Genomic DNA, 109,065 nt, shown 5'->3' with positions numbered 1-109,065 from the left:
TTTGAAACAATGTTGGGATTATACAAGTCTGATGCTTGCATTATTTTTTACATAGTGTTTGTGTGCAATGCATTCAGATGTTAACTTATGCAAATGATTCCATCTGTATTTAGGATTTGTCAGCAGCTCTCTAAAGTGGCAATCTTTGTCCGTGACACCATAATGACCTGAAATGCTGTTGATGAAGAATTGGAGACATATGCATAAAAAAGTGACGTCAAAAGGGTAAGGTGGCTACGGCCATATAGAGGAAATTTTGGCTTCAGTTTTTTTGGCAGGAAGTGTGGAGAAGCATTGTCCATCTTTAGATATCATTGAGAAACGTATCCACCACGCCCAGAAAAATTTCCATTGGAACTATAAATGTTGCGTCCATGGAATGTTCACTTCTTGCAAAACCACCTTTTCCATGTTAGCTAGTGGAGGAGGAAAGAGTTTTTGTGTCGACTGCCATCTGCTAACAAATCAACAGAGGCTGTTCGGACTGTTCTCTTACACGCCATTAAGAAAGTGAAACAGGGTTGGCTGAAAAGATACCACAGGTTGTCATGACTACAGGTACCTTCACGCTGTCCTTTTTGCAGACTAAACTTTCAAACATTGGATGTGTTGTTGAGTCTGACAGGACGAGCGGCCGCTTCAATTGATCTAAATCCTGATCTATCTTAATAAACAAAAGTCTGGGTGCACAGATTTTATAAATGTAATGATGGCTTCTGCAGCCACATCACAACAAGCCTTTGAAGTCAGCTCTCTGTTTCTCAGTCTGGTTCGCACATATTCAGACGATATTTGTGGCAAGTAAATTCCTCAACCACCGTCATGAAGCGAGCGAGGCTGCAGGCAGATTTGTGCAGCGCCTCCACAAAGCATATCATTATCTGTATACAGATGTATACATACTGCTCTGATGAGAGGTGGTACGGTTATTGCGTTATGATTATAAATGTTACTAAACGACCCAGGAGGCAACTGAATCACTTATAGTGGATGACATGTTTACTGCAGCTTGGTTTTCTCTCTTTCTCTGTAATCTCTATTTCTTTCTTTCCTCCAGCTGAAGAAAACTGAGGCCCACAGGAATGTGCTGATGGCTGAGTGTTTCATCTGGTCTCACATTACCGCCCAGACTGAAGCTCACTGACCCAACACACACACACACACACACACACACACACACACACACACACACACACACACACACACACACACACACACACACACACACACACACACACACACACACACGTCATTGTGCCTGTATTTTGATGCCCCTGGTCTCCATGGTAAGTGCTGTGGGTGCAAACAGTCGGCTGCAGAGATGGAAAGCTGTCTTGTAAGCACAGTTCTGGTTCCTTTGCATGTTAAAGCTGAGTTTCTATAACCAGAAACACTTTTTCTCATCCTCTGTGCATGGCGAGAAAGAAAAGAAAACTTTATCTGTGTACATCCAACTGACTCTGAAGATGTTTATTGACTCAATAAAAATGACAGTTAATGTGCCGATACATGTGGACAACGAATGAATGAAATTGGGTTTTGTACCTGCAGCAATTGCACTGAACAACATCGGTATGAGGGATGCACCTCGTCCGTTGCACTTAAGGCTCCTGTAGGAGGAGTGGTTGGATATGGGTGATAATGCACTTTGTCGTGGCTGTATTAGGAATTAGGAGATCTGTTTAAAGACTTTTCTTCTGAAGAGCAGGAGAAATTCTCAAACCTGAAGAGGCACATAGAAAAGACCGACTGTGACTTTGTCAATTCCGAGCAAATTGTTGCTGCTCCCCACACTGAATTGGTCAAAGCAGAAGGACTAGCAGGAGAAAATCAATCATCTTACAGAAAAGCTGGAGCACCTGCAGGCTGAGAATGCTGAGGCCACAGCTGCCCAGGAGAAAGCTAAGGAGCAGCAGCAGCTGCATCATACAGTGTGGCAAGAGGAGAGGGGAATTCTTAATGAAACAATCCAACTCCTCCAAGGAATCCTGAACCAGAAAAATCAGCAGGAATGGACTGAAATTTATTCTGTCCTGGGCTCCAGGATGCATGATCTGGAGTCCAGATTGAAGGACATGTTGGATCAAATGCCCAAGGAGAAGAAGAAAAGAAGCTGGTTCTCAAGGCTCTTCAAGTATTTCAGATAAAAAGCAGCTGCAGCAGAGGAGGACCCAGATAAAATGTTACACCACACGATTATGTGGCCCTATATGGCGAAAAAAATATAAGATAACTGACCACCGCTGACATGAATCAACAACACAAAGCCTTTAAACATTATTTCTGGTACATAATTTAATTGGGGAGTTTGGTTTGGTACGATGTGAGGTCCCCTCGCATTTTAACAGACTTGTTGCACAATATCTGAGTGGAAGAGCAGTTTGAACTTAAGCAGAGCAAATCTATGAATTGGGAATTAATGAGTCCTGCTCTCAAACTGAGAGATCACGCTCTTGGATAAAGATAGTGGAGAAAAAACAAAAACATTACAGAAGCTAAAATAAGTCCCTAACCCAAAATCGTCAAGGTAACGTGTCACGAACTGCTGTCTCATTCCTTCATATATGATTTGTACAAAAAGTCTCAATCACTCATTGACATCAATGAAGTCTGCGGTTGTTGGGGTTGGGCCAGTGTAATCATGTTGAAATTTAGGAAATTTAGAAACGAGGACTAGGTCGCACCATCTTACGTTAAAAAAGATTTTTTCTGCAGAAAGGCTGACTTCTCTCCACCTGGCTGTCAACTCCAAACCTTAATAGTCACTGCTCCTCAGTAATTTTCCGACACTGAAGATGTTGCGGACTTCACTGGAAAACCCCCAACTTGCACAGAAGTAAAGTGGATTTCTCACTGAAAACAGCTGACTCATGTTGCTGTGAACTGTGTCTCAACAGCTGGTCTATGCAGGAGTTATTTTACAGTCCCCATCAGTTTTTCATTTGTTTTATTTTCACCCGTGTGTCCGTTGGTTGGTTGGTTGATTTGTTTTTCAGCAGGATTATTCAAAAACTACTGAATGAATTTCTACAAAACTAGAAAAATTCTGAGTCTGTCATTCAAGTCCTATAAATATTTTAAAATATTCCAATTGCAAAAAAGGCAAAAAATGTCATTTTCACTGCCAGACAGTAGAAATTGTTGAAAGGCAAAAATCCAGATAACAAGTAAAATGTATTTAAATTGATCAAAATGCATTTGTTGCTGTGATTTAGCATTGGTTACATCACTCTGTTCCATCGCCACAGATGATCCTCTGAACAGCACAACACAAGTTAGACAGGGAAAAACAGATGGAAAAATGTACTTGACACCAACAAAAGAGATGTGATAATGACAGATGTGTATTTCAGTGCGTCTGCATGGGTCCAATTAGTCCTCATGTCATGCAACTTCCTCATCTCATGGAACTTAGGATGCACAAACACTGTCATTACCAGGCAGCGATGTAAACAACAGTTGGGCAGTCGGCCTGTTTTGAACGTGCATGTGTGTTTGTTTCAGTTGTTGTCGATAAGAATGTTGTTTGTGTGTCTGTGCATGCTTGGTTCTGTGGTTTCTGCATTTTATTGACGGGCAAATTAGTGATGTGGCAACAGCAAGGTATGTTTCTGTTCACCATAATAATACAGAAACATGTTTCCAGCACGCTTTTAGCACCACAGCTATATTTGTCTACAAATGCCACATATAGTGGGTCAGAGGCTTCATGCCAGTCTTTCCTGGCAGCGTATACGTTTCGACAGATTGACGAGGCCAAGGTGTTCTGGTGTTCAGTTGTGAAAACGTCCTAACAAAAGGACGCTAGTCAAAAGAGTGAAATACAAGCCACACACATACTTTTGTGATCACATCTGATGCTTAGGGAGCAGCAGCCTCCTGGAGAAGGGCTTTACAGAAACAGTGAAGCAGTCACAGTGCCAGCTCTGCTTTCCTGAGCGCTGAAAGGATTACAGTTCTGTGATGCAACGTGGCACCAGGAGTTGGCCTACACCCCCCGCTCCCATCACACACACCCCTCCTCCCTCTTCCTGCCAAGCCAAAACCAGCACTTGGGCCCCAAGGGCAACTTGTGTGGCACAGAATCCCCCCCCAGCTTCTTCGCCTCATCCAGTGAAGTTGATCGTATGCACAGTATTTGGCTGCTTAAATACTGTATCTCTCCTGATGCCTGTCCACCTCATGTCATGACCACTTCATAGAACCATTACACTATTCAAAAGGCTCCGAGTGGTTTCTCCTCAGCACCAAACACGAGTGGTGTTGGTATGCTGCCAAATACTGACTAGACACACTGACACCACACTTTCCAAGGTAAGTGGAGTTTGAATCTCCAGTGAGGACGACTGCAGCTTCAAACTTTTATGACCTTGCTGCTACCCACCCCCTGAACAGGAAGTGGGAAGAACATGAAAGATAGACAGAGATTCAAAACCTTTTCCAGGTCCCCACAACACGAGTAATACCTGGAACGAAAACACACCGACCTTGGTCGTAGAGATCAAGAAAAATAGATAATTTGTTAAAAAATGTTATTGTGGAATCACAATAACTCTGAGGTACATGCACACATAAGGTTTAGCTTGGCTCAACATTCCTAACAAAAAGGAAATTATGATACTATTGTTATTCAGGTTATTCAATTTACCAAATATTTCATAACCTTCCTATTATAAAACAAATATATTTAATACAATACATTATATCAATCCTAATTTGCTGCTTCCCCATCCCTAATATTTTTTCTACAGTCCCTGAGGAGCAGGCTCCAGCAGTCTTGGAAGGAGGTGTAGACGCCGCAGAGCATAAAGACACCGGTGATGTGACCAGAGACTGGGAGGGCCCTGACGTGGGCAAACTCAGGAGTCGGATACTCAGTTACATGGTGGGCACATCAGCCAGTTGTGAAGCCAGGACACCCACAGTCTGCTGTTATACTCTCATCCCACAAATGTGCAAATGCTTTCCCAAGTTTTCTCGGTTCTGTATATTGCAGGCCTTATTTCCATCAATCCCATTGTCGTGCCTCTTTACTTCTCGTACAAGGTTAATGGAGGAAAACTCTTTGCCTCATGAAATGTTATCTGGCATTTAACTGCTGTATTCTAGTGGGGATGGAATAAGAGGCCTTTGGGGTTGCGTGAATGTTTCAACTGTAAAAATGTAATTATTTAGGAGCCGCTCAGTGTACAGCAAAGTTATATGCTTAAACCACTTTTTACTGACATGTGCAGATTAATGCCAATGCACCCATTATTAATTTAATGAGCTGTGTGTTTGTGTTTTTGTATAATTTCAGTTGATATCATATCAAAAATAAACTTTTTAAACCTTCTTGTTGGAATTTTCAGGCCCATTTTAGTGCCCTCTAGGGGCCCTAAGCACTTATGTCTATGGCCACAGTAAACACCATTTGGTCTATGCTAAACTAAGCAAAATGGCTGCTGAATCTAGTTTCATATAGAGACATTACACTGGTCTCATTCTTCTCAGCAAACCAGCGTCTTCTTAAAAATGTGTGATGGTTTGAGGCAGTCTACACACAAGCGAGGATAAACCAATGTAATACACAAAAATGTCAAACCCACAGAAATGTATCAAAATAGTTTTTGACTGAATAGATTGAGGAACTGAGAAAGACGCAGAATCAGACCTCATACCTGTGGATTCTCCCTCACAGCAGCAGCTGCAGTCAGTGGCCACCACCAACCACAGAAAGAAAGAAAAAAAAAACACCAACATAACTTGATAGGACGAAATCTAGTGTCATTTTTCCACTATGCTGCCATGTCATGCAGTCTGGGTAGAGCAGTATGTAGGTCAGCTGTAATTATGCCATAGAAGTCGGTTTTTCAATCAAGAGCGCAACTGTCCTGTCACAAACCAACTGATTAATATGGTGTGTTGTGAAGTCATCGCTGTCTGGTTCACAGACAGTGAAGCTGGCGACACTCCATCCATGTCATTAACACAACATCATTCATGAAGCTTTTTAAAAGAAAAATTACTTAGTGCATCCAACTGATAGAATACAACAATATAAAAGCACAACTATGAAGTACACAGATAAATCAATGTTTTGTGTTGACTTACTTTTGGGATTTTTATGGTCTCTATAGACTGGAGTCCTAGACGATTTACACAGTTTGTGGTGATTTGGGAAAACAGAAGGAACCTTATGAAAGAATGCTCTGGTTTTTTTCTTCTTTTCGTAATTGGGTTTCATAAAATGTTTAAAAAGTTTGAAGTGCAGATTCTACACTAACAATATGGTGAAATCAAACCCACAAATCTCAAACTATGCATTAAAATCTTTGGTATAAACCAAACCCAGGAGACAAAAACTATAATTTCCCTTTTGTTCAATTCTTACCTTAAAAACTTTGCTAACTTCTCTTGTCTCAGTCGCAGCTTCTCCGCAGCACACAAACGCACCACACCGGAATTCTTTCCATGCTGCCATCTGTGCAACTGTTTAATAATTCTGTAACATTTTCAAACAGAAAACCAGACACGATGTTTAGTGTGAAGAATGTTGACGTGAGCATGTTCCTGTTCTCTAAAGTTTCGACCTCACTGAGATAAGTGGCTTCCTGGAAATCAGACATTTAAGAAAACTGAAATATACTGAACCTACTAAGTAGAAGTATTAAGTTCAGTACAGTGATTGGTTTTACTTTTAACTCTTATTTCTTCTAGCTTGAGTACGTTGGCTAATATTAGGTAATGTTATCAAACAGATTTCGTGATGTTGCTGCAGGTCAGGTCACTTCATTACTTCTCCACTCAAACTATGTCTTGGCATGTCACCCTTGACTTTAAATACAGATAGAGGACATGACTGCCGCCCAAAAGTGAAGCCAAGGTGGCCACGGTAAACACCATTTGGTCTATGCCAATGCATTGGCCTAGCCCTTTCCCTGGTTAACACAATAGAAAAGAACCAAACTATTGTCTAGGTCCCATATCCCATACACTTAAACTATGCTTGCTAATTATTTGTTCAAACCACAGTATCAACCTTAACTTGCTGCTTACTTGACACACACTATCCCAGGTTTGTTTGTGTTTCACATCATGTTAGGTTAGGGTCACAAGTTAAATACAATCATAATAAAACAAAACAGACATTATCGTTCACTTCACGTTTATTGGTTCAGTTTTATTTGGTTCAGTTTTATTTCCTTGGTACTCACCTTTCCCACCATGTGTTGCAGGAACAAAAGGAGGGAGTGGCCTAACACTTCCTGTCTTAATACCTTTGGTGACATCAGCAGTGATGTCACTGGGAGCAACCATATAGGAGGGGAGGTGTGGTAAATTTTGTAATCATGATATTTTGGTGTACAGGGCTTATATCAGGCTGCCAAATGTAAGCTTGGGGGCGAGTGCCTGCACAGGCAGTTATTGAAGTCGGTTCTGATAGATAATGTTCACTTGCATGTACTGAGAAGAGGCGTGGCTAGAGAGGATGGTATAGTCTGGGTCGGCTTCTGCTGATAGACAGGGATATATAAGCATTTGCCTTTTAATTTTCAGGGGTTATGGATATAAGAGTGTAGTTTGTGCAGTTACGCCAAGTTAATTGTGATTTTGTGTTTTTTGTCTTGTATATATTTTGTATATGTATATGTGTAACATGGGACCACTTTTTGTAAAATAAACAGAAACACAATAGAAACAAATACTGTTTGTTACAATAAAGTTACTCAAAGGGGTTTTGTAGTTTTTGTAGTTTCTGAAGAAACAATGTGATTGGTTCAAGATTTGAAATCTAGAGTGATTATAAAGGGCACATGTTCTCCTGGTTGCTGCAGTCAGCATTTTAATGTTCATTTAGCGTTGAGTCAGTCTTGGATGAAGACTGACTCACTGTTGAAGTAGGTTTCGATTTTGAAAGATGAATCAACAATGATTTTATGACATTGTTTCAGTGTCTTACTCTTTCAAACTGATTGGTCCTAGTTTGCAATTGGATCAACATATTGATTACAATACATTGTTTTTATGTACATATCCCATGTTTATCCCTCATGTAAAAACAAATATATGTCTGGATGCATCATGACTTTCGTTCCTCATTAAATTTTGGCTTCATTCTTCATTCGTAAGTTGAAAACTAATGTTCACAGCGACACACAATTTTAATTTCTCATGGTAAATGTTTGGAAAAATCTGCCACTCTTATTGGAACTATTTGGAAATTGTTTCTCATTCTGTATCATCAACGTTAACAGGTTGGCTCCCATTAAATCTTTAACGTGTCCACTGCCCACACACACCACCGCCATGCTTAGCTTTGGAGGCCTGCCTCGTCTTGTAACTCTCTGGCTCTGCTCCCACTGGACGCTGTGACGTGGTCGGTCAGGCCATGGGGTGACAAGGTTCACGGTTGGACTTTACGGTAGGAGGTATTAGGTGACTCCCATCGTATTAGGCGAGGTTTAAGTGTCCAGCAGGTGAGAGTTAGGTAAGTGGATGAGAGCCCGGTGAGAGCAGGAGTTCAGGGATAAGCCGCAAAGCCACCATAACTGCCCCCCCTCTCCCAAGCACACAGGCACATGCAAACACACACCCAGCAGCCTCACAAGCTCTGTGCTGAGAGGATTTCACTTCATCTATTCTGGTTATAGAGTCCCCCTGTTATTCTGGACAAAAGTCTGCTTTGCATAACAATCTGCTGTATTTATCCCACAGAGCGCGCACACACACACACACACACTCCTCTTATAAACATCCTGGTGACTCATGAATGAACTCCAGTTCCTGTAAGTTAGCCCAGTAGATTACTGCAGGTTCTGTATCATCAAGAATACATTTCATCGAAAGGGATCAGCACTAGAACTAATTCTGGAGTTAAAAACCGTGGCCAGTGTTTCAGGGGCAGGAGGATAAATGGGGAAACAAATTTGTGTTCCGAAATCTATAAAATGTTCCTACTCTCAGCTGTTTGCTATAACAAAGCATGTTGGTCAATGGACGTTCCACCAAACACAGTCACTCACAGCATAAAATCAAACCTACCTATAAAATGTAGATTTTACTCAATGCGTGTATCTCTTGTCAAATGATTTACTTTAGATAAAACCTGGCAATTATCTCTATCTAAGTCTTTTTTTTTGTGCGATCTTACTTCAAGAGCCTGGTCTTTTTGATTTCACGTTCAGATCTTGCAGTGTTATCACTCAAAACCCTGAGCTCTCTTGTGCTCCAATTTTCTCTGCTTGAGCTAGAACCTTCTGCTCGCACTCAGATATTGTGTTGCTTGGACAGATTTCCTGCGCTTCAGCTCTTCTCCTCGCGCTCACATCGCTTCTAAAAAGAAACCTGCAGAAGAATTGTTGTTGATGGAAAAGAGCAGGACTTTCTCTTATTCAGAAGCGAAGCCAAAATCTCCCAGATAGAACAGCACCATCAGCCGCAGGAGCAGGTTCCCATCGACACACGCTCGACCAATCACTAGTCAGTCTCAGCTGTCAATTATGTGGAGCAGTCAGGTTGTCTATCTTTATACACAATCTATGGTCATTCTTACTCAGAGCTATAATGATAATAATTAGATTTAAATGGTATAATATAGATATTTGTCATATTGTCTCCAGCATGAGTATCTGTACAATAAGTCTGCTGCTTCTCATACTGTTTGTGCAAACTACAAACGCTCCTGCTGACCATTAGCTTTACTGTCAGTGGGAGTGGAACCCACAGAAGTTGTAATTACAGCCTATAAGATGGGAATTTCCAACTATGAAACAACATACTGCTGGTGTGTGGTGGGGCTGTAGATGTCCAGCTTCCTCTGGAAGATTTCTTTCTTCCTCTCATTTTGGAATTGACCACTTCCTGAGGCAGAATTTCCATCACACTAAGAACATTCAGTCAAAAGTGGCTGTAGCTTCATTTTGTGATTCAGTGACAATGCAGGTTTGTTTTTTCAGGTTGAAGCTACAAAACAAGTTTATTCAAAGCAGTAGATGCAAATAAATCGGAAATATTTGCAGTAGATTTTGGAAGCGGATACGTTTTGCCCATTTGTACTTTTGAGCTCTCTCTGTTAAAGTAATCTCATAAAATTCCAGTCATGACTTTGCAGTTCATCAGGATTAGTGTTACATTTTATGACGTCCACTGCAGTGGTTTTTCTGCACAGAGGAAAGAAAATCAGACGCACACGATGTGGGAGCTTCATAAAAACAGATTGACAGAGATCCAAAGTTAAATTAAATGGAGGAGCCCGGTACGTTGTAATGAGCCCTGAGACGAGAGCCTCCGTCTAAACCCTCCGCTGTGGCGTCAGGGTCATCCAGGGACTGTCGGTGCCTTGGTGCAGAACACAGTTTAGAATGAGGATGACTGGGAGAGCGACCACAAACAGTGCGTCCTGTGAAATTCCACCGTCAATAGGGGCTTTTTCCAGACCTGGTGCACCACAACCCTCCAGAGACCCTGACTGTATTTGCAGAGGCTAAAAGAGGGAAAGAGTCACACAGCTTAAAAAGTTCCCTCCTCATGTACCAGGAGGGTGATGGATGCAGCAGCATGGGGGTAATAATGAGCAGTACATTAAAAGTATTAGAAAATGAATATAACATTTGCAATTATGGTTTTAATCATGATCATACTGACCTCCTGCAAGGCCCCAATATGAACTCCTTATACAATCAAAAGAAAGTTCCAATCGCCTCAATTCTTACTGACAGGTGGTTGCTGGGAAATGCAGTGCAAAGACAAAACACAAACTTTGTTTTGATTTAAAATTTCCATATATTTTAATCATCCAGGTTGGGGAGGAAAAACACACACACACTTTCAAGGAACACACTGTAAATCATCTGATCCATGCCTGAATATGTTAGAGACTTAAACAAACAAGGCTCTGTGTGTGTGTGTGTGTGTGTGTGTGTGTGTGTGTGTGTGTGTGTGTGTGTGTGTGTGTGTGTGTGTGTGTGTGTGTGTGTCAGCAGCCTGAGCTCACTGGACTATTGCAGAAGCGAAGAGCTCCACCTTGTGGCGATGATGAATCAGGACTTGCTGCAACATGTCGACACCAAGCTGGGTCTGACTTTTAGAATTCTCAGAAGTCACACTGTCCCTTAGTTCAGATCTCTCAACGCAGATTTCATTCATTCAAATGAAGAAAAAACAGTCATCAGTTTTTTTAACAATAGTTTGAATTTTATTCAACAGTTTAAAAACATGATTTAAAAAGGAAATCAGCATATAAACGAACACGCCGAGTGGTAAATAAACTGTGGGTGTCATTCATCATCAGGAAATGTTCATAAAATGAGTTATTTTCTCTTTAATGACTATATACTGATTTTTTTTTTTTTTTTACACATACTAAGGCATATAGACTTGAAAAACAATTACTGTCCGAGTGGTTGAGACGTGTGTCGAACCAAAAAGATTGAACTGAAGGGTCTTTTGGGAAATTGAGTTCTTAAAGGAGAGGACAGTGATGATGATGATGATTTGCTGTTAAATGTGTAAAATAAATATGTTTCGTCCAATTATGGCTTTTACTGTGTGACCAGTTTAATAAACAGCTCCATATGCAATTGTGAATCATGAACTCACATCCTGTTATGTGTTCCAATGTGCTGGAAATGACATACATTCAAAAAAGTGCAAAACAGTGACGTAATGCATCTTGATTGGAGTTATAATCGAGGTCCATTTGCTTTTCTACCTGCTGCAGTTTCTGGATCTGCAGCACATGGAGGGCATCAGTGAATAAAGAAAAGATGCAGATGTCTCTTTTAAAAGGTAGTGTTTCTCAGCAGAGACGTTTGGGAACAAGTGAGTTTGTTCAGGAGTTTGGAGTTTACTGCAGAGGAAGGCCACAGGATGTGGTTGAAAGCTAACAGGAGGACCTTGAACTAGAATTCATAAAAAAAAAAAAAGTGCAAAAGGTTGAAGTGACCTCCGCACCTACATGTGCTATACGAACCAAAGGTGTCTTCACTAAGATGAGACGTGACTTACAGGCTGAGCTGGAGCAAGAGGCCTCAAGCTTTTATACTTAATAAAACATTTTTAAAAAACAAGGTGGAGGGGTTGAAGTAGACTCGCCAACCCTTTGCTTGATTGGGTTAATATGAGAATATTGGTGTCCATGGAAACATGTCTAGTGTTATCAGTAATACTGGTGCTTTTCCTACAACCACAGGTCAAAATGTCTGCTGAGAAAAACACTTTGGTTTAGTTGTAGCTCGATATGTTGGCAGGTAGAGGACACTTGCACCTCCTTTAAATATTAATTTGAAGATTAAGCTATGCTACATTTTTCATCATGGTCGGCAGAAGACAAAGTAAAATATCCCTGCATCCAACCATCATCCGTCTCACGGCACATTTATCAGGGAACGACTGACCTGCATTTGAGTGACTGCATATGTGACATTGTGTTGAGCTGCTAGGAGGAAAGTGATTGCTTTCTCTACAGTGCAGTATGAACTTTGTAACCGGGGGATATCTCATCTCAGGCTTTTAACATTTAGTAAGATGGAGTCTGAAATGACAGAATGACCACTGCTCCATCTTTCTTCATTTTGTTTCAAAAGAGGTCCAACTCTGAGGGACGCCGCAACAGGAGATGCTTTAGTATAAAGTCGTCAGCAGAGCTTTTGCCCCGAGGCTCAATGACGACTGATGGTGTGCAGGGAGGAATACAAAATGGATAGTGAGGTGTTTATCATTTTGAATATTTATTTATATTGGATATTTTGCCGAGGTGACGGACAAGAATACACCTCACGTTGACCTGCGTGAACATTTGTAATTTTAACAATAACCGTAGCTGGTGCTCTATGAAATCTGTCAGAAACACAAGATATGAGGTCTATGTCTATTGTATTGCACATACAGATAAAAATGCTTATTCAAGTTCTGCTTAAGAAAGTAAGAAAACTCCTAAAGGACTATTAGTAAAGGGAAGATAAAATAGAAAAATAGAAAAATGGGTGATTCGGATGAACTTAAAAAGAGGAAAGCAGTGAATGAAAACAACGCTTATTGAGCTGTAGACTTGTGAGTCAGAGAATTTTTACAATGAGGCTAAATTTATTTTTTTTAATTCTTAAGTCTATTCTGAGCTATAAACTGAAGCACAGTTCTGAAGAACAGAAGCAGAGCAGGTCAGACTGCAGATCTAAAAATTCAAGTCAAGTCAAAACCTCACGCATGAGCTATTCAAGCAGTGATATCTCCGTCCCATCAGGGTTGTTTCCACACTGCGAAATTCTAATTTAGATAAGAGGTGACTCGTCAATCATATGATCTCTGCAGCAGAATGAATACGTCACATTCTGCCTCTGTATGCAGTTCATCTTTTAATTTAAGGCGATATCTAGTGATCTTGTGATATTTAGTGATTCATTTTTAGTCCGTAGTTGGGAGTCAAGCATCAAAAACTCTGGCTCCAACATTAAATGCCATGACATAACTGTGACATCATTGGAGTTAGTTTAAAAAACTGTTTCTAAGGGTAACACTAACACTGTCGCAGAAGCTGATCACATTTAAAATCAGTGTTGTGGCCCTTGAAATACTAGACTGACTGTAACATTAAGAAGTTGTTAGTGTTGCTGGATTCACTGAGAACAGACACTCAAATCTTCAGCTCATTGTTTTGGTTCACTGCTTCATATGGTTAACAAACGCTCATCCACCCCCACCCACACATAAGGCAGCCATTTCCAGCAAACCAGCTCAATCATTTGTACGCTGGTGAATAAAGTCAGACATCTGGTGAACAAATATTACAAAACACTGGACCATATGGAGAATAAACAGGGTCATCAAGTGGTGGAGAAAGAAAAAAAGGAGGGGGCCTAAGAGATAGAGCTGATTATATCAGGGCTGTGTTGGTGCCCCCTAGTGTTCAGGGGGGCGGGTGTTATTAAGTGGTCAATAATGGAGCTTTTTAAGACCATCATTTTTGCAGGGGAACATCCATTTCCCTCGACACTATGATATGATTGACTGCAAAGCTATGACTTGTGCACCTGGAAAACAGTCTAGTCTTAGAGAGCTACATTAATCTGACATGTATCATGTGGGTAAATATGTTTTCCTTTTGCCCACACATACACGCGCACACACATACGCACACACATAAACTTTTTTTTGTCGGCAGAGATTGAAGAAATAATACAAAAAAGGCAACAGTTATAGCTTGGGTCAATCTAAAGGTTCCTGAATCTAAAAAAATACAGATGGCTTAGCCTAGTGGTAAAACTAGCATCTTTCAGGACACCGACCGCTTGTTGTTTCATCATGTAGAAGGCACATAAAACTACCACAAAGTCTAGTAATAATCTTCAAATGTGCAAAAAAGCTCAAAAATTACATCTTTTCCTCAACAAAAGAAAACAAAGAAACGTTCGGGATCACACTCTCTGCCCTCCCCTCCTGTGTCTGTGGAGGAGTCGAGTCCATAGCGTCCATGTAGAGATGTGCTTCGGAACCAACAAACACTTCTGCATTTCTTCCATTGGCACTTAGTTACAATTAGTGCAGACAAAGAGGGCAGAGGCAGATTCTTTGCATGTGCAGCGTGATGTGCACAGTTTGTGTTTAAAAAGGCTGCTCATTAACATACGGTTCAAAGTGACAAGAAGAGGATCTCCAGAGTTAGTGTGGTGACTGGATTCACTTAAACAACAACCCAACACAACCTGAACAAAAAGGAACAATGACACGTGATAGATAAAAGAAAGCAGCACTTAAGAGTTTCTCCCTCATATAGTTTTGTACGCACCTCCACAGTTTTATTTCAATCCAGCATTCAGAGGCACCTCTGCTCTGCTTGTGTCTTAGCTATTCACGTGAGGTGGGTGACGGCTTGGGGGCTTGGAGAGCCTGTGGGTTGACAATGACCTGGATGACAAAGTCCTTCTGGATCTTGGTGTCTTGCAGCCGCGTCTTGTCCGTGAGCAGCTTGCCAGAAAAGAACCAGCGCTGGTGGATGGCGTCAATGTCCTCCTGGGCCTGCAGCTGCTTCTTGAGCTGCCCGATGGTGTCAGACATGCTGGCACTGAGGCGCAGGTCCTTACCTGTGGACAGTCGTACCTGCAGGGGACAAAGAAAAAATTGACAGTAAAACCTGCAGAACTGCCTGGTAGTGTTTGAAGATGAGATTATAATACATTTGTTTATCTTCCCTTTTTGTTTCAGCTCTGCAATCCCAGAATGTTTACTAAATGTGCCTCAATCTGACACCAGCCAGTATCAATTCAATACTGGGTGGACATCACATTTTAGATCCATGGATTAAAATGTCTAAAAGTCTGAAACATTTGAAACGTGTTGGCTGGGACCCATTGGATGAGTGTTAAATTGCTGTCAATCTCAGAGCCCATCAGCTATCGTCTCATGAAGAATTAGTCTCCGAGGGCAACAGCCAATATTTTGGGGCCTCCAGTGTAGACAGTGGATACCTGGGCTAAGACTCCGTCTTCTGTTCGCAGCACACCATCTTGCTTTTATCAAACAAGTAAAACATTTCTCCACACGTCATACTTCTGGAAGATGTTCTAGGTCCAGACGACATTTTGTCACATCCTATAAACAACTAATAAATTAAAAAGTAGAGAGTTTTTTTTTGTTTTAATAGGGGTAAACCCACTTTTACATTGCAAGTAGAAGGCTGAAAAACATCACAGCCCAAAAAAATAAGCATGTCCATCAGCTTATGTATTTACTTATAACCAATCTGAGCTAGAGCCAATAAATACCTGTGACTAATGCAGAGTCATTGGACCTGGGAATACATGCTTAAATGATTGTACCCATTCACACTGAAGACAAAAGACACATATTAGTCTTAGCAGCGTGTTATGGTACCTTGAGCTGGAATTCCTTTTTGGGTGCTACAGTGGGTTCGGGGCTGTCGCTGGGGTCCTCATCGCTGCGTTCTGAGATGAGGTTGATGGGTGGAGCCAGGCAGTAGACGGGCAGCTGGTAGCGGTTCCCGAGTTCATCGTAACACTCTGCGAGAGTACCTAGAAAAGGTGAGCCGTGGGAAAAAAGCACAATCTTTTGTCAAATTTAAACAATAATATGTTCCGTGGGTTTTTCTGTGCATGTGAATCTGAATATATATGTATCGTGTACACAGAGTAGACATGGTATTTCCAGTGAGTGGTTTATCTAACTGACTGTGTCTATCAGGGCCCCTCTCAGACATGTATATGTTTTTGTCTACTGTGCATGTTCCATTCCCACCGTGTGGCAGTGTGATACTGGCTCCATCCACTATAGCCTGGGCCAGCTCGTGGTCGTTGCACTCCAGTGCCACAGCGGCAGCCTTCAGGGCGTCCCAGATCTCTTTACGGCCCTCAAAGGCCGGCGCCGTGTCCCAGAACTCGTCCCGCTTGCTCCGTAGCTGGCCCTCTGTCATCGGGTAGTCGCTCTTCCACTTGGGCCGATCTTTCTTGAGAGGCTCATTACGTCCTGCAATGGAAGATTGGAGAAATAAAAAATGTCTATGACTTCAAAAAGTCGTTATCTTAACCAACATGTGCTGTGTGTATCCCAGAGGTGTCACAAGCACAACAAATTTTATTGGGGACCCACTCCACAATGATACTAATGGCTAAAAAATCTTATTACCTCCAATAGGAGACTGTTTCCACCAGTCTGTTGGTTTGTTGTTAGCAGTATTACATAAAAACTACTGACCAGGTTTACAAATAACATGGTGGACAGGTGGAATTTGGGCCAAGAGAGAACCAATCAAATTTTCAGGTGGATCTAGAATATTTTTCTACTTTCTTCAACATTCTGAGACAGATTTCCCAGGGAATAATTTGCGGATCTTGATGGAAAAAAAGTCTGGCATATTTAGATAACTCTTATCTATGAGTGTGTGCTACTTGGTGAGGCTTGCCTGAATGTTAGGGGATAGAGAGGATGGATCTGAGTGAATCTCTAACCTGTGAATGCAGCAAACAGATTGATTAATGAACATGATGTTCCCATAGAATTTATAAATGCTTACATCTCTTAGCAATAATAAACAGACCTGCTAGCAGAAAAAAATGCTGGTTGACACCAGAGACAGGGAACATCCCACCCCACCCCACCGTGTCATCTGATTCTAAAATTAGGAGGTCGTTCAGAGTTTGCAATATGCATGAGGCAAGTGTAGCTTAAATCCATCCATGTAACCGTACCTGTTTCCCAGCATTCAGTATTAACACAAAGCACATCGAGGAGAGCACTTATTTAAGTAGAGGCCATAACTGAGGGTCACGCACTCACACACATGTATAGACAGACAAACAAACTAGCATCAGGAAAGTAACAGGTCTGAACCCATATTAAAATTTAACCCATTCTGCCAATGATTTACCATACTAGTTCTCTTTAACAGAACAGGCTGTGATGTTGTTCGGTGCCATAAAGGGAGATGTTATTTATTAAGTGCTGACTGTCAGCCACTTCTGTTTATGAGGTCAAAAATCTGAAATCAAGTATTAAAACAGGTCGAAGCTTATTTACAAAGGCCTGAGAGGCTGAGGTGTCTGTCACTGAGGAGTGATGGAAAATGGAGAGGAGTATGAAGGAGACAGGACAGATCCAAGAGGTTGCCTTTCTTTTAAACAAATTATTTATAGGGCTGGCAGCTCAGAAGGAATCATTTGGAGGACGAGGAGTAGTGTAGGATTAGCACTTGGAGCAATGTGAATCCGCACTGAAGCAAAGGGGCTTCTTCACTATTACTCAAGTATAAGAGGATGTGTGTTGTGACGGGTTCTGAAGTGTGATATCGCTCATAATTTGGTCGATATTCCCAGATACTAAGACATATCCTAATGTAGAACCACGTACAACATTAGGCTGGGTGGCAATATTTGTGTGTTCGCACCCATCATGTATAAGGTACATTTGAATACTGGCTACAAGTTTTTGTGATACACTTGTTTATACTTGTAACTACAGGTAATAATAATATCTAGAATGTCTGAGTTCCACTGGAGAATGTGCAAAAGTTTTAATGGAATAAACTATGCATACCTCAAAATACTGTCTGCAACTAATAATTATGGATTTATCTTCAAATATTTTTGTTGATCTAAGACTGATTGTTTGGTTTGTGAAAACTGCTCAGTTTCATTCACAACTTATTACTGATTACTACTTAGTTTCTTTGCTTACACATCCCAAATCATGTTGACATATCTATTAAAATACTGTGTGCTGATCACCACTGTCGTCTCTTTTGTGATTGTTAAAACAATATACTACTGCGTTCACAGGGAGCTGTGGTTCTAGCTATATAGAGATAGTTCCTAAAGGGAGGGCGGACTGGGGTCTGTTTATCTCTTACTGACACCTTCTCTGATATCTACAGAGGATATACTCTAAAGAGCTGACAAGCTAAATGAGAAACCAAAGTACTCGCTTGAACTTTTTTATAGTTGTATATTCTGCACCTTCACTGTATTTTCAATGTTAAAGTTAAAATTAAACTCTCTACAAATCCTCAAGATTTAGAAATACATTTTCTAAAAAGGTAACATCTTATAGAAATGAAATGGACAGTGTTTATGAAAACTGGGCAGTAACAAAAAGGGATTGAGTCAGTGAATGGTCCTGTTGTATCATACCTGACCGCAGGGCAACGAAACAGAGACATTGAGAAAGGCATTACAGACACACGAGCAGGTGCCATGAGACGAGGCTACAGGGAAGCATGTTGTATTCGTGAGTGTTAACGTAACATGTCATAAACAAGGTATCAGGATCATATGCGAGGCTTCTGTGTTCTCTGTCAGGACACAAGCACACAGAACAACCCACCAAACAGCCATCCCCGACTCACGTTAATCAATGTTTTTTATAGAATTACCAGTTTCTAGGAAAAGAAAGATAACACACAATGTTACTTTGAGTCTGTAAAGATGTTTGACAGCCTCATTCCCCTGACATGAGGTAAATGATAATTGTGGGGCGTTTCTTATGTTCCTCTTTAATAGCAGACATCAGCGATCATGCACTGGAGCACAGGAGAGGATGGGAGTCGTACATTTAAAACAAACAGAGTGAATCTGTGTGACACGCAAGAACATAAACACACAAACCCATACGCAGTCTCATCCTTGTAGTGAGTCGACTTATCACAACAATATGTCCACACTCATCTTTCTGCAACTACAGATGAAGTCGGCCTACGTTGTTTGACAAAGTCCTTTATAATAACCATATTTTTTTAGAACATTCCCCTGAAAAAAAGATACCCGTTCTAAAAGAGTATTTATCTCAACTGTTTGGACGTGTTCAACCTTGATCTACCAAAGTTCATTTCAGGCTTTAGAATCAGGCAAATAAAGCTTTTTATCCTTCAGGGGATGTGACACAGCGGTGGAACCTATTTCAATTCAACACAAATCACCGATTTTAAGACTATAACTTAACACACACTGTGAAAATAAACTACATTTGTCTTCTGTTGTATTTGACCTGTTCCTTTCAAAAGGCTGTGTGTATGAGGGTGTGTCAAGCAGTCCTGTTAGAGGAGCCAGACAATGACGCAGCGGGATATGATGCAACTTGATCAGAGCCTGGTCTAGAAGGAAGTGTCTGTTGATAGCTATCAGGCTTGGATATTATCCTGAAACACCAACAAACCCCTGGTAATCTCAGCTGTCATGGCTTTGACTTTATAAATAGTCTGTTTGGCCACTTTGGCAAGTAACAAAGATGGAAAAAAGTATTTTCAAGGACATACACGGCTCTAGAAATTGACATCAGATGCTCCTTCTAGGATATATCCAAGTGGCTAGGGGTCAAAAATGTCTCGTTCTTTTCCTGACGAAATACTTGAATCCATCTTGAAAGCATCCAGACTTTCTGATTTAAACTGGAGACAATTCCTGCTGCAAAAAAGACTAAATGAAAACTTAGCATCAGTAAAAAAATCACAGTCTGAACCTGACACTAAATGAATTATAGACACTAAGCTTCCTCAACGGTCACTATGAAGGAAACTTTATGTCAACAAATATGCTGAAATTTAAATAAGATCTGAAGATAAGGTATGAAGGGCCTGTGCCAAAAAAGTTACCGACTGGGAGGTAAAATAAATAACTTCACAAGAGTAATAACTTGTGTGGACATTCTCATCTTCTGAAATAAGTAACTGTAGTCTTTACTTTTGCATAAAATAACATAGCTGGTTAACTGCTGAATTAATAAACCTACGAACAATGTTCACTACAACTTGGGAGGAGGCTGATGGTCTTTTTCCAATCCCAGGTGACTTCATTATGAACAATATTCATAAACCTGTGAGGCTCAAAGCCTTCAATCATCCGACAAACAGTATGCATTTCCATGTGTCACACCACCTGTTAAGGTCATGTAAAATATCATTGATAACGTTGTCTGGGGTCGAAAACTATGCAGAAATTCAGATTGTCTGCCAACTAGGCTGTGCGGCGCCTGCATCATTCAGTTTAGTCTGGTTGTAAATATAACATTTACTCTCGCTAAGTGCTGAAGCAGCAGTCCAAACTCAATGTGTCACTATCAAAGACAAATGTAAAAGAACAAAATGTGGCAGCTCACCAGTGTTTATCTTTGGAAGAATGTTATCTTCCGGGAAGGTAATGGACGTGAACTCGGATCCCTGGTGTGAATAATTGGCATATCAGCAACCTCTGGAGTCGCTGTGACCTCCTCTACTTGGTGATAACCATTACATCCTGCTTGGTTCGTACCTGCACTGAAGTGTGTTGTTGTTCACAGGCCTTACCATATTACAATCCCAGATAGCAGTTGACACAAGAGGCTTATTGTTGTGGGATAAGTGTGAGGCGGGAAATTGTGGGGTGAGAAAATTGTCAGCCTTGTTGTAGGTGTAGTATCAGATACATGAGGGTGTAGTGTAGGTGAATTTGACTGTAATCAATGTAACGGGTAGGTGTGGGATGCTACACCTCGCTCAGCTTAAATAGCACACGGGAGTTACAATTCAGTTTGTGTATTTAAGCAACAATATGCATTATTTGACCCTAAAAATGGCAGCTTTTCATTACCACTCTTCACCATGAATGCATGTTCTAGTAAATTTGGTGAGTGGGTATGATTTCCTGTGAGAAGTGAGTAATTCCTCTTTTACACTCTTAATCAAACGCATGTAAACCCATTAAAAAAGGCTAGTGATTGAGCGACTAATTTCCAGCAGGAGTTTGTCTTTCTGTTTTTTTCCCTGCTGGTCATGTTTGACATCACAAACATGCCAGACACTGAGAAGCTCCCTCACCTTGCTGTCTTGCCAGAGTTGCACTTTGCAAGATACAAAGAAAACAGGTGCAGTGTCAGCGTCTGAACTGCCAAAATGAAGAATGAGAGGAAATTAGCGTGTTCACCCAGGTGTCATGTTAACCCTAACCCATCAATACCAATCAGAGCCAGAGCCGATAGAAACCGGTGTCTATGGCAGAGTCATTTGACACGGGCTAAAGCTTATTGTATTCATTTCTACTGCAAAGAAAAGCCAGATGTGAGCGAGTTTCTTGACCAGTTGAAAAGGAGATTAACTGATTGATATTCGCAGCCTAAATTGTCAAGTTCAAGAGTAATGCTGAACTCTAGATCAGTTAAAAAGACTTAGAAGTCGTTCAAAACCAGAGTTTATCTACTATATCCAGGGAGCAAACTTTAAAAATGTAATGAATTTGCTACAGTGGCAGCTCTTCTGGTTCCGGAAGCCAGTTGTGTTTTAGTTCAGTGAGTGGGACGAGGCAGTCCGAGCTTCTGTCAACACACCGATAGGCTTTGTTTTTTCTCGACATAAAAACCAGATAAATCGCTCGGACACGGAGCCTAACAGTATTCACTACCATGTGTGGCTTCAGAGGTCACTGTGAAAGATATGTTGCTCTTGGGAATGAGCAATAGACGGTTGCAGTGAGGGAGCAAACACACCGTCTCCACACTGGTCTTCCCTTGTGTTTTGTCAAGAAAACTGTCTCCAGCTATCTGACTACCTATCAAAAAATGCAGAAAGCTGCCTGTCAACATCCTTCCTTCTTATTTACAGTTGTGCATGTTATTACAGCAGGCGCTCTAGTGTTTTGTACCTGTGCAATATGATCACTATCTAATCAACCCACGTAAGCTAAAGCTATGTATACACAGGCTGATATGCACAGGGACAACATATGAAATGAATTGTGAATGCAAAAGTCTCTCTGACCACGCAGAGAGACAGAGAGACGTACCAGACAGGTCCGTTTTCTGTAGCTCCATGGCTTTGCCTTAAACTGTATTTTACTATGTTTACCAGCAGTCACAGCTTCCCCACAGAAAAACAAAGGTGAGGCAGGAAGTTAAACCGAAGCACAAGTGGTCATTTGAGATGCAGTAGTGGAATACATGTGGAAAGAATGAGTCTAGTATTTTTTCTTTTGTTTGTTCTTCTTTTTGTTTGCACATTGTGTATTTTCTGTGCACTTTAATTTAAACTGTGTGTGTCGATATTAAGTATATGTGTAATTGAGCAGTGTCAAGTCGTCAGACCACAAATGCCACTTGTGTCTGGATCACTATACTGGAGTGGAAATAGATCAATTATTTTGCAGTTCCACCTCCTCTGCCTCCGTGATTTCACAGGACGTTGAATTGACTTGCACTGATTTCCTGGAGACTTGCACTGATTTAAACCATAGTAACTAGTCGCCTAACCGTTACCTAACTCTAACATGAATCTTTAAACATTTCTTCATCTTAACATTTGAGTATTTACGTTATAAGGACTTGCTTTTTGTGACTCTGTACACACATTTCGGTCCCCACAACGTGAATAGTACCTGGAACCCCACCTAACCCTGTAGGGTCTATGCTTAAAATGGCACGGAAACACACACACACGGTGTTCTTACCTCCTCGTCCACCGTTCCTGGACGACCCTCGGCTCTGTGTGTCCTCCCAGCCCTCCCAGTATCTCCCCACACATCCTCCCATGGTAAAAGACTTCTGATCGGTTTCCACGCGTCTCACCAGCCGAGCAGGGGGCCCATCACGGACGAAGACTGTGAACTATGGGTCCGATGGGGGAGGACGGGTCGAGAGGTCCAGAGCTGCCAGCCTGATCTGTCATTCGTACCAGGGGGGTAAACGGAAAGGGCTCGGCGAGCTGTACCTGCGGGATCGTGACTCGATGCGTGATCGTGCGTTTTCTTTCTCTGCGAATCAGCGCGTGAGACACGACCCCTCAAGATTCAAAGCTCGTGGCCCGCACTGACGTTACAGGAGTTTGGCAACCACGCAAACAGACAGGCGCTGTTTAACAGAACACGTTTTCAATGTTAGTTCCCAACTGGAGTTCCCAACTCGCTCGTTAAGTTGCAAATACTGAGCCGTGCACGCAGCGCGCACCTCCCTCGCTAACAAGCTAACAGGGCCAGCCAGCTAGCTACCACAACATCAGTAAACACAAACTTCCGCGCACTCGTGACCGTTTTCCCTGCGCGACGAGTTCCCCCCGCAGATGTGGGGGGTTGGTTACAGTTTCCCCCGCAGTCCCCCGTGTCCCCCGTCACTTGTTGGACGTTGTCTCCGGAGCTTCACCGTGTTTAAATCCCCTGGAAGCGCCTCTTCCCTCTGCGCCGATCAAAGGTGACGAGCGGCGGAGCTGGAGCCACCGAACTTTTTTACGCATGCGCGGAGGAACACATGCAGGTGTTGGGTTCCAGTACATCAGGACGAAAGGGTGCAGTGAACGATCGACGCTGCAATTAAACACAACACTGACGATTATTTGAGATAATACAGGTTTAAATAATTTTAAATATACACAACCCTCTTTGCTTCAGTAAGTGGACAAACTGGGGACACCGGCAGACTTTATTTAGGTAGTACTCTGTGAAATGTGTTTGTTTCCGCCAGCACTTGAAAGCAGCACCAAAAACTTGTGGTTTCCGTCTCAACATTTAGCTTCCTTTAAAAAATACCAAATAAATAAACACAATAAATCAAATGTCAGAATAATAAAACTAAATATTAATAATTATAAAAACCTTGAGTCTGCTGTATGTTTCAATAACGAATAAATAGATGCATAACAATATTAAATTGTTAAAAATCATCGTTAAGAAAATATTTTTGGGAAAGATCATGGTTTTTCTGCAAATGTGCACGTTCTTGGTGCAAGACAACATTTCCAGTGCTTTTCAGTCTGGATTTCGTCCACAGCACAGTACTGAGACTGCACTTATTAAACTTTTAAATTACATACTGAACAATGATGCATCCAAAACTTCCGTCATGGCATTATTGGATCTCAGTGCTCACCTCTACTCCATGACACCAAAAAAACAAATCTGGGTGTAATAATTTACTCTGACTTGAATTTCAACAACCACATAAGGATGATTACTACATGAGTGTATTACCACCTCAAAAATATAGGAAGAATCAAGGGATTTCTGAAAGACTGGCTGATGCAGTTATTTTCAGTAGGTTAGATTACTGTAATGGTTTCTTCATAGGTCTTAACAAAAGAGCAATCAGGCAACTGCAGCTCGTTCAGAATGCTGCTGCAGGAGTCCTAACCAACACCAGGAAAATGGACCTTATTACACCGGTTCTTAAATCCCTGCACTGGCCTCCTGTGTGTCAAAGAATCCATTTTAAAATTGCACTACTTGTCAAAGCACTGAATGGTCTCGGGCCTAAATACATGTATGTTACTTGTTGGCTCTGACCCCTCCGGTCCTCAGGTACAGCTTGATTCAGTGTGAAGGGTCAAGCAGCATCTATGCTCCCCCACCTGGAACAAACACCTGAGTTCTGCTGAAACTCTCAGATCATTCAAATCAGGGCTGAAAACGTTGTTCTTTACTGCAGCTTCCTCATAAACTCACACTCAACTATTTATTTTTCTTTTGTTGAAAACTATTATCCTGTCTTTTAAACGTGAATCAGTTTAGACTCAACACTTCAGTGTCGTTTGCCTTGTGTATGAATGGTGCTGAACATTTGAGTTTTCGCCTTCCACATTGGCGCATGCGCAGCCGTAGCCGCGGAGCGTCAGGGGCACGATGGCCGCGGACAGCTCCCTGCTGCTGTCTCTGGTGGAGGAATTTGTCTCAGGACTTCAGGACAGCAAGGCCAAAGACACCGCGACAGGTAAATAAGTGTATACGTACATGCATATAAGTTTGTAATTCACTCTGCACAACAGCTCGCTGTGGAATATCCGCCACAGAAGCCATTGAGTGCTTCCACACGGCGTGATGCTCGAGGAGCTAACAACATCCTGTGTGTCTCTGCGACCTCATGACACTTTCGAACACGCGTCAGGACACGGCTCGGCTCACTTTTCCACTGTGCCAGCGCGATCTGAATGCAGACCTGCTTTATTATTCCACTGTCAGTCCTCGATCGCTGTGGATTTGAACGCTAGCCCCGCTGGTGTTTGACCGCATGCTGCTGCTCGCTAGCTGCCGTGTTTGTGTCCGTGTGGAAACATCCCGTCAGTGAACTCAGTAACTTTGACCTCTGTAGGTAACAAGCACAGATAACTTCACCGACACTCGTGTTTCACAAGTCGGTGGTTTTGTGAGGTGACTGTGTGTTGATGGCGATCCCACTAATCCTGGTTTTATTTTCAGGTGTCAAAGATGGAAAGTTCACAGTCCTGCAGCTGGTGGAGGCGCTGGGGTGAGCTGACAACCTCCTCAGGAGCAGCACAGACATGACAAGAACATAAACTCAAGAGTTCTTGTATCCCTTGCACGTTTCAGGGTCTTCTTCCTGCACTAGTTTGATAATAACCACTAGCAGAAGTCAGGGATCACCAGAGGATGTTAGGGACACAGCTTCCTTTACTAAAGCACCCCCACCTCAGGCAGATCAGACCCGGGTGTTTGTCCCAGTTGGGGTCTTTTCTCCTGATCCAGAACCACCGGCTGCTGCGTTCTGCAGTCTGTGGTGGTTTCTAATACATGACACTTATGACAATTAGCCAGATATCACTTCTGGACAACATCAGCTTGATATTTGAGATGTTCCGATATACAATTTTTCCCTTACCGATATTGATACCTGTACTTTCTATATCAGCTAAAACCAAGTACCAATCACTTACCACTGGGTTTTAAAAAACAAATAATAAAACAGCTTTATACTACTAACCCTGTATGGATTGCAATCGTTGTTGTGTAGCCTGACTCGGGTTAAATGGCTAAGAAGACAAACACACAGATAAGGAACATTATTGAACTACTTTTCTTATCTAGTTTGAGTGTCATAACTGAAATGATCATAAATCAATCAATCTAGGAATACACAGCAAATTACTTCCTTTGTAAGTGGCTGTTAAAGTTTATGAAAATAAAAGTTTAAGTTTTAAACAGTATATAACTGTATAAAACAGTGCAATAGCATAACTAAATGAATCTATGAATAAATAACAAATATTTTAAAGTAATTAATGCCTTCAAAAGAGGGGTGGCAGGAGTGCTATGGGTCTCCCTCAAACCACTGGTGCTAATTGGAAGACATGTCAAAAAATAGAGAAAAATAATCACATGAAGAATTCAAGTCCAAGTAAAATTGCAGTTTTATCTTGGTGAAACTAATACACTTTAAAGATCGGTACATAGATTTGCATACTGACCAATGCCTGGAATTTTCTTCTGTATCAGAGGCATTTTAATTGCTTGTATCAGAACATGTTTACTCTAATGTTCTAAGATTCTAACATAGTTGTTATACTGTTAACAGTAGTTACACTTCACTGTGTTAAAAAGTAACTTTAATATCACAGACTTGTCACTTTCATTTCCTTCTCCTTCTTCATTTCCCTCTGACCGCCATTGCAGACTGAGCTTGACGAGCTCTCAGCCTCACACTCGAGCCAGAGGAGTCCAGCTGCTGTCTGAGGTTTTGCATGAGTGCTATGGAAATCTTACAGAGAGAGAAGGTGCACTTATTTTCTGCCCTTTTGTTTTAATCATTCTGTCTTTCTTACATAGTCTTTGGTTGTTTTTCTGGATTTTAAGATTCATTAATTCCCTTCTCTTCATAAGTGCCTTTTCAAACCATCATAATAATATATCATATAAACATTGGATGCAAAACCAAGAGATATTTTGACAGCATATCTCCCTGTTCCTCTTCTCCATAGTGGAAGTGCTGATTGCTTTCTATGAAAACCGCCTAAAGGACCATTACGTCATCACACCCTCTGTCCTACAGGGGCTCAGAGCTCTGGTGAGTGTCTGTATGCGATAGATTTTTATCGACAACAACATCTGAAACATCTTGCATGAGATGAATCACTTTTTTTACACTGGAAAGTTGGATAATAGTTTTAAAAAGTTCCAGATGTGACAGCGGAGACCAACATGCACATTGTGTGTTTGTGCTTTTTCCAGACAAAATGTGCAGCGTTGCCTCCTGGCTCAGCTGTGTCCATGCTGAGGTCTTTGTTTCAGGATGTTCACGTACAGGTGAGATTCAGTATTATGTTATATTAAAGATTTGTAACAAGCAGTTTTAATTCAAACTATATCTAAAGATGTTTGGTGTGTGTTCTTTGATTCTGAACTGCATCTCTCTGTTTATTTAGACCTGTGCAATATCTCACCACACTTTATCGAGTGTGATGCTTCTTGTTTCCTCTGTGTTCTGCAAAACACTTCCTCTTCATTAGGCTTTGTGGGTAAAGTTAAATAATCTAAAGGTGTTTTCACACCTGACAGTCCGACAGTTATTGTCCTTGTCACATTGTTTACACTTTATCTGGTTAGCTTTGTTAAAAATTTAGGGAGCACACTCTAGAATTCGAAATGACGTATGTGAGTTCTGTTGTCATCACCTACATGGGTTTTCTTGTCATGGATTGGTTTCTAGATGATATTACCATTAAAATCAAGGGACTTAGTGTCTGACGCAAAGACTGCAATCAAATCCTGCAAACTGCATGTGTTTCTTTTTCATCTATTGTTCCTGCAATTGGCCCAAAAGTCTGAACTATCCAAACAAACAGATCCACGGTTCAAAAAAATGTTGGTCTAAGGCACTTTGCACAAAACGCTCTCAATTGTTCTTGAGTCTAAGCATTGTGGGTAAATGATTTATATGTTCTGATTATTTTTCTCTAGTCTCTGATGCTGGCAGAGAGGGCGTGCGTCTACAGCATGCTCATCAACCTCATGGAGACCAGAGAGGCTGGTAAGAGACAGCAGGTTTTTCACCTGGTAGTTCTTTGTTAGACTTACCAAACCTGAACAGAGTTGCAGCTTTATACTCAACATTCTAACAATTTCCCTTAGATTCTGAGGAAGTGGTACTTTGGTGATGTGATTCCTTCACCTCAGCGGCCTTTCCCTCGTCGGAAATTTGTCACCACTCTCCAATAAAGGCTTTCTCCCACCTATTTAACAAAACTAATCATTTTTTTGATTAATCGACAGAGCTGAAGGGTTTAGGGGCGGACTTTGTGTTTGGCTTTGTTCAGTCAATGGATGGTGAGAGGGATCCTCGTAATCTCCTGCTCGCCTTCCAGATTGCAAACAACATCATACATCGAGGATATGATCTAGGTAAGAGCATGTGCAACATCTTTCTCGCTGTTGTTTCCCATGGACTCTGTTGCTATTTGTATCCGTTCTGACCCCCCCTCTGTTAATTTCCTGTTTGCTGCCTCAGGTAAATTCACAGAGGAGCTGTTCGAAGTGACGTCCTGCTATTTCCCCATTGACTTCAACCCCGTAAGTCCCTGTTTACTCAGCTGCTTTGGACTGAGAACCGATGAAAGCAAGAGAGCAGAGCAGACAGAAATGTCATCGCCGACTTCCTGTGACCTCAGGCGAACCCAAAACAATGATGATAGAGTGTCTGCCTCCTCATCTGCTCACGCACGTTTCCCATTCTTTACGTCACCGACGCTCACAGCTCTGTGGTGATTTGTTGACTCTGGAGCAAACCAGCAACACACTTCCATAATGCAGCTGATATGTTGTTTTTGTGTTGCGTGACCACTGCAGTGCTCTATTACCACAACAAAATATTAACGTCCCTTGTTGGTCTTTCACATTAAAGTCTCCATTAAAACCCAGAAACTGTTTTAGCTCCAGAGCTTTTAAAGATAGCACCTCTTTTCTGGGATTTGTCACCCACCTTTAAAATGAACTACCAATTTGCTTAAACGTTTAGGGTTGGTAAATTGTTTCTGAAATACTTTTAGTGATATTTTTGAAATCATTTTTACGTCCCAATAGCCATCAATAAACAAAGTTGTCTGGAAAAAAAGCTGGTGTCTTTGGCCCTCGCAGGACTGTAATAAACTATCATTTTGTTTGACTGAAAAATGATGTTGTGTAGCTGTCCGTCTGCACGTACTGAGCCCTGAATCTTCAAAACCTGGAGAGACATCCACTGAAGCAGAGAGGATAGTCTGAAGTGAGCGAGTCTTCTAGCGGTAGTCGGACAGCGCAAGTTGAGGGTGTAGCTTTGATCAGAGCCCCGGTGTGAGGGGTTGAGAAGTATATCATAGTGCTCTTGCCTTCTAAGGATTACCAACTCTTGCTTTTAATTAATTGCACAATGTATTATTTAAAATCATTGTATATGTCTATGGACTGGTTATATTAGAATAATCTGACTATCCAGTGTGACTTACATTAAATTGCATTCAAACCTTGGTAGACACTTTTGCCTCTTGCTGGTGAGATATAGGAACATGTTTGTCATGTATATTCTGTGTTTTTTAATAGCCTGTTTATCTCTTCTTGCTTTACCTTCATTTCCCCATAAACACCACCCATCCACTCCAGCCTCCTAATGACCCCCACGGCATCACCAAAGAGGACCTAATTGAAGCGCTGCGGGCCGTCCTGTCCGGGACACCAAAGTTTGCAGAGGTAGTTGGAACGTTTATATGTTTGGTTTTTGGTGTATAGGAAATGTTCTGGCATGAGAATAGTTGAGCTGTTAGATTATGCTTATGTTGTGTTTGTTACTGCACAGTTTCTGTTGCCTCTCATCATTGAGAAGCTGGACTCAGATGTTCAGAGTGCGAAGCTGGACTCGCTGCAGACTCTGGTGAGATTTCCCGCTCATTTCTAAAACTCTTCGGTGCTACTTCCTGTGAGGTTGGAGATAGAAATATTTAGCTCAAACGTTTCCATCTCATATACCCACATGTGGGAGGCTCCTGTGAACGATAATTGCTATTTTCTTAAGAATAGACAAATGGTTACTTTTAACACCTTTGAGTAAGGTGCTGAGAGAGATTATATAGAGTGAATTAAAATGTATAATCAGTTAATTTGGTGCAGTGATAAAAGGCAAGATTGATTGTATAAAATTAAAGAAAAGTTGTACCTGGCTGGTTATTATTAATTTGTATTTTGCAGACTTCCTGTATGTCACAATATGAACATAAGGACTTGGCAGAATTCCTTGAGGGACTTTGGACATCACTGCGCAGAGAGGTTTGTTTGAAACAAATTGTATATAGATACATTCATGTAAGTATGTGGTGTCAAAGCTTTGTGTTTTAGCATTCTGTAAGTGTAAAAGCATCTTTATGGGTGCGTTCTCGCAATAAGAATTTTTCTCTGATTAATGTAAATAGAGAAGAGATGGAGCACAGCAGTTCTGCAGGTGTGTGAAAACGAGTGCAGAATGGAACAAATTCAGTTTCTCTTGCTTTTGACATCTGATAATAATTTCAACAGGTTTCCTTTTGTTCTTAAGAGACTTTTCTAACACTAGAGTGAACAAAGGGCCGGTATATTCAAAGTCTCACAGAATCACAAGCTGACGCTCGGCCTCATTGTTTCATCGCAGGTGTTTCAAACATCCAGCGAGAGGATCGAGTCTGCAGGCCTTGCGGCTCTCACCGCACTCACTTCCTCTCTGTCTCGCTCAGTCCTCAACTCTGACTCTGAAGACTCTCTCAGCACCTTCCTGGATCTTGTTCTCACAGGTGAATTGCTGAAATCGAACTCATGCGCATGTACTTGATTAAAAGTAAATATGTGCAGTTGTACCGATAGGACAATCCAAACATAGACGTGCAAAGAAAAGAGACAAATTAACTAATAAATACAGGTGAAGTGAACAGAGATGTCAGTTTTATTCAAACTTATTTGACATTTAGATAAAACTAAAAATGTAAAAGGTTTAAGGACTAAATAATGGTCGGATGCGGTCAGAGTAACAGAAAGGCAGCACTGGTAAAGAAAATGTCACTGTAATGGTGGGAGGGTTCACAGTGCAGCACTGTTTGAGTAGATGTGCAGGAAATGATACCACAATGACTAATGTCTTGACAGTAGTGCGAAGTTGACTGTCTTTAGGTATTACCCTGAAATGATGGGTGTTGTTTGACTGCAGTACAATACAGATATTTGGGTTTAAAGTTCTTTCTGTATCTAAAGGTTCATACTGGCACATTCATTTAGAAGCTCAAACGAACAAATCCATCAGTTGGTTACTGAGAGTTAATCAGAATCCAGAAATCCACTCAGAAAGTTGTTCTTGTCAAGAAAATGATGGAAAATTCCTGGAACTGCACCATAATCAGTGCTTTCTTTGCCCATGTCTCATCCTTCCACCAAGTTCCGTTCAGCGGTTCTTGTGTAATCCTGCTAAGAAACAAACGGACCGGTGAAATCACCTTGGCAGATGTCATAACTGATTGTATAATGTTTTTCCAGACTGCAAACATCATCTGTGTGAGCCGGACCTGAAGCTCGTGTGGCCCAGCGCCAAGCTGTTGCAGGCCGCATGCAGTGCGTCCAGCAGGGCGAGCCACATCATCACAGCCTCTGTCATGCCCGCTCTCATCGAGCAGTACAGCAGCAGAACACAGGTAAACCAATAAAACTGACACCCAGATGTTTATTAAGTTTAATCTGCGCTAATGTTAATGTGAGCTTTTTTCTTTAGCTGTTCTATATTTGAACATGTCGTCCATTTTTTTAATTATTGCAACAACCAGCAACTTATTAATAGACAAGTAAACTTTTTCTCCTCCCTGCAGTGTTCCCATAGACGGACATTACTGGAGGTGGTGCTGCGATTCTCCCAGTCAGTAACAAGCAGCCAATCATCAGAGAATGGTCAGTGCTGCATTCAGTATTTTATTTTATCTATTATTATTATTATTATTTTTAATTTAATGCCACTTTCATTACTTCAGCACATCAAAACCACTCCTGGCTTGTCATTTTTAACCTCCCTAACTGCCACTTGTTCCCCATAAACATCAATACATATTCAAAATGCGATTTTTAGTCTTATTATTATTATTATTACGTGTGTAATCCTAACTGAAATGTTTTCTTCATTAAAATCTTGAAATATTATAAACCATGTATCAAGCAAGCTAAATCCTCATGGTTTTTCTTTGTACATCGTGTACAACGTTTCCCCTCCACATCAGAAGAGAGCATGTTTTTAGCCTTTCGCCAGTCTCTGTGTGACATGGTGTTCTCAGCACTGTCGGAAACTAATTCCAGTCTGCAGATCACTGCCACCTCCATGCTCACCTCACTGGCACAGCAAACAGGTGAGATACCATACATTCCTTCGTGCACAGTTTACAGTCTCGGTCAGATTATCTCTGACAGTCTTTCTCTGTCAGGTCTGCTTGTGGACGCTGATATCGAGCTGGCTGTGGATCACCTGACCAGGCTGCTGCTGACCGAGGAGGTTGACAGAGTCAGGTCAGCTCACGGTTAAAACTTTCACCTGTCTTTCCACATCTCTTTCAATCATTTGACTCCTGTATGGCTTTCTCTCTCTCTTTTAACCTTTCTCGACCTTACTGTGTAAAGTTCCTTGAGAAAACGTATATTATGATTTGGCGCTATACAAATAAAACTGACAATTCACATATGAGGAACAGCAGGAGAGAAACGTCATCAACGTGTTCTCACATGGCCTGGTAGGAAAAATTCCAGATGTCTGAAGCAACAGACTGACGTTTGTGTACTCACATCCAGTTCCTCAGGAAAAAATCCAGAGTTCATTGCATGTATGAAAGCAGCTACAGAGACACACACTGTTTTCTGTTTCTACTTAAGTACTTACACAACTTAGTAGATTCACATCTACACAATAGAGAAAAAACAGAAGCGGTGTCAGCATTTTTTTTTTTTTTTACAATATCAGATGTTGCAGTTGAACTAAACATAAATCTTGTGTCTTTGTTCCATTTGTTGCTCCAGTGTTGCTGTGGTCGACTGTGCCGGAGCCTTGGCAGAGCTACACCCAACAATCTTTATCACTAAATTCATCCCAAGACTAAAGAAGGAGATGTTTTCTGGTTAGTGAAAATCCAATAGTATGACATCCTTTTGTGCAATGTGGACTATGTAGAAACACCACACAGATCTTAATATATTTTTTACCCTTTTCGACATGTCCTGAATTACTCTGTCCATGTAGTATGTAAAACATTTTTGACACAAATCTCTTCAACTCAATTAAATCAGTTACATTTATTAAATACAAAATATTTGATTGCACGAGTATGAGCCCCCTCCCAGTAAGTGATAGGTAATAGAAACTTTGTCATAAAAATGGTGAATTTATGATGAAAATCACAAGCAACATTTTCCTCTCCTCTCCTCTGCTCAGAGCCCATGGATCAAGACAACAGTGAAGTTTCTGAGCAACATTCCCATCATGCAGTGCGTCAGCAGTGTTTGTCTGCTCTGGCTGCGGTGTCCATCCGACCCAGTGTTGTCCAGGAGAGCACGCCTGTCCTCCTGGAGGTCCTCAGCTCGGCACACATAGGTAATCTGTCTGTAGAGATGGTCCCCGGGTGTCTAGTCACGTGGTCGATGGAAATGAACAGTGTTCTGTTGTATGTCAGTGTCAAAGCAAACACATCAGTTGTATGCACACAGTATATTCGTATTTATATTCAGTGTTAGATATGGGAATGAATGAAGCCTTCTGTCTGAATGAAACTGAAAATTCTTGTCGTTTTCAGGTAGCGTCGGTTTCTCGGTGGAGGAGGTGGTGTTGGCGTGCCGCAGCCTCCAGAAGATAGCAGAGCAGGTTCAGGACAATGAGGAGACGGGGCGGTGCTTCCATGAAATCATCATTCCACGCCTGCTCTCACTGGCGCTCCAAGCAGCGCTGCAGGGTAAGCAGCAGTCTCACTAAAAACTCACTAAATAACCTGGTTTGATGGTAATGACGACCTCCTTCATGCTGTCTGCGTTTCTCACCCACTTGTTCGTATTTGGCAGGTGCGGGATCTTCTGATCGTCGTAGTCCTCTGGTAGAGGAAGTGGTCCTGTCTGCTGTGGTCTCTGTCATCAGTACTTCCTGCTCCAGGCTGCAGTCAGAGTCAGTACAATCTTTTTGACATTGTATGTGCACTTTGTTTTTTGTATCTTTTCCTCAAACGTTTGTGATTTCATACTGGTATTGTACTCCAAAACCACAACTCCAGAGTATTTGCAATCTTGTCAATGCACAATACGCAGCATCATGTCTATGGAGGACGATGTTAGTTAGTCGTAAGTGTTAGGAAGTTATTGACTGTTTAGAAAGACAGACGGCACAATGCCACTTCCTCCCACTAACTAGAAATATCAAATAACCTGATTGAAAAATTCAATTGACATTTATTTAGATTTTTTTTTGGTCTGGTCTGTCACGTCCACTAACATGGAGTGGACGTCACACAGAGGGAGCTCAAGACGCTTTGGCTTCAGTTTGTGGGAGCTGTCATGTCGTCCATCTTTATGTACAGTGTCATAGAGATGAGTGTCATAAAGACCTGATCTTGCCACAGTTTCCTTTCTCTTCCAGACTTGTTGTCAACGTGTAAAAATGTACCATAAAAAGCATTTTGTCACGAGGTGTCTGTTGTCTCATGTCGTCAGGTTGGCGGGACAGACGGCGGCGAGGGCTGTCTCTCTCTTCTTGGATGATGATGTCTCCTTTTTGCCCGACAACTCCTTCCCTTCACCCATCCAGCTGCTCAAGGTCTGTGTGTGCAGGGATTTTTGTATTTATGTGTTGTTTTCTTTTCTTCAAATATTGCTCCCTTAATATGGTTTCAACAGCAGCCTCCTCATCATGACCTCACTGAGCACTTAATGATTATTAGATATATGTTTGTTGTTGAAGACTAGAAAGCAGTCCCCTTATTAATGCACATTCAAATTCACTAGATACAGATTATTTAGATCTGCACCAAATTGCATGCACTCATATTAATCAGACCCCTGCACATAACTGATTTTCTGGTGACCTGTCCCTCCTCTCACTCAGTGTCAGCTGGGATTTGCTCTCCACCATCACAGGTCAACCATTTTCTCTACTAAGCTCTACAGATAATAGACGGATGATGAGTCAGCCTGAAAGCCAAACACATGTAGGGCTGATTAACTCTTATTATAAGCAGATTCAATGACGCTCACTGCCTGAGCACCACCCAGGCTACAAACAACCCATAATGCGAAGTCTTATAAGGGTTTGGAAAATGATGCCTATTTATTTTCCAGCCCTAATTTAGCTGTTTATCATCTCAGAATTTGAACTATTTTTTCATGTCATTGTTACCTGAACACATTAAAGCATGTAATGTTTGTACCCTCAAGGTTAAATGCACTTATTGCTTTGTATAAAAGTGTCAGCTAAATGAAATGTTTCCCCAGCAGCCGCAGGGGGAGTCGTGGAGCCAGTCACAGATGGTTTGTCTGCTCATGGGCTGTGTGTGTTCGCTACCTCGCGGTGTAAGTCTCATTTTGAAAACCTAATTCTGCTTTTATTGAAATGTTGGAGTTCCTGAAGCTGTGTTCTGACTCTGTGTGTGTGTGTGTGGTCCAGGTGGCGGTGCCTCAGATAGACCAGCTGCTGTCACAGCTGGAGGAGATGAGCTGCACCTGTAACCACCCTCTCTCATACACCTCTGCTGCCAAGTGCTTCGCTGGGCTGGTCAACAAGCGAGCGCAGGGTCTGTTGATCATTCCAACCTCCCGTCTGTAGTCACACGTTTCTGTGGCAGAACAGAGAGCGCCATGCTGTCCGTTAAAATCTGTTAAAATCTTTTTGATTTGTTGTTTTCTTCAGGTGATTCTCTTGACAGCTTGATTCAGAGGACGATGAAGAGAGTGTGTGGAGAGCTGGACTCTACGTCTTCACCTGCCCGCACTCAGGCATTCACCCACATGATCTGGGTAAGAGTTACAGATTTCAATATAGCTTTAATTTATTTTACCACCACCTGTTGATCTATTAGTTTGGTTCATGGATAGATAAATAAGGTTGTTTCTTTGTCTTCAGGTGGCCAAAGCTTTGCTTCTTCGATACCACCCTCTGTCCACAGCACTGACTGACAAGGTAAATAATGCATCCACCTTCTCACTGATATCCTTTATTTGTGACCCTGTGTTTTATGACAATTGATTTATTTGTTTCATTCTGTTCCACCTGAAATTGGAAAATGGCAACTCAAGCTAGTTTGGTGTCATAAGCTCATTTCTTATTCTTTTTATTCTTGAAGCTCTTCTCTCTGCTGGACGATGCTGATCTGGGTACGATGGCGGCAGAAGGCTTCTCGCTGCTGATGAGCGACTCCGCCGACGTCCTAAACCGCGGCTGCCATGCCGACGTCCGCATCATGTACCGCCAGCGCTTCTTTAGTGAGAACTCGGCAAAGTTGGTGCAGGGCTTCAATGCTGCACCGCAAGGTTCGTGGGAAAAGCACTGCTGAGGAGACTGTAGATACAAAATAGGTTAAATTCAGCATTTACAGATTTACAGAGATTTTTGTTCACTGGCCACACCCTGCTGGTTATTACATTTTTGAAATCATAATCTTCGTTCTGTGGACATTTTGCGATTCCTTGTCCCCAAAGCCTGGGCTGAACTGGGAAAGAAAGCTTGCAGGTTTTCAGTTCCTGATACATAAGATAATTCACAGAATGATTCAAAGCCCAGTAACGTTGAGCAAGTTCTGGTAAAATCTCTCGTGTTGTATATAATGATGAAGTTTTAATATTACATTTGTTCATTTCTTTTATGTTTGAAATTGTGATGTTGTTGTTCTCGTCCAGGTCTCTCATGTAGAAGAGATTTTTAATCTCAATGGTTGAACCTGCTTAAATAAAGGCTAATAGATAAATTAGTAAAAAGATTTACTGTCCCCCCCCCCCCCTCAGAGAAGAAGTCCAACTACCTGAAGGCTCTGTCCAACATCGTCAACAAACTTCCAAAGCAGGTTCAAATCACCGAACTACCAGCGGTGCGTAAACAGGAAACTCATTTGTTCTCTTCAGGTTCTCTCTTTGGGAAACATTCTTTCGTAATGTTTTTATTTCTTTCGTCACCGTCCAGCTCCTGTCACTGCTGCTAGAGGCCTTGTCGTGTCCCGATCAGGGCGTCCAGCTGTCCACCCTGTCCTGTCTGGAGCCCGTCCTCATCGACCCACCGCCGGCTCTCATACAGCAGCTGGAGGCTTTGTTCAGCAGGTTGCTGGTCCTCGTCTCGAGTCCTACCATGGTTAGTGACATAATGCAACTGAGAGTGCTGTTTGTCGTGACTGGTTTTCAGCAGCAGTGAAACGAAGCAAGAAAATGATGTGAAAACACATGAAGCAGCTCATTGCTCATTCAAAATTGGAATACTGTATCTTAATCAGTCGATCAATGATGGTGAACTGTTAATAATCCAGAATGTTTAACAATATGTTGTATTTTCCTTGCAGAGCGTTAAGATCACCTCGCTGCGCTGCATCCACGCCCTCTCTCACCTCCCCTCACATGAGGTAAAATTCAAGATTGTCAATGTTTAAAATGTTGATCATTTTGGATCATCAGTCCTTTCTCCATAACGCTCCATTACTTCACTCCATTTCTATGCAATACACGTGGAGTCTTCAATTCATTTATTGCTCTTGTATTTGTTGTCATTTTTGTGTTCAGATAAGCCTTGAAATAAGATATTTTAGTTGACACATAAGCCTCATGTCCTTTCCTGTGTGTGGGATTAGCTTGAGTAATTTGTGCCACGCAACTTTCCTCAAGAAATAAAAGATTTCTTCCAACGTTTGTTTCAGATTTTGCCATTTCGGGCGCGGGTGCTGCGAGCTCTTGCTCGGCCTCTGGACGACAAGAAGAGGATGGTGAGGAGTGAAGCTGTACTGGCACGAGGGGAATGGTAAGAATCAGCCATCATTGTTACAGAAAGACTCACTGGAGGAGTCCAAATATGAAATTATGTAACATTTGTCACTGCAGAAGTCACCGTTAGTCCTTTGTTCAAGTTTTATATTTGCTCACCTGAGGACAGGAACTCCAGAAAACATCCAGAATATTGCACTTGAGTTTTTTGCATATTTTAAGAACTCAGCATGAGATTGTCTGTCATATGTTTGCACAACAGCAGGAACATTTTCACGGAAAGTAACCTCAAAACTCAATTAATCGTTTAATATTTTGCACATAGAGATTTGGGAAGTGGAAGCAGTGAAGCATCGGTGTTTCCAGTGGCTAAAAAAAACTATTCAAAACTGCAAGCTTCTGCATTAACACACAAGATGAAAACTTAACTCTTCTTAGTTGCTTCTTGCGATGGATCTCCCATATTGAGCAACTTTTAAGTCTCTGATTTCAATTCTTTCCTGTACTGGATTGTGCTGTTTATAGCTCGTTCTAAAAAAACAACTCATCTCTGTCTCTTTCTTGTAGGTTCCTTGTTGGGAGCCCTGGGGGAAGGTGATTTTTACATCTCAACACCACCCCGACCTCCTCTCTCTCCAGGACCACGTTCTCACAATCACACCACACAAAAGCTCCCACTCCGGTTTAACTCCACCCACCATCTTCTCCCCCTTTCTACTGACATACTTTTGTTGTAACCTCATAAACGCACAAGTAAGAGAATGTGGACTCCCTTAAGAGTCCCTTGAGTTACAAGAATGAAGATCTCATTGTTTTATTCCTCGTGTACGTTGTCTTTCTCTCTACACGCAGAAATTGTGTGGATTTGTGCCATGACACTTTGATTGTGTATAATTTGAAATTTTTTACTCTCTTTCACTCAGATCCTCCAGAAATCATTATACAGTGATGAATTTTTCAAATATTTAGTATGTTTGCTTGATAAATAACCACATTTTATCAGATGATTTTCTGACTATTAACTAGAAGAGCACTGAACCCAGCAGACACTGACCATCCTTTATCTTCTCATCTGGATGAACGTGTGTCTGAGCAGTAATGTCTTAAAACAACAGGTGGTGCGTTTGATTTGAGTCACCAGCTGGGTGGAGTTGTAAAGACCAAGGCTGCTCACAGGGTGACAAGAATTGAGCGCTTCTACATGTGTCGTGTCTCCACTGGCGCGTGAATGTTGTTTAATTTTATTTTTTGATGTTAATGCTCATTAATCAGTAAAGTTGTGTCAATATGTCTGAAGCAGTATTGATATCATAGTTAGTGTCGAGTCATTTCTGTAGGGCCAGCCGACTTTGGACCTCATGTCAACTAATGCCAAGGAAATAGACAGTATTTAAATGTCTAACTTAAGATGTCATTAAAGGTTTTCTTTGTAATTGTAAAAAAAAAAGTTCTAACGTCATTTTTAAGTTTGCCTTAAGATAATCCGTTTACTAAACTCACAAATTGACTTGAACATGTCTCAAGTCTGCCTTAAGGGATTTCCTCGAATGTTGACCAGTTGTCACTTGAATTTAGAGATGAACTGATGTTTTCATTGGTCAAATGTCAGTGACCTCATACAAATCTGGAAAAAAAATCTTTTGAAACCGCACTGATCCACACAACCACTGGACAGTAATTATGTGATCACCAATCAATGGAACAAGAGTAAAATCAGGAAATATCAAACACTTGTTTTATTTAAAAAAAGAGGGAAAGATAAATGAAATTGGAGCACAGCCCCCTTTGGTTACACACAGCGATGTGTCATGTTTCTATGGCAACTACAGATTTAACTCCTTTTGAAATGAAGAACACGCTGGGGTAAAAGAAAAAAAATGGAATTCACAGTGCCTTTTTTCTCACTCATTTAAATGGCCTCAGTTTAAAGGCTGAACCCCCAAACAAGGCACACAAAATGTTATTTTTCTTCATGTAAGGAGCAAAAGATTCAAGTCAGATATTTAAGAGAAGTAGATCCAACTCTTCGGCACCAGAACTTCAGTTCATGTCTGTGGTTCTAAAGCTCGTCAGCACACACACTCCATAAAATATCTCTTCTAAACACTGCAGGTGTTAACAGAGGAGTTCATGATAGAAATAGCTTTTGAAAATGACATTTTAAATTATCAGGAAATTAACCGAACAAGATCGTTAAAAATGTCTTTTCATCTCATTAAAACAAACTCATTCTTAAATAAGCAGACAAGGTTTGGGCTCAGATCCATGATTACATGTCCGGGATACTGTACATACAGTGGCAGTTATTCAAGGTGCTATCATTCATTCTCTCGTTTTCTGCTTCCCATCTGTTTTCAACAACTTCTGAGCTGCAATCTACGGGATGAAAATGAAAGTCACTGACACTGATCGCCTCCCACTGTGCAGATGCTTCATAAGTCCTCACCTGCTCACTATTGCAAGGGCAGTCAACATCTCAATCTCTACATGGCGGCTGGCTGCAGTATCGGTCATGTTAGATAGTTCTTATCACACTATCTGAGATACTTTGGCTTTTCGTTGTCAGTCTTTATCTCAAGTGTTTGGCGCCACTCAGGACAAATGTGATTGGTTTAAAAAAAATACGAACAAGCCAGTTTTCTTCTCCTATAGCAGAAAGCTAACAGCACCTGTAAGATGTTGTAACGCTCCTGTACTTCCCTGTCTCCATTCCTCCACATCACAATCTCACACGGGCGAGGCTGTAGTGCTGGTGCAAGAAATGTGCAGAAATTCAGTCTTTGCAAATGGAAACAGAGGTGTGTGCTGGCCAGCAGCACCTTCTGTAAATCAATTCTTCAGTCTTCTCCGACTTCACCAGGCTGCCGACAGACAGTGAGACGGAGAGGGGTTTTTTGAGGAATGACGAGTGGTTATGTCCGTAAACACCTTTACACAGCAAAGTGTCTTTTTCCCAGAGGGAGTGGGAGCTTCTAGTTTGTCTCTAGTCACGTTGCTTGAAATGTAAATTCAGGATAAATGTGTTTGATATGGTAATTTTTTTTTAAATATAATGAAGAGGTGAGAGTCAGATGGCCATGGGGTCTCTTCTGGTGAAGTTGCAGTCCCACATGATGCCGTCCCCGTGGGGAAGATGACTCGAGGGTAACAGGACCCGTGTGAGCCAGTGACTGAGGATGAGAAAAGATGTTTTAGCAGTAACTCAGTCGTCATCTCCAAATCATAAACATATTAGGAGCCCAACAGGAATAATCCCCATTTGTAGCCGTAGAGGGCGCTGTTGCTCAGTAAAGGTTACATAGTGTTGCTTTAAGATACGATTACAATCACAGTTTAGAAAAATGCAAAACTGAACTTACCTTCTTTTCTCCACACCGAGCAGTAACTTCCAATTGTTCATCCCGCCATGATGGTAGGGATTTCTGAACACCTGCATTGCACCAGAACATGAAGAACCATAGTCAGTTGGATTAAACAATTCATCATCTTTAAGTTTACTATTCTTTCCAGTGTTAAAAGCAGCTGTGCAATAACTTGGCACATATATAGTGCTGAAAACAAACATATATGAAGACTGTACAACATGATAGCTCCCCAAAAGTGAAGCCAAAGTGTCTCAATCGCCCCCTGGTGGCTGGCTGCAGATCAGTCATGAATCCCACCTCCTCATCCATCTTTTTTTACAGTCTATGATCATCATATTTACCTTGCCCTTCTCCACAAGTCTTCTGATCTCTTTGTTGTTGATGTGGCGCTCCACGCTGGTCTCCCCTCTGCAGATGAGTATGGTGTGCCACAGGGTGAGTCCCCCCAGAGCTACTGACACCGAGCTGGAGAACGGGTGCATGTGGGGGTTACATTACCACTTTCGTTTGATTTTTAAACAGAGAGACTACAAGCGGTGAAGTGTCACTCACCTGGTCAGTACCCAGAGGTAGATGACACTCTTGTGAGCCGTGGTTTCTCTTAAGGTGTAGTCTGGAGTTGGGGTCTGATAATAACTCTAAAGGGGAGAGAAGAATACGGTCAGACTTATCTCGCTGCTTTCTGAGGTCCGTCCCCCTCAGGATAACACTGCTTACAATATGCATGAGCTAAGTCTTAACACGAACACGTTTTTATTAACCATCTGGCAAACAAACACTCATGAAATAAGACCATCGTATGAGAGGTAAATATGAGAGCAGCAAGCCAAGATCGCTTTCAGGTCTCCTGTTCCACTTGTCTTTTGCCATTTGAGATCGAAATCTGCCTTCTTGTTGCCGCCTGGCAGCCGCTACCTAACTGTTAATTGCAGGCAAATATGGTGACAACTGCGTCACAGCATCCCCTGCAGGCGGAAGTGCACTATGTAACTCTGGTGTACTGTGCTGGAACATTACAACATGCTTTACGGCATTACGTCACACAACAACTAGAGCCGGAGCTAGCAGCTAGAAGTTGAGCTGCGTAAGTGAAATTGTTGACTCGCAGTTTATTTTCTGTCAACATGTCAACAAATGCTTGTATGAACAGACTCAGACCGCAACTCGTAGTCACAACAGCGAATTATGCATCCCACCAGTAGGGGCGCCTGAGTATAGCAGAGAGCAAATCTTGAATTGAGTCGCTTGAAAATCTGAGCTTAGTTCGCAGCCGTGGTGATGGTGCTGTCTCACCTCTATAACGCTGTATGCCTCTAGAAACAGTTCCCTGCTGCTGATGCTGCAGTAGATGCAGCCCAGGGTCATGTAGAGGCAGAAGGAGAAGAAGTAACGATGGTTGAAATGGCCCACACAGTTGTTCAGCCAGGCTGCAAATTATTTTAAGTTCAACGTTATAAAAAATGGGAAATAATAAAAAATAAATAAATAAATGTTCACGCATTTTCTCCCGTTTCTTCATTAAAAAAGGATACGACAGTGGTGGTCCATCTTCAAAACACACCTGCAATAAAACAGAAAGTATTAACAGCAAAGAAAATTTAAATCATCAAATAACTTTCGTGGATGAAGTTGGGAAAATGATCTTACATGTTGCAGATGCTACAGTGGTGCGTCCTGGGCGGTTTTGGACTGATGCATTTCTTACAGATGGACACTGAGGGGACATGAATTTTGTCCTAAAATAAAGAACACAAAGAGGATATACCATATGAATCAAGAAGTCAGGTTTTACCAATGATACAGCCACTTATAGTGTACAACAAATACAACAGCAAAGGGTTTCCCTCTTCTCTAAAAGCAGTTTCTCGCACCCCACATCAGTGCGTCTACGCTGCGTGTATACACTGTGATCGTATGTTAGGGGTTCTGAGACCTTTGGCGGGTGTCCGGGAGCCGTGGTGGTAGCCTTGTAGTAATGGAAGACCACCATGACAAGGAGCCAGTGGCCATAGCAGAGGTGCCAGGCCACCCAGTGCACAGGGTATGTGCTGAAGATCGTGGGCAGGACGAACAGGTAGATGACGACCACGACTGAGGTCGTCAGGAGAATGACCAGGCAGACGAACACCTGAGAGAGAAAAGGGGAACCAGGGAACAGAAAGTGAGGAAAGACGTGAGAGGAGATGATGTGTAGAAGTGTCGAAAGAAAAGAGAAGAGGAGCAAGCTCACCACTCCAAACCAGCGGGTCACGTTGTCCACGATCCAGTAGACAGGTTCAAACACACAGTCCAGCAGTGTGTCTGAGTTGCTGAGGCTGTTGTAATACAGTGACTTGAGCAGCAGTTTGCTGTAGCTCCACAGCTCCGACAACCTCCCGCTGATCCGGGCTTTGTTTCCTCCTCCTCTTTGCGGGCGGCACAGCCGGCACCAGCGCAGTGCGAGTCGCATGGCCCGGGAGAGCTGCCACCTCCAGCTGCTACCCATACGGATGCCACTACCACCACCTCCTCTTCCTCCTCTCCTAAACACTCGGCCTTCCAGACACACACAAACACACAGACACACACACCAACAGTTACAAATGCAGGCTGCGTAAAACAGCAGCTCTTCCTGGCTAAGCCTGATGTTCGCTGAGGTTCCCATAGTCGCCTCCACCTCAGGAGGAGTTTGAGCTCCGACACAAGAGAACAGGCAACACAAGGGACTCCCGCTCATAGAAAGCCCTTTCCTAGAAGCAGCCTCACTGTGACATCTGTCAGTCAAAGAAAACAAGGGCAGGAGCTCTCAGGTAACTGAGCTACAACCATCGGCCCCACCAAAAACTTCTTCATTTAATAATTCACAGCAAATCCAGAGCTCAGGGCCAAGGACCTTCCAGTACATTGGCAGGGGAAATGCAAAGTGGTAACCCTGTAAGAGGCAAATGTGAAGGGATGAATGTTGTAAGAAGGATATAAAGTGGCTACCTGATCCTGGGGCATCATTTCATGAAAGTGAGTATTGGTTACACAGATAAGGCTTGTTCAGGTTCTCCAAAATAAGAAGGCATAAATAATGCTAACCAGGGGCCTTTGGGGGACAGTGAAAGCAAAGCCGGGCTTCAACCAGCTCTCTTTGTTCCTATATCAGCTTCTGTTTGACTTCTGATGGTGGTGACCACAGTGAACTCTGCTCTATTCTGTCATGTATCAATATTTCAGCTCAGATGTACACTCTCAAAAGAGAAGAAGACTTCCTCCACAATGCAGAAATGAAGCCAAAATATCCCAGAGCCAGAGTTTGTGCAGTGAAAATCATGGCAATCTCAGGACATGTTCAAACCTATAGTTTGTTTGATTTGGTCCAAATTAGTTGACTTCTTCTCACACAGAAAAACACATTTAAGTGAACCAGCTTCTTTACTGTGGGTTACAGGAGCGAGAAAATAAAAAAGGGTCATATTTGCTCCAATATCTGGAAGGCAACGTACAGGTTACTTCCTTTGCAAGCTGCCAACAACTTATGATGGCTGCAGCTTAGACCTGCAGAGTATTCCTTGCAGCCTAGTCAGATCAAAGTCACAACATTCAACAAATGATTCAAACCAGTCTGTTTAAACAACCCATGTTTGAAAAGCCTACTTCTATTTTTGTCATTCAATATATATATTTGTTTCTTTTGTGGGCAGAAATAGTCTTCCATACCAATGAGACTTTCTGTCTCTCCTCTATATTCTAATTAATAAAATAAACCATCAGATTTCATCATGAGTGATGGTTGAAATATGAAAAATATATCCATTTGAGGACACCTCCACTGCAGACAGGCAAATACGCATTTTAAATAAATACATTATATGAATCCAAATGCTGTGTACCAGACACAGAAGGAGAACAGGAGGGAGTGGTGCGATCACAGCAGGGCACCGCAGTCTCTATGGCAACCTGTGGGCCTAAATCTGGTCTCAGAGGAGAGGATGATCAGTGTCTGTGTGCCTCATTGTAATAAGCTTTACCTCGTCTTCTACCTTTGAATCGGCTCAACAACGTGTCTGGGAGTTCTTACTTTTTCACAGGATTTTGGTTTAATATGAATGAATCAAAATCAGCTTTGCACATATTACATGTTGTATATTACAAATGAATTTGGAAAAATTGCACACTCACACAACTTTTATCTCTATATTGCACATTAATAGAACAGCCCAATAATGTGTATAGTATTTCTGTCTTTATCTTAGTTATTCTAGATTCTGTACTTAAATATGCACCTAACTGAATCAGGAATTGTGCATTCGTTTCAGTGATGGTGATTGGTTCATGGCCGACAGCATATCCAGGTTTTCCAGCAGCTAGACATCAGATATGAAAATGTTTTATAATTCATAGTCTCTCCTCTCTGTACCCTCTGCTACAGAGTAATAAACTGCAGCTAAGTCTCAGCTTGTATACTGATGACTTAACACTGACTCACCACACCCTCTCTTGCGTTGATTCTTCACAAGTATGAACTAAATACCTCCTCTGCATGTCAGTGCACAGTTCACTGCACTCATGTACCTACTTCATGTAATGAAGGCTCAAATGAGACAAGGATGAAAACAGTAGAGATGAGTCATTACAGTTCAGGGTTGTTGCTGTTGCCATCATATTTCTGCTTACCTTAATATGATGACGTGTGACTATCTCTGCCAATGGCCATGGTTATTATGATACTGTGTAGACCTGGAAAACAAATCATTTGGGTGATTATTACAAGTAATCAGCAACAATTTACAAGAAAAGCAGCTTTTCTCTGCTTCATACTGTTGATCAGACAAAATAAGCCAAATGAAGACATTACATTGAGCAAAAGGAAACTGTAGACACTTCTTTCTATTTACTGATATGTTACAGAATAATTTACCACATGTCACTAACTAGTTTTCTCTCTCCTGTAGCTTGTCTACAACTATTAGCTGGTGCTGCTATCATTAATAACATCATTACATCTATAAGTATCTCAGTTATTATGATATTATTTTTTTCATTAGAACCACCAGTGTGACCAATCCTCTCTCCATTTATTTCTCTCTTCTCACCCCAACTGGTTGAGGCAGATGGCCCCACATTAAATCTGGTGTTGCTAAAGGTCTCTCCCCATTACATGATGAATTGATTGATAGAAAAACAGATCATTTGATTAATTGAATATTTAAAAAATTTAATGTGGCCCTAATATAGTATCATAACTATCTTGCACAAAGTAATTTATTCAAACTCTGCAATATTCATTTTGTCTGTTTAATACAATGGTTCATGTGCAATCCATTCACTGGACATATTCTCCCACTGCACATATAGTTCTTGTTTTCATACTGTGTACATTAGTCTTTATTCCATTCATTTTGTCATATTCCTAACACTTAAGTAGAATTATCCTCACACTAGAATGTTACTTATTACTTACTGGTGCCTATTTTTGACTCTTGATGCTGTAATATTGCAAATGTCCCCATTGTGGGACAAAGAAAGGATGAGATAAGATCTTGTTCTGTCTTTCCCCTGTCCACCCCCATCACACCATAATGCAAATCCAGTGGGTTTGTTTACTGTGTTTAACAACCAACAGTCAAAGCCAGATCATCATCATGCTATCATACACAACAATCAGAGTTTAAACTGCATACGTGTTATTTGTCAGTAACTACAGACAACTACCACTGAAGCCTCTGAGTGTGTCAGTGGTGGATTGGCTCCAACATGTCATGCTGTATCTGAAGCTAGCTAACAGCTTCACAGCCTCGGGTCCCCCTTTAGCCCTGCCCGTGCTAACGGTCCGTTCACACACACGCAGCACATTGACCCGGACTGACCCGGACTAACCCGGACAGGGTCCCGCTGTAGTTTACCTGCGCAGGTGAAAGCGCTGAAGGAACCTGAAGCTTGAGGTCAGATCATGATCAGGCTACATGTTAGCTCATCCTCACCGCAGCCAACACAGCCCGCCGCAAGATCGTCTATTGGACAGATGACTCACTCACTCAACTGTCGCCTTGTCCGCTCCATAAAGCTGACTTGCGAGTGATTTTCATAGTTTTATAATGTATTTAAACAGTGGGAGTAAACTGTAGTTCTAACATTTGTAAGCTATTGTGTTTTGTTTGCAATTTACCAAAAGCTCCTTGTTTCTATTCCCCACTGACAAACAATACCCAAGTGGCACCTCTCCTCCACGCTCCCTCTTTCCTGGCAGCTCGCTCTGCAGGGCGCAGTGTGTTCTGGGAGACGGAGTTTTATTCTCCTGTGACAGTTCATTGAAACGCCTCTCAGCTCAGGCTGTCGTAGCTTCACATGGAGAAGTAGCAGCTTCACGTGTTTTCACAGAAGCAGCTCAAGACATGACACCGATAAACATTCAGTGATCGCTCGTTTAAAAAGACAAAGAACGCTTTCCCGAAATTTCCAACCGAACCAGGAAGTACCAAGAGGTCATATGACTGTAGAAAGATGGCCGCGGTGCAGTGGTAAGCTGCTGGTTTCTCATTTTAAAAACACTGGATTTCCAACAGAAATGACTTGAACGATGTATTTATTAACATTTTGCAGATTCGGATGTAAATATACATGCGGTGCAAGTGCTTGCTTCGTGAGCTTTACTGTGATTTAGCCTGAGAAATCAAATGTCAGTTGTTTCAGCCTCTTTCAACATCTGACTACTTCTTTAATGCAACATTACTCAGAGTTACTGTGTCTGTGGCCTTTAAACAACACCCTGCTCGGTGCACTTTAGTTGTGGTCCAGTACAGACGATGTGGATGTGACAAGGTGATGAGGTAGTTTAGATTCAAATATAAATGTATGAAATACCTAATGTTCCACATCCTGACTGCTCCAATTAAGCAGATGGATAGATAGATAGATAGATAGATAGATAGATGAAAGTTGCAGTTAAAATCTCTTCTTTATGATCAAAGAAGGACAAACAGCAAAACATTTTGTAAATTGAGGTCGATCAGATTAGTTTTATTCTCCTCACAGTATAATAATTATTGATATTGTTTTATTGCGCAGCTTAAAACTGAGATTTAACACTGACTGTAGTAACTGTAAGAAAAGAAACAGTTTGTTTTCTGCAGCTTCTTCATCTCAGTGTTGTGCATCAGACTGTCAGTAGTAGAGACAGCTTAACTATATTGTGTCTCCTGTCAATCTGCTGTGTCACCAGGCGCTCCCGCGGGCGCAGCTATGAGGCGGAGCTGCAGAGGTGTCGTCCTGAGGCGGCTCTGGTTGAGTTTGGAGACTACCATCCCATCAAGCCCATAATGGTATCAGCCTCCTCCTGCTGTTCAGCCTCATCGTTACTATCACGCAGTCAGAAACATCTCCGTCACAACACAGCGCCTGCATCATAAACCTCCTCCTCTCTCTTCATCCTGGTTCTCCATCTCTTTAGTTTCATCCCACTGCATAGCTTTAAAACATTCTTTTTTGTTATTTGACAGAAATGAGCTGAATTACTATGAAACATTGACAGAACTTGGAAGAAGAGTTTGAAGTTTGCAGGTTCATTTTTAGAGCAAAATGAATGAACTGAAACAAGCTTCCTCTGCTGTAATTTGTATGAGATGAGCTAAAACGTATAAAAACATTGGTATAGTTCTTCAGTGTCCCCGTCACAGTTCTGTCCTGACCCTCTCCTCTGGTCGCAGGTGACTGATACAAAGACCCGCCGTGGGGCTCGTAAAGGCAGCACCTCCTCCTCCTCCTCCTCCTCTTCCTCAGTGCCCCCGGACCCCCTAAGCTCCATGCTGGATGGGACGGACCCCTTGTCCATGTTTGCAGCAGCCTCTGCCAGTGAGACTCCAGCCATTTCACACAGTGCCTCCACAGGGGTCAGTTCTGTAATTCAATTACTGTTTAGGAAGCTTTTTACCTTGAGAAAACAGTGCATGATAATGAAACTTTATTACAAAATTATCTCTATCAACCCTCAGAAGCTTACGACAAAAGTAAAGACATACTTGTTTTATACACTGAGGTGTTCTTCTTCCAGGACCTTGGAAGAAAGAGGAGGGAGAAGGATGAAGAGGCCGTGGGACCAGACTTTGAGCCGTGGTCATCGAAGCGTGGAGACATCCTGGCCAGGTTCACCACCACCGAAAAACTCTCGATCGTGAGTCCATTGTAACACCTACTACCAGTGACTGAACTACATCTTCCTTTACTGGATAGAGATCTGATTGAAATTTGTTTGTCTTCATAGAATCTTTTCATGGGCTCTGACAGAGGTAAGACCTGTATTTCCATTTATTATTTTGATTTCCCATATCTGAGGCTATATCAATGTTTTATTAGGGGGCAATCTTTGTACAGGTTAGACTCACAACACTTCAAGTATATCAGCCTACTGTATGCGTCACCAATGGAGGAAAACTATACTAAACATTTCTGATACCAAAACATTGGCCGATGTATATCAATAGTAAAATTTGGCAAGGATTCCGAAGATGTTGTTATCAAACCTGTATGATAAAGGAATATAACTGTGACTTGATATTTTCAGTTTGACATAAGTATTTCGAGAATAAGAAAATAAAACTTTTTATTTAAATTGTAAACATAAATGCTGTTCTGCACACTTTATTTTGTAAAATAAAATGTTTCATATTCATGTTTACATAAATGGTGAAACCAATAACCAGCTCATATCAGCTGATAACTATCCCCGAAAAAACACGTTTTGTTTTACTTCGATTGCTTAAAATCTGACAAATTCCTCCTGTTGTTTCTGTAGGAAAAGATCCCAGTCCAGGATCCTCAGCTGTTTCAGAGAAAGTCCGCACTCGCCTGGAGGAACTGGATGATCTGGAAGAGGTAGGTCTCTGTCAATATTCATGTGGGCAAGTAATACTCCAGCATGTCGCTGTCACATCTGCTCACAGATGTGGGCTTTCTCTCTACTGTAAAGCTGCTTTCAGACATGCACTCCAGTCTGGATATTTTCCAGAAGGACTGTACGTGAAAATGCAAATGTTCAAATCAATTGCTCTGGACATTTCAAAATTCATAGTTATCCAGTGGGCATGTTGATGATCCTTCTAATTCACGCCGGACTCAAAACTGGAATAATCAAATATCTTTGGATGTTCCCTATTATTGCTTGAATAAGTAGTAAAATTCAACAACACAATACATTTCCCTTGAGGTAAATTTTACCTAAGCAGAGTGAATTTTGGACCTTGTTGTTTATGTGTGAATAATTTGTTCAGGGTTCCCAGAGAGAGCTGCTGAACCTCTCCCAGCAGGATTATGCCAACCGCATCGAGGAGCTGAACCAGTCCCTGAAGGAGGCGTGGTCCTCCGACCAGAAGGTCAAAGCCCTGAAGATTGTCATTCAGGTGACTCGGTGGAAAAAACCTCAGACGTTAAGTGAATGTTTCAACACCGTGTCTATATTAACAGTTTTCCTCTTATTTACCATGTGTGCTCTGTGTCCAGTGCTCCAAGCTTTTGTCCGACACCTCAGTGATCCAGTTCTACCCCAGCAAGTTTGTCCTCATCACCGATATCCTTGACACATTTGGTGAGTTAATAAGCCCCGTTTCCCTCAGTTCACATCTTTAAAAAAAAATGTGCATGTTTTTTTGAGTATACCTCTGCTTGTTTTCAGGTCAGCTAGTGTACGATAGAATCTGGAGCATGTGTTCAGACCCACCACTGTTGCCAGGTAAGGATGAAATATCTACATCTTGTTTTATATCTGAGGGACACAAGCAGTTTCAGACATGAAGTCCAGAGTTTGTCTTTCACACGTAAAGAATGCAGCAGGAGATTCTCTGCTCAGATGCATTCAGGTGCAGCAGACAGAGGCAGGTCATAACGTATAGATTCCACTGTGGAGATCATGTGTTTTTGTTTACAGCAGAGTGAAGTCAGCATCTGCCCTCATCAACAAAAGCTCTCAAATCTCGTCTTTCCAACTTGAGATCTTCTTTGGTGTCTTCGATGTGTATGGTTCCTCTTTTTTCTTGAGATATTAGTTTTCTTTCCTTTTTTTTAGTTTTACCTCCGTCGCTTGTTTGAAACGTTATCAACACATCGACCTGCTCGCTGTGAATCCTCCAGACATTTTCCTGCTGTGTTCTCACATGGGCTCACTCTAAAGTCAGCAGCAACTGACTTGGACATTTGCGCTCTCACACACAGCACATAATCTCCAGATATTATCCAGAGTTCAGTGCATATCTAAGGCAGCTGTACAGAGCTTTCTGTGGTGACGCTGTGGTGATTCGTGTTGTGTGTGTGTCTCAATTTCCTCCCTCCTCAGACTCGTTCACAGTGGAAGATGTGAATGACACGGCCAAAGAGACGTGCCTCAACTGGTTCTTCAAGATCGCCTCCATCAGGGAGTTGCTGCCCAGATTGTATCCTTTACCACCATCAGCTTCACTGCTGTTTGCTGCTGTCAGGTCATCTGGACTGATCTCAGGCCTGTTTCAGTTGAACAAATATTAGTTTCAGTCAAATCCTTCTGTAGATCAGTCCAAACCACTGCAAATTAAGAAAGAGGTAAATATATTGTTTTAAAATGGACACACACTCTTTCATTGTCTTGAACCTGATCATCCACACACATTCTTTACCTCATGTTCTTTAGTCTTTAACTTCCATGAACAGATACGTCGAGGCTGCTATTCTCAAGTGCAACCGCTTCCTCAACAAATCGTACGTTTGATTCCTCCTCATATCTTCATACGAACTTAACTTTCACCATTGTAAATGTTTTTATAAAGTTAATTATATTATATTATATAATATGCATTTGTAACAATGGATGTAGCAAATAGTCCATGTAGCTGAAAGACTACTAACAGCAGTTTGGTCATTACGCTGTACGATGCCCCTCCTCTCTCCACAGTGGCATTCAGGAGACGCTCCCTCGGTTGACGGCCATGGTCAGAGGGATCGGAGACCCTTTGGTGGCTGCGTATGCCAGAGCATACCTCTGCAGGGTGAGATGCTTATATGTGCTCCATATATTTTCATTAATTTGGCATTTTCCTTTATTTCAATCTGTCTGTATTTATCTCAGCCTGGTATATAGTGTGGTTCTGTTACTGTACATCCAGGACACAAAGATATAACCGATTCAATAGATAAAGGGGTCTCGCTGCTTTCTTTCTTCAGGTGGGCATGGAGGTGGCCCCGCAATTGAAAGACAGCCTGAACCGCAACTTCTTCGACCTGCTTGGGACCTTTCGCCAGATCAGCGGTGAGAGCGTGCGGAACCAGCTGGTGATGCAGAGGGTGGAGGTGCCTGAGTACCTGACGCTCTATTCGCCCGCCATCAGCTGGATCTTGCAGTGCATCGCCCACCGAGCTCCAGATGTATGCATTCACACAAAAGTTACTTTTTTCACTGTAAAATTTTAAAAGTGAAAGATATTGGAATAGATAGTTGTTGACAGTTTTCCATGCAGTGATGCAGCTTTTGTTTCCATTTCAGCCTCTGCTAACAGAGATGATGGAGAGATGCAAGAAAGTAGGAAACAAGTGAGTGTAAACATCGTAATAATAATGAGCTGACTTTCACTTTTTGTCCTGTTGGTGCCAGATCAGGTGCTATAAGAGCTAAATGAGAGGAAACTTTTATTTTAGTTTTTATTCTTCCACGCCGGTGACAGACAGTGACCCCGTGGAATTTTCCAGTTGTCTATTTGTCCACCCATCAGTCTCATTCTTGTGAACTCAATATCTCAAGAACACCTTGTGGGGATTTCTTCAAATTTGCTATAAATATTTATTTGACTCATGGATGAACTGATTCAATTTGGGTTGTTCGCCTCACAAAACATGTTTTTGGCTTCTTGAACATTATATCTGAAATCTGCCTCTAGTGAATTTCTTCAACTTTTAAACGGTTGACTCAAAGATTAGAATTAGAATTCATCGGTGACAGTCCACAGTGACCTCATGAATCTGGAAAAAAATTTAGATTGAAATTTAACTGGTGTAAGGATTCAGATACTGTAACATGCAGTTAACACAAAGAGGGTTGATTTAGTTTTTCGGTGGGTGGTGGTGGAAAACAAGAGTTTTAACAGGAAAAAATATGATGCCGTCCTTTTTCCCACAGTGCCTTGCTGCTGAATTCAGTTATGAGGGCGTTCAGGCCGGAGTTTGTTGCAGCCAGAGCCACCGACTTCATTGGGATGATAAAAGACTGCGATGAGGCCGGCTTCCCAAAGGTCAGAGGACACGAACACTTTGGGAAATTGCAGTTTCTCCTGCTGTTGATGTATAAATCTGCTTGAAATCTAATCGATGATATTTGATGATCGTCTCTTCTCCAGCATCTGCTGTTCAGATCTCTGGGTCACACCCTGGCTTGTGCCGACCCTCCAGAATCTGAGAGGCTGACGATCCTGAACGAAGCGTGGAAGGTCATCACCAAAGTCCGCAGTCCTCAGGTACTTAACCGAAGCAGCTATACCGATTTTCATTTCAAGCAAAATGTTGTGGATTCTGACGACATATGGTTTCCCAGGATTACGTCAATTGTGCTGAAATCTGGGTGGAGTTCACCTGCCGACACTTTACAGTGAGTAAAACACAGGAGAGAGGATGAGGTGTTTCATTTTTGTTAATCATAAGAAATTAAACAAAAATCTTTCACAGAAACGTGAGGTCAACACCGTCCTCGCTGACATCATCAAACACATGACCCCGGACCGGGCGTTCGAAGACGCCTATCCTCAGGTCAGCAGCTAACTGGCTAACAGGACATTAACCATTCTGTTCTGCCATCTCCTCTTGTGTGACTCTGTTTTGTTTTGTTCGTGTAGTTGCAGTCGGTGATCAAGAAGATCCTCACCTGTTTCCACGACTTCTCCGTTCTCTTCTCCATGGTGAGCTTTCAGCAGTTCAAAGTGCATCAGCGTGAGAGCTGAACATGTCAGACGTCTTTCCTTCATCCCACACAGCTCTGTACATTTTCACTTTTTGTTTTTGCAGGAGCGCTTCCTGCCGTTCCTGGACATGTTCCAGAAGGACAGTGTGAGAGTGGAGGTCTGCAGATCCATCATGGAGGTCTTCATCAAGTATGTTTGTTGAAATCATTTGATTTATTTGCTTCATGATAGAAATGTAGAAGGTAAAAGTTCTGGGCTTTAAAGTGCTCTCCATCTGGATGTTTGTCTCTTGTAGACACCAGGTGGATCTCACCAGAGACCCGGTCATCCTCAACGCCATGCTGCACATCTGCAAGACCATGCACGACTCTGTCAAGTAGGATGTTATCTTTTTGGGGGGGATATATTTTTTGCTATTACATAATTACAATAGTAATAAACCTATTTTATTTTGTCATCTTAGAACAAAGGGCTTATGTTTTCAGTAACGATGTCAATGTTCCATGATTTCTAGTATTTTCTTCATTCCTTCATCTGCCTGCCATGATTCTTCAGCCCTCTGCTCTTTATCTTGCAGCGCTCTCACTCTGGAGGATGAGAGAAGATCTTTGGCTCTGCTGATCATCGGCTTCATCCGCATGGTGAGACTCCACCGACTTGTGCTTTATGAACTAATGATCTTTTTCTTGTTTTGATTACTGTTCTTTTAACGATTCACTGTGCAATAATTAGAGGGATTTATTGCAAGAAGTTGAAAAAAAAGTATGTATTTATTTGTGTTTAATCACCTAAAAGTAAAAATTGTTTTTTTTTCAATGGGCCTCTACGTCTACAGAGAGCCCGGCTCCCTCTCCACAAAGTCCTCCATGTTGAACCTGCATGTTTCTACAGTAGCCCAGAAGGGACAAAACAAACACTGGCTCTTTAGAGGGCGTTTTTGCGTATTTCTTCCCATCTTCTTGTGGCCATTGTATTATTTGGGAAGTAATCATGAGGAATTGGATGCAAAGTGCAACTTTACCACTAGATGTCGCCATATGCCACACACTGGATCTCTAATTTCTAGTTTTCTTTCTATTAAGCTTCTATATAACAACTGTTCGGGCATCATAGATTATAGTATAGTATTGTAATGTATTTTATATTATAATCCCACTTCCATCTGACAAAATGTCTTGGATGTAATAGTCATATCACAGTTGATGAGTAAAAGTGTGTTTTCTCCCTCTTTGATTCTTTGTTCTGTCTCCACCATGTTGTCCAGGTGTCTTTTGGCCGTGATTTTGAGCAGCAGTTGAGTTTCTGTGTGGAAGCCAGAGCCACCTTCTGTAACCTGGAGCCGGTTCTGGTGCAGCTCATTCACGTCAGTAGAAATCAGTGTGTGTGTGTGAGTGTATGATATCACATCAGCTCGATGCTCAGCCGGTCCTGTCTTTCCCAGACGGTGAACCAGCTGGCGATGGAGACCAGGAGGGTGATGAGAGGGAGTCACTCTCGCAAAACGGCAGCGTTTGTCAGGGTGAGTCAACGGTGCCACAGTATGTTCCCGCACGGACAGATATAACCACCATAACCATGTTTCTCTGTCTGTTTTTCTGCCTCCTCCAGGCGTGTGCTGCCTACAGTTTCATCACCATCCCGTCTCTCAGCAGCATCTTCAGTCGTCTCAGCCTCTACCTGCTCTCTGGTCAGGTTGCATTGGCCAATCAGTGCCTCTCCCAGGGTGAGCACACTTCCTGGTTTCACATTTTAAACTGAAAGTAAAAAGCCAATAATCTAATTCAAGACTTTGCGGCCAAAAGTTCTTTCCCTGTTAGAACAAATCCTAATCTTTCCCTCCTAATCTTTACCTCTTTTGTTATCTCTCCTCTCCTGCCTTTCTTCTGTACATCTTTTCTACATTATTCCTTCTTTTCTTTCTTTCATATTGTTTCCTCCTTGCCCACCTCCCTCTCCTCCTACCATCTCTCCTCTCCTGTAGCTGATGCCTTCCTGAAGGCAGCGGTCAGTATTCTCCCGGAGGTCCCTCGCTCCATCAGCGTGGATGGGAAACTTCGCTCCTCCGAAAGCTTCCTGCTTGACTTCATCAACAACTTCTTGGCCACGCTTCTGGTTGTCCCGGTAACACACTCAATCCTCTCCAATCTGCCTCAGATTAAAAGAAAGATAAGGAAATCCTCCTAAGTGGGAACATCAAGTTCTTCCTCGTGCCTTGTTTGTTGTGTTGGTTCAGATGTGATTTTCTAGGCCATGTCCATCATCTCCCCCCAGACTCCCTGCAGAGTGTGTTTGCCAATACGGTCCATTTCTATGTTTACAGGACCATCCCGAGCATGGCGTGCTCTACCTAGTCCGAGGTCTGCTCAACATGGTCCAGGATTACACCTGGGAGGACAACAGCGACGCCAAGGTGCGGGTTTACATCAGCGCTCTGCCCCTGCTGGCCGCCATGAGCCAGGAAAACTACCTTTACTCCGTCCCCAGAGGTACACGCACACACAGCAGAGGAAAAATATCTCATATGCAACAATCCTTCACTTTGGAGGACCATTAGTCTGTTTGCTGTCTTTCTGGATGACAGAATTAGCTTAACTATTCTATGATCCCTTATTTTGGAAGCACACTATCCAAGGTTTTCCAGAAATCCAGACAAGGGAACTTTCTGATCTTCCTGATCCTATTTTATGGATCATCCCCTGGTTCATTCCTATCTAAATTTAGTTTTAAGTGATGTAACACCTCAACTATTTTGCTTCATGACTACAGGCTGTACTGTGGTTTATAGGGGGTTGGGATCTTACACGAATGAGTGCTTCCATTTTTTTTTTTTTCTGCCTACATGTATCTTCTCTCTCCTGGACTCAGTGGATTCCAACGAGACGCTCTACGGAGGAGACCCCAAGTTTCTCTCAGAAATCAACAAACTGTGTGAGACCCTGATCGGACAGATCCTGGATCATCTGAAGACTCTGGGTCGTGATGAGGTGCGGACAGACGCAAAGAAGCAATGTTTTTGTAGCGTTCAGTTTGACGGTCACTTCAGTGTTTGCCCTCTGCTGGCAGATAGCGAGATCTAAGGTTTCCCTCATTTATGTCCCTCCCTTAATGTTCTTTACAGCAGAACACACGGCGCCAAGGCACTGTAGCCCTCTCTCTGTTCGCTGTCCTGCTGGCTCACGGCGACCTGAGGAACAACAAGCTGAGCCAGCTCACCGTCAACCTGTGGAACCTCAGCCACAAACATGGATACTGTGAGACTCGCCTCTCGGTGAGTTCACATCCCCGCCCGCAAACATATCAAACCCCCGGTTTTCAGCCATCTCACTGTTACTGGTTGACGTCAGATTAAACTTTTTTTTTTTAATAATAATGCCTCACTGTCTCCCTGCTTCAGGTTCGGACTCTGGAGTATATCAAACACCAGGCTCAGCAGCCTGACACGGCTCACCTGTCAGATATAGTCCAGAGGCTCACACTGCAGTCCCGCACCTGAAGACCCATTTACTAAATAAAACATAAAAAGCACAAAGAAGAATGAAATGTCTGTAGGATTGTGAACGGAGAAAAATTCCTTTGGATGTCACACTCACAGTATTAAAGAAGCTAATATTGGCACTTAAAGGTTCCGTGTGTAAGATTTAGGTGAAAGACAAACTAAACAGCACAGGTTCTTTTTCATGTTTGGAAGGGGAGGGTGAGGGGTGTTCAGCTGTAACATGCAATTTCAACACTAGATGTCACTAAATTCTACACACTGTACCTTTAAACCGAAGTTACAGAAAAACAGCAACTGTTTCAACTGTGTAAATGACTAAAGTTTGCAAAGGAAGAAAAATCCATTCATCCCTTGAAGCTGTATTCAGATATGAACTCTAGAAAATGTCTGGAAAATTGGCTCCTCTTTTTCCTCCTGAGATATTCGTATCCTCAGTTTCACGTCTGTCCTGTGTTACATCATCAACACGCTCAGTCACACGCTATGAATGTTTCTCCAGACATTTTACTAGGCGGGCTGGCAGGAAAAGTTCTTAAAAAAACTGACTCAGACATTTGCATTCTCTCCCACATACACCCGCAGGAGAATTTCAGGAAAATATCCGGACTTCAGCGGATGTCTAAGAGCAGTTGCTTTGCACTAAAACAAATTTTCACAGATGAGCGATTCGGAAAAGGAAGGAATGGAAAAGAAACAAAAAAGAAAATGAGTTAACAAGTGTCATACAGTATCTGTTCTGCTGCTGTGCTTTTGTCCTCGTTTATATATATATTGCAATGAAAATTCACTTTCAGTTTTACCTGCAGCTATTTCTGAGAAGAAAATCATATACCTGTCATCATGGATACAATATTAACAGTAATGTAATAATATTGCTTTAACTATAGTATTTTGACATGTTGTCTTCATGCGTTTGTAGAAATAAACTTAAATTCTGTTTGTATTTAAATTTTGAGTATGAATCCAAAAAACCAGACAGGATGCCGTTTGTTTCGAGACATTCTGAAACTCTTAAGTTGTAGTTTATTCAGTTAGTGAATCATTGCAAAGGCAAACACTCCCCTTTAGTTCTCAAAGACAAAAAAATCAAATACAAACGCTGCAATGTTGTTCAGTGACACACACACACACACACACACACACACACACACGGCCTTTGGTCACACACTTTTTGTACTTCCAGATGATTAAAGGGAAATCGTGACAGAACTGACTTCAGGCTCAGAAAACAAAATAGAACTAAAAAACAGCAATGACAGTTGACACTGCACAGAAACATGTGATATGGGAACTGAAGCATGTTTTGTGATACTGCTCAGTTGGTTGATCTCTTTGGGAAAACATGAGGAACCTGAGTCAGTTTTGCCCCGAATTTCCCGTTTGGATAGTCGACCTCAGCGTTGCAACAGAGAGGCCTGCAGGAGGCGCTGGTCACCAGAGAGAATTATTCTTGGGGTCATTTCAATAATTGATTTTAAGATTTTAGATTTTTCTTTTTTCGATCTCTGTTGTCTGCAGCCACATCACTCGCCTTTTCGTTATATTTTCAACATCTGATGGAAACAATCACAGAAACTCAACAATATTCTATCAGTCTGTCTGTAGCACTGAGACATTGAGCCAGCCAGTCCTGTGTGGAAGAACTAAATGGGAAATTTAGATCATCTGAAATTCTTCAGTCTAATATTTAAATGAACCATTGAGATAAATTATAAGCAACTTGTCATCACACAATGGTATTTCAGCTATTTTTCTTTGTGTACCTTCTTTTCATTTTGTAAAAACACCAACATTTAGCGTTTTAAATAATAAAGATCTATTGAATCATTTTAGTTTTCAAATTTTGCTCGACTGATTCATGATTCATTTTCATAAAGTTTTTATTGAATATCTGCCAATTCTAGCTCCCACACAGATAATTACACACAAGTAAATAAAAACTTCTTGACATTGGAAGACCTGTTGACATTCCGAGTTTTTAATAAAGATTTTGACTTCACAGGGGGGTTTGACCGCTCTCCATTTTCTGGAGCACAGTTAAGGTTCTTTTTTTTAATTCCTAAAAATAGCGAACTGACCAGACCTGGGCTGATCAAATGTCACTACGAGGAAAAACAAAGCCAACTTTGAATGATGTGGGCAAAGACAGCCATCGAGGGGAACAAGCAGTGTAGTGTGAGCTCTCTGAGGGTCGATGAAATTAACACTGATAAACAGCAGCTATTGTGTCGTGCATGAGCTGAACTGAAGACAGACCGTCGAGACACCTCCAAAAGGAACTGTTCGAAAATATTTTCTTGAAAGGGAGAACTGAAACAAAAGCCAGAAACAGATAGGTACGCAGAAGATTTAAATATCAGCTTCTTATAAACACGCGAAGCAAAATTCACTCTTAACGGATTTTTGGTGTCTCATTTTTCTCCTCTCACCTCAAGATCACCAACTGCTTCACGCACCTCGCTGCCAGGATTTTTTTTTAAACAAGACATCTACTGACTGTAACGAGGCCAAAACTGGATATTCTGACACTGATTCTCTCGGACGCAGTGCGGATGAGCTCTGCAGCAGCTCAGCGAGTGCACATACAAAAAAAGTGAGACCTGGAGCTACTTGTACACAGACAGCTCTGTTTATAGTTGAATAAAATATGACCCATAAAGATACTGAGCAGAAAAGGTTTGTTTGGTTGACATTCAAGGTGCAAGATGACTTTACACAGAGCGCTGTTTTTTTTTTGTTCATAAAGCCGAGAAACTGAGCAGCCTTGACTACAGCAACAATTTATTAAATTTGAGTAAATTAAGTTAACACCATGGCTCTGATCGAACAAACAAAACAGTTGTATATTTGTAGTTAGTTGATTAAACCATCTGGTAATGATCTAATCGCACATTGTGGTGAAAGCTTTCACTCCGGACGCTGTCCTCTCCTCTGGTTTTCACAGGGAGCAAACAACGAGTTATGTGTTGGCTAAAAATCATTAACCCTAAACGCAGAACAAAAGTCCCAGACTAACAAAATAATTATTAAAATAAAATAATACAATCTGAACAACTTGGGAAGAGTTTGCAGTTTTGCGCAGTCGGTCCAGGCAGTGCTGAGGGAGATGTTTTGGTGACCTGATTCTAATTCTTGATTTTGGACTGGATAGGTTGGATGGGGGGAGGGTGGGTTTCCTGGAAACAGCACGCCTCTGAAAACACGGACCCAAGCCCCGCCCCATCCCTGTTGTCGAGGTGACGAAGGGAGTCGATCGATGGGGGGGGGGGGGGGGGTCTTCCTCTTCTTTGTGTTTACTTGTTCTTCTCCCGGGCTGCAGGCTCAGTCCAGTTCTATGGGGCTGCTGTCTTCCTGGGCTTCTTCAGCCCCGTCATCGTCCTCGCCCGACCCCATCAGGCTGTTCAGCAGGTTTCCTGCACGAGGCAACACAGTGACCATCACACTCATGAAAAAAGTTTAAATAACCTTGTATTGAGATTGTCTATCTCAAAAGTAGGTATATGCTCATCAAGGAGTTAGATGAGAAGATTGAAACCACTCTCATATCTACATGGAAAATGTGTTGGTTAGCATAAAGATTGGAAACAGCCAGTTCTGTCCAGCAGCAACAAAATCTGCCCGTCAGTCTAATACCATGTGGTCCTAAGTACTTTGAGGATTACATGTTGGCAAGTTGTCAGGCCACACTAAAGGCCCTTTCAGATAGAAAGCCGTTTACATTGGGCTGGTTGCAGGGTTCAGTGCGCAGCTCTTGGTTTGCGCTATGCTGGCCACTGGAAGCAAAATCTGCAGTTTTCTTTTTTTTGTGAAACATTGCCTTACCTTCAACAAGATACCTGTCTGTTAAAACACCTGTCGTGTCTACTTGACTTGAAATATGTGCAAAAATGTGTTATGGCTTTCCTCCTGAGGACTCAATATACAAGTAAACTCGAGTTATATAAACACAGAAACGCACAAACCTAAATGAAAAAGTTAGATGCACCTATGTAAAGTTTAGTCTGTAGCCCTGCAACATCAGACGCATCATCAGACGCAGCGAGTCTGTTCGAAAGCTCACGTCGGCAGCTACCGAGTCAAACATAACAGATAATCTTGCAGCAGCCCTGACGCCACCTGACGTGCTGCTCTGCTCACTCACCTCTTTGCTGGTTGTCCACTTAACAACAGACTACATGAAGTCCCAGGATGTGGCCAATATTAAGTTTCATATCTACTTTACAGACATGAGAGTGGTGTCAGTCTTCCATCCAACCCTCCACAAGACAGTGCATGAGCTTATTTACCAAAATGAAGCACAAATGTAAAGAGAATAATTAGAAATCTGCTTGAATGAGCAAAACCTCGGTCCACTCACCTAGCAGCCCACCGTATGATGGAGACTGTTTGGGTGGAACCCCAAAGAAAAGCTGTCCTATTCTGTCGAGATACTGAGGAGATAGGAAGACGTCCAGAGGAAGAGGACAGAGAGACATGGAGACTTTGTTTACATGGACTGAAATATTTTAGATTTCTATATTAGGTGGGTTTCCATGAACCATGACATTTTACAGAAGGAGGTTACGTTTTCATTGGTGTTTGTTGGCAGGATTATGGAAAAACGACTCAAATGAAGGAGCACAACCCGAGGAAGAAGCCAACACACTTTGGAGAAGATTGAGAATGAATTTTCTTGAACATGGCAAGAAAGGGCGTTAGCCTCAGTGGATGGAAACCTGCATGAATTCGTATTTTGGCTGGAAACCCACCTACTGTTACAGTTTAGATTTTTTTTTTTTCAACCAGATAAGGTTAGAGACAAGGTATATAAGCAATACACGACTAACACATGTGAGTGTAGCTGCTTTAATACATGATTAAGAGGTGAAATGGTAAAAAACAACTTAATAGCTTTACACTCACCTCATTGTACATGGGGTCCCTCTTCAGGGAAGGTTGATATTGTTCACATAACACTGTGAAAACTGTTAATTTACCCCTGAGAGACAGAAGAAATATTTTATTAATAATAATACTGCGCATTATTATATCCAATCTGGTTATCGAACACAAACTGTTGACTGATTATTAAGCAGTAACTTTAACATTGTTTTCCTCACCCATCCACTGCCAGCAGCAGAAACCAAATAAAGTTTAGTAGAGGCTGGACGAAGGGAGGGCCCCTCTCTATGGACGGGTGTTTCTCTGTGTATGTGCTGAACACCACAGAAGCACTGTTTTTGTTCTTTAAGCAGAGGAACCTGGGGGGTGGGGTTGAGAGCAGGGAAGTATAGAAATAGAGAAGGTACAGACAATACAGTTAAAACGAGTTGATGGGACAGAAAACCTGAAAGAGGGTGACACGTGTTCTGAATTTAAAATCTAAACTTTAAATCTTATAAGTTTGTATGAAATTTACAGGACATTACAAACTACAGCTGTACTGATTGATAATTTGGAGGTGAAGATATTTCAAACACAGATTTTTACAGTGTGATGATATAAAATTTAATTTTTTACGTACTGTAGGACGGCCTGCACTACAAACATGTCGACCTCGCTGCGGAAGCCTCGTGACGACGAATACTCCACCAGCATCTGTGCGCAGCCCTCGCCGTCAGAGGAATGCAGGAAGTGGTAACGAGACTCACTGTAGTTTTGCTCTGAAAACACAAAATATTTAAATGTTTCAACTGTTTACATTTGAAGGAGACACACAAAACAGTCTGCTGCTGAGAAAGAGGATTGGGGTCTATCCTGATGTGTGTTGACAAGAATCATGATGCGCAGAACCCAGAATGGAAGCAGGTCATGACTGATAGGTAAAATGTGGTCTTAAATAAGTTTACAGGTTTACAGTTTCACTCATATTCATGATAACCTGTGAAAACCATTTTAATATTGTACCGTTTTCTGACAAGAACTCTGGAAAACGTCCAGAAAATTGAGCAGCAGGAGCTTGCTTGGTTTAGACACATTCACAACAACTGGAAAATGTCCAGACCCTTCAGGCGAGGATGGAGAGGCAGGACATGATGTATGAATTCTGCTGTGGAAGTCAGTGTTTTTTGTCTACAGTACATCAAAAATGGTGAGGGAAGTGATGTTTTACTGAAGCGCTGACAACAATATGACAAGCTTCTGGATGTAATCGCAAAATCAACCAAAGAGTTGAAATATGCTATTTGTATTCTTTCAGTTTCTCATCCGTTGCATGTTAGAAACATTGTCAACACACTACCTTGCTCAGTGGGAATTTTCCGGAAATGTCCCTGCTGTATTGTCACATGGGCTTTACCAGGGGGGGCTGGCAGGAATAGCTCCAGGAAATATGTGGGGCTTCTGACTCAGACATATGCGTTCTCACATGCAGCCCCTCTGGAAATGTTCAGGAAAATGTCTGAAAACATCTTCTTAATCCTTTACCGTTTATAAACTAAACGTTTAATCAGTTACCTTTCCATAAGGTGACAGCTAGCAACTGGTGTAGTTTTGGGTGACCCAACTTGCCGGAGCCTCCTGTAGACCATTTCAAGGCTCTGGACACAAATGCTACTCTCTCCGGAGAGTTCTGGTCCATCCGGCTGAATAGCTTAGCCAGGCTTTCTGCTTAGAAAACACACAAACAAGCCCAATAACATCAGAGAATATCCTCTTTACTTCAAAAAGTCCTATTGTGCTGTCCTTGAGAAAGGCCTGTGTGTCTGAATGACATGACATTGTAAGGTGGCTATAAACATATTGATCAGGATTCTCTATATTATACATATATTCTTTTTACATTTTAACATTTGCGTGGTTACAATTGTCTTTAAAAACATAATTTACTTCACAAACAGTGTATTTTTTACGAATCTCTATAAACAGATTCTACATGTGAATATGAGGAATCTGTAGAAGAGGCACAAGCCTTCTGGTTTCCATTTCTCGTTCACTGTTTGTGTGTTGTTCGGAGAAACTTTCAACTTACATGATAATAGAAACGAGTCAGATTGTGACCATGTGTATGGCCAACAGAAGACACGGCCCAGATATCCACCATCTCCACAGGGAGCACCAAAATATCATCCGTTACTATCGGAGGCTAATTCACCATAAGATAATAGCCGATGGGCTCCGAGGTTGATGTCTTCCTGGTTTGCACTTTGCTCAATGTTATGAACTCTTTCAGGGCATTTTAAGTACTCTGTATTTGTGATTTGAAATTCTGTACATCTTGCTGTGAAGTACTGCATGTATTTGTAACAATAGTACAGGAACACAGCTCATGTTGGTGAGACTCCTTTTAACAATCAAAAGGACAGCACATAGTAAAGAACATCATGTCCTGTAGCCACCCTCTCTTTCACACCCATAAAAGTATAACAGTAAACGTCAGTGCAGGTAGTTTTGCACATTTATTATTTTCATAGGGTTCAAGGTTACCACTCACCTAATATTTCATCCTCGACTTTTGTCTCAGATTTCTCCAACACTTCCAGCACCAGCATGGACAAATCTGCTGCACTGTTTTGCTGCAGACGAGAACATAACAGGTAGATTTTTCTTAACTGTATCGGAATATTCAGGACCAGAATATGAGGTTGAATCAATCTGTTGATTATGAATTCACCAGCCAACTGACTGATAATGAATTGAACACACAATTAGGTTGTTTGTCCAAATACCTGGCTATTTTAACATGTCCACAAAAACCTGATTGTTTTTTTGCATTAATAACAAAGATTCATTCTAATATGGAGAATTTTGTGTGTGTTGCATGTACCTGGTTATAGCTGAAGAACAGTAGAGCGCCATTGTACATCAACTCCCTGGCCTCAGCATGTTTTACCTGTGACATGTACCTGATGGAAGACAGAAATGTCAGCGTTAAACGATAAGATCTGCTTTGTGGTTCCAGTCACAAGCTTCCCTTGCATCACTCAACACTGCTGATGACAGATAATACACACACACAGCTGTTAAGTTTGAGATAAGAAGGTATCACACTAAAGAACTTTAGTTAAGACCACCTGCAGTATTTAAGATGAGAAACAGGTATTCATAATAACAATTATGACTTTTAATGATGAGAAGGAATAAATCAATGATCATTATGAAGATATGTAGAAGGTTTGACTTCAATTTGATTTAATTACAACATTTCAACTATGCTGGAGGCTGGTAGACAACCAGATCATGTTTTCATTGCTCTGACAGCGTCCACTTCTGTTACTGATCCAACTACATAGGATCAGACCCACATCATGGGTGTGAATGTTGCTTATTAAAAAAGATGGCAGACAGAGCAGTTCCACGGAGACATGTCTCCCACTCAGCCAAATTAACCAGTGGTCATTTCTCCATTGTAAATTGTGAAATAATATAACCATAGAAGACACACCAAAGCCCAGACTGCGACAGTGCAGTGTAGCTGTGTGGCTACATGCTAACGCAGATGGACAGCTTCTAAGAACACGTTTAACAAACTCCAGTGGTTCATTTCACGGTTAGTCTCAAATATTCTGTTACACGTGAAACATCTTCTTCACCCACACAGGCTGTGTGTGTGTGTGTTTCGCCTCAGCAGCCCGAATAGCTCTGTTTAGTCTGCTAACTAAGTTGCTAAACACGTAGCTAGCTAACTAGCCGCAGCATTTTTTGGCTAATCACGTAGCTAGCCAGCTAACTAGCCGTGGCGTGATGGACAGCTCAGCTGCGCAAACAAACAGGCGGAACAACGCGAGTGGGTGGGTCCGTGGCGAGATCCAACCAATCCTAAGCGGGCAGGTATGGCAGCAGGGCGGACACGGGGCTCTGGAACAGACAGGCCCCAAAGCCGAGCACTGACAATTAACAGCTGCAGCTGCGGACACGGAGCGGACTCTTACCTAAAAAATAAAGTCCTGTACATCTGGTGTGCTTCGTAGTAATCCCCCTTCTCTACGCTGGCTCGCAGTTTGCCCTCCACCCTCTGGACGCCTCCACGGTTCCTGGCGCTGGAGCACCTCAGAGACTCCGGCTCCGACATGGTCGTCGCTCCGCGGCAGCGCTCGGCCTCTGCTCGAGTGTTGACACTGAGGCACGGCAACCCGGAAAGATTTCAAGGGAGCACACCCTCCTCGCTTGCCGTAGCCGGCGGTGATGCGCAGCAGGCGGTGGTCGGGGTTGCGGACACGGTGTGAGGATGTTGTGACGAGTTAATGTAATTCTAGCATTGAAACAACACATGTTTGTTTTCGGGAAACGCTTTCCAGTAGTGGTTGACTTGCATTGTTTAAAAGAATCTAGTTCTTAAAGGTCCAGTGTGTAGGATTTAGGTGAAAGGGATCTATTGGTTATAAAATGATCATTGTCCTAGTGATGTTTTCACTAGTGTGTTTCATATAAGTTGTATGAATAGTTGTCTTATTTACCCTAGAATGGCTCCTTTATATTTACATTAGGAGGGGGTCCGCCATGTTGTCTTTACAGTAGCCCAGACTGGACAAACTAAACACCATTTACCACATGGGCCACTTTGGGTTCACATCAGGATTACACTTTGTAGAGAGCACCGTATGTTTGCCAAAAGAGGCCCACGTTCGTTTTGGTATATTTGGGCCACTTTTGGCTCACATCTATTTTGTTCAGGCCACAATAAGGCCAGAAGTGCTGTATCCCTTCCTGAAACGGCCCACGTCTGTATGCGGTCTGGGAAACGTAGGACAAATCCAAAGAGTATGGGGGAAATAATTTAACTGTTTGAATTTCTTACACAAATGTTGACCTCCAGAAACAGCTTTTTATATGGATTTAAATGACATAACTTCAAAAGCACAATCTCTTTATGAGCATCTATGTCCCTTGATTCCAGATTGACCATTTGTGTGTTTATTTTTTGTCCTTTTCTCTTTTGTTTTTAATTATACAGTATATTCTATATTGTTTCTGTTGTTGCCAATCGCTCAGTCTTCTTCAGATTGCGTTAGAAGTCATCATGATATCATGTACTGTATTGTTTGTAATATATTTGAGTTTGAAATGAGAAAAACACCTTGTCCTGGGATGACCACTTGACCCAGTGGAGGTGGTGGGACAGAGCAGGATGATGGTGAAGCTGTCTTCTCTCTGCAGGACACCATCACAGCACTGGGCTGCTCTTTCAGCAGCAGATTCCCCCTTAAGTGTCTGAAGGAGAGGCATCACAGGTTGTTCCTTCCTGCAGATTTAAGCCTGTACAACCAATCTGCTCAAAACTACACGCATCCATTATGGACTACACTTTAATTCTGGTTTAAGTCTCTTAACTGTGCAATATTTATTCTGTCTGTGCAATACAATGGTTCATGTTCATCCATTGACTGTACATATTCTCACATTGCACATATTCTTCTTGTTTTTACACTGTAAATATTCGTTTTTATTCTATTAAAATTGTTCTATATTTGTTATATTCCTTACACTGAATTATTATTATTCTTACACTTAGGTATTGCATGTTACTTATTACTTACTGATGCATAGTTTTGATTGTTCTCTTCTCTGCAAATTCCCTGTTGTGGGCCGAATAAAGGATTATCTTATCAATTCTTACCTCATTTTGTCAGTTTAGATGTTATCAAAACAAATGAAAGTGAAACAAACCATAAATTAAAGATTTAATATCCACTTAAAGGAATAAAACATTTAGAGTGAATGCTCCCATGTGAACTCATGTAATTGTGGCCCATAACGAGCAGGGGGTATGTAGATAAATAAATAATGAGAAAAACAATGAGATGAGGTTTCACACAGTGATGTACAAACCTGTAGCTCTTGAAGTACACGCTTTTCGACACTAGGTGAAGACAAATACTGCGCAGGAGGCAGCATCTCCAGTATTAAGTACTGCAAGTACTACACCTTGGATCCACTCTGCGGTTTCCCACGTTAGAATCCGTGTTGCGCTGGAGACAACATTGTGTTTGACATGTGTTGACGCCTGCGACACCGAGGAGCTGCGAGGGGAAGGTGTTGCGAAGGAAGTGGGGCTTTCGCGTCCCACGCAGAGGAGGCTTTTTCCGGTTAAAGTTTCCTTTGTGACTCGGAAGTGGCGGTGTGGTCCCCAAACAATCCGTGTACCTCTACAGACACGACACACAAGAGGCGACCATGATGAGTAAGCGAAGGAACACACGCATCAATTGATCGCTTCTGAGCATTAGCTGGTTCTTTCAGTGACAGACAGCGGCGGCGTGCCAGACAGACGGGACAGACGCTAACGGCTAGCTAGCGGGTAATGCCTGGCTGATGTAGCATGCTAACGGGAGCTAACTTGGGGTGAGCAGGTTTTCACACGTAGCCTGTGGTGGAAATAAGTACGATCGTGTGTAGCAGTTAACCTCTCGCGTTCACTGTGTCGTTTGCCTGCGGGTTTCACACCGTGGCGTCACTTTAATAGCGCCCAGACTGCTCAGGCTGAACTCCCACCCAGACAGGCTAACGATAGCTTAGCACGCCTGTCTGTTTTGGACTGACAGCTGCAGACTGCTGCTGCCCCAGCTGACATCTGTGGAGAGGCCTCCTCCTGCAGCACACAACAGATTATCAGCTCTCATCATCCTTCTTCAGCCTCTTCTGTTCATTTTCATTTTTCAGGGCCTTTTTTCCCTGCACATGTCCTGGTTACAGATGTGCACACTCTGCCTCTGCTCTCCATCATGATCCACTGCAGAGTAATGGGCGTAGAGACATGGGGGTCGACAGGGAAGAGGATGAAATAAGTGTTGAAGTTTTGCTTTGTTTGTTTTGTTTAACAGAGCCGTTCAAAGCCACGTCCTTCTGAAATGGAAAAACGCCCCGTCAGGATTTTATAATACAGGTAAGCACCAAGCCTTAGATGCCATCAGGCCTAGTTGAAACCAGGGGGCAGGTGAGGATCACATGCCTTTCCTGCCTGCTGGGACCTGAGACACTGTTGTGGTTTTGCTGAGTGATGCTGAAGAAAGCATGGCTGTCATGTCAGCAGGTGTGTATTTCTGTGTGTAGCAGTGCAATTGTGCTATGTGTCTGAAAGGCCAGTGTGGGTGTCTGTCTTCTGAACAGTACAGACTTTGCATGTTTGAACAGCAGTCCTCTGCTGGGAAAGTACCAATTGTGGCGCAATGGATATTTCTGAAATGCAAAAAGGAATCTATTGAATGTTTGGTTCAATCAACCGTGTGACACTTGTCTTGCCCTCTTTTTATCAGATTATTTAAGCTTCGGTGTATGCACCGCAAAACTGTAAAGTCAAACATACTTTCTCATCTGATTTCTTCCTCATGACGAGGAGATAAGCATCTCACAGTGAGGTTTTTGCATGACTCATTGATCACATGCTGCACATACTTCATGTCAGTGTCGAATCACAGTAGCTTACATTTTTGTTAAGAATACACTGTGTCCTAGATACTGGTAATGTATTATCCAGTGTTTTTCAAAGTACTGAGAAATTTGCCGATACAAATGTTCTGTTCTAGATGTTAACATTTAACATGTGATTTCAAGGTTGTAATAGTGATCAGACAAAAATCATCTATGCTTTTGCTGCGGAGATTTGAAAGTGAAGTCTTTGACATTGGGAGGTATCAAGAAGCCTCACATGTAAACGGGACAAGAAATTATTAGAAATTCTGAATTTATATATATATTTTTAAATATGTCTTTATTACACATACAGATTAGGCTTTAAATACACCATATGTGAGTAATTTATGCTTGTTTCTCAGCTCACTTTGCATCCGTTGACTGAACTTATATCTGATTAAAATATGTAGTTTAAAACAACAAGAATCTAAAATGTGCATTGTATTGGAGATACTCAACAAAATATATAAAACAGGTCCTATCGTTTTTAGACATTTTAATGTTACATAGATGTTCCAAACATCCTGAGGCCAGTAACATCAAGTGAGCATTTAGTGGGTCAGGTGGTTAGTGTGCCTCTATACAGACATATGCCAGCATTTTATTGTGACAGAACGGAGTGACATCTCAGACAACACTGCCTCATTGTTTTTAGCCCCACTGTGCAGTAACGACAGAATCCCCATCAGAACCCCACAGCTAGAAAAACACATATTTGCAGAGAGCAGCAACAACAACAGAGGGCCTTGCCTTTGTAAATAACAATTATTGATCAGCTGTCCAAGTTCTTGTCCTGGCTCCAGTCAGAGGAGTGTGTCCCAAAGCAAGATAACCAGTTACACCAGGCCAACTCCAATAAATTAGGGAAATCGCCTCCATAAAGAAGGTGTAACTACATTTTAACCTGAGATACAATGGAAGCAGATCCCTTCAGACTAATCTCAGACACGTTTAGGCTTCGCTTCACTTCATGTTTAACCAGTTTGTATTACAAATGTACCTGCCAGTCTGAAACACTGATTTCTCTAGTATTCCTCAACCGTAGTCCCTCATTACTGCTGCACTGTGGGGTTGAGGCGATGGACAGTGCTTTAATCTAAAGCTCTGCAAGTTCAGGTTTTACAGCAGAAAACGACAAATGCTAGTGATGTCACTGATAATGACCTGATTAATTAATTAAACGAATCAGCACTCAACTCAACAACACACAACATGGCAAACATATTTATTATATATATGTATATATATATATGTGTATATATATATATATATATATATATATATACACACACCTCATAATTCTTACTAATTACTCAGTTGTTTGTCTATATGTGTGTGAGAAACACAGACAGAGAGAGAAAGACAGGTGCTCGGTTTCCTGGCACTGACTTGTTTTTGCTTGTGAAAGAACCCTGGGTACCATTTATCTCTTATTCTCTAAAACTGAACTCTGAAAGGCCAATAAAGGCAAATCCAGTGTATTACATTTCTGAACACACAGTAAAATGCTTGTGGAACAAAGGAGGGGCTTCTCAGATCAGATGTAAGGGTATATTTACTACATTCATTTGCCATATAAGGTTACTACATTTCACACTGGAGAGTCAGGGTTTTCCCCAGGTTTAGCAAGAAGAAAAATAAAAACAAATCTGATCGCTGATGAGGTGAGCTCCATGTCCTTATGTGAACTTTCCATACAAAATAACACAAAAACCAAACAAGACGTATAGTCAATGGTCTGAACTTCAGCCTCCCATGATCATCTGACAATGGAACAGCTTTTGGTTGCTGACCAAAATTTTTGTTCGGCAAGACGTCACTAGACAGCTCACTTTCCCAGTGGCCACTCGTCAGCTGATTGAGTTAGTGAGTAGGGACTGTAGGGAGTCAATTCCTCATCCGCATACTTAAGTTCATAACATTTTTCCTTTTTGAGCTCAACATGTGTGTCAGCTGTAATTATTGGCTCTTTACAGTTTTCCTTGTTGGTTTACTTCTGCAGTAAAGACTTCAGGAGACTTTAAAGAACTAATTTTCACTCATCATGAGTTTTTTTTTTCCTCTGTGGCAGAGGAACATGTCACGGCTGCCGTCAGAGACTCCTTATAATCAGCCTTAAAGCCAAACACTTGTAAGGCTGATTAACTCTGAGAGACTCACGACAGGTTGGTTTGAAGACACTCACAGGCTGAGCAATATCAATGCTACAAACAACCCGTAATGCAGCACACAGTTACACTGGTTCCATTCCAAGAGAGAAATTGTTGTAATGAATTCAATCAGTGTGATAAAGCCAATATTGCTTTTCCTTTCTCTCAACAGCAGTGTAATATATTTTGCTAATTTTAAAAGGGTGCTGTTTTAAAATGCTTTTCACTTAAGTTTTATAGGTGTAGGGAAAACTGTGAAAGTACATTGTATTTTTTACTCACCCATAATTGGTTTTCCAACAGCTAAGAGAGGAGGTTGGCTCATGTCCGATCTCAATCTATTATGCCAGTATAAAGTTGTTTTTATTTAAAATATTATTATTTTAAAAATGTCTACAGGTAGTCAAAAAAATGAAACAGTATATAAAAATAAATCTTTCGGTTGAATCTTTTCTGATGTGTCTGCAGACATTTTCAGTCTTGTAAGCACAGGCATCGGACAATGCTGATTATCGCAGAATGCTCGATATAGGCCTGACTGATTAATCAATTAGGGGATCAGGCGCTACAGCGGGTTGTCTAATTATTGGAAGGTCGATGGTTTGATCCCTGGCTTCTCCCGTCGACGTACTCTTGGGCAGGTCTGGCTGTGCGTAGTCTGTGAATGGGATGTGATGGAGCGTGGATGAGTGTGACTCACAGTGCTGAGCGTTTTGAGTGGTTGTTGAGACTTGTAAAGTGCTGTATCAATGTAGCCCATTTACCAGCTGTCACTATCTACATTTACCAACAGCCACGGTTCATTTTCATCGTTTTTTTCATAGCACATTTTGTATTTCATTAGTGTGGACCTGATGCATGTTTGCTATTTAGCACAGAGCCAAACACAATCTTAGAGTACATGCTCCATAACTAAGATGTAAAGTTTACCTGTTCAATTATACCACATGTACGTTGCACTTGCACACAGTTGTTCTGTCCTTTACATGTCGTTCCGGTGTTCTGAACTGGATGCTGAGATAAAACAAAACCTTTTATATTTTACAATTTATTTTGGGCAGAAAACTATGAAATAGAATCAAAGTCCTGTTTCTTCTTTCTAGTTGCCCTGATATAAAATGGAGCCTTTCGATCTGCCTTACTATTCCACTAACTATTCATTTCTCATATTTGCTACAGGTCTCTGTCACCCTGGCTACGTTACAACCACCCAGAGGAGAGGGACCAAGTCCTGGAAGTATGGAAGTCAGTGGGACACCAGGCTTCGCCCGAAGCCCTCAGAGCGAGGCTGTGGCCAATGACCTTCAGGAGCTGTCCCTTCAGCCTGCTCCCAACTTGCTGCCTCTACAGGAGCGCAAGAATGGTGAGGCGATGGTGCACGTATATTATTTGTACTTGGACAATGCCTACATGTCACATTTTGGTTTTAAATGAACGGGTCAGAGGAGTTGTCATACAGAGTCGTTTAGCAAATATGTTCAACCCTTCTCAGCTTTTCACTACTTTTGGTTCGTTTTTTTTTGTTGAATTCACAAGCATGGTTATGGCTGGACAAATTGGCACTGGCCGGGTTGTTGAAACTGCTCTACAGTGTTTTGGCTTCCACAATAGCTTCTTAGCATGTTTTTGATATCACATTGTGTTTGACTTCAGCACAGCCTGAGGCAGATGAAGATGAAAACACAGTTTAAACATAAAAAAATAAGGTTTGTGTAGAAATATTCATCATAACTCGCATGCAGCTCTCTACTGGGGCTTTGCATGTTTGTATGTTATGTGCAGTTCTTTGTAATCATGTGCTATTCAGCAGCCTAGCAGCCATGTGGGGTCATTGTGTGAGTGTATGCATGTTGCCCTTTTGCCCTATCACCTGACTCTTGACTCTCTTGACCTGGTTTTGTTACGCTTCCCAAACACAGAAACTACATCATTTCCATTGAGGTTTTCCTGCAGCTTCACACTGTTGACTGTTTTGAAGTAAGCACACTGTCCATTAGATTAATTTAGATGGATTGTATTTACAGATCTGTTATTTCAGACTATATGGATAGTTTTTCATCTGAGTTAGTGGTATGTTCTTTCTTCCATCTAAAATGAATATTTAGACTACTCATGTTTAATAGAGATATCCCATTTCCCCCAAAAGTCCTCTTAGCCAAAAAAAAGTGTGCATGTTACCTAAGTTGGGCTATAAAGAAAGCAGAAGAAGCAGAAGTTAGAAATCAGATCTGTCTGTACATCTTGTTCATTTGTCAGTGGAGACTTTACCTCAGCACAGAGGGCGTTTAAAGGCAAGAGAGACATAGATTGAAGTGTTGAGGTGAAGGCTGTGTGCACAGAAGTCTCCAGAAAGAAGGGAGTGAAGAAGCTGCTATACCTAATTGGCTTGCTCCTCTGCTCTGACCTCTATTACAGGAGATTAGAGTGTGCTTCATGTTTGCTGTGTGGATTTAAGACACTGTGTCTGGGGTTATCTTAAAGCGCTTGGCTCTGTGCTGAGGAATGTGCATCACCTTCCTGTGGTTTAAACCTCTGTGGGAAACTTGACTTCAATTATTTTATATATTTGGTTTGCCTTAATTCATAACGCTCCCAAAAATTCCGTCAGTATCCCTTCACAATAAAAGTCCCATACAGCTACACTGCTTATGATGAAAGGAAACACAAATTCACTGACCAACCTTTCACAATAAGGCAACTAAATAAAATATCTTTTTCCGTCTATAGTATAAATAATTAAAAATCGTGAAACCGTGATATTACAATAATCTGACAATAATCATAAACACCCTAATTAGATGACACAACTGTGAAGCCTCAGGATAATATTGAATGCAGGCTATGTAAACTAAAGTTGGCCTGCATTTCCAGCACCTGCAACCTGAGGGCACATCTCTAAAATATGAACAAGGCAGGAAAATAGGAACTGCATGTTCAGAAAACTACTTTGGCATGTTTATTGCATTTCTGCAGTATGGCAAACCCTCTGAATGTTTCCATCACCAAGACACTGTCTCCTATATTTATACTATATATCGTTTTTTTGCAGTATCCTTGGCATAGTGTAACTATTCCTTAAAAATGTGCACACGCACCTTGACTTATCAGAGTCAGCCACACTGGCCATTGTTCCAAGCTGGGCGTTGGTTGCCCGGTTTTGTGTAGACAGTTGGTTGACCTGCTGTAGATTTGTCAGGAGAGAAAAAGGGATAGGCAAGGTTGGACCTGTGAATGATTTACCATCATCTGGGGGGGATCCAACAGTGACAGAGAATAATACACAGTAACACAAACAATACAAATCTTTGCACTGAAGCTATAGCTTTAACCATTGGCTGTAACAGAATAGTAAAAATGGGAAAAGAAAGCTTTATTTATGTCACATGAACAATATTTCAGGGGATGTTTAAATCATTACAGAAATGTTTAAGATTGGTCCTGAGACTACTTGTCACAGGACCATGTTTACCTCCCAGAACCAGACAAAGACACACACTCTCTCACGCAGCCTCAGGCCACCACTCCCAAATTTAAACAACCTCTCCTCTTGTTACCCTGTTCTTCATACACTTCACTCTGCTAGCCTGACATGTTGCTGCAGGTACGCCTGCACCAAGATGACTTCCGAGCCCTGGCGAGATGCACTGCATGTAGCTGCAAGTGTATTTCCCATAGCCGTGCATTCAGTACACTGTGGCAGTGGAATACCAGCATAGTAAAGATGATCACAATTCTCTGGCAGTGGGTTATGCAATGCGTTTATTGCACAATGTTCCTTCCCCAGTAACAGTGGAGTGCTGGAGATTTACTGTTAAACACACATGTCTGTGTGTGTATATATAGAAGGATGACATGTTTTTCAGGATGAGGATGAGAGACTAGTGTTCAGGTCAATGTTTGAGTGGTGTGTGTATGTGCGTGCGTGTGTTTGCATGGGTTCCTGTACTTATGTCTTTGTGAGGACCATTTTAAAAATAGACCCTACAGAGTGGGGACATTTTGACTGGTCCTCACTTTTTTCAAAGGGCTGTTTGAGGGTTAAGACATTTAGCTTGGATGTTTAAGGTTAGGATAAAGGTCTGGGGAATGTTTTATGTCAATGAGTGTCCTCACTAAGATAGAAGTAAAAACATGTGTCTGTGGGTGTGAGAGAGTGAGTTTTGATTCAACATATACAAAAAGGGCTTACACAGGAGAGACTGGTCTTACAAGCAGTTCACATTTCCTGGCTTCCCAGTTGCTCCGCAGCAAACAAAAGCAGTCACGGCATGATAATGAGATTGAGATCATTGAAAACTATGAGGTGGAGAAGGCGGTGTGAGTGTGGGCTGCAGCAGCACGAGAGGAGAAGAGGAGGGGGAGGTCGTGTCTGAAATGGCAATATTGCATAACTTTTTCAGAGAGACAACAGAAGGAAAGGGAGTGAAAATGGAAAGAAAGAAAAGAGGGGTTGGGTTACTTGTACATGAGGAGCTGAGGCTTTTTTTTCCCCCCCTTACTTTTTACGTCCAGAGTGGCTGTGAGAGTGCAGCCGAGTGACTCTTGCTAATTTCTTTTTTAACAAGAACTCAAAAAAGTTCACTGGAGGAGAAGGGGAGGAATCAAAGTTGTAGCCAAGGAGGGACTGTAGCCCATGGGTGGACCTTGTTGTTATCCAAGGAGCAATAAGGGACAGACGCACAGACCGACACACGCCCTCTCTGGCAGGGCATGCACACACTTGTAGACAGAGACAGGGAATGTGAGGTGCACTGCTGCCTGTGGAGTACCAGCTGCTGGTGAGAGGAAAACGTGTTAAATGTGGCTTTTTTCTTGCTGGACTTTTCTTCAACCTCCTGCCGCTGTTGTGTTTTATCACACTGTTCCCTTTGCTTGTGCTGGGAGTATGAATCGCTGAACTTGCTGGGAGGGTGACGCTTCCCTTCAGCATGGTGCAGAGAGATATGACTATCCTGCCAGGTAAAGTCCACTTCAGTACGCTGTCTTTTGCTTTCACATCTTTGAAAAAATAGCATCAATGACTAAACCTGACTGAGTGCAGGTGTACTGTGAACGACTGCACGTATCAGTACATCTAAGGTTTATTGACACTGTTGTCTGAAAAGCTGGTTCACTTGTTTGTATGAGGCTGCTCTGCAAAACTTTAACTTTCGACAAACTTTTCCTGAGACACACACCATGACTATAAAACAAACCTGTCGGTGGTTAGGATTGGAAACCAATACATGCTTAATCACTGTTGCATAATGAGGCTGCGCTGAACATTTTTGCAGCCACATAGGAAAGATTCAATTAAAAGTCGAAACCGCAAACCTCCAGATGTTACTAAATTGGATAATGCTGTGGAAGCAGTTCTTTCATGCGTCTGAGGTACTGGCACGTAAACCAACACTATGCACACTATGCAGTAGTGTGTAGATGTAGTGGGGGCTGTGACGCCAGGTTTGCAGGGTCTGTTCTTTGCAGACCTGAGCAGTTGAGTGAGGGTTTAGAAAGGTGTGGTTTATGAATTGGGTTGTTTTCAGAAAGTGACAGCCCCTCCCCCTTACATTGTAAAAAGATACGGTAAGGCAGCACTGCTCCCCCAGGACTGACTGCAGTCCAAGGGCCAGATGAGAACAGGGAACGCAGGCCTGACGGAGACTGAAGCCAGGGGGGGAAACTAGGTGGAGGCATCATGGACTCTGCTCCAGATTTACGTGGGAATGACCCACTGATTTCAGTCAGAACAGATTGTTCCAGATCATGACACGGTCTAGAGAGTGAGACAGAGTCTGCAAGTTTTTGTTCTACCACATTCTACAGCCTCTGATATCACTGATCATCACAGTTACAGTGATATCAATTGTTTGCTGCAGTGTGTTAAATTGAAAACCTTCTTCCCTGCTGTGTTGCAGGCACAGGCAAGTTTAAACTGTCTGGTCCAGAAACAGAAAGCCTCCAGCGCCTGACTGAGAAACAGTGATTTTGTGGAACTCTTTGCTGTCTCAATAAATAAACTGTTGTGTTGGGACAGAGAGGAGTTATTGGCCTTCGAAAGAGAAACTACAGCTCGATTGGAGTAAGAGAAATGGAAGAATGACTGGTCAAGAAAATGCTGCTGACACAGGCGGAAATTCCGTGAGGTCGTGGCAGACCACATCATCCAGACTTGTAAATAAAAACTGTCCCTCTTCATCCTTGCATCAGTACAATCACTTACAACGTGATGAGTGCAGCTAGAAATCAGTTTGCTCAGAGAAATTCAAAATGCTGATGTAATCTGATCCCACACAGCCAGAGTGCGATGCTGCTGAGCAGTATTTTAGATAAAATAGCTAGATATATAGCCTAGGCTATAGGCTAGTCCAGCCCAGCAGTGATTCAGGGAGACTGATGGTGCTGTTATGCAACAGGCTGGGAGGCTGCCAGCAGTAGAGGCCTTACAGCACTCAGTCAGACTGAGAGTAGGAGGCGGAGAAAGAAGGGAAGAATAAGACGGAGAAATTGATAGTGGGAGAAAAAGAGGAGAAAATAAAGAAACGTATGAGGGCAGAGAAAACGAAATGAAAAAAACACTATTAAAACGCACAGTACAAATGGACGTGAAGGAAGGAAGGAAGGAAGGCTTGTGTTTCAATCTTATCTAAACACACAGCTACAGCAAACACAATCCAGCTGCACGTCTCTTCACCTCTTTGCTAGTGACTCTGGAATGATATTAGATACTATCCGTACGCCCAAGATGCTCAAAACATAAGAACGTCCCAGTACAAATGTCAACATGGAATAAAACATGATTGGATCAGTAAGGATGTCTGCATGTATTAACCTGCAGCAAGTCTCAGAGGTGATTTTTCGACTGAATCTAAACAACTGAAGACCAAATGCTGTGGATTTTGGTGAATGTTAACGGCCTTCAGTCTAATAAACATGCATGCAGAAACAAACTTATGCAACTGCCTGGCTAAAATCTTAAATGTGTCCAGCACACCCCACACACACCCACAAACTCTGCATGACTCATTACGGACACACACACACACACAAACACAAACCTGGACATGCACTTACAGGCTTTGCTGGCCTTCTATTTTCACTATGTTTTCCTGACAGCATGGAATTTCAACAAGCTCAAACACACTCAAGAAGTTTGATTTGTGATCCATTAAATAACCGTTGGATAATGACAATTGTGAAGGCACAGCCAAACAGCCCTGTTCAGATCTGTAGCCTAAAGCTAAAGAAAAGAGTTTTATCAGCTCTCATATGTCTGCAACAGGAACATAGTGCCTGCACGCCCAGTGGTACAAGCCCACTCATGTAGCTCAGTGATCTGAAAGGATATACACACACACACAAAAGCTCATACTGGATCTTTTGTCAAGCACTTCAGGGCATCAGGCAACAGTGTTACAACATGCAGAATGGAGCAGAAAGCCAAAATTTGCTGGGACAGTCGAGACATAGAATCAAAGCAAAAGAAGTGGTTTAATAGAGGCTTTGTATTAAATAATTAACTAAATTAGATAGGAAATTTGTAGTAAAGATCCCAATATGGCTTAATAAACAAACCAGACAAACTTAAATAAATATAGGCTATTTAAAGGTGCTTATGGGAAGCACACATCTTATTCATCCTGAGAATTTTGTATTCTTCCAGTTTCATGCCCATTGCATTAGAAACGTCATCAACATACACTATCACATGTGAGCAACTGATATTTGAGTTCTCACATTGATCAATAAAGAGATACATTTCTAGAAAATGTCCAGACTTCAATGTCTGAAAGCAGCTTCAGACACGTCCATTGTTTTTAATGACATTGTGATACTGTTTGAAAATGGCAGCATTTATTGAGTGACTCTAAGTAAAGGGTGATTCTGTAGTTTAAATGCTGCACTACTCTGCCTGTCAAACCAACCCGACATTATCCACTACAAACCCTCTACTTTTAAAATATGTGAATGAGGGTTTTCTTGAATTACTGTTGCACACATGCAGTTAGAAGCTCCTGCTGTCTCCTCCGACATACAGCTACACACACGTGTCCTCGAGTCGGTTTAGTTTGTTCCTTTTCTCCAACTCAGACGCTCTGGCGTTTCTGAATAATAGAAGCCATTAGCCTGTGACTCACCTGACTAAAGCAAGTGTGGCACACTTTACGTTAGCAGACAAATGTAACAGAGGTCACTGTGAGCTGATAGGACTCCTGTTGTTTTGTAAGATGACTCAGATGCTGAGACATGTGCAGGAGAAAATGACTTTGTCTCCAATTTTGTCAAATGCTGAGTTTTCCCCTTAACATGATTTTCAGACAAAAAGACCTCTGAGAGTTTCCTTTGGTGCCAAAGTATGACTTTCTTATACAAACACAAAACTTTGTTGATAACAACAGATTCCATTAGCAGAGTAACCAGGGAAAAACCAGAGGGCTCGGTTCCTTTATCTTTAATTTGTCCGTCTCTTGGCCACCAGTGTGTGCTCGCTGTCAGACCAACAAAAGAACACAGCTGTTTGTGTTGGATTGAAATACTCAGGGTCATTAGGGACTCATCACGGCCACTTGATACCTCTGCACTCCAGAGTGTTTTGAATGGGTCGGTGTCTTGTCTACGTTTTTGCTACAGCAGTATGGTAGCTTGATGAAAACACAGCAAACTGTAAAGTTTTGAATATTAGATGAATGGACAGTCTGTCACTAAAGCTGCTTTCCGACACATACTGAACTCCAGATAATCTCTTGAACTTATCTGGAGTGGCTGTATGTGAGAATGCAATATTTGTCCGAGTCGGTTTCTATGGACATTCTCTGGAGTTTCTCCTGCCAGCCTCCTCGTAAAAACTCTGGCAAATGTCTGAGTGAGCCTACAGAGAATACAGCAAGAGATTATCAGGAGGATTCATCGCAAGTGAGTGGGCCAGAGATGATGTTTCAAACAAAGACAGAGGCAAAGCTGAAAAAAGAAAATACAAAAATATCACAGGAAAAAGGAAAAAGAGGTGTTCATACAGATAGAAAACACAAACCCAAAGATGTCAACTTACAAAAACAAAGAGATGGTAGAGCTTTTGGTGATAAGGGCTGACGTCGATGTGCTATAAACAACAACTCAATCTATGCAGCAGAAATAATACCTTGCGTCCTGCTGTCCGCATCATGCGCCTCTCTCACCTGAATGTTCTGGAGATTCTTGTGTTGCTGGGAACACGTCTGACAGCATAGTCTCTAGCTGCTTTTTTATTTCTCAATAAAAAATGTCCCATGTACATGTCATTTTGCATAAGCATCCCATTTGCAAAATATAGAAACCTGTGGCCCCATTAAAGGCTGATGTAACTTTGGCCATTCACAGCCTGGCTATTATTAGATGTACTGTAAAGAAACTGAAAGAGAGGGCAGGAAGTCCAATAAAACCCCACAGAGCAAACTGGAAGAAAACATTGCAGGAACACACACATATAATATCGAAAAAGGCTTTCTTCAAACAAGGCCAAGAAAACGTTCTCTCTCTCAGACACTCTCGCCCTCCTCATTTCTCTTTGGCTCTTTCTTAACTTCCAGTCTGTAGTTGCAGGATGGAAATGGAAACCAGTCGTAAAGGGGAAAGCAAATGTGGGCTTCAGCTATAACCAGGGAAGGAGGCTGGGGGGGTTTGTTACAATAAAAATGGATTTCAGATGTTGGAGTTATGTAACAGTGTGTTACAAAGCCGTCACCAAAGGGAGCAGGGAACACCCCTCACCAGCCCGGGCACTCTGTTTTTCCCTCTCTGAAACTCTCATTTGTTGAGCATGACCTCACCTCCCCCTCTCCTTCAGTCTAGTCTGTTTTACAGTGAAGCCTCATCTTACCAGATGCTAACAGCTGCCAGCTGGCCTGTGGCTCCATCTTTCATTCAACACTTCTGCCTGAGATGCCTCTCTCTCCTTCATCAGGCGACAATCAGACCTTAGTTGGACTTTTTATTGACCAGATGTGACACAGTGGTGGGTGCGACTGCAGGTTGGTCAACAAAGACCCTTTGACCATGAATGTATGATGACTTTTAAAGGGCCTATTATTTTTACTCACTTCAAAATTTACCAGCATACAGGTGGCTTCTTTGAGCTTTCTACAATTATGCACCTTCTTTAGTGAATAATGGATAATTCATCATGAATTCAGACATCTATGTTATAAACATCACATTTTACAAATGATCAAACAAGCACGCCCGGCCAATAGGTGGTGATCAACGATCCATCAAATACCAGAGAAGAACCCCTGTGCCTGTGAATGTCAGTAATGTGATGCACTATTATTAAATGTAGCTGTAAATAGACCTACCAGTGGTAACCAATCATAGTGAAACAGGAATAGAGCCGCCATTGTTGTTGTTTCTGGGCGTATGTGAACATAACCTTCTTGATGTAGGTAATACAATTATGAGCAACGGATATTTCTTACCTTCAAATGGGTCCAGCAGTCAAAAGAAAGAGAAGCTAAATGTCCTTATACCTTGGGTGTTATATTCATACTTTGAACTACTTGTCTATGGCTGTAAAAGTTATGATTACATTGTACAAACAAGCAGCCAGATGATCATATATGTTCAAAACAAATCTCCGGGTTAGTTAGACTTATTTGGAACAGAGAATAAAGTTGAGTGGGGAGTTTGAGCTACCTGACATGCTTAACTTGTTTGTAATTGAGCTCTCCCAGAACAGTGACTGATTATTAGCAGCATTGTGTGTTCCAAATAAACTTGTATCAACTGTAATTATGCATAACTGTTGGTTTGGTGGTTCAGTGGTTAGAACTTCCTCTCTCAGTCCAAACACATGCAGACTGGGTTAGGTTAATTGAAGGTGGATGTGAATTAAATTGTCAATGGTGGTTTGTCTATGTATGTTGTCTGTGATACAGTGGCAGCCTGTCCAGGGTGAGCCCAGACTCTCGCCCAATGTCAGCTGGGATTGGCTTTAGCTCTACCCTGTTAATGTCAAAGGATAAGCATTGTAGATAATGGGTGGATTTAGGCTTGATTGACTGACTGTAGTTGTTGTTCTGTGTTTCCAAATCATGCTCCTTTCAAAGATCTCAGCAATTAATATTGTTGGTATAATGTTATCATAACTTAGTCCTCCTCCTGTCATGAGAATCTAAATCTAACCTCTTCCCATTTTCTGTTTTAGACCAGTGTTATTGTACAAATATATATACATTTTAAAATAGTAAAAACTAAAAAAGAGAGCACCTTTATGCTGTGGTAGCAGCCCGTTTATTTCACAGATTGTGAAAAGAGAATGAATATGGTTTCTCTCTGGAATGAAGCTGAAGAGTGTTGGTCATTTAGGGAAAATGCTTCCAGAAGGAGTTTTACTATTGCTTCTTCTGCAAACAGATGAAATGTTGGCTTACAAGCCCCTGGCAGTGAGTTTACATCTTCCAGTACAAACTCTCTGTGTTTGTGCTCTTCCAGTACCAACACGGTAAGTGATTAAGTGCAGGATTGCTATAGCAGCATTTACATCAAGGTTTTATGATTCCACGTCTGTTCCAAAGGAGTAAACTCAGTCTCAGCCTCCTCATTGTGAGTGTCTCTGTTCAGATATCATTAACAAGACTCCTCAGACTATGCGTCTATACGGTTCAGAACTGTCTGTGTATCAACATGAAGAAATCCTGGGCCTGATGTCAGTGTTGAGACACAGCCAAATTCAAACAGTGCTGGTAAATTCCACAGCAGAGCGGGTGGGAGGAACCAGGAAGTAAAGGAAAAAACACCTTCAGTTTTCACTGCCAGAATGTTAATCACTGGTGTGACCTGTGAGAGACTGACATTGAGCCTGGCTGGTTTCTAAGCAGGTCACCTTTTGTTTGTGTTTTCTGTACACAGAATATAGTATAATGTTTTTTTTCTTTTTGGTAAAGAACTATCTGATGAAAGAATAAACAAAATTGATTGGCTGTATAACAATGGATATGAATGGTTACCATACTGTCTAAATTCTGCTGCAAACCTGCAGGAAAGTAAGTAAAGAGAGATTGATAGAGGTCCTTCAATATCATAGCTGCATTGTGATAGAATATTTTATATTTCCATGATCTAAATACAGCAGGGAGGAGGAACTACCATAAATATAGACAGGGTGAGAGATATTGACACTCGTGCGGTTCAGACTTGCCTGGTCTTGTTAGTTGGTGGTGACTGGGGAGGTTTGCAGAAACTGCACATTTTTGCTCAGAGCTTAATGGAATGCGGTGGGGTAATTGTTTTGGGCAAGCCTGAAGGACACATCATGCTCTGTGCAAATAGGGTCGTAATGTTCCACGACCAGGTAAAAATGAAAAACATTACGGCTTCAGACAGTTTATCTCCTCAACTTAAGCTGTGTGAAGATAAACAGAGCACCAGTGGGAGGACTTGGTGTATTTTTGCAGCTGTTTGTGGTGCTGATGTTTGGAATGCCACAGCAACTAGTAATGAACTAAGAGGGTTATATACTGAATAATGCTATAAAAATGTCCATTATCTCCTAAATAATTATATGCTCTAATTGAAAAAGCCGTCTCGTCTTCAGCTATTCATCCGGGGATGGGGTTGATGGTATTTTTATTCCTCTGCGGCAGCGACATCCATTGGCCAGAGGCATTGTGTTTTCAGGTTATCCAGCTATGCTTGTGAACATGATATCTCAAGAGCGCCCTGAGGGAATTTCTTCAAATTAGGGACAAATATTCACTTGCACTCAAGACTTAGAATTTGATGGTCAAAGGTCACTATGATCTCACACAATCCTTTTTTGCCTCATGAACCCCTTATCTAAACAATGCCTCGAGAGAATCCTTACAAGATTGGTACAAACGTTTGCTTAGCCAAAATCATCAACTTGTTAGATAAGGGTGGTCAAAGGTCAAGGTCACGCCTTCTCTCAATCTTCAAATTTACTACCAATGTATTCAGTAAAGACACAAATAAACATGGATACAGAAACTTTACTTCATACAGACGTTGATCCCATTGATTACAATTTGGATTGAGTCCCACAAGTAGCAGCCCCCCTGGGGGTGCTTTAGATGAGTCGGTGACAGAGGGTGTGGGAGGGTCACAAGCAATGACAGCATAGAGAAATAACATATTTAAGGTAGTTTATAAGCTTTATTAGTAGAGTCTCTGTCTGTGTAGTTTCTCTACATTTATTTTTGCATATGTGTTTGCCTGTTGCTTTTTTAAAAGTAAAAAATACACTCTCTCCAAACTGTGGTTTGGATGCCACTTGAAAAGACAACCACTTTTTTAGCTGTATCTTCCTGGAGGTCATAATGACCAACTGGAAGCAGTGGGGGAGTTTTCCATTCATTTACACACCCACAGGAAGTCTCTGAGTCACTATTCCAGCAAGATTTTCATGCTGTAATTGTATCCTGTCTGCTTGCAAAAAAAAAGTGTTTTCTTTTTCTTGTTTCCCAAGAATATTTTTCAGTGAAGGATAAAGAAAGATTCTGATAAGGATGTCCAAGGTCAAATAGCTTTACTGGAATTTCCCCAAAGCCAGAACTATTATACTTTGTCTTACTAACGGTTCAAATTACCACTGAATCAAATGGTTGTGATTATATTACTATATCAGTAAACATCATAAACAGCATGTAAAAGCATCCTACTGGTGGTGTACATTGTAAATATTGGCAACCCTTCAGGTAACAAGGCCTGCTGGGATATTTTTGCCTGTTCTCACAACATATAAGGGCTGTTCAAGGAGTATGCCTTGGTTTAGTTTGGGTTAGAATCAGATTGGGTAAGAGTTTAGTTGTGATGTTTGAGGAGAGGAAATGTATAATGTCAACAAGTGTCAATGTGTGTGTGTGTGTGTGACATCAAAATCCCTGAATGTGTTGTCATCTGTGTTTCCTGTCCAGACTGTGAATCACAACAGCAGGTGGACTTTAATCACACACTCATAACAGACAGTCATTGTAGAAACCAGCCACTGTTTGTTCAAGGTGTTGTCTGTGTTTTCAGGTGTGTCGCCTTAGGAGCAATGTACTGGTCGACCACGATGTCACACTGTGTGCTGTGAGTGTCTAATATGATATTTCTGCGCGGGCCATTGTTTTATTAATAAGTCGACTGCTCTCTGTGCTGTAAGTATAGTGAAGGAGAACGGTATGAAAGACATGCATCTCCCTTTTATGTCATGCCTCATAAAACATTGATTTAGTCCGAGGCATTGGGGCTTAAAGTTTGTGTGTCTGTGTGTGTTTGCGGGGCCACGATGTGTGTGCCTCTAGGTAACCTTACCCTGCGATTGCACAGGTGATACCAAGCTGAATATAGCCCCCTTATAGCCAGCTGGCCTTGCTATTTAAAACAGTGGAGAAGGGGCAGGGGGGGGTTGGTGTTTACCATCAGCATTCTGCAGGAGTCAGTTTGATGGTGGCACCGGGCTGCGAATGAATCCAGAGTTTTTCAACAGGATCAAAATACAACTGCTTTGGTTCTCGGGTTGCACCAGGCCTATAACTCTCATCCTTTCTCAAAACATATTTCCGGAGTCCCTTTGTGAGTGAGCTGCCTTTCCTCAAGGACAGACCGGTCCAAAAAAATTGTTTCAGAATTGCAACGGTGATTGGATATCAATCAATCGCTTTAAAAGCCCCGTGATTCATCCCAGTATCAGATTCACTCAAGCATCTTTGACAAAGGTCGATTATGTCGGATGAGGTCATCGCTGAAAACTGTTATTGCCACTTCTACTCATGCCATAAAACCTGCTCATAGATTGACTGAGTCACCGTGTAAGAGAGCAAGCCTGTGTATTTAGAGGAGTTCAGAAAGTGTTAAAGAACGGATTTTTTTGTCGATGATGGGGGAGTTTTGTGTACATATATTTCACAGGAGGAGATTTGCATGTAGCAGCCCCCTCCCCTCAGCCTGTAACTGTGAATGAATAGCAACAGCTGAGCAGGAGAACTTTATCGGCAACACTCCCTGCTCGTGTGTGTGTGCGAGCATGTGCGCGTGTGTGTAAAATTCAGGAGGAGCCGCAACCAGAGCAGTCTCTCTGGGCACTCTCTCTCTCTCTGTGTCTCTGCCGAGATCACTGCTGTTCTCTCTCCCTCCCCTGCACGCTGCTTTTCAGTTTCCTCCCCTCTTGTCTGCCTTAGTCTTTTCACCCACGACTCGTCCCGTGGATTTCTTCACCCTCCCCTCCCCTTGTCTCTCTGGGCAGCCTTCGCAAGGCAGTGCTGTCGTGACTTGCCGACTGCCACTGCAAGGGAAGGAGAGAGCAGGAGGAAGGAGAGAAAGAAAGAGAAGCTGAGACAGAAAAATCGATTTCTCTGGTACTGAAGAGGGAGAGAGACACTAGAGGAGGAGAGGAGGTTGCAGTGTTTTTCCTACTCGTTTTGGTTTATCTCCTTGGACTTGTATGTGAGTCTTCTCCGGCATTTGATCCACGTTCTTTCCTTTGAAAGAGGGGACATCTAATTGAAGGGACAGCTGGTGCAGTTTTGAGACAGGACTCTTCTTTCCCTTCCCCCTAAAGTGTCAACATTTGGGACTTCAGAGGAGGACCCCCTTTTGCCAGAGAAGTTCAATGTTTACCAAAATAACAGATCTCCATTCTGAATGATAATGCTGGATACCAACAACTGCCTGTCCTTCGAACTCTCCCCTCATGGCTCTCCTCCAATGGGAGACGATGTGGATATGGAGAAGGCAGGGCTGAAGATGGATCATGACCGACATGTCTATCACAGCTTGAAAGAAGGTGGGCGATCGGGATATGCTCACAAGTTATCTGGTATGACTTGTGTTTATGTGCCTCTGCAGGTTCATGTCAGTACTTCATGGCCGCATATAAATAGTTAATGGGGCTGTGCTAAAGATAAGAGATTTGGTTCACTGGCCTATGTAAGATGGAAGGAAGTTAGTGGTTATCTGGTCCCCCCTGATAAACCTTCTCGACTTCTGTGTTTAATTAAAGAAGCGTGAGTAACTACAGTAGGAAATAACTCAGTCTGTCATGTTAAACTCACACTGCATGTTGTGCCAGCGTTAAAGGTGCTCTGTGGTTTTTTCTTATAAACACATATCAAATGTTTATAGTCAGTGTTGTCCTCTTCCCAGTTTTTGTGTTTGTGTTCATACTGTATTTCTTTAGGCTTTACAGTAATCTGTAGATCAGTGGAACATGGTGAAACATCCATCGAGACTGGGAACATGTGCGTGCAAATGCATGTGCCAGACAACAACTCCCTTAAAAAAACATTTCTATCAATTGTAATAAAATCAAATGTACTTTTTTGCCAGATTGGAAGCTCTCACAGTTGTAGCATGAGTAGTATTTGCAGAATGTTATAGGCTTTATGATGATGGGACACATTTTTAGATTTTGATGCGAGAAGTAAAACACAACTAACATCTTGTCCTGTAGAAACGGAAAACTACGGCGGCCACTAGTAACGTCATATATAAACAGTCAGTTTGACGATCAAATAGCTTAAGATTGTTTATTACAAGAGTCATAGTGATGACTGACTGCCTGTGAAACAAAAAGATTCCTGGGAGGTTACACTGATGGAAGAATGAGGAGTTCGAGTTTAATGAAAAAAATTACAGAAAAAACAACATGCATGCACTGTCACATGATACATGACTCTACAGCTATCCACACTTGTTTTTATTCCTACCTGCTAACCTTTGCTTAAGTCTTCAAAGGTGTGTCTGCATTATGTATAGAGCAAGTGTGAGTGACATGAACCACTTTAAGCCATGGGAGCTTCAGGAGTCACACTTGTGTTCCTTGAACTTTTAAGATAATTAGTATTTGCTCCGATCCTCCTAGTCATCCGTCTTCCCAGAGCAGTGTGGCAGTGCGGAGGCAGCGAGAGCGAGTGAATGGCCTTAACCTTGTGTTGTTCCTGCCCTCTAGCCTCTTTCCATTCTCACTGCTGCATGAAACATTTCAGGCTCTGCGTTCACCTCTCTGCTCAACAGATTCAATCAAACTACACGGCTGTGCAAATGGTGAACTAATGCAGGAGATCATTAACAGGCTTTCCAAATACACCTATGCTAGTTAATAGCCTTTCGGAGAATCTGTGAGACTGGTGTTTGTGAGTTTGGTAGCTGGGTATGCGTCAGTGTATGATCAGATATGTTTCTGTCCCCATGTACCCACTTCCTCATCCAGTTCAGGCTTGAAACATTCTCCCTTCATGCGTGTTGCTATGGTGGGTGTGTGTTGGCTTAGCTATGCAAAGCAAGGGAGGGTCTTTGGGGACAGTGACGACGTCAGACATGTTAAATCAGAACTAATGACACATGAGCACCGCAGGATTAGCCCAGTTGGCCATCAAGAAGTTGGCTCTGCCTCAGTGCCCTCCTCCTTCTCCTGACGCCGCATTAACCTTAAAACTGAACCTGCTTTCAGGAGACTGTAATGTATGTGACCTCTGGATCAGTATAAGAATTCCTTAACAGCCACGGTGCACTGCTGTTAGGTGTAGAAACTGCAGAAGTTATGAGTTATATGTGGTATAAGTATTATTTTATTGTCTCGCTATACAAACAACTATCACATGACTTTTTACTGTGTGAGTTAGTTCTTTTATTTTTGACCACCACTAACAATGTTATGTTTCCACCGCTGTTTGTTGGACCGATATACACCAAACCCAGTGGAGGGATTGAACTGGTTGATGAGAATAAAGGAGTTCTTTGATTTCCTGTAACTTTATAGTAATTCAGAATAAGATATTTTGATCATGGTGTTTGCATGAGTTGCTAATAGAGTACTTCTTTCATGTTCCAGCTTACATGTTATATAGCCCCACCCGATTATGACCCGCATCATTACTTTCACTACTCCATTACATTCAATGACATGGTTATGTTATAACAGCTAGACAGATGTGCAGGATAGGTTGGCCTTGGCAGAATTATGCTCTCTACTGAGAATGGCATTCTACTGTGGTATTCCATCCTCCCATCCATTATCTATACCGCTTATCCTTTGAGGGTCGTAGGCTCAGCCGACATTGGACGAGAGGTGGGGTACACCCTGGACAGTGTATCGCAGGGCCGACATACAGAGACCGTTCGCCCTCAGATTCAATTCAGAGTCGCCAATCAACCTAAACCCAATCTGCATGTCTTTGGACTGTTGGAGGAAGCTAGGGTACCTGGAGAAATCCCACAAAGACACCAGGAGAACATGCTAAGTCTACAAAGAAAGGCTCCGTCCAAACCAAGATTCAAACCAGAGCCTTTAGTGTCGTATTTATCAGGTGAAATATACGTTTTCATGCTTTTCTTTAATTGCAAATCACAGGATTTAAACGTTGTCTTTGACAGTGTATGGCTGAAAAGACATTAAAGATTAATAAGCAATTGGAAAAAAAAGGTGGAGGCCAATTTAATACCCAGATGTCTAAATAAAGATGTGAAGTGTGATATAATTCTGACACTGCAGCTGCGAACCGACAGGAACCTGGTATGTTGCTCTCAAGTGCTTTCTAACTTTACTTTCTCCGAGACTTTCACTGGCACACTGTCTGGCAGCAGATTGGCACAGTGGTTTGAGATGCCATCTTGAAACCCAAAGATTACAGGCTTGACAGAGTAAGCGAAACGGTTGTTGTTCCTTCTGCTCGATCTAAAAGCTGTAAAAGCAGCCGTCTCCGCTCTCTTGTCTGCCTCTTTCCCTCTGTGTTCCTTCACTCTGACTTTTTATGACTGCAGAGGCCAGTTTTGGCTGTGGCCTAGTATCCTAATAAAACCTGCCCTGCCTTTTCATCCTTTTGCTTAAATTAACCATAAATGGCCTTTAAACCTCATTTAAGCTCCAGTGTGTGTCCTGGTCTCCAAAAGACAAAGAATGTGTCATGTTTAATCTGAATTTGTTTCAGCCTTTTTGCAAATACACAAATTACTTTTGAGTTTTGACTATTTTCGTTTGTAACTGATAACTGACACCAACTAAGGGCTGACATAGGAGCTATAATTCAAACAGTACCTAGTTCTGCTTTAATATTTATTAGCTGTTTGGTTGTGATTGCCTCGAATGTTATTTTTGAGCACCTTGAACAGTCATATGGTTTGGTTTCCCCACATCAGCCCACAGTTTCAACACCACTGCAGCTTTTCACACTACGCACCATCACCAGCATGCATGAGCTATAACTGCGAGACTAATGCAATTTTCTTTCCTTTCAAACCACCTAGAAAATTGACTCAGTCATGGCCGACACTTGATCGTTTTTAACTGATGACTGAAAAGCCATTAGAGGCCAATGTCTCCACTAAACAGCCAATACTTGTGCTTCCAGTTCAGTTACTGTCAGAGTGGAGGAATAAGGAGAGGAGTGGGAAAGGAGTGCAGGGCAGAATAAATAAGTTAAGTGGAGTGTCCTTGGTGCGTGAAAGGAAGGAGCACCGAGATTTGAGGCTGCAGAGGGGGGAAGCGTAAGATTCTCTTTCCCAGAATAAACCTCTTCCTGGAAGTGCCAAATTACGTGGCATCCTATCATGCACTATGCCATGGCATGGTCAGCATATCTGTGTGTGTCTTTGCATGTGTGTGAGTGGATTCAGGCGACACGTGAGTGTTTGTCTGCGTGCTTGGCACAGAGCGAAAATGACTCTCTTAGCTGCCGCACAGATTGAACATATACATGAGCTCATCGGGCCCTGTTTAGTTCTCTGTGTTTACACCGCTGAATGGGAACTGACATGTTATTGCTTCCAGAGGGGAGTCTCTAGTTCTCGTCTCATCCCTCAAGACGTAAAGCATATACTTGTAAATATAACAGAGGGGAGCTGGGATCACCAGCAAGGATTTGGAGCCAAAGAATGACATTTACTTGCACAGGCCCTGACGTTAATAAATGGTACTTGCCGTGTTGCTGTCCAGGCCTGGAGCGTTTGTCATAACAGAGGGATAACACAGCAGCAGCTACGCAGGATGGCTAACCGGTTAGCTATCCTGTGAGCACCAGTGATGTCACTTTGTTAGTGGGAAGGAACAGGTGCTGCTTGTCCTCAAAGTAGCAGATGCAATCCTGGCCAGAAATTCTTGGGAAGCCTCGGTGGTGTGTTCCACTTCACACACACAAACACACAGCTCCAGCAAGGACAACTTGTGCATGTTAAACCAGTCACAGCTGACTGGAGCTAAGCTGAAAGTGTGTGTCAGGGAGAGTATATTTGGTGGAGCAACAGATTCATTCCTTCCTCTGATTGGATCAAACGCTGTGATCTAAACATAAAAGCGATCAGAAAGTGTGTCACGTCATCAGGCTGTTTCATTGGAAGTGTAGAGCAATGTACATCTCTCTGTCTGTGATCTGACTGTTCAGGAGTCCTTGAAGTGTCTGTGTGGTGGAAAGGTCAAACCCACTTCCTTAGAATTTCACTGTGTTGCAAGAAAGTGTAACTGCAGCAAGTTCTAAAATACAAATTTTACTTGCCTAAACCTGCAGCTTCCCACATTTAAATTATTATTCTGTAAAAGCCTTTTTCTAACAAAATTAAATTGTATTCGCTCAGTTTATCGTTTGTTTTCCTATCTTTAATCAAGAGTATGATCCTTCATAGACCAGCACTTGCATGATTTCAGGTTCAGATTTTGTAACGTTTTCACTCAAAACCCTGCAGTCGCACTAAAATAGCTCCTGCTTCTGCTAAAATTTGCTTTGCTTGTGTTCTATATGTGCGATTGCACTCAGATATTTTGTCGCTTGGACAGATTTCCTGCGCTCCAGCTTCAGCTCTTCTCCTCGCGCTCATGCTGTTTCTGTGTGCTTGTTCAAATATCCGCCCGCACAGGATGCTTAGAAGTAAAGGTAAGGAGGGCGGGACAATTTCATTTGTCAGCACTACACCTGATATTCTATTGGTCTTTGTGATGAGGCTAGAACCAGAGATAAGATTTCAGCTCAGGAGATTATATTTAAAATGTGTTCAACTTTAAAAGGTATAAAGATGAGAATGACAACAACTAAAGTTTAGTGTTAGCTGAAGAGTCAGACACGCTCCAGTTCTTTTGGTTCATCCTTGTGTTCCTTAAAACTCTCTCTCCTAGTCTCTGTGTTATGTAACTAGCACTTCCTGTTTTGAAATGACGGCGCAATCGGCCCGTATGGTTTTTGACTGAGGCAGAACTTGTTTCAGTCTCTATTTTCATTGCTCTTTACACAATGTTGATGGTTTCATTACTTTTGTAGCTGTGCCTGCTTGATGTGACCGATTCATTGATCAATGGTTACTTTTTCTGTCACACACATCGTTGCACAAAAAAAAAAAAGAGAGAGAAACAGGAAGTTTGTAGCACTCCTCCTCTGCAGCTTAAAAAAAACGCAAGTGAGAAGGGGGAAATGGGCGGATGAACCGGGTGCCCAGAAAGAGCAGGTCCTCTTAATGTCAGTCCAAATGCATCTTGGTTCTCCCTGTGTGGTTACGCATCCAAACGTCGCAGATGGACTTGTGCTCAGTGGACAATAAGGAAGCTTGAAGAGCTCAGAGCTCCATCGCTGCAGTTTTGTTGCTCTCACCGGGTCTTCGCTGACTCTCTTTTCTCCTCTGTCTCCCCCCCACCTCCTCTGTCTCCATGCAGTCCTCCAGCTCAAACTCCAGCAGAGACGAACACGTGAGGAACTGGTCAGCCAAGGGATCATGCCACGTAAGTCTCTTTTATGAGTGTATCAAAATGTACCGTGCTGTGCAACTTCCGTAATGCATCCTGAATGTGGTTAGTTCCATATATACACACATATCAGTCAGTGATGCACATGCTCTATAACGGAACAACATTGAAAAACGTATTATGATGCTTCATAGAAACTTGAGTAGGACAGTGTGTCTTTGTCTTTGAGTGGAGGTCACAGAGTTTCCTTCTCCAGCATCAGACTGTATGTCAAACCCTGTCACAGATTGATTATGTTACGTATACAATACCAGTGCTGATCTATATGCACATGTGCCATTAACTCACATGCTAAACAAACCTTACTCTGCATTATTTCTGGTTATCCACATGTGCTAAACAGGATATGTTGGTAGATCTTTATCTGTTTGCCTGTGTTTGATATCAAAGCATCTTCAGGTAATACATATTCTGAAGGTCGAGGCTCTTGATTATCATCCACTTTCACAGAAAATGATAGCCCTTATCTATTTGTGTTACTGGCATGAGTTTGTGCATCCTGCATGTCACATTTTGTGGTGTCTTTGCACCACTTTGTGTTATCAAATGTGGCAGCTTCCTCTTCTTCTGTATTCACTTCCTGTTTCAGAGTTCCACACATCACAATAGGCAGTTTTTACTATTCTTATTTATTTACAAAATGTTTCCCCCTCTGTTTAATGTATCTATGGGCAGTAAGTGGCAGGCTTTTGAAAAAAATTTTTTAACCTAAAGTAAGGTAGGCACAAGGACGTGTAGGCCCTGACGATGTTGCTGTTTAGTTTGTGTTCAGAGAAACAAAAGATGAAGAGAGATGAGTCCCGCCTTAGTTTCATAATGAACCGAAATTTATTTTTTAAACTTATAACATTATAAGAGATGTCTAACGTAACGTTTCACTCCATTACATCCACTACTTGCTTGTGCTATCATCAATAAAGTTTTTACTGTCCACACAGTCAGACCTCATAATTTCGGCTGCAGTTGTGCGTTTACCTGCAATTGGCGTGCAGTGCAGTTCTTCCTCTCATGCGAGAACTCGTTTAAACTCTCTCTGCTCTCTTTAGTCTGTGTACTTGTTGGAATCCTTTGCACGTGAGAGCAACCTTCATGCACATGCATGCACCCCTGCAGCAGCCATAGATTGAATTAATTCTGTGGGAAACACTGCAAAGAGAGTGAAAATAAATTCCTGGATCCAACCCGTCCATATATTCAGATCCACTCCAAAATTTATTGGGTCATTCCTTGGGCCCCACCCCTCCACAAAATGTCATGGAAACAGTAGTTTTTGTGTTATTCTGCTAACAAACAAACCCTCATTAAAACACAAAGTAGGTTGAAATGTGAATCTTGTCAGCCATTGATAGTAATAAGACGTTGCGTGTTCTCCTTTCTTTGGCCTATTTACATCTTTTTTCATGTCCCTCTTTACTGTACTTGGTACTTGTACTTTAGTTAATAAAATTGCACTTACAGTAACTAACGGGGCTCAGTTTGTATGTGTTAGGCATGAGAGAATGCACTGGAATAGACACTCTGGCCAAGGGCTTGTTGCGGTCCATAGAAAAAAGTGTCACATTGGACCTTTAAGCTGTTACAGTAAATCTGTCTGTGTCCTCCTTATGCAACCAGCTTCATGCCACACCATTAGCTGCTCTGGGATCAGCATGTACTGGTGGAATGTTTCGCTGTCTAGATACTCGTCTGTGGAGATACAGAGATTAAAAACAGAAAGAGGGAGAAAGAGAAAGCGTCGGTTTTTATAAGAGGTATTAAAGACAGTGGTTGAGCCCAACAAACAGCATTTATTCTTACCATTGCCTTGAGACTCAGCAGGGTAGAGCGGAGGCTGTTCAGCTGTCATGGTCCCTGTTGAATTGTGGGACCATAAAGATCATATGAACTGCTGACGAACGAGGAGGGGAGGGTACATCGTCATTTAACCACTTTCAATGGAGTCAAATCCCGATCATACGAATGTAAGCAGTTCCCATATTCTGATGGTTTGAACTGTATCGTTGGCCGGCTGCAGAGGAGACAGTGAATGTTAGGAACTGATATAGATAATGTAAATGAGAAACCCTCCTTCTCTCAGGTATTGAAGCACATGTGACATAATTGACATGCCAATGTCAGGTTGGAGATTTGTGAATCATGTCATGTTCTAACTAATGAAAACATATAAGGAAAAAAGTCTAATTTTTTGCTTCTCTTAATAATTATTATTTATTATTTTTTACATTTTTAAGTTTCTTTTATGTTGACAAATGTTTAAATAGTTCATCAAAAGCACCGGTTTGTTAGAATTGCTCTTAAATCAACAGACATTGACAAACACATCTAGCTGTTCAGGCTGAATCTCTGTTCTGTTGTCACTGAATTTCCTGCGATTGTGCTTCTTGTTTCACTGCAGTCAGATACACAACACAGATGTTTCTGTAAATTACATAAGTATGGCATAGTGATTGATGTTGCAGTCATAACGGCCAGCTGTTCAGACATTCAGTTAAATCAAGTTTTTTACTTGTTCAGAAACAGAATAAAAATGTCAATTATAGCTGTATTATCAGATGGATGGCATAAACATCCAAACCAAGCTGCAGCAGAAGGAAGCAGCTACAGTAAATATTACTGTGAGAGTGGAAATATAGATACTGAGGCGGCTGAGAAGCTGGCGATTACATGGTTAGAGAAAAGCTCCTCTTTCAGATCAGATGACCCGTAGTCTGTTTTTTTTGCCGTCTTGTTGTGATCCTAAAACCGTTTGGTTATGTCACAACTGGTATGTGGATCTTCTTCTTTCAACCTCAGAGGTTGGGACACAGGAATGCCTCCCACCCCCACGCCCACTCATCTGTGGCACACGTACAATCGACGCCCAGCTGTAGCCAGAATGTCCACTCTCACACACCCTTGGTAGGGATTTCACCAGCTATGGACCAATCAGACAATTGCTGTTACATCATGTAACTGCCACTGTCCTCTATATATCCTTCCCCAAATAGATGCTCTCCACCGCCTAGGCCCAACAGTTCCCTTAAATTAAATCAAGCTGCACCAAATTTCCCACACTCATAGATATCAGTCTTCTAAATGTGCCTGATTTTAATTGTGAAAATGTAAAAAAATGTCTACACTCCCTGATCCAGATCCTCACCAAAATGCCTCCGGCTCGTCCCTGACCCACACCACACGGTTCGGCCTGTATCATTGATCTCAAGGCCAAAACACTTGATGACACTAAGGTGCACAGCTAAAGTAATGTCCCTAACATCCGCTGGTGGCTGCAAAAACCTGCTAACATCAAATGGTAGCTGGTAACTTAATTTGTGCAGAAGACCTTCAAACATACAGAGGATATTCACCATCTTGTCCTATATTCTAAAATAAAACGATGCAGGCCAAACACATACTAAAATGAGGGGCTTTGTCAGTCTGGCGGTCCACGCTTGTCGTACCTGATTTCAGATTACATTCCAGTAGGTGTAATGGTTGTACCTGGAGCATGCACAGTCGATGCCTACAGTCAGTGCTGTCATAAGTTTTGAGCTGCCCACGGAAAACATCTCGGAATGTTAAAGAAAGAGGGGTCCCTTGTGTCTTGTACCATACTGTTTATGTTTTTTATTCAAGCTGTTCCAAATGCATTGGCCCGGGTGGGATTAATACCTTTGGTTGAATTTAATTTAATTAAAAAGCTTCATTGGTGGAAAAAAGAACTGTTTTGCAGAGAGACGTTTTTATTCCTGCACACACAGCGCATGTCATATCAAGCGACTGTGTGGTTTAGAATAGCAACTCTGACCTCGTCATGCCGACACTTCCACTTTGACTCTGCCTTCCTCTATGGCTGTATCTGTTCTCACCTATGGTTTTCACGTTGTTCTCATAAGTCTGTGAGAGCTGCACTCATCTCTCTCCATCCCTCTCTCGATGCAGCACTGAAGAGCCCGGCAGCCTTTCACGAACAGCGGAGGCTTCTGGAGCGAGCAAGGGTGAGTATCTTACACAGTTTTTGCTCACTGAATGACGCAAAACATTTATATACCTTATAAACAACTCAGTACAAAGCAGAATGGTACCTGTTTCTAATCCTTCTGCCTGTGATCCTCTTTCTTCCATCTTCATTCCCACCATGATGTGTCGGTTGTGTTTCCCCAAGACCGAGGACTATCTGAAGAGGAAGATTCGGTGTCGTCCTGAGCGCTCCGAGCTGGTCAGGATGCACATTCTGGAGGGTAAGTTCTTACCCACAAGTGGACTTTAGGAGTAGCAGGTTTAAGTTAGGCCAAATGAATGAAACTTCATTTAAAAGGAACCATGCATTAACCAAAACGGAACAATTCCTAGAGATAAGGTTAGTGTTCAGTTCCTACTTCATAATTCTGTTAGGGCTTTCACAGAATTCAACTCATTTCTCATAATAGGAAAGCACCATACAAAACTAATAGATCAAGTCTCAAGCTTCTGTAAAGTGAGTCGGAAATAAGGCCTTTCCCATGCTCCTTAGTATATCAGCATGTTTTTTTTATTAGTTATCAGTGCAGGGATGTGTTTGATAAATATAACAGCTTGATACAGTTCAACTTCTCAGTATGCTGGTAATTTAAATTTTATTTTCAGGTACCAACTATTTGATTGATACACTTGAATATTAATATATTAATAGTTATGCAGTATTGGGTCTTCAGAAAGCCGACTTCCTCCCTCTGGATCTGCTCAAAATATTTAAAAACGAATATCTCTTCATTTATATCCCTCAGGTACAAAGCACTGCCGTCTTGTTTTTGTTGAGGATTAAAATAAATGTCTTGATCAGTTCACATTTCCCTGCTGTCCGCTCCACAGAGACGTTGGCAGAGCCGTCTCTGCAGGCTAAGCAACTGCAGCTGAAGCGAGCGCGACTGGCCGACAACCTCAATGACAAGATCTCCCACAGACCGGGTCCCATCGAGCTGGTTCACAAAAACATCCTGTCAGTCACCTGCTCTCTGCAGCACTCACTGCTGGGTAATTACACACACCTCACCACATTCACACAGTCGCACAATCGCACAGACTAATGCTAAGTTCAGACTGCAACTTTCACACTGACAGGGTCACGTACTACAAGGTCTTACACAAGAAACGGAAGACCAGTAGCTATGGTTCGCTCTGATTAGCTGTAGTTGTTGCTCATTGGTCAAGACATTTAGTCTGAGGAGCCTCTTGAATCGCCTCTTCCAAGAGTTCACACACAGCAATGAGAGAATTCAGAAGAAAAGCTAATGCCTCCGATTCTGGGGCTTTTGTCGGTTCCAAAATTGTTTGCAACTACAAAATTGGGCTAAAAATTGTGTATGTCTAAACTAGACATTGCTAAAAGTTTCCAGACTGCTCATGATGTAAAAGTCCTTGAAAAAAGTGCACATAAGATAAATACACATTTGCAGTCATTGGCACACACTTACAATCACATGGACACTTGGGATTAAACAAAAATCTCTTGAAACACACAGCACAGATAAATATGTACACACGTACATTCAAACACCTTGTTTATCCAGACTGAAAACTGTGTCCTGTCTATTGCACTCACAAACACTTGTCACTTAATTGACTGATTCATTCACTGATTCATGGATGTATGTTTAATCCATAAGACCATACAACTTAGGGATGAATGTTGGCATTAGATCAAAACGTGTTCGCTTTTTGTACTTTGTTGCCAACATAGCAATGACCTGTAAAATGTGACGTATTTCCAGTCACACCAACACACCTTTAGCCTAGCAATTACAACATCCAGGTATCTACACACACATGTAATACAGTGTTTTACGAGTGAGTGTATGAACACACTCTGTAACCACACAACTATTAGGACATAGTCTTGTTTTGAAACTTGGTACAACTCACAGTGTTGCATAAGCTCTCTGAAGTTACTCATCGCTCTTTCACAAGCTTTATCACTTTGTGATTCATCTTGTGATTCATTTTGTGACAACTAAACTATTTCAATTACTATCTTAAATCCACTGGCCACAGGACGTTGTAGCAAACGTTACTGTTGCCACAGTAACCTGTCTGTTTCGCTGAATATGAAGACGTTTCTCCTCTGTCACAGATTCTCCAAAAGGAGCCGGGGGAGAGAGCTCGTCTCTAGACGAAGACAGCAGTGATGCTCTGTCGCCAGACCAGCCAACCAATCACGACTCTCCCCTGAGTGCCGTCCCTCAGCTGTCCCCCCCTGATGCTCTCACCCAGAAGGAGGACATTTCTCCCACACAGGTACCATAACATACCATAATTTAATCAAATAAACATGACATTGTTAAACTAGTCAAACTAAATTCAGTTGAAATGAAATTGTTGCAGTCTTTCATAAAACAAAGCAAACAATGGATAAACATCATCACACCTTTAATCATATTTTTCTTAGTTTGTTACTCAGGCCCCTCCTCCACCTCCTCCCCAGGGGAATGGCTGCGCCTCGTCCCCGCCCCCTAAATTGACAAATGGAACGATGTTGATTTCAGCAAGTCCCCGCTCCACTTTGGGACAGGTCAAGGTGCGCTGGTTATTGGTTGTACATTCTGCAGATTTGATGACTTGTGAATAATTGTAACCTTAATCCCTCTGCATGGAGCAGCTATAACTGGTTAACCCTCCCTCTCATTTCCTCAAATCCTCCTCTCGACCTCATTTTTAACATTCTGTCTGCAATCTCAGGCTCGGAGCTCAGATCGTCCTCCACAAAGAACCAAGAAAACAAAGGACAACAAACCCAAGGTCAGCGTGCTCTTTGTTGTTATTATTACAAGCACTCACAGGATTTATGGCTCTGACGGGTAATGTCCATCCACAATCATGTAATATGACCAGACATTGAATAAGGGATGATAACAGCAGGATAATTATCATAAATCAGTGATGTCAAATAGCGTAAAAACATTAACTCTCTTAATCATCTGTGTGCAGGTGAAGAAGCTGAAGTACCACCAGTACATCCCTCCAGACCAGAAGGCTGACAAGGAGCTTCCGCCGCCAATGGACTCATCCTATGCAAAGCTGCTCCACCAGCAGCAGCTCTTCCTGCAGCTGCAGATCCTCAGCCAGCAACAGCAGCACTACAACTACCACACCATCCTGCCCGCCCCTCCCAAGTGAGTGTCTGGCATGACTGTGTTTGTGGTGTGGAAGTGAGTGGTGGGGCTTTAATGTTAAAGGTTAAAGACATTTTTCTTCTTCTTTCTTAACCTGTGCTCAGGCTTGATTTCTGTAGTGAAGCATGCAGGCGGGTGTCTGCATGACTTCCTGTCTTCCTGACTTACTTTGGCAAAGCGATAAGAAAAATGTAGAAACGCACAGCCAAGAAAAAGTAATTTTCTTTATAAAATGGATATTCCTACGTTTTCTTTCTCCTCTCAGGCCTCCAGCCGAGCAGTCTCCCACAGTCAACTCTGGACCTTCCCCCTCCCGCAGCGCTCCCTCCACTACCACCCCGGCCCCTTCCAATCAGAGCACGGCTGGCCGTCAGAGCCAAACTGCAGTGGGAGGAGCCAAACCCAGCACTCTGCCAGCCAACTTGGATGAGTTCAAAGTAAGTTTCAATTCATTTGAACTGTGAAGAGTCAGAAATGTTGCTGTAAGGAATATTTATAACTAAATGTGTTTTTATAGAAGGAATATTAACTGTTAAAGGTGATCAGGAAGTGTGTGTAGCTGATTATTACAAGTGATCAAGTCTGTAAACGACCACTAAGTGGATTGAATTTGCAAACCAGGAGTTTGTGTTTTAGATGCAAACAAGTTTGAGAAAAGGTTGATTATCTCAAATTCTAGTTTCCTATTTAAAAAAGAAAAATATTCCTGGTTTTGCCGTCTAAAAGTCCAGCGTCATGTGATTTATTTTCCTATAGCATTGTTTTGTAAACCACTCAGCTCGTAATCATGGGACCTTTTGAGACTGGGCACCGCTAAGAACTGTTCTTTGACATTTCTTTTGTTTTGCTTTTTCACTCTGAGTTGACATCTGCTATATGAGTACAATCTGGTTTCTCATCCTCCAGGTCGCAGAGTTGAAACAGGAACTGAAATTACGTGGTCTGACCGTCTCTGGCACTAAGAACGATCTCATCGAGAGGCTCCGCAACTACCAGGAGCAAAATGGTGGCAACGCAGCTGTTTTGAAAAATGCAATATTGCAGCAGGCCGCTAACTCTACTGCTAGCACCAGCACATCCTCTCCGACCACAACTGCCGCCCCTGACCACCAGTTAGGAGAGAGCGGGTTTAAATTAGCTTTGTCCTCATTGGCTCATGCAGTTCCTGGGAGAGTCATGCGTTTTGGCAGCACCAGCTCCAGCCCGCCTATGTCGCCTACTCCATCTGAGAGGTCGTTGGCTGGGATGAGTCCGGATGAGACGAGCTGTAATGGAGACATGTTTGGAGAAATGGTGAGATCTATGATGTGTGAAGAAGATATCCTGTTTATGTGAAGATTATTGGTGATAAGTTTAGAATGATTATTGCCATAAAGAACAGTCTTTCCTTTCATTTTTTCAAACATCCTATTCTTGTTTTATTGTCCCTCAGGTGAGCTCTCCGTTAACTCAACTCACCCTGCACCCATCTCCTCAGCCCTCGTCAAACATCTCTCCACTCTCACAGCCACTCTCCCAGGTCAAAGAGGAAATGCAGAGCACATGCAGCCAGTCCACGTCTTCAGCTGCCTCGAGCCAGCGTCCAGAGCCCCTGTCAGCCGGAGCCATGGACTCGTCCTCTATGGATAAGGACCAGATGCTGCAGGAGAAGGACAAACAGATCGAGGAATTGACCAAGATGCTAAGACAGAAGCAGAGGCTAGTGGAGACCCTCAGGTCCCAGCTGGAGCAGGGCAAGGTGACTGGTGGAGTAGTGGTGAAGAGGGAAGGAATTGAGAAGAGCAAATCAGCCCCAGAGGCTAAACTTCCAACTCTAATAAAAGCCTCAGCCATTCAACCCCCGACTCTCCCTAACGGCACTGTGGTGAAAGTAAAGAGGGAGGTGGAGTCTGAGGAAGAAATGGAGGGAGTAACAGAAGAGGCGCAGTCAAAGAAGCTGGCCCAGCCGATGCAGTGCTCTCAGGAGACGCTGCTCAGGCTGCAGCAGATTCAGCGGCTGCAGGCAGAACAGCAGAAACAGCTACAACCACCCCAACAACAGCAAAGTCTGGCACAACCGCAGAAAGTAGCAGAGGCTAAATCAAACCCTCAAAAACAACAACAGCAAAAGAAAGAAGCTCAAATCCTGCTCCAGCAGCAGCAGCAGCTCCAGCAGCTCATCATCCAGCAAACCCAGCAGAAACAGCTGCAGGCCCAGCAGAAGTTAGCACAGCAGAAACTGGCCCAGCAGAAACTCGCACAACAGAAGCCGGTGCAGCAGAGCCAGCTCAAACAACCTCCCGGGCAAGTTCAACAGAGCCAGCCGAAGAACCAAGTTCAGCTGAAGCAGGTTCAGGTGCAGATCCAGAACCAGACCGTGGCGAGCCAGAAGCCTGCAACGACCCAAATCCAGCAGAGGAAACAACTGAGGGCTCAGCAGAGGCAGCAGCAGAAACAGCAGACGGCAGCTGTTGCCACACAACAGGTGAAGGCCCCTTGGTTTCAGACATTTTGAACTAATTTAGCACAATCACCAGTCCAATTTAAGTGTCACTATAATTATAAACTGATGATAGAATGAAAGTATAACCGGTGTGAAAGGACCATGGTCCGGACCATTGGATCAAAATTTAGTCTGGCAGAAAGAGGTGGTCTCTGTCAGGATCAAAATGAACCAAAGTTTGGTTTGTTTGCAAAGTAAAAACACTTTTTTGGATAGTTGCACATCCTGGACAAATTGCTGGAAGTTGAGACGGAATCTAATAATAGGATAAGAAAAAGTGGCAGACTGATGCGGTTTATTCATTTTCTCCATTAAACTGACAAACTGCTGTGCACTGAACTGAAGACACGTCAACATAAAATATCAAATATGATTAGACGCAGCTCGGGCTAGTGATGACGACAGAACAGATTTATGTCATCAAAAAGACTTAGGTATCAAAGACATCAGCCTGTGTTCTGACTTCAGATATTAAAAGAGTTGTGTTTTCATTCCCAGGTGGCTCCAGTCTTCATCAACCAACAGAACAGCACTCCGATGCAAACTCAGGCCATTTCATTAGACGTCCTCAAGGCCAACGGCACACCCACACTGGTCACCGATAGCAACGGCAACCACTACCTGATCGCTCTCACCAGTCCCAACACAGGGACAGGCGGACAGAACGGAGTGTCTCCATTGGCCAAAACCAACGGACGCATCACACTGCAGGTATGGTTGTTGTTCACAATGTTCACATTGTGTGATGGACTCCATTGGGTTACGATGGGATTGAAACATTTATCTCCATCTTCCTCTGCTTGTAGTCCATATTTCAGAGATTACTGTCGACTCCGAGTAAACTCCCAAGCAGCGACAGCCAATCAAAAGAGCAGGTGGAGGCCGAGCTTGTGAGCGAGCCAATCAAAAAGGTACAACCCAGAATCAATAAAATCAATAATTATCACGATACATTTTGAATCAGTAACAACAGAACATAGAATCAATACACGTTGAGGAGATATAACACATAATGGATCAACCTCAGTGTTTGTCTTTTAAACTACCACCTTAAATCGGGAGCAAGAATCAGTTTTTAAAGTTGATAAGAAATAATAATGTATAGGACATTTTTATCTTTATATAACTTTTGGCCTTACCGCACTTAATAAAAAAAATGTTTTTCTACATTTTTTTAAGTTATGTGTTCACAGCAATTACCAAATATATTTGTCATTTATTCAAAATAGATTTAAATTTTAACATTTTAGATTAGTTTTGAATAACCTGCCTGATCTTCAGACACTACATTTATATTTATATTCGGCTCTAAAAAATAAATTTGTCGGCTCATATTTACAAAACTATCTGTTGATGATGAATTCTTTGCTTTTATCCTGTTTGTTAATCAATTTATTGTGATGTAGCACACTGAACTGCAGGACGATTGTTTGCAGTAAGATTTCCCTACCACTGAGTGTCACTGCTGTCACAGTTCAACCAAACCAAATGTAGACTGGTGAAATGTGGAAATAATATTTTAATATGTTATCTAGATAATCACAATGAATTAATCATAATTTATTATGCAGCATATTCATGTCTGTGTCCAAGTCTAAATATGTCTTTGCTGTGTTTTGTTTCTCCAGGGACAGAAGGCGGGGCTTCACCTGGACACCAATGGCGTTCCACAACCCAGCCTGTCGGTCACTGCTCCTCCCAACCTGCAGCCTTTCTTCGACGACATGTCAGAGAGCGAAAGCCAAAGCAACCTAATCTCGTCTCTCAAGGTAGCGTCGACCTCTGCTCCGCTCCCCGTGCTCCCCATCGTTATGTAGTCACGGCTCTGTGTACAGCTTCATTGACTTTTTCTCCTTGTTTCTCTCCTTTTTCATTTCATCACTCCATCCTGACAGAGAGAGGAGTTGTGTCCGCCTTACGACCGGCACACACTGTTCACCCCTCCCTCTCCCAAACCCAACACCTCTCTTCCTCTTCAACGCTCCAAAGTATGTCTTCCAGCACGACTGCTCTTTCTCTCACTTCTTTAGTGATCTTCTCTGTTTCTGTCTGTCCCTCCATTTTACCTCCTTTTTCTTCACACTGAGTTTTGTGTCTGAATTTTGCTGTTTGTGCCTTAAAACAAAAATTCCAGCCTCTTGTACTTTCATCAGCTTGATATGATGCAGAGATGTTCAGATACAGAAACCAGCTTCTGCTTCAGGGTGCTTTGGAAATTGTCGGGTCAGGAATTGTCAAGAATACAAATCAATATACCGCCTCAATACCTCGTCTGTTAAGTATATTTGTTATGCCCAGTTAAAACTGCATTTTACTTTCCCAAGAAATCTCTTTGCTAGCTAAAATCTCAGCAATATGGCTCGCAGAATCTATACGTCCGCCCTCTGTCTGCTGTGCCGCCCCTCCTCTGAACACTCTGGAGACTCTGTGGACGTGTCTGAGCATAGAAACTTCTGCTGTGTTGTTCCTGTGAGAAAGGCAAACTCCTTAACCATCACAACTGAATGCTCACAGGTCCCTGTGTGCAAATGAAACATCAAATGAAACATCAAAAGAAAAAATTGGCCCCCGAAATGCCGAGTTTATTTCTGGGTTTCAGGAGATGGAGCTTGTTTTAGTGTGTCTGTTCTGTACTTGGTGGCTGAGGAGTAATGTGTTCCTCTGTTAGCAGGAGAACGGCGTGAACAGTCAGCAGATGGACGACCTGTTTGACATCCTGCTGAAGAGTGGAGGTAATACACAGTCTTAAACACAGACAGAAAGACGTCATGAGTCTGTTGTCTCCAGCACTGATGAGATTGATGTTTGTTCTTTCAGAAATCCCTGGCTTCAAGTCCAACCCAGATCCTTCCCTTGCCCCTCTTCACTCCAACCCACCCTCTCCGTCCTCTCCCCCATCTCCCCTCCACCTCTCCCCTCCCACGCCAACGGAGCCCCTCATCTCCCCTCAGCCTTGCACGGGCGGCGGACGCCTGGAGGACTTCCTGGAGAGCACCACAGGTGCTCCTCTGCTGGGCGTGGAGCCCGACGGCGCCCTGACGCTGATCGACGACCTCCACAGCCAAATGCTGAGCACGCCCAGCATCCTGGACCACCCTCCCACCCCCATGGACACGTCAGACCTGGGCTTCTCTCCCCACTCCACGGGGTTGGACTTTGGCGACCCCACCTTGGACAGCATGGACTGGCTGGACATCTCCATGGTGGGGAGCTCCAGTGGAGGGAGTGGGGGCGGCAGAGGGGGCAGTGGAGGAGGAGGCGGAGCTGGCGAAGGAGATGGGGGAACGAGTCTGGCCCCGCTGGCGCCGCACACTCCGCCGAGCGTCTTCTCGGCTGATTTTCTGGACAGCACGGACCTGCAGCTGCACTGGGAGTCGTGTTTGTAGCTCCACACAGAGATGGACTCACACTTGCTCACACTGCGTACAGGCTCCGTCTTCATTTCATGCACATACAGAACGTTCTCTATGCTGTCTCTACCACTGCAGGGGTCACTGGCACATGCACTCACATTTACACACATTTACACACATCCCTCTCACTGGCTGTTACTCTATGCAGGCTGAAAAGAAACATAAATGAAATTCATTTAGCTGACTTGAACGTGATGGGACTGAAGTGGACTTTTTGAATTTGAATGGGATTCATACAGCAGACTGTAATATCCCAAGTCATGTGTCCTGACCTGCATTACAACCAAGTTAAATGGGCCATGTACAAGTTTTGCTATCGCTACATAGCTAACATTATCATTAACAGCTGTTTACTCACCACTCTAGCCAAGAACTTCATCTTTGTGTTTGTGCCCCGAGGAAGGTCGTCGTCTTCGGTTCAGACTAGACGCAGCATGAGATGGGCCGGCCGGGCTAGCAGTCTAATGTCAGCAGAGGAAAGTAGTGACGGAAATAGACACAAAACAGTAGAATTGGTTTCCACTGGAGATACATGAACGAACTGCTGTCCTGGTGAGGAATACGCTGTTAATGTAGCTTTAGCAAACCTTTACAGTCACCTCCTTTAAAGGGAACCAGTAGAAAACTCTAGTCACTGTAATAAAGTCAATTCAACTCTTGGAAATGGTTTGACAGACGAGAGCTGTCGAACGACTGTCTGCGGCGTTTACTCGGGCGCCGCAGAGTGTGTGTCAGTGCCTCCTAAACTTTGCACTTATGCTGAATCTGATTGGTTCAAAGGGGGCGTTTGGGTCGGCGGCCAAATCTTAGCACTGTGCGGCGAGGCTGAGGGAAGATGATGTGTTACATCGATCAGCTGAGCCGCTGATGGTGGCGAGAAGAAAAGGCAGCAGGTGGTTGCCACTTCACCGTGGCAACCTGAACCCCGCCCACACTATCAAAAACTAACAACCAACCATCATTGGTTGACAGTTGCTGTTGAGATGAACCATATCAGTGGCAACAGTTTGAATTGAAGCCTCATTGGAGGTTGCGTATTATTGGTAACATTATGGTAGACCACTATGTATTGCTGTATATGGGGTGTATATTATCAATTGTCCATATGACTATTTTTCTTTGCTGGTTGCTTTAGAATCGAGTTGGCCGGCTGGGGAACATGGGGTAAGGGTGAGGTTTCCAAAATAATTGAACCTCGTCATTTTTTAAAGAAAAAAAGTTAAAAAAAATAAACATACTATAAAAAGTCTGAGATGTGTCTGGGTTTTTTGGGATTTTTACAACAGAAGAACATTTACAAAATAAGTATATGTGCAATTTCAGTTTAGTAACATTTTCCACAATAAAAATCTAAAAACATACAATTACACCTACGACTGCTTTATTAATGTATCATTGTGATCATGAATGACTTGATTAATGATTAATCGCTTTGTAAGATTGTGGAAATTATATCACACAACACATTCATCTAACTGGATTCAACTTGGCAACAGCCGATAAATAAATCATTCAACCGTCTATATAAAAATCACACATAAACAATAATAAACAAAACTGTTTCAATATATGAAAACATTGACTATAAAATCTTCATTGCAGATAAACCAGGTGTTTTCTAAAGTCACTCTGCACCATAGACTCTTTATAAAAAGCTCTACACACAACGTCCAGCACACAAACAACACAATGACGAGGAATAATTATATACATCTGTTATTCACCATATGGAAAAATGCATCTGCACCAGGATTATAAATAACCTACTCCACCAATTTGAATAATTCTGGTGATGCATAAAGATGCCACAAGAGGGAGCCATTGTTAAGAAATCCGCTGACTCCACACCAAATAAAAGCCTGGATATCAACAAGTGTGGATCTCTTCAATTTTTAGTTTGACTCACAAAAATCACTTACTTTACTGTTTTCCATTTTAGAACATTTGCTGGCATCTGGTGTTTTTTAACAGCAGTATCATTATTTGAAGGGTTTTATGTGAGACTGATATTTTCCTTCTCAGACAAACTAATGATTA

General features: G+C 42.2%; 6 protein-coding genes across 30 annotated transcripts; 3 read left to right on the top strand and 3 right to left on the bottom strand.

Moving 5' to 3' along the window:
• Positions 1–11,153: 11,153 nt before the first annotated feature.
• ubtd1b (ubiquitin domain containing 1b) lies at positions 11,154–23,668 on the bottom strand. Its single transcript, XM_020083280.2, has 4 exons — positions 22,896–23,668; positions 16,231–16,458; positions 15,850–16,007; positions 11,154–15,075 (listed from the first exon to the last, which is right to left on the bottom strand). The coding sequence occupies exons 1-4, from the start codon at positions 22,975–22,977 to the stop codon at positions 14,824–14,826; spliced, it is 720 nt and encodes a 239-aa protein (XP_019938839.1). The 5' UTR covers positions 22,978–23,668; the 3' UTR covers positions 11,154–14,823.
• A 1,322-nt stretch (positions 23,669–24,990) lies between these two features.
• On the top strand, positions 24,991–39,567 carry mms19 (MMS19 homolog, cytosolic iron-sulfur assembly component). Of its 2 annotated transcripts, none has more exons than XM_020083489.2 (31): positions 24,991–25,143; positions 25,629–25,677; positions 26,841–26,941; positions 27,146–27,231; positions 27,396–27,470; positions 28,125–28,194; positions 28,437–28,565; positions 28,672–28,733; positions 29,799–29,885; positions 29,992–30,066; positions 30,381–30,458; positions 30,817–30,955; positions 31,689–31,843; positions 32,015–32,093; positions 32,417–32,542; positions 32,618–32,699; positions 33,204–33,301; positions 33,616–33,774; positions 33,974–34,129; positions 34,236–34,335; positions 34,878–34,980; positions 35,658–35,732; positions 35,827–35,953; positions 36,070–36,176; positions 36,283–36,339; positions 36,503–36,689; positions 37,161–37,243; positions 37,336–37,500; positions 37,706–37,765; positions 38,057–38,157; positions 38,688–39,567. In XM_020083489.2, exons 1-31 carry the CDS (start codon positions 25,056–25,058, stop codon positions 38,716–38,718), a joined length of 3,090 nt encoding a protein of 1,029 aa, XP_019939048.2. In that variant the 5' UTR covers positions 24,991–25,055; the 3' UTR covers positions 38,719–39,567. The 2 variants fall into 2 exon arrangements, with proteins under 2 accessions (XP_019939048.2, XP_019939047.2); XM_020083488.2 differs by having other exon boundaries at positions 35,655–35,732.
• A 266-nt stretch (positions 39,568–39,833) lies between these two features.
• Positions 39,834–47,709, bottom strand: zdhhc16b (zinc finger DHHC-type palmitoyltransferase 16b). 3 transcript variants are annotated; one of them, XM_020083009.2, is made up of 12 exons: positions 47,619–47,704; positions 47,356–47,463; positions 46,127–46,189; positions 43,716–44,020; positions 43,419–43,613; positions 43,133–43,221; positions 43,018–43,046; positions 42,779–42,912; positions 42,038–42,123; positions 41,827–41,950; positions 41,480–41,550; positions 39,834–41,290 (listed from the first exon to the last, which is right to left on the bottom strand). In XM_020083009.2, the coding sequence occupies exons 4-12, from the start codon at positions 43,968–43,970 to the stop codon at positions 41,188–41,190; spliced, it is 1,086 nt and encodes a 361-aa protein (XP_019938568.2). In that variant the 5' UTR covers positions 43,971–44,020; positions 46,127–46,189; positions 47,356–47,463; positions 47,619–47,704; the 3' UTR covers positions 39,834–41,187. The 3 variants fall into 3 exon arrangements, with proteins under 3 accessions (XP_019938568.2, XP_019938569.2, XP_069374008.1); XM_020083010.2 differs by lacking the exon at positions 47,356–47,463 and having other exon boundaries at positions 47,619–47,709; XM_069517907.1 differs by lacking the exon at positions 47,619–47,704 and having other exon boundaries at positions 43,716–44,017; positions 46,128–46,189; positions 47,356–47,494.
• Positions 47,710–47,732: 23 nt separating this feature from the next.
• Positions 47,733–59,681, top strand: vps35l (VPS35 endosomal protein sorting factor like). Of its 4 annotated transcripts, none has more exons than XM_020083005.2 (30): positions 47,733–47,970; positions 48,672–48,771; positions 49,156–49,338; positions 49,500–49,619; positions 49,710–49,734; positions 50,241–50,320; positions 50,716–50,844; positions 50,945–51,029; positions 51,117–51,173; positions 51,774–51,870; positions 52,124–52,171; positions 52,365–52,458; positions 52,634–52,834; positions 52,953–52,999; positions 53,583–53,694; positions 53,800–53,916; positions 53,994–54,047; positions 54,125–54,205; positions 54,292–54,354; positions 54,461–54,546; positions 54,653–54,733; positions 54,935–54,998; positions 55,622–55,720; positions 55,799–55,876; positions 55,966–56,080; positions 56,339–56,478; positions 56,678–56,843; positions 57,223–57,341; positions 57,479–57,625; positions 57,752–59,681. In XM_020083005.2, the coding sequence occupies exons 1-30, from the start codon at positions 47,954–47,956 to the stop codon at positions 57,848–57,850; spliced, it is 2,904 nt and encodes a 967-aa protein (XP_019938564.2). In that variant the 5' UTR covers positions 47,733–47,953; the 3' UTR covers positions 57,851–59,681. The 4 variants fall into 4 exon arrangements, with proteins under 4 accessions (XP_019938564.2, XP_019938563.2, XP_019938566.2 ...); XM_020083004.2 differs by having other exon boundaries at positions 57,476–57,625; XM_020083007.2 differs by lacking the exon at positions 47,733–47,970 and adding an exon at positions 48,201–48,271 and having other exon boundaries at positions 57,476–57,625.
• A 129-nt stretch (positions 59,682–59,810) lies between these two features.
• Positions 59,811–68,741, bottom strand: get4 (guided entry of tail-anchored proteins factor 4). 2 transcript variants are annotated; one of them, XM_069517909.1, is made up of 11 exons: positions 68,600–68,741; positions 67,848–67,981; positions 66,703–67,022; positions 65,598–65,676; positions 65,265–65,346; positions 64,289–64,438; positions 63,357–63,495; positions 62,953–63,093; positions 62,756–62,831; positions 62,211–62,283; positions 59,811–61,266 (listed from the first exon to the last, which is right to left on the bottom strand). In XM_069517909.1, the coding sequence occupies exons 3-11, from the start codon at positions 66,840–66,842 to the stop codon at positions 61,175–61,177; spliced, it is 972 nt and encodes a 323-aa protein (XP_069374010.1). In that variant the 5' UTR covers positions 66,843–67,022; positions 67,848–67,981; positions 68,600–68,741; the 3' UTR covers positions 59,811–61,174. The 2 variants fall into 2 exon arrangements, with proteins under 2 accessions (XP_069374010.1, XP_069374009.1); XM_069517908.1 differs by having other exon boundaries at positions 66,703–67,981.
• Positions 68,742–68,809: 68 nt separating this feature from the next.
• Positions 68,810–108,277, top strand: mrtfab (myocardin related transcription factor Ab). Of its 18 annotated transcripts, none has more exons than XM_020082991.2 (20): positions 68,810–68,951; positions 69,592–69,653; positions 73,510–73,693; positions 93,917–93,982; positions 97,928–97,983; positions 98,151–98,226; positions 98,837–98,998; positions 100,095–100,258; positions 100,410–100,538; positions 100,700–100,759; positions 100,949–101,133; positions 101,399–101,570; positions 102,040–102,426; positions 102,566–103,597; positions 104,114–104,326; positions 104,422–104,526; positions 105,244–105,384; positions 105,511–105,603; positions 106,284–106,347; positions 106,433–108,277. In XM_020082991.2, exons 3-20 carry the CDS (start codon positions 73,570–73,572, stop codon positions 106,999–107,001), a joined length of 3,798 nt encoding a protein of 1,265 aa, XP_019938550.2. In that variant the 5' UTR covers positions 68,810–68,951; positions 69,592–69,653; positions 73,510–73,569; the 3' UTR covers positions 107,002–108,277. The 18 variants fall into 18 exon arrangements, with proteins under 18 accessions (XP_019938550.2, XP_069374004.1, XP_019938551.2 ...); XM_020082992.2 differs by having other exon boundaries at positions 68,879–69,112; XM_069517902.1 differs by having other exon boundaries at positions 68,900–69,068.
• Positions 108,278–109,065: the final 788 nt, after the last annotated feature.

Source organism: Paralichthys olivaceus, chromosome 21 (genome assembly GCF_024713975.1).
Source record: "Paralichthys olivaceus isolate ysfri-2021 chromosome 21, ASM2471397v2, whole genome shotgun sequence".
NCBI classification, from domain to species: Eukaryota; Metazoa; Chordata; class Actinopteri; order Pleuronectiformes; family Paralichthyidae; genus Paralichthys; species Paralichthys olivaceus.
This window is presented reverse-complemented; position numbering and strand designations above follow the sequence as displayed.

Coding starts and splice junctions, on each gene's coding strand:
- ubtd1b (XM_020083280.2), bottom strand. CDS start 22,977: ATGGGAGGATGTGTGGGGAGATACTGGGAGGGCTGGGAGGACACACAG. Junction 16,008..16,230: donor CAGTATCACACTGCCACACG/GTGGGAATGGAA, acceptor CACCTTTTCTAG/GTACTCTCGCAGAGTGTTAC. Junction 15,076..15,849: donor AAAAGGAATTCCAGCTCAAG/GTACCATAACAC, acceptor TGTCCCCTGCAG/GTACGACTGTCCACAGGTAA.
- mms19 (XM_020083488.2), top strand. CDS start 25,056: ATGGCCGCGGACAGCTCCCTGCTGCTGTCTCTGGTGGAGGAATTTGTC. Junction 28,566..28,671: donor ACATCGAGGATATGATCTAG/GTAAGAGCATGT, acceptor TTGCTGCCTCAG/GTAAATTCACAGAGGAGCTG. Junction 34,130..34,235: donor GCTCCAAGCAGCGCTGCAGG/GTAAGCAGCAGT, acceptor CGTATTTGGCAG/GTGCGGGATCTTCTGATCGT.
- zdhhc16b (XM_020083010.2), bottom strand. CDS start 43,970: ATGGGTAGCAGCTGGAGGTGGCAGCTCTCCCGGGCCATGCGACTCGCA. Junction 43,222..43,418: donor CTCCCGGACACCCGCCAAAG/GTCTCAGAACCC, acceptor TCTTTATTTTAG/GACAAAATTCATGTCCCCTC. Junction 41,291..41,479: donor CTCGGTGTGGAGAAAAGAAG/GTAAGTTCAGTT, acceptor TCTCATCCTCAG/TCACTGGCTCACACGGGTCC.
- vps35l (XM_020083004.2), top strand. Junction 49,339..49,499: donor CACACAGTGCCTCCACAGGG/GTCAGTTCTGTA, acceptor TTCTTCTTCCAG/GACCTTGGAAGAAAGAGGAG. Junction 51,174..51,773: donor AGACCCACCACTGTTGCCAG/GTAAGGATGAAA, acceptor CTCCCTCCTCAG/ACTCGTTCACAGTGGAAGAT.
- get4 (XM_069517908.1), bottom strand. CDS start 66,842: ATGTCGGAGCCGGAGTCTCTGAGGTGCTCCAGCGCCAGGAACCGTGGA. Junction 64,439..65,264: donor AGTCGAGGATGAAATATTAG/GTGAGTGGTAAC, acceptor TTTTCTAAGCAG/AAAGCCTGGCTAAGCTATTC. Junction 63,496..64,288: donor AGCTGTCACCTTATGGAAAG/GTAACTGATTAA, acceptor TTGTGTTTTCAG/AGCAAAACTACAGTGAGTCT.
- mrtfab (XM_020082988.2), top strand. CDS start 87,928: ATGATAATGCTGGATACCAACAACTGCCTGTCCTTCGAACTCTCCCCT. Junction 100,259..100,409: donor AGGACATTTCTCCCACACAG/GTACCATAACAT, acceptor TATTTTTCTTAG/TTTGTTACTCAGGCCCCTCC. Junction 104,527..105,243: donor TGAGCGAGCCAATCAAAAAG/GTACAACCCAGA, acceptor TTGTTTCTCCAG/GGACAGAAGGCGGGGCTTCA.